Below are 144,179 nucleotides of genomic sequence, written 5' to 3'. Positions count from 1 at the left end.
AGTCTTCATAGAGTCTGTGTGTCTATATAAGATAGTCTATGTGTTAGGGTCCAGCAGAACGGCATCCCATTTCGCCGAACATGTTAATTATCGACTTGTCAGTTACTGTTCGCCAACTCATCTCTCATACAGCAATGACTGGGGCAATTGTTGCTATCATTTATACGAAATCTGAGGGCAATAAAGTATATTAATGCATTTATAGATACACATCTGATCACATGGAGAAACACATCCGTCCTGGTCTAGACTGGCGAAGTCCATATAACATACATCATGTTGTCGCTTTTACTTCAACTGAACAAATATATGTTCAACGGTGTCAAATAGACGTCTGTTAATACATGGAGCAAAGTTAAGTATCGCTTGTTATCATATCTTGCCAATGAAAATTGATAGTTAAACTATTCATATAATTAACACTAAAAAATGTATCATATATATATGTTCAGCCTAGCACTCTCTGACCGTTTCCTACTAAATAAAGTTCCTTTAATATTGCATTTCCTATGGCCACGGCTACCTATGTAGGCGGTCCTGCCGATCCAATTTGAATTCAGCCAAACGAGACGTCTAACAGATTGAGTACTTTATCTGACATTTGTTTCTCCTTATGAAAGTTGTTCGTATGCTTTCTTATGTACTATTCATTGATGCAGAAAAAGCAAGATCTGGTCTCCTCCACCACAAGTTATAGATTCCAACTGTCATCAGTTAGCGTGCTGCTGCTCTGACGTTGTCTGGACAAGCGGCACCGAGTGCGCCGCGTCTGTGGGTGAACCAACGGGCGCGCTGCGATGGCATTTGGCCAATGTGTCACGCGGCCTGCGCTGGCTGCAAAGATAACTCCTTTTCCTTTGCTACTGGAAAGAATGGGCATTTCGCGCACACAGACACATTCGCACGCACGTACAACAGCAGCAGCGCACGAAGCCAAGCGCTAACGTTATGCGGTTACCTGCGCTCTCTTTTTCATTCTGTGTACTCCAGCGGCCTCCGAAAGATTCCTATCTTTTTCCCCAGTGTGTCCCTTCTCTCCTCCCGCCTTCTTTGACATTGTCACCCTTTTGCTCTGTCCGCTTCCTGCCCATTGCCCCGAAACTTTTTCTTCATGACTACTGCTAGCAACATCTCTGCCAGCCCATCGTATGGCTAATGCTTTGTTCCGTTTCGCTTGCGTCTCCTGTTCAGAATAATCTTGACAAAGTGTTGAACCTCTGGAGGCTTGCTCCCATATAGTACGCTTCGCTCTACCAAAATCCGGTCTGCCCATTTCCATAGGCAGACCCGTTGACTACAGACAGGCCAGTATTGCTGCTCTCCTTTGCCGTACACCACCAAGATAGAGGAAAGCGCGAGAGGCAAATTCTAGCAGCAGAGAAATGGTGTCGGCAGCTAGTGTGATTCTGATGCGGCGGCCAGACGTGTTTCGTCTCTTTCGTCATCCGTTCTATTTCCACCGGTCTCTTTAAGACTGTGAAGCTATCTAGATAACGCAGCTACCAACCAGCCAGCGCTGCTAGCAAATAAAAGAACCAGACTCAAGCTAAAACGCGGTACCAAAATACAACTGCTACTAGCACTGCTACTGCTGTCACTGCGATCGCTACCACAACTATAACTCTTTTCTTGTGCCACGGCCATCACCGCTGACTCCGTTGACGCCAGCACTGTTCCGTCTAGAAGCAAGGTTTTGGCAAGGAAACGAAGATGGGGCATGAAGCCGAGGCCAAGAAATAGTCCACTTACAAGAGCAAAAAACGAGAAACGAAGAGTCCCTGTTATTTCTTCTTTATGGGAAGGAAGCTGGTTAAACAGTCGGGTCCCTGAGAGCAAAGCCGAATGAAGGGATCTGAACAGAGGCAAAGGGGTTCTGAACCTTTCTTAGTATAGATCTCCAGGATAGGCCACTCCTCTTGTCCGTGGTAGCCTAGCATAAGCAATATATTTGCGGAGCGGGCTCCAGCCAGGATCGGCTGAGAGAACGCCGGCAAGCCGAAGGGCGGGAAGGGGTCTAGCCAGCTATTGCTGCGGGGGATTATGATAATACTGTTTCTTTTACAGCAAACCAGTTTCCACCAGACGTAAGCGGAACTTTCATTCGCCCTTCTTTCCACCACCATAGCTAACACTATTCTCGAGTCCTGAAGAGGCTGGCTTGCCCAGACTGTTTGGTGGTGGACTAGAAAAAGGAAATGCACTGATAGGGTGTTTCTCAGGATACACATGCGAAAAGTTAGTAAAGATTTCGTCCGTTCTGTGGGGAAGCAAGACTCTCGAGTGAGGTATACGGTCTGGTCCACTTTTTTTTCGTCTTTTTTTTTCAACACCACCCCTGAATGATTTCGGGGGTACGAGTGATAACGAAACAACGAAGCCTAAGGAGGTGCCTGTGGTCTACAATATATAGTCGCTTGAAAGTGCATATCTTTCACTAGTTTATGTTAGCTTTCGATATTTTACCGGTACGGTAGCAGTTGCCTATTAACTGTTACCTTGTTGAATTGACCTGTATTTGGGCGCTATAGCTCAGCAAGATCCTGGCCACTGGCGAAAAATTAAGCCCTACTTTGTGGATTAGACGTCAATTACAGCACTCCATAAAAGAAGTATGTTATACTGCTGAAAGAAAATACGTAGTATATGTCAATGGATTTCTATGTTATAATTCTCGATTTAGCTAACACAATGAGCTTGAATTCATCACGTGTACTACATAATATATATTGCATAATACTTACTAGCTTAAAACTAATAAAGTGCCTTCATACATTACCATCGCCACCATCAAGTAGCCAGTCTCGCTCAAGTTATATGCAGCCCGGGTGAAGGGTGGCACACGCAGCCTGTAGACTCCTGCCCTGGAATCTTATGACTTCTCTTTTGCGACAGGAAGAGATGGTTAGTAAGTGCAAACGAGGTTTGGTTTGGCAAACGACGACGTTGCTGATGATGGTAGTGGCAGTGACAGGGTTCGCGTGGACCGAGACCGCTGCTCGACGAAAAGGAAAGACGACATCAGCGGCACCAACCGGCCAGAGGCACAGTAACGCACTCGCCTTTAGATAGGCTTTGTCCGTATTGCTCTTTCACACGTACACACGCATATGTCCAATCAGCTATATTCCGAAAAAAAGACTATAGCTTCATGAGGCGACTGAAATTACCTACCTTGTCAGTAGCGATGGTCGCCGGTCCCCTGAGAATGACTGAGCTGCTACCGGCACTGCTCAGTTCATGATGAACTCCTTGTCCTTTGCCAGTCTCGGTTGATGAGGTCTTTGTTCCTTATTCACGCATTCGTTGCCGCCTTCGCCGCGTCCTTTACTCGGCTTCTGGCAGTGAGTGCCTTTCTGTCGGCCGCCACTTCGGTCGCTCGATCTCCGCGATAGGTAGGGGGGCCTGCAGACAAGCTGGCGGCTCCTCTTACCGAACGGTTCCGACGCCAAAACGTCCCCGAGGTGTCGCCACTTCATTTTCTCCCTTCACAGCTCGTTCACCTCTACCGTCCGCTTGTACTCATGTTCACGACGCAGGCCGTAGCGCCGGTTCTCTCAGGCAGCCGCTAGCTGCCAAACGCTGGAAATGAGTACCGTGACAGCGCCGCCGTCACTGGCACAACCCCTGGGACCTCCGGCACAGAAAGCACACAGCATACGGCCTGAGAAGTTTCCTCGGTTTGCAGGTGCTGCTGCTGCTACGACTGCCACCAATTCTGCTGGCTTCGAGCTTAACGAACGGCTTGTTCCATTGGCGGGCACACATCGTCCCTACTGCGAGAAAGCCACTAAGGCAATTATGCAAAGAAACGAGATCCTGTCATGGGGAATTCTAAAGAAGAGCTCTGAACGCATGACGAACCGCTCTTATAGCGGTTCATAATGCGTTCAGTCGCATGATGCATACATTGTACCGATAGGAAATACATGCATGTCCGCCTTATGATAATGTTCTTTGTTCTGTCAGTTCTATGCGTTTCCTTAGCCATTTATAAACCCTATTTTGGGTAGTAGTGCATAGCTTTCTCAAGAAGGCGTCCAAGCGCCTCGTTATTGTCCCTCGTCTCATCTGGTGTCGTTCTCTTAATTGCAAATTTGTACACAAGACGCGTAGAACTTCTGTTGCACGTATGTTTAATGTGGGTAATTATAGAATACTCTAGATGCAATGCTTTGGGAGCACCTCCGTTAAGACTTTCTTGTTATCAAACGGGATTGTTATCAGCGCGAAAACTACCGCCGCGCATTTCGGCAATGGTTTTCACGCTGATAATTTTCGATTAGGAAATGATGAATTCCAGTGGTAGCTTTTGCTCACGGAATTTTATGCTACTTCTAAATAGCAACCTACACCATGAGGTAAGTCTATCCGGTAGAGTCGGCTCTCCCTGTTTCGAACGTATGTCAGGCTTCTGTTGATTGACACTCGATTGGTATTTTTTTCCCTAGCTTGCGCCACTGAATTGCACCATTGCCGAAGTATAATAGATCGTTTTCTGCTTTCATTTATATCCTCTGCCGCTTAAACATCGCGCCCTGAAGAGCCCTGTCTAAATCCTGACGGCTCAAAGGTGACAGCTGCTTACAAAAGTTTTACGATAGAGAAATCTGGTTGTTTTGTCCAGAGAGAGCCTCATCACTTCATCGAAGAAGCTGGAGTTCAAGGGGTTATATCTCAAATCATGAATTCGCAAACCTAGCCTGCGATACTTGCTGGTAGGCGACGGAACTCAATCACTTCGTAACAGAACATCCGTCGTTTCCACTGCACATACACAGAAATAGCGCTGAGCTAGAGAAAAGTAAGGATGCAATAATTAATACTACTAATAAATCGATAGCAAGGAGTATAGGCACGTCTTTTTATTTGTATTCTATGTGAGCGACAAGCTTATTCAGTATTTCCATTCCACCTTTGTTTTATGATCTTCTTGGTATCCTTGACGTATACTCAGTATTGTACTTACACTATATAAATGTCTGCAATGGACCAACCAAGAGCACCACTGTTCACACCTCTCTCGGGGCTTCTTAGAAATGGGTTCCTCTTCTATTATCGACGCAACCCCTGATGCCATCTAGCTGCCCCTCCTGTTTTCTCGTTGCAGTGCTCTTAAACGACACTGCAACCGCAGCTGCCGCCTCCACCGAGCAATGGAAATATTCCTGAAAAACCATTTGCCCCGGGCAATACAGCCTGTTACTGTCGCTACTGACTGTTCCGGCAGTCCTGCCAGTTCTCGCTGGTCTTAAAACCTACGAGTGGTAGGCACAGCAAAGGGTCGGCCATCCAGCCTGGCGTAAGTGTCGCCCAGTGTCGGTCGTTCCAAAACGGCCGACCAATAACGAGATTCTCCGCCGGTTTGCCGGAGCTGTTTTACCACCGTAAGCGCTACCGGCGTTATCCACCAAGTGACCGCTCTTCGCCCGCTACGAAAACCGAAAAGCTTGAAAATTTCTTGCTGTATTGCCGTCCAGTAGCCGTCGCTGAAGGTCGCTGGCGGACGAGGTTTGAAAAATGCTGAATGGCGGCTGCGACGGCCGGAGAAACGGCAATGGCAGCGAAAACGAAGGCACCTCGAAAGAAGGAAGCAGAAGAGGCAACTGCGGCTGTGACGGTACTGGCAGAAGCGAACTGGGCAACTGTGTTCATTTTTCCCGGCCCTTAGAGACACACGCGGTACCACCTCGAAAACGAAGCTGACGGTAGATGACTAGCCACAGCGGTGCTGTTGTGGCACGATGGGGCTGCTTGCAGCCAGCCTTAGTTAGGCGGGCGGTTGCCAAACGAAAAAGAATTGTATAGTGGCCGATGGGAGTTCCTGGCTAGCGGTCGGTGGTGAACGTCGAGTGACTAGAACGAAGGACGAGAAGATGAGAAAAAAAAACTATGAAACTGCAAACTGAACTGATATCGCTGGGGAAATATGATGAGCCATCAGGAGCATGGACGAGTACGGCGCAAGCGAAACGCGGGGAAGGAATATTGGGGTAACCTAGCCGCTGCAGGTAGTGTAGCCAGTCATCAGAAGCATGAGGAGTGAGAGGAAAGTGGGGGGTTAAGTAGCTTGAAGAGAGCGGATAGTAACTGATCGAGGACTAACACGTCGGTAAGGCCTAGCAACGGCAACGGCAGCAGCGAATAGAGATCAACCTAGCGGGCCCCGCACAGAGGCTGCAGGCAGCAGAGGCAACGGCAACAACGGCGGCAGCATCGGCACCAGCAGAAGAAGGAAAATGAGGCAAATGTGAAAGTGGCAGATGAAGAGAGCAAGTGTGAGATGGAGAAAGAGCTCTGAAAGCTACGTTACTCCTGATGATGGTGATAGAACAATATCAAGAAAGACAAATCATTCGCTCAACGATCCCCTGGGACAAAGTCTGCGGCGCGCAACGCGCGAAAATACGCTCATTCGCTGCTGTGTGGCCCGAAGCCGCCTCGGATGCCTGCAGCTGCCGTTTACGCCAAACTGCGAAACTAGCCAGAGGACTGGAAGCAGGAGGGCTGTCAACCCTCTCAGGTTGAGTCGCAAGACCTCTTGAGGGTGCGGGAGAGAACGAGAAAGCCAAGGATCGAATGAGATCAGACATAAAGTAATGAGGGTGAAAAGGACAAATGAGTAAACTGGAAAACACGTTGAGGAGGGGTAAAGGGCCACGAAAATTGGCCAAGACCCCCTGGAGAACCTCTGTTTCAAAGTCTTTCGGCCTCTCTTTAGTCCTTGATCTAAACGCTCATCAGAACGCGAACCAATTCCACTTCTGTCGAACTCAACGACTTAACTCGAGGCAAATATCAGCATAGACACAGCAGAGAACGCCGATGTGCTAACAAGGGGTGCACTGTTCAACTGATTCGAAGCTGGCAGAAGGGCAACTGACAGATAAACGGACCAAGCGGGATGATTCTAACCCCAGACGCTATTATCGGACTGTGGAACAAAGTATGCACGGATGGGTGTAAACGGAGAACACACTTGATTCTAGTAGAATGGGGATTCTTCGCTACAAATGGCCAAAGATGATCCCTTAATCTGAAACCACGAATCGAAGGCAATGGGTCCTCCTTGTTAGTTCGTTGGCTACTTGGTCGTTTTGTTACTGTCGGTTTCATTGGCCACGATGAACCCATGGAAGCGTGGAAGTAAGCGTGCTGGCATGCCCGTCCGGTTGATGGCAGAGAGCAGTTTGCCCCCGGCGCACAGCTCTACCTCATCAGTAACGAGTGGCCACCAATGAGCTGGCCCAACCGCGGCGGTTCATCGAATGCGGTCGTAATTAATTTCCTCATCAGGCAATCCCTTTCGATGGCCATTCATTTTCACTCCTTGAGAACATTACACACACACGTAAAATATTAGGTCGTTTACAACAGAAAAGAGCAAAGTACGCTAACACGTCATCCAAAAGGAATCCCGAAGGGTAAGACGAGTAGGAGAAAACTAGCAGTAGCGAGCGATGCGTAAAACGTAGCCTCGGGCTTTTACGAGAGACTTACTATTACCAGTAGTAGTACTACCTAAAGGACGGTTACGCTCGTCTTTCTCTCTCTTCTCCTCATAATGATAGTCACCTATATTTAGGCATCGACAAAGTCCTAAGTATAGGGCATGCAAATTTGATTTTTTTTCTATTATTATCGAATCAACGTGACAGCGAGAAAAAGCGAGAAAGCGCTCTGCGATTACCGCAGTAACTAAAATCTGTTACTGCATTGCTGTGCAATTATTGTTTTCATTGTGATAAACTTATGCATTTCGTACTATGGAGGATCCTAAGCATCGGCTTAAACGTCTGTAGCATCTGACATAGGTTAGGTCATATATGCCCGAGATGAATACTAGTTAGTCTCTCTCGTAGCTTCGAACCATTGTGCAAGGAGATTATATCGACTGATTGTTATACGTTACATCACAGCTTTTATGCGAGAAGAGACATAAGTAGTATTTCGAAACTAACGATCATCTGTCATAACCATAAAAAGATTTACAGAGAAAGGGTTCTTAAAGCTCAGTATTTCCAGTCAAACAATGAAGGTCTATTAACACTGCAAATATGCTCACATAAGGTCAAGTATGTGTAAAGCATTTCTAAACAATGTTAGAATGAATTTACTGTCAACATCGCCAGCTCTAACGATAAGCCGTATTTCGTAGCTCTCTGTTTTTTACTCGTTTCTAAGCTAATACTCTTCCCCCTTTTTTGTTAATAGATACTGTTTTATCTATTGCAGAGAGTCAGTAATAGAAAATTGACATACCGTGTCGACTCAATATAACTAGCATCCTCAGATTCGGTTGCGGCATTGAGCTCAAAAATGTTTTCTGAGAAACCGGAACTGAAATGTAAGTTAAGCGTCCTCAAATATCCGTAAATTGCAGTTTTAACGTTAGATCGTGAATGATATTGTTTTTTTTTTTCATTATGCCCAGCTTGCATCTCACCCCACATGATTAGTCTACAACACACACACGCACCCCACCCAACAGACTCATTAATACATCAATATGTATATGGCTAATACTTCTTTTTGCTGGCTGTTCCTATGATCAATGCGACGTGTGCAACCTAATAGATGTCGTCCAGTATTTCTTAAGGATTTTAATAGAACCGATATTACGGCGCCTTTCAAAAGCAGTAACTCATCTAGCCATACTGGATCTGTGAACCACCATTAGTCGTTTATACATCTTTCAACAAGCAAGCGAACGAGACAACGGACCTATGGTCGACGGAAGTCGGACGGGACGCGAAGTCAACGGAAGAGTTATCATCTTAACGAGAGAACCGATCGCTTCTTCCCTGAACGCATCTTTTCTCTCGGCGCTTCACTCAGATATTTCGTTTTAGCCTCTTTATAACGCTGGGCTTCGTCCGCGCGAGTCGCAGCTCGGTGCTGCAGCTGTCGCTGCCGCTATCATCACTATAGGGCCATGCCGTCCAATGGTGCTCGTGTCACCATCGTCTTGACTCAGAAGCGCTGCCGGTTGGTAGCTAAACCACTCTATCTGTCAGAACTTCCAATCAACCGCGAACACACCGCGTCGGGTCGGCAATTGGCCCAGCGTAAATTCAGCCCGCGGACACCACTCTACAGAAAAGCGTGGAAGAAGCAGCAGCAAACGGCGAGCTTCAGGCGATCGCCGTAAGCGACGCATATGGCAGGCACATGTGACCATGGCAGCAGACGCCTAGTGTCAGGCACGAGGTCATCAGGGAGCAGCTAGTCGCAGCAGTCCCCCTATACGAAAAGAAAGATAGGGTAGTATAATGGAGGACAGTTGGTGAGGTCGGGGGCCGCAGGTCGAAGAAACGGTTCGGGCCAGAATCAGCCTGCAGCCTAAAGGGAATCAGGCCGCTGGCTAGGTATACCAGAAAGCGAATGAGAAAAGAATGAGGCATTAGGACGTCTTGTGCTTCTTCACCGCCCACCATCACTAGCGTCACCATACTTCTGTGTGTCGGAGGTCATGGATGGTATTTGTCATCGAGCAGCTGGAGGAGAACACGAAAAAGAGGGAAAGCGTAAAGGAAGGACAGTTGAAAGAGGGAGTCGGAAGAGGATCTAGCTGGAAGGGGTGGTGGCCAGACATGAGGAGCCTCGAGGATACTTAGTTGCTTCCGCGCAAGAAGCGATAGCCTTTTCTAGGGTTACTGAGTTTATGGGTTCAAGTACCGTCTGAACACAACTCTGTACCACGACGGACATCAATGACGGCAAAGGACAACGAGGGCCGGCCAGCGCCGACCCACCTTTTGACTTCTCTTGACTCCCACTGACTACGCTGCTGGAACCCTTCCGCTTGCCCTTTGCGCTTTCAGGAGGGAATTCCTGGTCGCGCGAGAGCCACCCGTCTATCAAGCCTTCCATTACCCAAAACCGGCTGGTAGAGGCCCCTGCCGGCAGCGCAGTCACCTCCCACCGTGCCGCCTAAAGGGAAAGGAGCAACAAAGCTCGTCTAGCAGTTGTGTGGGTGTTACCGCCCCTAATTCTCTCACCATCATTCTCTGTCTCTCCCGCTTTCGCGAGGTAGATTCTAGCAAGACAAGTAGAGATCGGAATCACTTTTTAGTTACCATTTATTTTACTGTTTTTGCTTGCCCTCCTTGACACGTGTATCTTTCCATTGAATAGTTTTCGTTCTCGTCCGCTGTTGGAAAGGGTGAGACAAATGATACACGGCAGCTCAGGTAACATCATTGTCATGTACACCTTCCAAAAAAGTATAGTAAAGAGAAGCTTTGTAGATAATGTCCTATTTGCCTTGAAGTTCCGTCAGTCGATTTTTGTAGAATTCTACACAAGCGCTGATTACCAGTGTGTATATTATAGAAATCTTTGAGATTATTGGGATCATACACTTCCACTTCAATATATAGGACCCTAATATTATTAAACATCAGCTTAACAGTAGCACTATTAGAGTGTACGCTACTTGTTATCTGTGCTACGTATAAGATACATACTTATCTACGTACGTATCTTACTATCGTATCTTATACGGTTGTATAAGCGCTACGATTGCCAAATAAGTACAAGTAAGATCGCGGTAGATATGGCTATAGTAGGGGCTATCTGCGCTACAAATTTCGATATTAACGAACCCTTCCTGAAGTCGCAATTATCATATATGTATGATCCTACTATTAATTCAAAATACCTGAACAGTTCAGTGTAAAGAACGATAAAAGTGAAGATGAAAGATGGCTACATCAAGCCTCAGTAACCATACATCTTACGTAATCTGTGCAGATAAACAAAGTTAATTGTGATCTAACTGAAAAATTCAATACGAAAAACCAATGCAGATTGAACGAGTTTAGAAACATCAATGGAAAAACAAGTGGTGGAAAAACAAAAGTTAAGTACTTTGTGACAACGTCATGCACCGCAGACGCATATATGAGTACATCTACAAGTCTGTCAATCTAGTTTCAAGAGATACAGGCATCCTTGCCGTTGTATTTGGGCATTTCTCCTAGGGACGCTTTGAGTGGAACATTGGTGCTTATCTCTAGCGTCAGTCCGTCGTGGAACTGCGAGAACTGACGAATGCACGCACGTATAAACTATGCCAACCATCAGAACTCCCTTGCGGTCTCCGAAAGAGATCTAACGTTGCGGGGTCGCGTCGTTATGCGTAGTGTAACAGTTAACGGGCGAGAGAGCTTCAAGTTAGCTATCAAGCAAATCCTTTATGAGGACGAGGCATCCGTTGGCACTTCAGCCTAAAGGTTGACACTATACTGTTGAGTAGAGGCATTTCGCATGTATCACCGTGTCCGTCAGTGCCACGATGCTTGAACTAGGCTTTCGTACCCGCGTTTCCCCCAGGGAAGTGGAATAGCACTTTTAATCGGTCACCCTTTAACTCTTCTACCTACACGTTGCGACGTTTGTTTTAGATAACAGACGAAAGGTTTAAATAATACATTGTAAAGGCAGTACGAGTGGCAGAGTTGTTAACGGTCCCGCTCGTTTAGTTCTCACCGGAAAGGTTAGGTAATTGCAACTAACGGGACATATGAAAAAAGAAAATTATGTGCCACCTTTTAATCCCTGTTAATGAGACACGTTAACTGTTGCCTCTGTAGTTCTAACGTCATGGAAGCGTACATTGATATATACACGTACAGATCTGTTTCGAAAACAGAATATATGGCCAATTTGTATGTTGGAGAGATAGATCCTTCCTGCGCACACGATTCATCGTGGCTCGTACTGATTCGTATGTGACAATCATTGTAGCTTATATTTCTGGAAAAGTATGGTGGTGTCCCACTAGTTGGAATTCGCTAGTGGTAGTTTAGCTGACGCGTACGATACTCGGCGCCGGTGGGATTAGAACCGTATCTCACGGTTGGCATAACGTACATGCCAGATTCGTATATCAGATGCAAAATTTAGTGGTATAATTTTCTACAAATGACCCGACTCGTTACAACTGTCAAGATCCATAGCAGTGGGTGCCTGCCCTTTGGCGACACTTTGTTTGCCCAGTCGGCTTTTATGAAGAAGATAAGTGAAATTACAGATTGGCTTTCTCTCTAATAAATCGATCATAAACCTCAGTCGTCGTAACTTCTCTTTAAATCGTTTTACCACTAAACATAGTCTATGTATTTTCGAAGAAAGATGTCCAATATGCTCGCTTCGAATGCGCTGTAACTTATCTTATAATACAGTTTTACAATATATACCTTTACAAGTTTTTCAATTCTGCATTTCGTTTGGAAACTTTATCCATGTTAATTGAGTGCTCGGTAGCATTGGCAGAGATCATGTACTTCGATAAAAATAGCCTTCGAACTTGAGAATGAATCTTTGATTTTTAATACGTACCCTGATTTAACTGTTGCTACTGCACAATAGAACAAATAGTTGAGGTTTGGTCAAATAAATCTGGAGAATCGTCGCTACCGTCTTTAGCGAAGGGTCCGCTTATTGTCTGCAATTAACCTTTAATGCCTTTTGGTTCACTTCTTTCTTAGACTAGATAAGAAGCAGCACACGCATCACGTTTGGACTATTTGAAGTGTTTTTCTCAGCAGGAAAGACCTTCTGCTAGGAGTAAATCTGTGACAAATGGAGTGACGATCAAAACATCCCCAGATCTTATTAGTTTAAAGTCTCGAATTTTTTATCTGCTCAAAAGGACTCCTTCGACGCCTCTTGCCTTCAATCAGGCCATTGGCCATGCGTGACAAATACGCCTTAACCATCTTTGTTGAGGATATTATTTATTCAGTGTTCTGGTCTACCCGAACTACCATACATAAATAAGGCGGAGAGTATATGCATTTATGTTGCTCTTTTAGCCCTATTCATGTTTATTTGAAAAACCAATTTATTCACCTAAGGTGGCCATGTAAAATAACAATAAATCCAAGATCAAATTTTTATCTTATATATAAATATTAAATTTTTCTTGAAAAATATTTGATTTTTTTTATGTCTTCTAGATCTCTGCGATAAAAATCCACGTAATAGAGAATAATTAAAGCCATTCCTCAGTCTGGCTCTTTTCCTGCTGTTAACTGGCTGGCACCAGCATTTGCTGGCAGCAGCTCGGTGTAGTAATAGTTTCAGCGGAAGCCGTCTGGGATCGGGGATTCGCAGTTCTTTTCGTATAGTGCACGGAAAGCCTGTCGTGGCTTGGAACAATGAACTACTAGAGAAATCGCTGAAGCTAGTCGGACAACACGACGCCAGGCTTAATCTTCCTTCATGTACTAATCTAACGAGATTTGTAATGTACGGGGCATACAGCTTGAAGGAGGCCCTTTTATAACGTCCTCATAAACGTCTCGAAATTGAATCGGTTGCAGTACGTTGACCCAGCCGTGACTGGTGCCGTTCACATCGACGTTACACCGTACCCGTGAATCGTTCCGCATGAAATACAATAGTTAGCGAATTCTATGGTCTAATATATCAGTAGCAATTATTACAGGCGTCACTAACGAATATGCACGAGAAATGCATTTCTTCCAAAGGAAAAGTCTACTTTGTTACCTGTCCGCTTTATCGACATTCTTCTGTGCATCAAACCCGTGTAAGAACTTATGATTGATAGTCAGTTTATCAAGATAACTTATCAAGTTTGACATTTCATAGACCAAACCGACAATCAAATGGGTCAAATTTTTATTGGAAAAGTGCAGGTATTCTCAAAAACTATTAGTGGGTCTCATAGGTTCCAACAAAAGCTCGTTTGAAGCAAACTGTGTGTATGTAATAAATTGAATTAAAAGAAAAAAAAAAACAGATAGCGTTGCAGCTAAGAAATTGGACTGGAAGTAAATAGACAGCTTTCAAATGTCTATTGTTGATAACAACCTAAATTGAACAATGCAGCTGAGAAAATTATCGAGAAGGTTCTGACAACCTATAAGTTTTTGGTCTTTGACTAATTCTCAGCCTCATAGCTTTCGATTTCACTATAACGGAAGCTTAGCTTTGTAGCCCCGAAACCGCTATGTGCCGTTCCAACATTGATGGTATATGGTATTATTTTTTATCATGGGAGGCATCTTTTTCCCAAACAGGCCATAACTGTCATTCTTGGTACGTAGATAAATATTTCTTTTTTTGAGAAATATCTCCAAAAAACCCTTTGTCCTGAGTACGTGACCTATGCCAAAACCATCATCAAACTGACACACTAACAACCCGCTATTTGGCAAGCGAAATTACGACACCGCGATGCAGTAGATAGAATTATTCAAAAAATATATATATGTAGGTTATGTTACCATACCAATAAAGGTTATGTAAATATTATGCACCAATTGACAGTGTCCTGCAATACAGCTTGATGCCTTGTGGCGACACTTACTTAGAACGGCTAAAAGGGTAACTAAAAATCCTGCAGAAAATAGTTTTCGAACAACGATGAAACAAACTGAAATCTGTCACGAAAAGCAATGGGTCATTGGTAAAATTAGTTTTGATATATTAGCCGTTAGATAGATTAGCCAACAAAAAAAAGCAGGTAATAGGATAATTAATTTGACTAAAAGGACATCCTTGTCTGATTTCTACGAACCTCATAACAAATTGTTGCCACTGGCTCAATCGACGAAAACCAAGCTCGACACTTTCAATTTTCGAGATTCAAGGTTTCGTTGATAATCGATTGACTCGAAAAGTGCCCACTTTCAAATAAAGATGATGCATTTTGATACGAACCTTTCACGCTATTAGGAGTATTCGTAGAGGGACCTACATTGAAGATCAGAACAGATGTCAATGTAGCATTTTCTTCATATCCGCTAAAACAGACGAATTATAGCGTTAGCACCACAGCATAAAGCAATGGCTTCGTCTGATGTTACTTTTTTCGTTTGTCTTATTGTTTAAACCGTTAGCTCAATAGCATCCTATCTAAACAGCGCAGCCTTACGGAATACAACCCACTTTCCCTTTTGTCTTTTTAAATAAAGCATCTCACCAGCAGTTTGTTATAGGCGGAACCATAATGTTATACAATAGGCCATTAACCTAGAACCCTATAGTTACTATGTGACCTCTATGAAAGGCATACATATATACGAGCTCAGTATAACAAAAACCTCCGATAGCATTAGGCAAAATCGTCTACTCCGTGCGCCGTCCGTCTATTTTGCATACCGCTAAACAGAGAACTAATTTCAATCGAACCAAAAAAAATCAAGCGTTATGGCAGCAAACAGTAGACTAAAAATTTGTCTTGCATTTCTACCGTATTCGTTTGTTATATATGGATCTTATATACGGAGATTAATTAATTCGGCGTGTTCCAACGTTAGAGTCAAACACTCAAAATTGATTCAGGCTTAGTATAACTTACGGGGAGCATCATCGAGGAATTTTATCAATGACACTTGTCATTGAATCTCATAATTATCGGGCTGAAAAGGGTATACGCTGTCGGTCGCAGTAACCCCTGTGCCTATATGGCTTATCCCGATGCATAGCCCTCGGTCTGTATTTCTCTTTTTCTCAAGATAGATTATGAAGGTTGTAAACCTTAATCTGAACGCCGAACAAATCACTACTTCGCTAGCGAACGCAGCTCGAAAACGTCAAGCTTCCTTAGCGATGACAGACCGAGTCGGCTGAGTTAAACAATTTGCATAGCTGAAACAAGAAGATGCAGTCGGGCAGATGGATTATGAGTAGTAGCTAAGGTACTATGTTGTAGAGTATTGTGAAATCCGTAAGCCCTTTACATAGACCACAGTGTTGTACAGAAATATTAGTGGTGCTTAATATTCACCCTCGCCCTACTTGCAACATATTGTTTCACTTTCGAAGCGCCGCAGAACAGGAAATCATAGCTTTCGAGCTCTCAACCTTAGGAGCTTGGTTGCTAAAACCCCAACACGCACTGGGGTAGTTTCGGTCTTTAGCTTTGAGTTCATGACCTTTCGTCTAGCCGATGAGACGCCGACGCCAACTCCGACTTCGAGACGCCAGTGGCGTCATCTTCTACCATCACCACTCTATCACAGTCGTTTTCGCACTGCGTATTGGATTTTCTCGCAAGAAAGCTCTGTTTCTCCAAAATCTCTACATGAAGCTAGGCTCAACGAACGACTTTTTGTTATACGCCTAAGCACAGTTGCGACCGAACCTTAGATTCGCTCTGCCAGGTCGCCGATCTCCATTACGTCGTTGATGTAAAGAATTACGGGTGATGGGCAATCCCATATCAAGATCCCTGTTAATCTCACCTTCTGCTGTAAGCCCATAAATATATTATAATGAAACGTTACATTACTAATATTTAGTTAATATAGAACTATAATGTTAGAAAAACACAGAAATCTATGAGTGCATCTGATGCTGACGTTTATCTGGCTGCATCTCATGATCTATTGTGAATGGCTTCACGTCCGTTTTGCAGGAAGAAAGCTATCTGTAACTAGAAACGATCACAATAACCTGCCTATATTGTATTAGGCTTCCTTTCTTCAACAAGCACATCAAGTTTGAATTGAAAAACACCAATGAGCGCACCATTGGTTTTACATTGCTAGAAACACCTATTCGCATGAGTCCTACGTTGTCGAGTAACAAAACTCTAACCTAGTAATACTTTCTCCGGCCATAAGTTATTAAACGAGGCGTTTGATGAGGAATATGTCACGTAAGGACTTCGTACGGATGGCTTAGCAGTTCAACGATCGGCTCCATTGTAGCGACAATCTGCATAATGCATCTAAAATTTCAGAAGGAATCAAGGGCATATTGCGTTGTAAACAGTTAGCGTAGCAGTGTAATGGCAAGACGGATCAACATCTTCGTAAATAGGCCTAAACCCGTGATTAAATTTCCATGTTTTTTTTTTCTTATTTCAATCAGGGTCTCTGCCACGAAGCAGCCATGAGTACCGGGACGGAAGACAACGTTTTCGATATAAATTTTACTCCGTCTCGTCAAGTAAGCCATGCGCTTTACTGGAGAGCTCCTGAATAATTATACGTTGAAATAGCTTTATATATACGTTTACACGAAGAAGACTCGGTGTGCCTTCGTAATCTTATATAAGCTGGGCCAAATATACCGTGTAAATATTTTACTTAATTGATATAACTCCAATATATCAGCTTTGAATAAGACAATACCTATCTAGCATAATGGTTCTCAAATCTTTCGTTTCTTTCTCAGTTGGAGCTGATCGTCTTAGTATTGTAAGTGCATTTTAAGGTTGTCTAGACAGATGCTACTAGAGGTTCATTAACCTTAATCAAGGTTCAATCAAATTGAAGTTCCAATATGGACGTTGGACAGGTAATTGTCATATTATTGTTCTTGTAGAGAGCTGCGTTTAGTTTTGTCTCGTAATATATTGTACAGTATTTGTAAAAAGTAGTTTCACTTCATTGCACAATTAATCATTGCCAATCAATTCAATTATAGTAAAGTAACAATATTATATATATATATATATATATATATATATAATAACAACAGCAACAACAACAACAGACAAGAAAAATCACAAAAGTAGCAACAACAAAGAATGCTACAATTGAAGAATTAAGACAATCTCTATAGAAAATCGAAGTTTGCGAAAGAGTCCTCTGTTTTTGAAGCTGCTATGGGGCTAACCGCCGAGCAAATATACGTGTCAGTATGGTGACCGAAAAGAAAATTACTTTTCTACTCTATATTGGTAAAGTGCGCCGAAATGTTTTCTACCAGTGAGGTAGAAGGAATCTGAAGAAGCATCGTAGGCCTTAGACCAAGGTAAACCCAGCGGTTATCATGTTTCGGAACACTGCGCCTGTATTACAGCTGTTCGAAGGTTCGTCTGCAGTCAAGAGACAGCTTACTTCTACTGATTGCTCGGCCGACGACCTTCCGAGAATTTCTTCCAATCCTATTCGGAGTCAGACAGCATGTGGGGCTACGAACGGAACACGAAGCGGGTTGCATTGGGGTCTTAATAGTCTGGGTTGTTATTGAATCTTGACATAACATGCAAGGGACCATATGAAAATTCAACAGCAGTACACTGACCTTTGATCGATTGACTCAGACGAATATACTTGGCAGAGCACTACGTTATCTACAGAGGTGCTTATGAAACCATATATTTAACAGCACACGTAACATGCGGCTTGGTTGATTCAGTAATGATTACTCAAGATAATTCCAAGAAATTGTATCAGTACGTGGGGCTCTGTATGACAGTAGAAGCACGATCACCGCTGCGTGGATGTCATTCATACAAATAATAAAAATACGCCGCGAAAACGTATCATTGTTATTATTCGATGAGTGAACAAACTCTGAAACACCGTAATTTGAAATAGCACGGATAACTGAGTCAACCGAGACATGACTGTGTTGCAGGTAGGAGTCGAACGTTACGGAAACCACCACATCTAGCGTAGACTATTACCGTGAGATACTTGTGAGATCTATTTACGTCTCTTAGGTAAAGGCATAAAGCTATGCCTCAACGCCTCAACGCAAAACTTACGTCAGTCATATGCAGGTGAAGATCGCCCGGTTCATCAATAGCTGCCGTCGCCTGTGTGGGGACTGAAAAAAAATTGCTCCCTATACAAGTAAAAAAGGGTTTGTAGGTCTAAATACACGGTTTACACGGAGCAGATCGATGTAAGAAGCATTGCTTTGAGCTACGAGCTATGGGCTTTTAGGGGTAGAAATTATATACGTTGAAAACACTAAAAACCATCATTAGATATTGAGAGTCTAAATGATGATTTGTTATTACAGGTGACTTATTTAGCTATCAAAAAAATCCATTTGCTTTTTTCCTTTCTTAGAGTTTGACAAGCATGTACAGGATTTTTCAGCTTAAGGCAATCCACTATTTAAATTTTTGCAACCCCTCAACTTTTCGACTAAAGTAAGTTCATTATAGCCGTCCAACTAAACCTTACATACTTTGTGTACCTGGCAATAAGGAAGTATTAGCCGTAGAGGATATAAGCTTGTAAGTGCTGACCCCGGAGGGCGAATATTGCCCTATTTACCTGTACCGTGTATGCAACTGCGTCTGTATTTTAAACATCAGCTTCCACTGTCTTAGCTGTGCACTCGACGGATTATACATCGGATAGAAAAGAAGATAGTCCTATTAAGTGAAAACTAAAAGACATAGGATACTACAAGAGAGCAACCTAGAAAAAGGTGTGATTCTTAATGAGCTCTGTTGTCTCCTCCGGTTTCTAATCGGTTTATATTATTTTGTAGAATGGACCGTCTTTGTCATGTAAAGTATATTCGACTGACTCTTTGCCATGCTCCGCTTCTAAATACTTACAAAAACAGAATAAGTAAATTGGAAGTGAACATGTAGCCATGACAAGTAGGATAGAATAGAAAATAATAGGATGCAACGTAAAATGCGAGCTAGTTATTACTTAGGTTTTCTGCGAGCGCGCAGGAAGTGACCAAGCACGTAATTAGGAAAACGACAAACAACATGAAATTGAAAAATGAATAAGTAACTTGAAGGAGAAACTAAGAATTAAGTTGTCTGCATAAGACCGTCATCATGAAAATGTTTATATGGTTCGTTTATATTTTATTCATTTTGTTATAATTAATTAAATTATTTATAGTCTACTGGAGGTGCATATTTGAAGACACTTCAGATATAGAGTTGAATGGGCATTGTTGTTGAAAATCAATCTCAGCTTAACCTAGGATGTTTGCGAAGATGGTCTAGAGCGTCAAGACAGCAATTCATTTCGTAAGCTTCTCTATGATGAACGTTAATGTCGATAAGTAAATTAAAACATAGTTCACTTGTGTAGTGACGATATTTATTCCAACCATTATATATAGGTATATGTATGTATATATATATATATATATATATATATATATAACCATAAAAATATAGCAAGCGGAAATTTATGACTTCTGATAACATTATTGCAAGTGTGCAAAGTACCGCAAATATCACTCGAGAGAACTAAACGTGAAGATAAGCGAATGTTATCGCTACTTAGGCATTAGAGACATACTGACTTAGACATTTTATGATTCGGGGTATTTACTTACGTATATGTTATCGTTCTCGGCTTACTTTCAATGTATTGCAATATTTTTTGTATTTAGCATGGCGGTATTGTGCGCAATGTTTATCGTAAGACATGAAAGCCCTGGAATCAGTGCCATATTTTGGTTATTTAGATAGACACTGGACAACGAAAAAACGAAACGAGAAATCAGAGGCTGATGGTGGTCTTGCACGGAAATGGTCTACGATGGTCATAAGGCAAGCAAAGGACCGCCTTTCGTTGGCCGGTCACAACGTAGCTATATAAGATGCAATGTATCGTTCTCTTCGCTTACGAACGCGCTTGTGAGTCGTTATATTCCTCTGTTGAAATGCTAATTTCTTTTACATTGCACGATTCATGTCGTACTGGCCAGATTCTAATATAAGTTTTGTCATAATCGTCAATACAGACATGTATAGGTAAGCTTTTAGTTCTGAGAAAAATACCAGTACGCGGGATTATTGATGTAATCCAAATAGTTGTGATACAAATGTAAATAGTAGCCTGGTCTCATTACACTGTTCATCTGTAGCTCATAGGGCAGATTCAAAGGAGCGGGAGGGATTCGGTTAGGATTGGATCCATCGACTGAATTGAAGTTGATGTTGGTTCCATTATTGGCCTGTACTACGGTTGATCGGACTGACAAGTCCAACGGTTGGGAAGAAAGGTTGTCGTCAGTGGCTGGCGCGCGGACCATAGCGACTGGGCCTGTGAGGCTGCTGACAGAATCAGGTGAGCTCGCCTCCCTGATATCGCTGCCTGATTGATCTTCGATTTCGTCCACAGTCTGACCTTGGCTTACGTCCTCCGGAGTGGCCGCCTGAGCTATTTGATTGTCCTTGGAAATAAAATGCACTTTGCGTTCGTGTCTCATGACCTTGTGGTAGTGCGTCGACGAAAACGCGCACATTCGACATCTGGTCACATTATGCTCACGTTTGTGGTCACTCAGTTGTTTCGTACTAACAAAATTTCTTTTACATTTGTCACAGATATGTCGATGTGCCGTATCAAGGTGTTCTTGTACTTCTTCCACGCTGTTGAACTTTTTTGAACAATGTATGCACCTGCATTTGTCTTTCTTCGCATGCGTCTTCATGTGCTGGGCAAGCGCGTCACGTCGTGCGCGCTTAGTCCCGCACTCAGGGCAGGCAAACGGCTTTTCCTTAGTATGCGTCATAATATGTCTTTTCAAATGGTGATACCGGTACGATTTGAAGTTGCAGTCCTCAAAAGTACATGCGAACGACTTTGCTTCGATCACTACAGCGCGAGAGTTAGCGTGAAGTGCTGCGTTCTGCGGGATCATCTGAGGAGGCTGATCGGCCACAGCTTCTTGCATCCTGATCTATTGTATGTTGTCTAGTGTCTTATCGTCAATGATTGTTACAGCAAACCTCGAAGAGTGATTTACAAATATGGCATTCTATGACTGACGCAGGAGAACATGTAACGAAGATGAGGACCGATGACGAAGTTGTTAGACGATTGTGAGCAAACCAAACAACGTTCAAAGCACTTACACAGCACAGACATGAAGCCTTTAGCGCTGACTGAACGACAGCCATATTTAAGAGGATGCGGGTAGCGCGACTTGTGTCTGGTGAGGATGTACGAGGACTGTGCAAGGGTGGCAAGGGCTAAGATACAACTCGGTGCCACTACGGATTCTCTTTAGGTTCGACTGATTGTAAGCGCCGCCCCTATCGCTCTCTCTAAGCAGAACATGCTTTTCAGCCATCGGTTCTTTGATCTGATAGGAGCTGAGCGCTCGATTCCTAGCGATTTAGGCAAACACGACGATTATCAATTGTCTCAATTTCTCAAAAAATAACTGACGACAACCATGTGTCGAGCTTCTGATAGCCGTCGGCTAAAACCCCTTTAATAACAAATCGCAGAATTACTGTCATCCCTTAGCTATCTCCATGCTAGCTAAACGAGGGCATGTATGTGGATATATTTCAACAGTATTCCAATTTTATTTTCGGACCCTGACCACTTTCAGACAAAGTGCAATATAGACAGGACACAGAATAGAGCAGAGGACCGCAACTAGTCTCCTTCTAAGCCAGATTAAACTGGCACGTCAACCAAATTTATTGGGCGTCGCGTATTCATGAAGCAGTGTAACAACACGAGGATGAGTTTTATCCTATTTTGCGCGTGCAGTCTTACGAAATAGCCATGTGTAAAAGAGCAACAAACGTACCGTCTACGAACGTAAGACGATTAAATTAGAAGAAAAAGGCGAGACAACAACTAAATTCATAATAATTGCAAATCAGATGGATTATAAATCCCTCTAACAAAAAAAATGGCAAAAGTTCTATCTGAGTAAGTGCGAGCTACCTTCAAGGCCATGTTATATTCTTATCCTAGGCACTATATATGGATTTGCCAGTGCGTAACGTCGGGAAGTGTTGAGCGCTTGAACGGTAATTTTGTTAACAGGGTTTGAGTAAAACAGTTTACGTACGTACAGCATCATTAAACTATAATCTCTAATTAGTTTATGTGGACCGAATGCGAAGTTCCGACTGTTGAACCTAGTCCCGGCTTAACCATTACCCATTAATTTTCAATGTCTCTCTCCAGGTCTACTCCGTGTAAATTCAGATTTTCATTTGGCAGTGACACTATCATATAGGAAGGGTCAGCCAATGCCACCGGATCACTAAGCCGGAGCCATTCTGGCCAGGTTCCCCATCTCCGAATGAAGCAGTTTTCTGCAGAAAGGGATAACTCCTAATGCGTCCTGTCAACTTGGCCGCAAAGCATTGTTTTTTTCTGCTGCTCAAGCGTAACTTCACGAACTGCTTGTTTTCCTCCGAAATCTCCCTTTTTAGGGTCTCGTCTGTTCCAGCTTCCTCTTGACCCTACAATGATATATTCCTGACACCATTTTCTATGACCGATCTCATTTTTCCTGTCATGTATCCTGCTCTAGTATAGCGTCAGCATATGGTAAGCTGTGTCTTCCAAGACCGCAGTGCACAAAGCATTTTTTCAAAAATTGGGTATCCCGTGAATATCGGTATCAACTATAAAGTGAGCAGATATCTACCATAAAGTGCAATTCAGATCTCTACATTAACAATCCTTTTCCTCCCTTTCGCTCGCGGTGTAAGATTAGATGTTGCAGTCTACTCTTCTCGCCACATTGTCGAGACTTTGCCTGAGCATGCACTCGTCCTTAATTTTTAAGTCTCAGGGAACTGAGCCTGCTAAAATTTTTGCTAATGTCGCGGCAGGCTTAGATAGGTTGCACATTTCTAAGCGGTTTCCTAACTGCAGCTGCTATAGTATGGTCAGTTAATTCGATTCACACCCCAATTTTTCTTTGAATTTGGCCAAGTGTTTTGTCACCAATCTAGCCAGAGTATTTTGTTCATTCGCTGGTTGTTCGTTAGATAGCATCAGGGTGCTTAAAGCTAGGGTCTTTAGTGAATTCAGTGATTGCTATATAAGCGTATTATTCTAAAATAAATTATAACACATAACAAGGGACACGTACAAAATACGTATATTTACGTAGGCATAATAAAGGTTCAAAAATTTATAGGGGTATCAGTATGGAGTTCCCTTCTTGGAAGCACAGTTCAGACAACAACAACAGTAGCATTGTGTTTGAAATATTAAGGGATTTTAACAGAGTCGCGGCCCTCTATAAACAACTTCGTGTGTGTAAATACACGTGTGGGGTTTCCGTAACCCGTTCATAAAGATCTTGCTCGTAGCGGATTACTGGCCTTTTAACCGATTTCCTTATCGCTGTCGATATATATTGAAAAAATGCGCGTCCTTCATAACCTTCTGCGTATGAACAAATAGAACTACATCTGTAAGCACCCGAGTTCAGGGTAATAGTATTGTTTTTAAGAACAAAATGTTAGGTGCCACGCCTATGAAATACACTATATGATATGATCGGAACGACTTTAAGCACATGGTTCATTCCATATGCAAGTGTACCTAGTTGGTTATAATATGCGATTAAAGCCGAGCTATTTGCTTTGCTTTAAAAAAACGTTCTAGAAGCATTAGACAATTACTGTAATTACCGTCCAATAATAACCTAAAGCTACAACAGGATGATATATTTCGAGCTTTAATTTTCAAATTTTTGTTACATTTTTTAACCGTACTGAAAATTGTAAGCAACTAAAATCATTGGTTTTAATTTTACCCTGTTTTATGAAAAATAATTCGTGAAACATCTGAGGTTCTAGCCGGTACATTGGCTTGACGTAACGTATATTATTATATTCCACGTAACAATATTATTAAAGCACCAACTTTTAATTTGTTGGATAAATTAAGAATCTTTTGTAATGAACTATTAAATACACTAGCACCACGTAGAATCGTCTACTTCGCAATGAAAAATCATCCACTGGTCACCCGGCGTACCGCTTGTTTATCCTGCATGCCGCTAAACAAAGAACTTATTTCACAATGAAAAAATATCAAGCGTTACGGCAGCCATCAGTAGACTAAAAATTTGCCTTGCATTTATACCCTATTCGTTTGTTATATATGGATCTTGTATATAGTAGAGATTAATTAAACCCCGCCGAAACACGCCGGCGTGTTCAAGTCACATGCTAAAAATTGGTTCAAGTTAGCACAACTTACGAGAAGCAATATCGAGAAATTTTATCAATGAGATTTGTCATTGAATCTCATAACGATTGGGCTGACGAGAGTATACGCTTGCGGTATATGGGTAGATTACACGGTGTCGGTCCCAGCAACCCCTATGCTATAATATAGCTTACATCAATGCGTTAACTGTTGGCCTGCAGTCTTCTTTCGCAAGATAGATTATCAAGGTTGTAAACCTTAACTTGAACGCCATACGAATCACAGTTTCCCTAGGAGGCGCGACCTGAGGACGCCGAATTTTCTCGCCGAGGACGGTCCATGCCGGCTTACACAGACGCCCTGCAAAGCTCAAACAAAAGGATGCCCATTGGGCATTGGCGGATTTTGAACAGCAGTTGTAGTACAGCGTCGTAGAGTACTGTGAGGTTTGTAAGTCCTCTACTTAGACCAGTTGGTTACCCCACGCTCGTAGGGTAGTGTTATTGGTGCTTAAGATCCACCCTCACCCCACTCACAGCACATTGCTTCATTTTCGCAGGGCAGCAGCACAGGAAATTACAGCTTTCAAGCTTTCTATCCTAAAAGCTTGGAGGTCAAAGCCCCCGATACCCAGTGGGGTAGTACTGGTTTTTAGCTTTGGGTTCATGACCTTTCGTCTAGCCGATGAGACGCCAACGCCAACTCCGTCTTCGAGACGCCAGTGGCGTCATCTTCTACCATCACCACTCTATCACAGTCATTTTCGCACTGCGTATTGGGTTTTCTCGCAAGAAAGCTTTGTTTCTCCAAAAATTTCTACATATGGCTACGCTCAACGAACGACTTTTTGTTACATGCCGAAGCACTGTTGCGAGTGAACTTTGGATTTCTCTGCCAGATCGCTGATCTCCATTACGTCGTTGATGTAAAGAATTACGGGTAATGGGCAATCCCATATCAAGACCCCTGTTAATCTCACCTTCTGCTATAAGCCCATAAATATATTATAATGAAACGTTACCTTATTAATATTTTAAACTGTTGTTCTGTTAAAAAACACAAAAATCTGTGAGTGTATCTGCTGCTGATTGTTTATCAACCGGCCTGGCTGCACCTCATGATCTGTTGTGAATGGCTTCACGTCCGTTTTGCAGGATGAAAGCTTTCACTCATAAGTGACAATTGCAGGTATTTTTATTGTATGGTATTATATTCGCTTTTTTGGAACGTTAACTTCGAATTCAAAGTATGGAGACCAGGGCATCATCAGCTGTATATCGTCAGAAAGACCTCTTTGCGTGAATTACACATTTTCTTAGTAGTAGAACTATGAAGCCCGTCAGTACATTTCAGTCACAAGTCAATAAACGCGACGTTTTCGCAGCTAACGACACACATAAGGACTTCATAGATGGACCTCAAAAACTTCAAGATGGATAGCTTTGCAGACGCAGAACTGGCACAACTCTGACGACAATCTGTATTATGAAATCGAATATTTAGACTAAAATAATCACGAGCGTTTCGCTTGCTTACGTAAGTTAGCGTCTTTGAATGCCCGCCGCTAATATGGTTCCGATGGGTTTTTCCGGTCGAGTTGAAGCCTGCGAACGAATAGGACTTTTCTATGCAAATTCTACTTGGCGTCTTTGAATAACTCATGCACTCTAATGGAGCTAGTCCATTATTGCGTATTGCTTACATTGAAAAAACTTATGCCATATTAATATACGTACTAAATATCGCATGTTTATGTTCTAAGTTGTTAGTTGGTGAACAGATAATATCGAGGCAAAGCTATTCCACGAACTTAATCATTTAATTATGTAAGTTATCTGCATCGGTATCTCTGCTGAGCACTGGGCTTCGTTATTGTTTCATTACCCTGATACATAATGTGTAATATTTGTAAAAAGCAGTTTCACTCCATTGTATGATTAATCGTCGCCAAACAAATAATGTTATAATTGAAGAATTAAAACAATCTCTATAGAAAATCGAAGTTTGCGAAAGAGTCCTCTGTCTTTGAAGTTGCTATGGCGCTAACCGTTGAGGTGACCGAGAACAAAACTACTTTTCTACTGTCTATTGGTAAAGTGCACCGCAATGTTTTCTACCAGTGAGGTAGAGGGAATCTGAAGAAGCATCGTAGGCCTTGGACCAAGGTAAACCCAGCGGTTATCATGTTTCGGAACACTGCGCCTGTATTACAGCTGTTCGCAGGTTCGTCTGCAGTCAAGGGACAGCCTACTTCTACTGATTGCTCGGCCGACGACCTTCCGAGAATTTCTCCCAACCCTATTCGGAGTCAAACAGCATGTGGGGGTACGAACGCAACGCGAGGCAGGTTGCATTGGGGTTTCGAATGAGAGCGGGTTCATCACTATGATCTTAGACATTCAAAAAAGGGCATGTGAAAATTTTAATGGCAGCATACTGGCCTTGGATTGATTAACTCAACGAAGCATATTTGGCAAGGTGTCATGTTATCTGTAGAGGTGTTCATGAAACTACGCACTTAACAGCACACGTAACAGCAGCCTGGCTGGTTCCTTAAGGACTAAGGTACACACCCATATTGGGATTCTATACGACAACAGCGGGATGATCGTCATTCATACAAATAATAAAAATACCCCACGAAAACGTATCATTGTTATTATTCGATGAGTGAACAAACTCTGAAACACAGTCATTTAAAATATAACGGATGGCTGAGCCAATCGAACGTGATTGTGATGCACAGAAACCACCATATCTAGTATAGACTATTACCGTAAGATACTTGTGAGATCTATCTATGTCTATTATATAAAGGCATAAAGCTATATCTGGACGTTTCAACGCAAAACATACGTCAGTCATATGCAGGTGAAGATCGCCCGGTTCATCAATAGCTGCCGTCGCCTGTGTGGGAATTGAAAAAAAACGCTCCATACACAAGTAAAAAAACGTTCGTGGGTCTAAATACACAGCTTACATGAAGCGGATCGATAGAAGAAGCATTGCATATGAGCTCTTAGGGGATAGAAAACACTAAAAGTCATCATTAGATATTGAGAGTCTAAATGAGGATTTGTTAATACAGGTAACTTATTTAGTTATCAAAAAAATCCATTTGCTTTTTTCCTTTCTTAGAGTTTGAAAAATGGACTTGAATTTATTTATTTGGGCCGGTCTGCAGTTAAATTCAGGATAGCAATACAAAACCATATAAAAGAATAATAGATATAGTTTACTGGAGGCAAATATTGACACTGTAAAATATAAAGCTGAAAAAGATTGAATAGGCATCGTTACTGTACAAAAAGTCAACCTCAATTTAACCTAGGATGTTTACAAAGATCGTCTAGAGTGTTAAGGCAGCAGTCCATTTCGTAAGCTCCTCTATTATGAACATTAATGTCGATAATTAAATCAAAACACAGTTCTGTGTATTTAGTTGTTTTTTAATATACACATGTTATCGTTATTGGCTTACTTTCAATGTGTTCCAATATTTTTTGTATTTAGCATGGCGGTATTGTGCGCAATGTTTATCGTAAGACATGAAAGCCCTGGGATCAGTGCCATATTTTGGTTATTTAGATAGACACTGGACAACGAAAAAACGAAACGAGAAATCAGAGGCTGATGGTGCTCTTGCACGGAAATGGCCTACGACGGTCATAAGGCAAACAAAGGACCGCTTTTCGTTGGCCTGTCACAGCGCAGCTATGTAATATGCCATGTATCGTTCACTTCGCTTACGAACGCGCTTGTGAGTCGTTATATTCCTCTGTTGAAATGCTAATTTCTTTTACATTGCACGATTCATGTCGTACTGGCCAGATTCTAATATAAGTTTTGTCATAATCGTCAATACAGACATGTATAGGTAAGCTTTTAGTTCTGAGAAAAATACCAGTACGCGGGATTATTGATGTAATCCAAATAGTTGTGATACAAATGTAAATAGTAGCCTGGTCTCATTACACTGTTCATCTGTAGCTCATAGGGCAGATTCAAAGGAGCGGGAGGGATTCGGTTAGGATTGGATCCATCGACTGAATTGAAGTTGATGTTGGTTCCATTATTGGCCTGTACTACGGTTGATCGGACTGACAAGTCCAACGGTTGGGAAGAAAGGTTGTCGTCAGTGGCTGGCGCGCGGACCATAGCGACTGGGCCTGTGAGGCTGCTGACAGAATCAGGTGAGCTCGCCTCCCTGATATCGCTGCCTGATTGATCTTCGATTTCGTCCAGAGTCTGACCTTGGCTTACGTCCCCCGGAGTGGCCGCCTGAGCTATTTGATTGTCCTTGGAAATAAAATGCACTTTGCGTTCGTGTCTCATGACCTTGTGGTAGTGCGTCGACGAAAACGCGCACATTCGACATCTGGTCACATTATGCTCACGTTTGTGGTCACTCAGTTGTTTCGTACTAACAAAATTTCTTTTACATTTGTCACAGATATGTCGATGTGCCGTATCAAGGTGTTCTTGTACTTCTTCCACGCTGTTGAACTTTTTTGAACAATGTATGCACCTGCATTTGTCTTTCTTCGCATGCGTCTTCATGTGCTGGGCAAGCGCGTCACGTCGTGCGCGCTTAGTCCCGCACTCAGGGCAGGCAAACGGCTTTTCCTTAGTATGCGTCATAATATGTCTTTTCAAATGGTGATACCGGTACGATTTGAAGTTGCAGTCCTCAAAAGTACATGCGAACCACTTTGCTTCGATCACCACAGCGCGAGAGTTAGCGTGAAGTGCTGCGTTCTGCGGGATCATCTGAGGAGGCTGATCGGCTACATGTTGTTGCATCTCGTCCTGCTGTTGCTGGCCGGATTGGTTACCTACGACCATTTGAACGTTAGCCATTTTCGGTTGATCAATCCTTGGGACTGACATCGAACGCAAGGTCTTTGAACAAACTCTAGTAGGGTTAACGAAAGCAAAACTAACGAGACACGACACAGTGTGAAACCCAAGAACTGATCAGATGTAAGCCATCTTAAAAAATCTCCCGTATGCTCACCCCTCCCTCCCTCCCCCCCCCACTGAGCTGGGTGAGGAGATATGTGGGAGTGGCAAGGGCGATATACGCATAGGGGTCGATTCGTGTTCTTCACGAACTGGATGCCACCCCAGCTCCCTATTTAATCTAGCTAAATAGCATTACCGCAGTTCTAACCAATCACAGTACATTGCTTAGTTGCTTCACTTCCTCTTACTGTATAGATCATAACTATCGCTAAATACTTAAAACAAGAAAATTCGAAGCCATTATTCAAATAATAGCAATTCGTTCCATAGAAAACACTTCGGGAACATTCATACAACTATTTGATATGGACAAAATAGCCTATCGCAGAATAAAGACCTCCATGATGTCTCTCAGATGTACGACCCACCGAAACAGAACTAGTTGTTCTCATATCGTGTACAACGGAAGGTCCGGACGTAAAACTTGAAAGGAAAGACGACGTAATAACTAATATCCGAATAAGACACGGACTGCTGAGTTGGTAATTGAAAAATATTTACAAAACACGAGATATATAGTATATAATCAATTTAAAATTACGCAGCTTTTAACTTTTGGTAGCTAGTTGTTTTGCTACAAATAGATATCCATTGATCGGGAAAACCCATTTTCTCAAAGCAACGTTGCAGGCCATATGCGCAGATAACCTTTGCTTCAGGAATAAGAGCGCCCAAACAGCAATAAGTATTAGCTTGTATCTAAACTTTACAGCTGGTTAAATAGCTTTATTATTTAAACAGGTTTGGCCTAAACATCAGATGCTATTTCCAGTTAGGGTGTTAAAGGTTACCAGTTCGTTTATTATATATAGCTAGTTCAATCAAACTAGCTAGATCACTCGATCCTTTCCACTAGCCATCCAATCTGGGTTGACAATGTTCTGGGCACAGGCATTGATCCCTTAAACACTTGTCGCTGCTATGATGTAGCCGATGTTTTGGATTCGGCACGATAGGATTAATGTCCGATCGATGAATTTCGATAACTGCAGATGGATCGTATCGTCCTCGGGGAACGGCCGAAGGGATTCAAATACGATCGCTTAAAGCTCTTTAGCAGCACAGCAAGTGTCTCTACTATATCTCAATATTAGAAACAAAGAAAATAACGACAAATAAACTAATAATTTGTTCGTCTAGGCCGAACACTTCTAGGCAGAACGATATGCAGCATGGGTTGTGTCTCAAAATTACGCACGTATGGTCTTAGGTAGAATCGAATCAGCTTTGCCTTTTATACTGTGGAAATTTACGGTGCAGAGATCTGCTTTAGACTACCATACGCGGAAAAGTGACAAGTTTTATCGTATTGATATAACCTGGTACATGAAATATGGCCACAAGGTATAATATTTACTTCTTCATTGGATTGGAAAGCCAATTTTAGGTTGTTCGTTCTCTAACCATACCACCTACCGAAAACCTCTCGGTACATGAGAAAATACTGGCATTCTGTGCCACAGCCACGGGCTAAAACGTACGCATCGCTTAATTAGTACTGTAAGGGAATCGTAAACTTGATGAAAAAGATCAAAATTTAATTTTTTTCCTTTGGTACAAGTTAACAAGCCAACACCTGAGACTCAGACAGATGCAATCACAAAGGCCCGTTAATCAGCTGTAATCTTGCAAAGTCGTTGATCTGTACGCCTACGCTACCGTTTGCAAACTCAGATTAAAAAAGTTCGTGAGATACAGGTTTGCCTTAGAGCTCACGTTCAAGGATCCGCTCATCATCCTCCATCAAGAGGCCTGATCCAAGATAAGAATTAGCTATCTCACATACGCAACATTATGTCTTCTCTCGAACAAGCAGTTTTTAAAGCAGCAGTCATTGAGTACTCTGGATAGGCATATCTGGTTCCTTATTTATCTATAAATAAACTACCAGTTTGATAATGCCAAAACATCGTCTGTTCCACAGAGCACATTCATGCTGTTTACCATTATTGAGTGAAATTTACTTTGTCTGTTAATCTAACATCCATGGCTTTAGGGCTCTACAACGCAAAATGGCTAGGAGATATCAGCTAGAGACTCAGTACCTAGATTACGCCCTTGCCTACACAGGCAGAAGCTACAGGACCCGTTGTTAACTACAAATAGCAGAGCCTTCCGCAATTAACCTAGCGTACTGCTCGCATGGTAGCTTGAATATTACAAAACTGCAGATTATACCCATGTAATTTATAAGCTGAATAGAATTTTCCTCAAAGTCAAGGCTGAAAATATGAATACGGAAAATCTAATAATGGCACTTGTCCGTCCTTATGCCTTCGCCATAGGTTTATGATCCGTAGAGCAGTGATCATCAACAATGACAAATTGGTAACAATGAAGAGGCAACTCTCCTCAAGATGCTCTTAAGATTTCCTCACTGATTTCTAAAATGTGCTTCAAGGTGGCTGAATCGAACGAAGCTGCAATTAGCCGAAACGCAAGCGACAGGTACAAACAGAATGCAAGAAGAACTTAATAAGGCCATCAGCGCTCCATGATATAACAGGTTTATGATAATGATTCGCCCCCTTTGGAGGAGACGGCGCTGAACTACTTTCCACGTTTTTGCCTATACCCTAATTTCACAGACGGTTGGCGCCACCTGCGACACGAGTGCATCTGATAAAAATATGGTAATTGTGTCTCGATGCGGCCTTTTCTCGTTGTTCCTGTGCTGAACGAAGGCGCAAATGCTTTATTCTCTGGCATTTGATCAACGCGCATTCGAAAGAGCCCTATTTAATAGTTGCATGTATTAATGTAAACGTATAACGTGCCCCCGCCGAGTCAATGTTACCGCTGAATGATGTTAGTAAGTAGAATTTCTTACATTTTAAAATCCGACTATTTATCTGCAGCAGAAATTTCTCAACCTTCTTGCCCCCCGCCATAGGCCTACTGCCCGTGGCACGGTGGGCATCAATTTTGTATATGCAACAAGTGACAAATATGTGCTACGATGGATATTGGGCAGTTGCAGCTGCGACGTAAGCAGAACCGCTGATTTGTTGAACGGGTAATGACGATTTATGCTAACTGGAGTGTAAAAATAACGACGGAATTGGCGCCCCTATGCCCAGTATGAGCACTTCTAATTAGAAATTTTCGTCTCTATATAAAGTCCGTTCAAAGCGTCGTGTTCCGTCGTTTCAAAGAGTTCGTTAGTGTGCGCTTAGGCCGTTTGCGAACTTCGAAACTTTCATCCGCAATGAAGTTCGTCTCGAATTTTGTTCAATGACCTTTTACTTACTTAAGAGAGCATGAGCAATATGAGCTTAAGCAGCATGAGCATGAAATCCCCAAGTAGAATTGTCTAACGGTCTGAGGATTAACTCAGATAGTTCTGAATAACGAGACATTCTCGATGGGGTTTTCATTCACTGACATAGAATATAGTCTGTTTACTATCTAAGCTTTGAATTGCCAGATCGTTTGGTGGTTCGACCCCAAGTTTATACTGATAGTGTGATTAAAGTGGTAATTTAGGAGTCGTATTCGTTCCTTTACTGCTGTATAGGGCACTGCATTGGCTTGCTATAATCACAACTTTTTAATTAAATCATTCAATCGACAAACGAGTACAATATTGTGAAAAATGTACCTTTACTCATCTTAATTAGTTATTAATTTTTATTAGCGAGTTTGCTGAGCCACTCTATTTTGTAATGGCCACGACAAGACTGAAACCTCAATTTATCTGCTCAACGGGCAACTAAGTTGTTTTCGCATAGATGTACAGGATGCAAGACAATCTTCACTACGCGCTCATTATGAAACAGCCGGGTTCCCGGATATGACTTCCTTTCAGACACTCCGAATAGATGGATATTTCACAGCGGAGCTAGCTAACGGGTGGCTTCTCACCAGCTTTTCTGCTCACTTTTTTCCCCAAATTCAAGTGTCTCATTCATAGTTCGGCCTCTAACTGCGATGATAAATATGCTTTCGTTATCTCGGTTAGCTACCTGCTGCCTGCTGTGAACCAGTAAATTACAATAGTTTTATAACCGTACATCGTCCCGGACGATATGCAGTTTCTATGGAGCAGAAAGAGAGGATTGCCTCTGATAAGCGCAACGCTTGTCACCTGCCCCTGCCCCTGCCCCTTACTTCCACATCTCGTCCTTGTTGATCGCATACATTTATGTTTTACCTTGTATTTTATATTGCATTTTTTTTTGTTTCACTTTCACATTCTGCATCGTGTTCTACATTTTGTGTTTGCGATTTCTCTGTTCTAGTTTCTCGACAGCCACTAACCGCAGACACAGCTGGCGAAATTAGTGAAGCTGTTGTTTCGATAGCGCACTGATAGCTTCTTTTGGTCACCTATATTTCATAAGGTACAAGATAAGTGCTGCATTATAGTCGTTTACGTCCATCACCGTTGAGAAACGTTGTGGATCATTTTCGTTTCGCGGAGAAGCACTTGGCCTGTCGTTGGGATCAGATTCATGACTAAAGTCGAAATTGTTCTTGCTGTCTGAGTTGATTGACGGGTTCGTTCGTTGAGCCAGATCGAGCTTGACGCCGGCTGAAATTGGGTTGTGGGGCGGGTTAACGGGTTCGTTATCGTCACTTCCGGTGGTCGCTAGGCCGTTGCGATCGGTGACAACACTGGGCGTGCTATCTCCCCCTGAGAGGTCATCATCGTTGAAATAGTTGGAGACATTATTGGTCTGGCTATTCCTGAGATGTCTACGCTCACACAGTTTGACTTTTCGTTCCTCCGTTGAGGAAAACTTGCAGTACCGACATTTATGTAGACTGTGAACACGCTTGTGATTGCCGTAACGCTTCTTAGTCCTCAGTACTTCACCGCACACGCTGCATGGAAACGAATGCTTTATTTCCAGGTGCGCATTTACCTCTTCACTACTACCGAACTGCTCATAACAGTACAAGCATATAAGAGGGTTTTTTTTCGCGTGTACGCTCTGAATGTGTAGTCTGAGCTCATCTTGTCTCGACGACATTTTTGAGCACAGATGACACAGAAACGGCTTATCCTTCGTATGCACCGTTGCTATATGCCGCTTCAAATGCTGCATTTTGCCCGCGGTATAATGGCACAGCTTACACTTCAAAGCGTTATCAATCATGATAAAAAGAGTTAGTTTTCTGCTACCTTTTCGGAGGGAAGTTTGCGTACAGTCAAGTTCGCTACCTCGCAATGCGTTTCCTGCGCTGGCTGTTTCGATTTAGTCCTACGAATGTTCACTGTTGACGGGTCTAGCATTTATCCTGCACACGATGGGTTTGTAGCACGGAAACTTGTATTTTGAATGAACAGGACTTTACCTGTAAAAGGCTGTATGCTCTAAACAGCTATACAAAACAGAGGTCAAAAACAAAACTTATGGATTGACAGTACAAGGACAAAGTAGGATATGCTAAGAAAACATGAAAACTGCGAACACTAGCAAACGATTGCCTTTGATGAGGATGCAGCTGGTTTTGAGAACGAAAGGGCACAAGGGTCAAGTCGCTTTGACGACATCGTTCTCTTTAATTCATTGTTTCGATGGCGGATACAGCACACACACTTTGTTCTCACTGGCAAGGGTTTGGCTTGACCTCAACCTTCGTAGTCTCCGTGCTTTTTCGTCTGCTCGACATGGGTCTAGCTAAGTGTCAGGGCAGAACATTCAACCCTTAGACTCGACACGAAGTGATATAGCCTCTGTAGTTAACGAAAGAAACTCTCTGCCCAGTGCTTAACTCACTAACAAAAATTGTTTAAAATGATTTTACCGTACCTAAATAGTGCTAAAATAAGCGCTCAGTACAGAAAACATCCGTATTGACAACAACGACTTCGGACGAAGTATATCTTCTGCCCATAAAATCATACATATAAATAAAAATAGCTGTAATAAAAAGATAAGCACATTTATTGATTCGTAAATAAGTTTGTTAATATCTAAATATTCATCTAAATGACTGCAGGCATGACTTATATAATATGTTCAGTGTGAGTAACGCTATCTAACACTACGGAACATTTTTCCCTAAATGATTTAATATAAAGTCTAAGAATTGTTAGGTGATGCTGGCATTGTCGGAAACTGATAAGGGCCTGATATATACTCAAGGACACATAGTGGGTGTGATAATTAAGATTAATTTCACTAGTTGAATTCGAAATTTCCTTAAGTTCAGGCCTAATCTTGATAATGCTTCTTATTTACCAAAAAAAAACGATAGTGCTTATATTATTTTAGGTATGACACTTTTATTTTTAACTTACACTTTGTAGAAATATCAATTTCTGCATTATATTGGATAAACGTAATAAGTTAGAAAAATAGAAATGTGACTGAAACAATCTCAGTCAAAACCGGTCCTGAATTTCATCTAATTACCGAATAGTTTAGCCTATTGCCACCCCCGACAATCTCTTTTTTAAGTCGAAGCGTCACACAACAAAAACGTTCGGCTAGGATCCGCTACGGGTCCATTCTTTAGACCTGCCTTCAACGAAGTTTCTAGGGATATGATACGCTTGGAAGATATACATCTCTAGAACCTCAAAGACAATACAGTATGTCCGACTGTCAGTTTTTTTGAAGCAGGTGCACGAGCATTTACTTTTGAAATAAATACCCAGAGATGTATTTATCACATTCATATGTAGAGTTTTATTATGTAAATGTACCCGCCCTTCGTTCATTTCCAAAACCTGCCCCTGGCATAGCTTAATGTTTCAGAGATAGCACGCGTATATGAAGATAACATCGTGCAATTAATCATTCCCTTGCGTAGATTTTTATTTGGATCGAATGGCTAATACCATATAATGAGAGTGAACTTAAACTAAAGATACCACCCCCAGAGGTAGGTATATAGCAGGCCCATGGCATTATTAGATCAGAGAGGGACTGCGATCCCTCAACAGTTGACCATCAACAGTTTGACTCAGACAAACGCATATAAGAGGCATTTGTAATCCATATCGTCAAAGACAATATTTGAATCTACCTGGTTAGCGAATTTCAAAGCGATAATGATAACATGGTAAGTCTACAAAATCGTAACTGACATATCTAAACGCTCACGTAACATCAACATAATAATTGGTTCCTGGTACCCGAATATATAACTAAAAAGAAAGGGTTACATCTTCCTACATAAGCTATGACCTATGCTCGATTGGCCAGTCAATCTCTCACCGAACCTCTTCTGGTTAGAAATGGCATCCTGAAGACCGCACGCAGTGACAGAATAACATGGATGGCTTAGTCAACGAATTTAGCGAAGTAAACAGCACAAACGACCCTACAGACAATTTCCTGCCCGGCCCGGCCCGGCCCGGCCCACAGAGACTAATTATCTAGGGTAGTTTGTTATGACATGAAATAATTGAATTCAAATAGAACCGTTCACGTGTCTTACTTTACATCTTCAGAGTGACGATGTGTCACACGTAAGTCCGGAAAAATGAATATAAAAAAAGCTCGGTTTTCAAAATTAGGATTGCACGATACCCTTCTAGTTATAACCGGCCCTTTCTTTTGACTCTCAGTCCGAACAGAAACTTTATGCTGTAGCATTGTTTGTGTTGAGTAGGCATACGTCCAGGGCGGCGAAGTTAGAGCTAGGAAGTTCTGGTTATTTTTAACCAGAAACTTAGACGTCCAAGCCACTGCGCAAATACTACCGTTCTACGTTGCCCGGCACGATCTTGTAGGAATACACGTGGCATCAGGTTAACAAATGAATAGCGCTTCTATTGAGATGATACAAGCAACGTAACGTCTTACGGAATTTTTACGTGGGGACACTGCTGATTTGAGGTTCGATATGCATGTTGCATAAACTATGGAAAAGTAAAGAGCAAATCTACTTCCTTTGTGTGTATTTGCGTAGTAGTTTTTCATAATAATAAACGAAAGGGTTCCTACTTAAGATATTCAGGCAGCTAAACCCACGAATTTTTCTTGTGTGTTAAGAATAGCGTAATCTAACCGGATCTAAAAGCATAAAATATTGTTAATATATAAGTTGACGTTAATAGGTGGCCCATGGACTCACTGTTGTTTATCAGAAGCAAGCCGTATGTCTTATGCTACATATCCTTGTTCCATTAGAAGCTAGTTTGTACTGAAGGTAATTCTTCTTCGACCTTCTTAAGGTCTGGAATAGATAACAATTGTACACATAGAGTGTAAGAGAAAAAAATTCGAACGGCTATACATTTTGTTTACGTCTTGATGAGAAACGACAGTTTTTCTTTTGTGCATCCAAGGGTGCATAGTGCAGATCCCAGCTAGCAAAGCTCAATCGATGAAATACTCATAATGACCATAAGCAACGAAAATCAAACGAAATAGTCCTGAAGGATAATCAGGTGTTGCCTTAAACCCCACCCTAGCCGAAAGCTTTATGGGGTCGCCTACTCTACAAGCGTTCGCACAGATACGAACCTGACATGACGCTCCAAAGCATCGCTGTCCTGCTTCAATGCAGCTTCTTTTTCAGCATTTTTTTATTTACTGTATCGTATTTTCGTTTCTTCCATTGGCAAGGGAAATCCTTTCGCCGCCAAAGAAAAAAACTCTATGTTATACGTTTGTAGAAAAGCATTCTCTGTTTTTCCAAAGGTGTATACTGACACGTGTACCTGGAAGACTCCAGGAATATAGGATGCCCGAAGACACAGCTCAGAACTTACAAAGCCGGTCAGAAACGGCGCGCTGCAGGGCGACTTATGATATAGCATAAATGTTCTATGAACGAAGTGCGTGAGCTTCGTCTCAGCTTGCCCATAGCTTATACTCATAGTATTCAAGTGGTTATCTATAGCACTGTGACGCCCGACGCCGGATGATTAGTTGATGACGAAACAGTCCAACTCGCGCAAGGTAAGCAGCTGAAATGCGATTTTCGAGAAAATTATTATAGTTGTATATTCAATTACGCTCGACGAGTCGCTAACGGCGTCGCATAAAAGAAACTTGGGTTTCTCAGTAGGTAAAAGAAACTTGGGCTTCCACCACTGATTCGAAGGTAAACTATTGCTTGCCAACCATTGCCAAATGCCTCTGCATAGTAAGTCTTCGTGGCTTGTTTTTCGCCTTTCCTATATGAAACAGGAGAATGAGAAGCAGCTCAGTCGAATCTCTACCAAGTCAGCTAAGCTTTCTCTAACAAGTTCCATAACTCTTAACGATTACATAAGAAAATGTAGAATTAGAAAGGATTTTTGCAGATGATTTGGTAGCAAAAGGGCATATGGCCACAGCTGTGACCAACTTGGCGATACTTCACTATGCGAGACAATGTTCGACGGCAATAGTCTCTGCGGCTCATACGTGTTTCGTTGAGTATGTCGTGGACCCGTAATTTGTTCCTATAATTCCTCTTGTGTAGGCAGAAAGACGAATCGTCCTTATTCTTTTGCACACTAGGAACGAAAAAGTCTGCCAAAAGCCTCTAAGGCGGACCTCCTCATAATATATATATAAATACTTATTTATCATTATCATTTACTAACTGATGCACTTATCTTGACACTACTATAGTAAACGTTACCAATAAGGGTACTAACTCGATTGTCTACCTTCAAAATGTCGGGTTAAAAAGCGGGTCAGTATGAAGCGGCCACCATCGCTGAAGCGTACGTAATCCAGTCGATGTAACGGCGCTTGAAACGGTGAAATCAACATGGCCGTCGGCGTATCAGTAATACATTAACTTTACGAATTTGTTGTGATTATCGAAGGCGTTAGACGTGCAGTAGTAGTAGTAGATCATATCTGCGAACGATTTGTGCACAGGGCAAAAAAGAGCGTGTTTGCGAAGAGACTCCGACGCACTCAGGCAGATTACGTAATTTACAGGTCCGTCCAATGAATGGCCACTTCCTTATCGGCACATTACCACAGTTTTCTCAGAAATACGTATCGACACCTCGTGAACACACTCCCTTTATTCTGATCTAACTAAATATATATAAAGTAGGCGCGTGTGCGTTCTGAGATTGACGTAGGCACTCCTTTGCTGGCTTGCGTTACCGCTGCGCACTGTGAAAGATATCAGGACCAAGCCATAGTCAAACAGGTAAATTTATTCGCAATACAGTTACTACTAACTATAACACCAATTGAAACACTGTAAAAAAGAACCGATAAATACGGTCGGTTTAGATTATTTGCTAGTGAGATCTTGTAAATAGGCGACCCGTATCGTGTAAACAAGTTCCAGATCCAATAAGAAACAATATAGTTAGATAATTTATGATTTTGTGTTGAACGAAATCGTGGGTAAAACGATCGCGCTCAGCCCCCCAAAACGTAGTAGTTCAACACTGTGCTACGCTTCCAAGCCGTCGTTGCTAGCCAGCAATATATAATATTCCTAATATAATAAACATTCTTAATGAAGTTGTCCATATTTACTATAACAGATTCACATACATATGTAATTTTGTGCACGTAGCATCCGCCCCAAAGAATCGTTTGCAGAAATTTCTCCGTTCAGGAAGGTTCAAAGTATCCCGCACGGTGACATAAAAGAAGAAGTAGCTTCGTAAATTGTACTCTCTCGTTGCTACCATTGGTAAGATCGTATCTAACTTTCGTGCACAGAAATTATACATGTTATATTGTTGCCCTGCTGAGCGAAACTACTCGTCTATGTCCGTAGTTGATACGTTTGAAAGAAACCCAGTCGATTGGGTCATGCTATTTTTTTCATATGCAGATTTCATCTGTCAGCTTTGTCCGAAAGGCATCTCCCACATCAGAGGCCAGCATCGAACTATACTGATCTAAAAAGCTGGCTTTTAACGCCAGCTGACAGGATTGAAAGTAAACGACGGTGGATATCAGTCTGGCCTACCGACCGAAGGACTACACGACAGGAGACTGCGCGCCAGCTCCATCGTTGTTTCGTAATTACACATGTTAGTGAAAGCAACATTTATGTACATATTATTTATTTTATATTTTGTATATATATATATATATATATATATATATTATATGTACATTATTTATATATTATTATGCGGTTAGATAAAATTGCTTAATCGTCCTTAGGATTGTAACGATAACAAATGAATTTTACGTCAAATCGTTAGTAAGTTAGAAGTGCGACTATCCATGACATACGATAGTATATCTTCAATATTTGATTAGCTGGTTATAGATATCACATAGACCCTTCAATTCCATAGTAAACTATTGACCTGTAGTGTAGAATGATGTTTACTTGGCAATAATAATGAATGTTATTATGACCAGCCACGTGTGCTATTGAATAATAGTGTTTCTGTGTGACATCATATCTAACTTACTAAGTTACAGCGTAAACCTGCATCGTGGATGCCGTCTTGGCTTAGGCAATAAGTTGATATTAGCTTTTGCATTACTAGTATTCATCGTTGATATACTGGTTCTTTTTCCTCAATTTTCTCCTTAACGTATGGACCCTTTTGACAAAGCAGTTATTGACATGTAGTCCCTCAAACGAGCTAGTCTATAGCAGAAAGCATTTCCGAAAATGAAACCTGCCGAAATAGCTTGAAAAATTGATCTATCATGCCCCAGTGGCAATTTACTCAGTCTTCTAAGCCACTTTGTTGAGCAATGAGTCTTAACTATTATACAATTTTCCGTACTGCCTTTCTAAGCCTAACGTTCCGCCGCAACAACGACAAGATCACTTTAGGAATGTGTATAAAACTAGGCCTGTTTTCTGTAGTGTGTTCACGTTCAGGGCACCTGAAAAGAGTTGCTCGCCACATCGACAGAGGGGTAGCTTGCTTGGAAGTACTTGTCGTGTTGTGGGGTTTTCCTAGAAGATTACGCAGACCCAAGTGGTGCAAGAAAATAGATCTTCGTCGTTGCTTGGCTTTGTTGATTTAGACGGTTGAAGAGAACCTTTTGAAGCTGTCTCGGTCGACGCATTCGATGGGACTGGACTTGCAGGCGGCGAGTTATCCGGGGTTGCTGATGGCAGCTCTGTTAGCTGTGGCGACGTCGAAGGTAAACAGACAACTTAGCTCACAACGTAACAGATGCGCCATTTGTTGGATTTGACAGTAAGTTAATGTTATTAATGTAATTATTCCAGTAAAGCAAACAAATGAAATGACAAGCAACTGCCAAGTTTTTCACTTGTCACAGCTTAACTTCTGCCTGAACAGGGACATTAGACGAATAAGAATAGAAAAATTAGGCTTATTATAGAAACGAGGCCTGGCAATTGGCAGTCGAATTAGATTCACTAAGTAAATCACTATTTCTAAGATACCCAAACAAATAGAGTTCAGATTATCCAGACCCGATCTGCTTGCGATGGATTACCCCATCACTATTTTAAATTTCAAATGGAATCATCGAAGTTGGTCGGATTGCTTAGCTTCAGGGTATTCCTGAAGAAGGTGAAGGATGTTCCAGGGAAGGTTGCAACGCTTGTCCTGATGTGATTAACAAAACGGGCCAAACTGCAAGCCGCAAGCCTGACTATGTGCCTTCTTTCAATCTAGGTAGAATACATCGTAATATTGTTGCTAGGATACAATGAGAGCTACTCCACTACCGAGATACATATAGTAAAGTTGATTGAAATAAAGTAACGAAAAGGGCATCGATGAAAAATCAACTGCTGTCATAATAAAATGAAAAGGCAGTTATCATTTTCTTCGTGCACGTTACTTTCTTGAGCGGATGCGGATTTAAAGTGAGAAAGGTTTAAACAAATTCTCTTCATTGGCTATGGATTCGCTGAAGATTAGAAAATCACCTTTATGGGAATACTCAAATGATTGTTTTTTTAAATTTAAGATCACCTATCACACGTTGGCTACGTTAACGACATGGATGAAACCATAACATGTAACTTAAAGCTATATCTTTGTTCAACCAGAGCAGGGCAAAGTTGGATATTATGCTAACTTGAAAAGGTCGCTATCGTATAAGTTTGTACGGCTTAAAACTGTCACAAATCACAAATTTCGACTGGTTTACAGAGAAATTCACGCAAGTGAATCGTTATCGTACATTTTCGATTGTTCGTCTCATCATCCGGATACCTCTATCTCAGGTTATGTAAATACACTGCTCTTCTTTTTTAGCCAACGTTAACTGTTTGTATTTATAGAGGTAAAGAGGCCACCAGATCACCATCTAAGGTGCAAGCCCCAAAGCGTTTATTAAGCTATTAGCAAACAGCTTTAGATACCTGCGGAGTCTAGTACCTATGGTAAAAAGATCGACCCACGGCAATCAGCACCGTCCTTACAACGGCATTATATGTGTTCCAGAAAACAAAAGCCAAATGATCTGCGTTGGGCGGTTAAGCCTGCATTGAATCCTCTCGAAACATTACGTTGCCTTCATTGTCTCTAGATTAAAGCCAATACCGAAGACACCCGTTTTGATCTGGGTTACTTTAGATAATTAGGCGTCGTTCAACCAAATCAACCCATTGCTTCAGTTGTATGCTGTAAACTGAACGTGTTTCTTCATAATCCTGCAAACAGACGGGCACGGGTTATTTGTGCGATGCAAATACGTAAATATCTCATACCATGCAATGAGCTTTTTTACTGTTTTATAAGCTGCAAGCTACAAATGAAGTAGCGAGATGAGAGCGTACAATGTTGTCCTGATAATGAGTGTGGATGGTCAATATTCATTTTTGTTACGCGGAGCTAAGCCTAGGTGCGGACACAACACTTCCCGCAAGGCTGCACTAAGCTTTTTTTTTGCTTGTGAATCCGTGCACTGAGATACCCGGTACGCAACACATAAAAAGCCCTCTGTCTTCCTATCAATCCCGTTTGTATTTTTCTATGGGTTTATACTTTGCTAACTCTGTTATAAGGTCTTTATTCAGAATAGAAATAGATTAATATACCAACGCTGTAAGACGCCGCCACACATACATAGCGCATCGAACATATATTTTTACAGTCAACAGATACTGGTTCGCCTCTGCATTGGCAAAGATGGGCCTCTTCAGCTAGTTTTTACTTAAGCTGGTCCGTATGCGGCAAGTCCATACAAACCGAACGACAAAGACACTATAGGAGACCATTGGATCAGACCTATTTAACAGGTAGAAAAAATATCACAATATGTAGAGGGATCTGTGCGATTGTGACACGGAAAATCGTTTTATGACGGAAAATATTGTACACCCACACAGACGAGTACTGCCGGGCGAAACACGATGCAGTGCATTATTGTCCAGCTCGCCTTGGTTTCTACGAGTGCGGATTTGAATGTATGCTTGAGGCCCCATTTTATGTCTGCCATAAATGGCCGAACCATGCATCGGTTCCCTAGCACGTTCTGCCTTCCTCTTAATGTATGCATATACATAGTAATAATGATAAATGAGACGTAAGTTGCTAATTGCTTGGTCCCTATCGTTCGCAAGCATACGCTGTCCCCGTCCTGTGCGGAGGGTGCAACGCTTGATGCGTATTATTATTGTTATTATATCTATACATGGCCACTCCCAAATCGATCGATCGATCGTGTCGTGTTCCGTCTTGTTTCATTCAGAATCTACGGCCTACTCCCGACTACATGAACAGACGATTGATGTGTGCTATTATTTCGATTCCGTTAGCGGAAAACGTACCTATATTTATATTAGCCATATTAAATTGTATTGATTTGATCCGATTTAGACAAATTAACTGAATTTGACATAAATCTCAGTTAATCATGCAGCTGTCTCGACAACGTTACTTCACCGATATGATCTGACTGAAAAATTCTATCGGACTTGAATTTATTGTTTTAACGGGAACTAGTTGGCCGATTTTACTAAGGAGGCCGATAGCAGCTGCGTCCAGCCGTCAGCAAGAGCCACCTTCTGGACGCCATCCAGTGCGCGCAATTTGTATAACATTTGTTAATGAATCGTGTGCCTTCTTCGAACAAACGGAATTGTTTAGACGACTTATTTGACATATGAAGCGGCAATGCCGTGAACAAATCAACTAAACGAGTAGGTAATTGTGTGCAAATATAAATTAAGTATAGCGGAATTAAATTTAGGCAAAATCATAACTTGACAGGGTCTCGTTCTGCGCGCGGTTTGTTGAAGAGCGCAACAGGAACCCGAACAAATTTCTTTACAAACGTTATATATATATGTGTGTTTGTTTATATGTATTGCGTTACGCTCAAGGAAAGGCGACTTCTTAGAGTTAGTAGGCACAGATATCGACAATGGTGGTCTTGAGCTCAGCTAAAAACTATTATCATTTAAGTGAATTTTTACGGTCTGCCATGTTTAGACTGCTATTCGATGGTAGTTCCTTAAACAAACTGTATAAACCAATCCTAATCATTTTGTTTATTGTACTGAATTGCTGTTAAAAGAACCAGACAATCGCCAGAAGACGAACTTTATATACAGGGGAACAAATGTCTGACCGATATTTGCAGCGCATTTTAAGATTTACGCCACCAGAGGCGGGAGCCGATTAAAACATTTGTCACCATACTAAAAAGCGTGTTACTGTGTTTCCTTATAGCGTATATTTTTGCTAGAGCTTTGATCGCATCACGTTAGATAAGTGCGTTGGGCGTCTTCCATTATCGTTCGTAAGGTTTCTAATGTTACCTCCTGAAAATGAATTTTATTATTTATCTATTTCAAACGGGCCACGATTTGCTCAAGTGTCTACCATTGCTTTTAAGCCAGTTGATCGGAAAGATCATTTGATTGACTTATTTGAGCCAATGGGCCATTCTGTTCTTCAAGATCTACTAACCAGTAAATGTTGCTTACCAATCTTTCTATACTCAAACCGTAAATGTATAAATGGATCATAGAAAATAGGCGCAGAGTTAAGAAATATAGTCGCTGGCTACTGCGTCGTACATTAAGATAAGTAATTTCGAGAACGCTGCAAAGATTCTTTGCCTGAGAAACATCAAACAAAAGCATTTTCTCCTGCTAGTTAAGTAAGATTACCAATGGAAGCGGAGCGCCAACGAGATCGGGTCTATAATGGACCACAGCAAATATCCACCCTAATTGTAAGTGACAGGCAGAAACTGGACCACTACGATACGACCACTACTGCTGTAATGGTCCTATTTTTATGCCTCACTTTCGTGCGTTCCTGCAGTAGTTAGCATTAATTCAATAGCTACCAGCACAATTTATACTGCGCGAAGCGAGAAATCGATCAGCGCGAGCTCTGTCGGTGATATGACCTTATTGGCAAGTTTTCCATTATTAGGTACTACCTCAGATGGCACACAGAACACGCAGTTCAATTTTTCTAGGTAGATTTGTCCTTCTTTTTCTTACACACTTGTCTAAATGTGCTTCCCGAAACTCATTATGATTCCTTTTTGGTTTCATAAAAGCGTATCTAACTGATTGACAACGCCAAAACTCCTACGTATTTATGCTATTGTACGTTCTAGCAGTTCGCTGGTCGCTCTACATTGTGCTTCTCGACCTAGTCACACTGGTCTTAAATGCCTGTTGAAATCATTCCATCCTCGTGTTACCATTAGTACTAGGTCACCGGATGATGCTGCTATTGCTGACAGATGCCCAAGGGGGCGTTGCTCTGCCCGAGTCTCTTCCCTTTCGCCGACTCATGACTCGCGGCCTCGCCTTCGGCTGATGGTGGTAGTCGCCTCACGTTGTCGTGGCTTCACGGCCAGTTGCGCTCGGTTCTTCCGCCTCGTCTCCTGTTCGTCGTTTTCCTCCTGTGGCTTGCGTGTCCTACGAATGAGCGCCATTGCCAGTCGCCAGTAAAGCTAGTAGCGATACCCCTAAGTGGCGCAGCGATTCTCATTTTGCCCCGTTACAATGCCCCTTCGCACGGCCGAGAGCTCGCGAAGTTGTTTGGGCATAGTACCCCCCATCTTTTTCCTCAGCTGTTTCCAAGCTAATTTCCCCCCACGCGATACTGATAGTGGCAGCACGTCGAAACCCGCCTGCCCACAAACGAACAATTTCGTCGACAAATTGTTGCTCTCGGCTGCCTGGCTGCCCCCTTTTTAGTTTCTGTTTCCCATTCTATCCCCGTTCAATGATAGCGATGGTAGTCTGCTCCCCATTCGTCCGACACTCGCAGTATCACGCTACTCGTTCTCTTTACACTAGCAGCACAACGCAGTTCTGCAGAACTACACCGCTGCGCGTCACCATCTCGCTCCACCCCTGGGCTTCCTTCTCCTCTGTCCATCTCTTTACTACTCGTTACAACCCTCGGGTGCCTGTTTCTTCGCCGCCATCCGCACCCGGTGTTAACTCACTTTCCGTTCCCGAGTTGTTGCTTCTACTACGAGGAGATTCCCGATGCCGCCGCCAGCACTCTCTGTCTGACTGCCTGCCAACCGATCTTGCTTCTATGTCCTCCGATTGCTTTAGTACCACTGCGAAAACTGAACGCCTCCCTCTTCTCTGAACACGGTCTTCGTTCTAGAGCGCTCGATCCTATTGTATAGTACGTTGGACGTGTGTGTGCGTCTACAGTTCCTGCTTCTTGTTGCCGCAGGCCCCGAATCCGGAGCTAAAACTACCACCAATTTCACCGCATGTTCCCCTCAACCGACACGATGATCAAGTTTGATGCAGTGTTCACAGATGCTGTAGTGGAAGGCCCGCACGTCGGTGTGGGCTGACGCAAAGATCGAGAAAAACAACCTATGAACAGAATGTTTTTTGCTTCGACTTTCATTCAGTCGCTGTTTGCTTGATTCTGCTCCCTGTAAACTTCTTTTTTCTATCTTCTGCGCGTTTTTCTTCTAAGGGTCCATGGCCAGCCCCAAAGAAATCACTTGGCTTTATTTATTGCCAATAAGTCAATCCTGCCCCGTTCCCAATCTCGACCCCCCGGCAACGCGTCGAAGTACTGCAAACAAAAGCACTCCTCCTTTTCAATGTAATGGTGGTGAAGCTGTTGCTGATACTGGTGCACCATGCCCCGTATGCGACGTCTGTGACAATTGTAGTCTATAATTCTAGTTCATGGGCGAATAGAAATTTAAGGGGTAACTGCGTTTCCGCTGGGCTTCAGTTTAGCTGTCGCTCTAGCGAACCAATATCAAAATTAAGTGGAGAATAAATGGGATAGGAAGCCTTGAAATACCAAGTATACCAACGAAGACAACTCACGTCCGGGGCCCAAAATAGGCCGGCAAACCAGCGACAAGAAGCAACCAGGGAGTAAAGGGAACAGCTAGAATACCGGCTACTAGTAGCTCCAAGAATAGAGGCACATTTCTGAGTCGGCTTGTTATGGCTGGCGTCGCCTCGACTGCCACGAGATGGGGGGTGTTCCTCCTCATCAATTTTAGATCAAAACTCTATTTTGTGCTGAAGGAAGTGCGCGTACCGCACACCCCTTTCTCAGTTCCACAGCGATCACGAGTTCGTCCTCAGACTTACACCCACCACCGCATCACTAAGTTAGCCAATGGAACAGAGAGAGATAGCGTAAAGGCAGGGCCAAACGTTCTCCTGGACTAACTGGGTTTACTTGTTCATCAAGATCTAACCGCTCGCTCACCTGGTTGAGAGACAACCAACCAGGCCTCCTCACCGTCGAGCCTGGTTGCTTACTGCCCTATGTAGGAAAGGCTTCAAAGCCTGGCAAGGCATAGGCCTCTTTCTCCGCCTAAGCCAGCAGCCCCAGCTTTTCCTCATCCAGATAATAGTAAAGAGCTAGTAGCAAATCCCATTAATGAAGCTTTCCCGTCCGTCCTCTCACTCGTCGGCCGTCGGCTTTGCCAAAGCTGTGCCCCCTACACACACAAATCTTCCTTACACCTAACCCTTGCCATTCTAGGCCTTTTCACCATTCAGTCAAGCCGCGGAGGAGCGATGGATCGGCAGCACAGGGTCGCGCGCTTCGCAAAGGCCGTTCAAGCGTAGCGCAACTGGTAAATGCTGATCCAATGTAATTTTTGCCCTTCAAGGCGTGAGGCTTCTATAGATCGCTATGACGGTAGTACTCTCTACACAGCGATCTCCAAAAGATCCATGCCAGGAGCAACTATGGTAACACCATTTCGATGATTCGAAACTAATGGCTGCAATATGGAATTATTGCTTTTTTTAATCCCTTCGTTTATTTAGCTGTACAACTGCTGCGAATAGAAACGTATCATTTTGGCCACTGCCGTCAATAAAAACGTGAGCAGTTCAAATCAATTTGTAGTCAACGATCGTTCTTGGCGTACATTCTGCTTAACGAGCCGATATAAATGAAGTAGGTTTAAGTATTGCCGCATTCTGCATTTTGCCTGCCATAAGCTACGTATAACATACGCGTGTAAAATCATAGTGAACAGATCAGAGGTCTTGTGTGGTGGTCTGTAAGCACACGAAGCGTAAGTCCTTTTCTTACTTCTTTTCCACAGTCTCCTGTTTAATTTCCAAACATAGAAAAGGATTCCACCTGAGAAAAGGGGCTGAACTGCCAAAGCCGAGAAACGTAAGAGGGGCTTAATACTTACTGGCATTGATATTTTTCAACAGGGCATAGCTCAAGACAGCCTGATTCACATTACTATCAATGGGTCGACTGACACCAAGACTTTAAATTATAAAACCCAGCCGTGGTACTGGGATGGTAAATTAACTCTTGCCAGGCGCCATCCGCTCTAATGCGATAAACGGCTAGAGTGACTGGCCCCAAGATGAATATCCGATACCTTGACACGCATATAGAAAGACGTAAAGTGCAGCTTTTTGCCTTCAAGTTTGCCAACGATGTATCAGGGAAAACAACGTTCAAAACGGTACGGTAGTCATGAATCTACCCTAAAGTTAACAATAATTGTTATGAATTCACCGAAACACCTCTAAAAACCTGAGTTCATATAAATGTTTCACTTGCAGATCTCTGCCCAACAATATAAACTCTAAGATGAAAAAACAAACTATTCTATAAGATGCTGCTGTATATACATATATATATATATATATATATAAAACAAATTTGATGGGCATTTACCGCAAGTTCCCAAGTGTAGTTGACAAATGGCCCAATTACTCTATTATTTGTTTGAAGAGAACGTAAGTTTACGTTGAACGCTGAAGCAGTAGATCGCTATCATGTCAAAGCCAATTACGTCAAAAATCGTAGTAGGCCAAAATATCGTTATCACACCACTTGCGCTGCTGCTAAGTGTCTCCTGTTTCTGGCACACTCATTTAGTGACCGCTCCAGGGCCACCTTACAGACTGCTTAGCTTCCTACTGATTCATCTACTCCGCTTTGTCGTCGTGACCGATACTGGGCTCAACGAAGGCAATGCTGACGACAGCTCAGCCTTTCCGAACGCACGAGCCAAAGGGAATCGTCTTCCCGCCTCCCAAAAGGATTCCAGTTAACCGATTGGCTAAACAGGAAGATGAGCAGCGGTTACTGACCACGCCAGTTGCAGCCAGTACCACTATGGCACTGGCTATAGTCTGGACAACCATGCGTCAGTTCCAAGCGTTTCCTCGTGCTTCTCCTTCCTCTCTTCCTCAGTCTCATTTCCAACTATCGCTACGGGGATGCTGTGTGTATACTAAGGCGTAGTGTAGTGATTGAACTATTGGGCAAAGGCCTAATGGGCTTCCCCCTGAGGTTTGCCCAGAGCCCTATTTCGGCCTGCGTCAAATCCTGTGTCCTCGACATTTCTCGGTTCGAGTGCAAAGCGTTTCAGTCGATCAGCTACCAGCAACGTAACAAACGCGTTGGACGCTTAGTGTCACCGCCAAAATGGCACTAGTATACCGATAGTTTGCGTGGACGATGGCAAGCCTTTTCTTCTGCGAGATTCCTTAGCGCCTTTCCCTGTGTCGTCTACACTGGGTGGGCAATACAAAACAAGGCCACCAGCAGGGTCGCACTAGCAATAGAAAAGCTGTCTTCGATCATTCTTTGGAGATCTCTTGCCGGCCATGGAACGATCCGGCAGTCCCGTCAGTGAACTGCATCTAAGGTTGCCACCACAGCTATGAACAAGTGCGTTTGCCATTCGAACAGAAGCAAAAGGAAAAGTTCTATCAGCGAGATCAGCTGCTTAGCTGTTGACTCACTGAGAACTGAATAGAAACAGCAGAGATGTATCGTTAAGGGAAAGACAAAAAAAAGGGGGTGGCGCCTTGGGCCGCTTGCTGAAAGACGCAGCTTTGTGCGGTGCAGATTGACAAACTTTACGTTATGGCTATGAAATGCGAATGTCTACAAAAAAAGTGTGGCCTTCATCCGTTCTTGAGAATGGCTAACTAATTCAAACGCAACTTGGACCTCCTTGCGTCTTTCAGAAGACAACGAACAATAGCTAAGGAAAGATGACAGGACAAATGATGATCGCAGCTTTTCGATCTAACTCAGTTCGTTAGAGAGAAGTTTGGGTATGGGTATTTGCCCTACGTGAGCTGTGTTTGGCTGCTGTCGGGAGTGTTAGATTCATTATTAAAAATCGGTTACATTCGTTTGCGGTTGCACATGAAGCAAACTTATATGTTTGTTTGTATAAGCCTGCGCAGGACACGTGATACGACCTGTTTACAGTGTACTTTCAACGATTTTTCGAACGACATATTGTAAAGAATGTCCGGTTCTCATTCATTACGACCACATAAACATTACTATTCGTCCATAAGTCATATTATTAACATTAGAAAGTCGTAACAAATTCTGTTTCCCTGATGGTGCAGTGGTAATGTCTCTCTGTAGCTGTTAAACCTAAGGTCCTGTGTGGTGGTTCAGGTTCGAAACCTGGACGACTAGACACGCGTTGTTCTGTGTTTGGGCCAGAAAGCCTGACAGAATGCTTAATGAATAATGGCACTTATGAAATAAGTGCGAAATTCTGGTACACTTGGTTCTATTTTGGGGGGTCAGTGGTTTAATGCAATTGATGACCCCCAGTAGCGAACGTAAGCTTCGTCGTAATAATGAATTTGCACGCTAGGTATGTACATCCGATTTAGCCATCTTCTAGTATCACGTACGTTAATCTCTATGCACGAATTCTAGCCGATTCTCTATCGACGAATTCCCATTTCTCACTGAGACTGCTAGATCGAGTTAACATCAGTAAACGTTCATAGAGCGAGTTTACCATGTTTTTGTCGCGTCAAATCAATGTAAGGGCATCGCCAATGATAATATACATAGAATGTAAAATCCTTCTAATTGGTAATTGGTTTATTGGCACTTTATTTGCTACGTTGCACGCCGAAACACGGTATTACATTACATAGCATTTACATATTTACATGTGTAAAAGGAATGATACATCAGTAATATTGGATTGATACCGATGTCGACATTATCCTATAATATTTATCTAGATTTATTTCTATAGACATAAGTATTTCACGAGTTTCGTATTCGGTACGTGCACACATGCAAAGCCTCTGATTTGTTAGCGGACACTAGCGAACAAACAGATCGGTCACCGACAAAAATGAATGCCCACCAGAGTGCGGACCCGTTTGCTTTTTTCAAAAGGACCACAAATGTTCATTCACAGCATTGGCAGCGACGACTGCGACAAGTCACAAAGCGGTTTAAACAAATGGTAATATAGAACTTTGTATTATCTGTCTCAGGTTCATCAGAGACAATTGAAATGAATGCCATTGTCAGCCCTACCAACAGTGAGTTGAACCTTGTAGGAAGTCAAAGGCAGGATATCAGAATCAGAGTCAACTGTATTTAACAAGATATGCCTTTACTCGGAATATAATTTAGGTGTTTCTTACTTTAATGACCTGCCTATTTTGGCCTACCACTTCCATCCACCTCCACTTTTGATTTCCGTGACAATATACCCCTTACCGCCGCCTGAAATATAGAAATGTAGCCAATTATTGCAGGAGAAGTACTACCTAAATACCGTTCAATGTCGCATTTCATAGATAATTTTACGGACATTTATCACTAACGAATGAGCAATCGAACTAGACAAAAATATCACTCGTATTTTAAAGCGAATCATTTAGAAGTTATCATGATATAATCGTCTTTACTAGGTTCACCTATCACTTCAAACCCTTGCTTAACCGATGGTTTACCTCCAAAATCATCCCCATGTGCACCTCCTCCTCCATGGTTTTTTTTGAACACGAACGTTTTTTTTGTCATATGCCCGTATCCTAGGTTCGGGATCGATCGCAGCACGACGGTCTCACCGCCACCATGATCCCCGCCACCGTAATCTAGAATAGTACATTTTTGGCCTCATTACAAGCAACCGTTGTAAGTGATATTACAAATGATAAATTGGAAAACATACGATATACATAGAAAGAGAGAGTAAATGATAATTGTGCATTATTATATATCCACCGTCGCCGTACCTACCTCTACCGCCACCGATTTCTTTGATGATAAACGCCTGCCCTTCAACCCCGTCTCCTTGCCAACCTTTGCCACTCCCGCCTCCGCCGCAGAAGATCCCGCCAAAAAGGCATGCGATCACCTATTTTACACGAAAATAATGACTATTATTATGGATCATTCGCTCAGACACACCTTCGACTACCCGATATGTCTTACAATGAGACCAGACGTCATGTCATCGTTTGTTTTTGATAGACAAAATGAAAAAAATACACATATCTCTTCCGGCCTGCATACTATTAGGGTTTTAATTTAGTAGTATGCATTAATTGGTTCGATGATAAGTAAAAACAGGCCAACCATTCATTTCCGCCGTGACGGATAAACACACATAGACAGTCGTCATCTCAAACCTTATTTGATCGTCGTAATCGCTGCCAGTGTCCATCTAAATTGAGCGAAGTATCGCGGAAACGGTTTACTAATTCTCAAGCTTAGGTTATGCGAATTTTGTACTTACCAGTATAGTTCTCATGATCTCCGTATTCTGCTATTGGCAAACTTCACTGGTGAAGATTATTTTTTGATCTTATTCACAAAAGTGCTGCCGGTTGACCGTTGTGATCAGAATTGGTCATGGTAGCTCCTTGTCTTATATAATGCACACAAAGAAGACAGAAAGAGAAAGAGGGTTTACCACAACAACGAGACAGAGGCTGGTTCACCCTGGTTGTCAATGGCGGCCAAGCGATGCGCCACGGTGCGGCGCTGTGATTATGTCAGAGGGCCTCCAGCCAACTGTCGATATCGCTGATGCCCAGGTGGGGAGTCGCAACCTTCACTAACGACCAACCAACAAAGCCTATACACGTCACATCTGAGAAAGGTGCGCATATCGTGACGGCCAATGGATAACGGAGGACAAGGTTGAGCAAATGATGATTTCGACAACTGCCGCCACAGTAGCACTCATCGCAGACGGACGAATAGTCAGGGGCACAGCAGCGATGAATTAGTGAGCTGATGCGTCATTAACCGATACGAGCCGTTTGCCAGACCGGCGGGGGTTTTTGTTGTGTACTAACCGGACGTACAGCGTGAAGTTGGACACAGATAGTCAAAACGACATACAAATTTCTGCTATCGAAGCGACAGCGATCAAATAGCCAATATTTCTTATTGCAAAACCTGTAGCCAGACGCTACCCTGGGCCCGCCCTTTTCCAACCCCATCTCCTGTGTGTCGTGTTATGTTTTTCGCACAACAGTTACATTACCGCTTGTTGTCGCACCCGCTATAACATTCGTAGCGACAGGAGCTTCGGCCATTGCTACTGATCCTGTTATGATTGTAAAGCGCTATTGATTGCTAACTTACCATTCATACTTTGGCTTTCCCCTAACAACTCGGTGAGTGCCTGCTATCTTGAAATGTTTTGACGCCGTTTCCTCGATGTGAATGAATCGCCGTTGTAACGTGATGGCGCTAAAGTGGTGCATCAAATAAAGAAGGTAATCTAGCAGGACTACTGGCTAGAAGGAAAGCTGTACAAGTTAGTTGTTTTAAAAATACAAAATGTCATAAAGTCCATGGCATCGTATATATACAATCGGAAGCAATGTGGAAGTGAAGCAAGAAGAAACGTGTCGAAGAGCATCTAAAGAGACTTGCATGAGACGTATCTGTAGATTCTTTGAATTCAATAAATTCGAAGTGTTACAACGTTTCGATACGCGTGAATTACACCGAAACACAGACGGCCTATAACTCTGAAGCCATCAGCTGAAGTGACCGAATGACGCACAAGCCCTATAAATTATTCAAATTAATGCTAAACGGTAGCTTCACATATCAATGACGGCCTATATCAATGGTTCAATGAAATCGATAGATTCTGTTTCCCGTTCTGATATGTTTAAAGACGGACTTTCGTTCGTTGTATAAGTCATCAATAAACGGCATCATCAGCCCGAGCTAACGTCTCGGATGACGTGCTATTACAATGATAACAGTGGACGTATATGGCCAATAAGTAAAAAGTGCTATTGTATATAAACACGATGATATTAAAAAGCTGCTTTGTAATTCAAGTTATTTTTCTAAAAATGCAATGATCTTTCGAGATTTTTAAGAAACAGTCTGTGTATCGTATAATGATACATATATAAGATATATACTTTAACCATACATTTTGGCGATCCAAGTCAACTCATTAATGTGTAATTTTCAATTTAAAAAAATGTAAAAATGGCAAAAACGTTTCCATAACCATGTTCCTCAATGTTTGTGTCGTACGAGCTACCCACTCGCCACTCGTGCCCCATTCCCAACACCGCCTACTTGTCAACAAATATTGTTAACATATACGACATTAATGACTTAATATCTAATACACTCTTCAGAAAATGTAAATATAGGCACAAAGCAAACTATTTTGCAAGATCAATAACGTATTAGAGCTAAAAATCAACCAGCAATGGTTCTTTCATCGTTCCCATACATGAAATTTTTTTAGATAGCACACGTCCGTAAGCAATCAGGGACCACGAAGGCGCGTGCCTATCGATCAACGGGTAGGGATAATCATTATAGCGCATGATCTATACGTGAAAGATGTTTTGAGCATGGAGTCACATCTATTACAAGAACAGACATATTTCACAAGGTGAAAGTTAGAGAAGTCTATATAACGACGATGAACTGGGCTCGTCTGTGGGCTGATTGCCTCTCTGAACAGTTTTACCTGAATGTAACGTTTCCGAACTAAGCAGAGAAGAAAACACTATTAGAATACGTAATTTACGTAGAATACGTAAGGTCTAGAAAATTGCACTGATTTATTGAATGGCGCTGATTTAAGGAGTGCTTGCCTATTCTGCTAGCAATGGGCTACAAAGTAATACTTACTTCTCATAAATTATGTAATAATATTTCCGATTCACTTTTTCGTGGCTTGATACGTTCAGTCCCGAATATGTCTGACGCAAATAAAAGCATTTCGAGAATCGGGTACGACCAAAAGCATCTACCTATGCCCAAACAAGCTGCATAATCCAGCTAATCAGACACAAGTCAGGACAATTTTACTCATACAATTACATTTTAGCCAATCGGAACAAATATAAACTTGTACCATTCTTTTGGCACAACTGTTGATTGATTTTTTAAATTTACAACTGCTAACAAGCGAATCGTAGATCGCCTCACTATACCACACGGTGGTTGAACCCTAGTAACGCACTCTATCAAAAATCTATGGACTGAAGTTTGACGAACAGGAAAGGCCAGCAAGTCAACCAGTTTCAATAATCCATATTTATTAATAGACTAGAAAAAAAAAAGCTTAAAAGCAACCCTGTTGATTTGCCTTGTGCTTGATTTCCTTATTAAATTATATTTATTATTACTTATTAAATATACTAGTTTATGGCCCAGTGGATCGCGCATGCGACGTCTAGTGTGATCGTACAGTCGCGCCTGCATCCTGACAGGCGAAACTGAGCGATCGGAAGATGGGCACAAAAAAGGCTCTGAGAAAATATATTGCAATCCCTTCAGGCCTCCTCGGGCACCGCTGTGGAAACAACGACATCATCATCCTCAAGGGCGAACTCAGCTAAGAAGATGAAAGACAGACTACGAAAATAAGATACTCTCCAAACGAAGTCCAATGCATTCTTTCTGTCCTATGCTGCACGATCACCTTACCGGCCCACCGAACAGAAAAAGGAATGCCTAATATCCGCCTGCCTTCGGAATCTGCTAGCGGAACGGAATCTTTCCCTCTCTGACTCTATGTCTATCGGGTTATTTATGCCCGACCCAGTATTTTTAGTCTGTACTGATTAAAGAAATAAAATAAATTATTACTTCATATATATATATATATCATGTAGCTTCATTTTTACTGTGTCTCTTCATTTGTACTGATAGCACGGTATATGATTCACCCTACAACTAGTTGTATGCATCGTACTTCTCGCCCTAAAGGAAGGAACAGTCATATCTCTGTATAATTTGTACATTTTATAGATAGTACGTTTACCAGACTAAATTCCATGTACGTAACATAGCGGAAGTACAAATTTGACGTTTCAAGAAGAGCCATTTGCGTAATATTACGTGATACGTGTTTCATACGTGATAGGGAATCAGCGAAACAGCCAGACGATTCGTACAAACATCGAGTAAATTCTGGGGCACAAATCAGGTTCAACATTCAAACAGATGAATGAAGGGGGGTCTTTTTTGACAACACCGAAAATATATTCACGTTCAGATATGAACTGCGTTCCTGCTTTGGCGCGTAAAACGCTTTCGCGTGAAAATACTAATTGGCTGTATTTTCAATCTTATTTCTATCCGCTCTTAATATTGTAATTGAACAAACAAAATACCTATTTAGCGATATAAGGGTAATTATCCGATAATTTCTCTGCTAAATTTTCTATCGAATTTTCAAAGGCAGGACAACCCAGGTGGCCTGTCTTTAGAAGACTTGCCCTGCCACGTTTTTGCAATTGCTCTTGCCTGATTCGCCACCACGACCTGATGCTATATTTTGTTTGCCATGGCGCCGTACACTGATGTCACACAACAAGATTCCCTTATATGTATATATAAGGGAAGCTTGTTGTATAATCGATATCGAATTGTGCCACATGGAAAGCACGTGTTTAAAGTAAATGACACCTGTATTTGGCATGAGGAGCTGAAAGTTCAACGGTTAATGTTTGTGTATTGCGCTAAGAAGGGCTACCTTATCAGTAACAACGACGAAAACTCTCGGCGCCAACTCCCTTCTATTAATACTTACCGTTGGCAGTATGTAGGTAAACATAGTTTACCGTTTAATAAACGAATACATAAATCAGTACGTAACAACCGCTTCGCTCTCAGCCGTACACTTTTTTAATCGTACGTTTAGGCTATTGTCAGCAATACCATATCTAGGCTCGGTTGGCTGACGACCGGACGGTCACAATTTTAGAATACAGGCCCAACAGCAACAACAAAGGCCAACGGATAATCTTCACCGACGGATAAGGTTTCCCAAACACGACGAGCCACCCATGAAGTTACTTCCGGTCATCGTCGCCATAGTTCAGGTGCGCAGCCCTTAACGGTTTTCTACGCGGTAACAACAATAGCAACTATGGGAAGCAACGATCAAATAGTACCGACATTTTAACAGCGATGACCTGGCCATATTTGTCAGGCCGGTTATCATTCACAGATCACCCGTCCGTGTTATTCAATGGGCTCGGCCGGTTCGACCGTCAAGAGCAGGAGCAAAATTATCACTACCTCAATCTTCTACGTCCAACTATATTTTTATATATAAATACCATATGCTGTATGGATAGGTGAGTGTATATGTACATATAGGATGAGACGCTGTGCAGAATGCAATGCATGCGTAATCGAGTGACTAGTGCCTGACTAGTGACTAGAGTTCGTGCCTGAATTTGTATTGGTCGTAGTAGTGGGAAACCATCCGCTGCCTGTGTTCTGCTAAAGGGGCACCGAGTAGAATGGGAGAACAAGCTTATGAACGCCCCCTGCTCTAAGCTCAACACGCATGATTATTAATAAACGACTATCTTCTAGTGGCAGAGTAAAGATATCTTCTAATGCATAACTGCCCACGTGTGGGCGTGCTTTTCTCATTTGTTATCTAACAGCGATGCGACAAACAACAGTCACAACAATTAAACTGACGCCTCTTCAATCTAAACCATGAGTCATCTTTGTGAGGCGCTATTAAAACCTCGAAGTGGATGGGGCATCGTCTAAATTTAATCATTACGTTCGCTGACTCGCGTACTACATAATAAACCCCCTCTAATTTCCTATTACTATGTGTTAATACTTTTTCAGAGATGAAATATTCAACAGATGTCTTGTAACTAAAATAAAATATAGCTTTTATTACGATCATTATCAGTCCTGCCACGTTGATTTTCTACTACGGTGTTAGACGTTCGATGCGCTCAGGAAAGAGGTAGAAAGATAACATAGTTATTGCTCATTTCAATTATATCTAGTTATCATTGTATATTGAATGCTTACTTTGATATGCCTGGTAATAGGTGTGATGACATTACCCGTTCAGATGACGGAATGGTCCTTAGTACTGTGCTTTTCTTATCTGATGTTCGTTTAATCATTGAATTTCGTTCGCAAGTTAGATCCTCTTCACAATGTTATAGCCATGCAACACTAACTATTGATCTATCGATAATTAGCGGTTACAGCTTATAACAGAGGATGCCCTGACATGTCGCCAACCATCCTGATAAAGAAATTTATGTTCTATCTACCGCGTGTATCTACAGGTATGTAGCGTACACGCACGCATCTATGTGTAGGAATGAAGCCTCCTTCTCTTCTCTAAGTAAATATCGATACAATGTACGGTCTCCCTCCTATGTATTGGCTTGATATTCGGGCTCGGCGGCTGTGTCGCCCATTCTGTTCTCAACATTCCGCCTGGGTCGTTCCTGTTAACATTTACGCCCATGCCTCATATGTTACAGATTAACGTACATGATCGTTTTGGGATTATTACCGAACTTAAATTTGTCAATTTAACTTGGCCAGCGATCAAACCCTTGCGCCTATAAGATTATTGCTGCTGCCGCATTGCTATATTGTCATATCTACCTGTAACTCGAAGTTATTCACACATGTTAACAATGTAAGTTAATCGAAGTTTCGTTCTGCTCCTGTGAAGGATTATTGCATTAAGGTGACGTAAACCTTTTTTAATGCTGAGACCCGTAATCTTGTTAGTTAATAGCTCGACCTTTACAGCGGTATCAATCATACTAAAATAGAGAAAGTTTTTAGTATGCAAATAGCTCTCTCTATATATATGTATATGTATGTGTAGTACCTCTACGTAGGAGAGATAACGACCAGTATCTCATATTTAGGAAGTCATCTATTATTACGACCCATTTATTTACCTCCAAAGAGGCGGCGTGATCTGGGTAGCTAATACACATATCATTGATTGCTGTCGTAAGCATAACTGCCAAACACGCCGCCATGTTGGTTTAACGTTAGCAAATAAAAAGCATTATCAGAAGATAATACGAAACAAATGAAGAAAAATAAGGTTTGAGCGGCCATGCCATTTCATCGATCTCTTGGGAAAAGTCCAGCAAGAACTACTTTGAATAGATTTCAGATGCTTGGCGCTATGTCCAAAAATAGGTAATTTCGAGGCCTTTTGCACAAGAAAGAAAAGAATCACTTCAAAGAGAAATAGGCGAATTTAGTTACAATAAGCATTCACAAGCTAGAAATTTTAATTAGGGATTTTTGGATGCATCTGTCAAGGTAAAGAGAAGTTACACAGTCCTTCTGTAGCAACAACGAATTGCTATGCAATAGGCCGTACTATTCACGATGGCAACTGAACCACTATGATTTCATTGACGAGATACGGACATGCTAATTTCAGAGGTCAACATGAAGCGCTTTTTTAGGTTTGCTCTCTACTGTATTTATAGATAGATTGCACATATGTAACGTCACATTTTAACCTCCTGAAAACCAAAGAATTTGACAAAGAAAGCCCCCACCCCACTAGTAAAATATAGTATAGACGTTGTAATGTTTCATAATGAAAGTGTTGTCCAGAGAATCGTAGCAGTGTTTGCGTTACCATGTTATCGAGCTCTGTTGCTGCTTGCTCCGTTCAACGATAAGGTTACCGGACCGGGCGGTAGCGGACCAGGTCTTTTGGGCGAATCAACAAGCACAATCGACAACACCGTCGACGTTCGGGAATACATGCGTGATTGTTATATGTGAAACACGTATCGCTATTAGAACGCGTTCGGTAGTGCAATTTTATCACGTCTTATGACGACGACAATTTTGACGGAACGAAAATTGATATAATTTCGGATCGGCAGTTGTCAGGGCCCAAGCACTGCTCCGGATATGTCTAGCTAGATTCAGCGAAACTTTTTGAGCAGACGAAGTTTTGCTGTCGGACGATATTTATATACGTATATATACATATATATGTATATAAAATAAGGCTATTAATCTTGTTAGAAACGCGCTTTAAGTCTCAAGTTTATCTTATGATACGCACGCAACATTGCAGCTTTACGCTGCTAAAAAGAGGTGGCTTTTTGTAAATTTCCATTTTCGTCGGGGGAGGATCAATGCGTAGATTCGTTGGTAAAGTCTTGCTAGAGTGTGTAAGCTTCAGATCGAGATATCTGTATCAGTATATTATATACAGTCACGCTTCGAAGCTCTGAAAGAAGGTCACATGTCACGCTTAACGTTTCTTGAGTATTTCAAATATTGCGAACCTGTCAGCCATCCTATTCACATGGTGCGAGGCGCGGTCACAGTTGGTCAAGTAATGATTTGTTTAGTTCGTATGTAAACGTTGGACGACGTTACGGGTGGCAAAAACGAACCGGAAAGCCATCTGTATTAGTGTGTTTTTACGATACGTCACAATAAGAGTTACTTGGTAATATTGTATTACGTAAGTATCATAGGTACAATGTCGTACTACAGCAACTAGTTTCAGTTTAGCAGATGCGAAATTATTTATTCAGTATGCAGATGCCTGAAGGTCGCGGTTTTTGGGACCTTGCGTTGGCAAACGAGCTACCTTATCTAAAGATCCAGTTTATTACTCAGAATATGTGGCTATAGACGTTTTAAGAACGCACAATAAGAACGCACGGGAATTGCATGTTCTAAGATATCGGTTGTGAAATGAGCTCGTACGCCACACATGCGCGTTGAAATCAAGCATTTTTACTTCGAGGCCTATTTTTAAACCACGGAGTAACATCATATATGCATACAGGTCGAGTCCATCTGTCTGCCTTTAACCAGTCGATTGCTGATTGGTCAACCCCATTCATTGTACTTAATAGCCCCAGTGAGTATGGTCCAAATGAACAAGTAATCTTCTGCTTTAGCAACGATCCGGAGAAAGTACGATCTATTTCCAATGGCATCCTCTTACCGACATCATTTGCTATTATCCTATACGTGACTGTGAACGCTCATGAAAAGACGCGAAGTAGCTTTGTTGGACTATAGCCAAACTCTAACACGTCCATTCACCCCCCTGTTCTCTGTCGCATCGAAGCTATTTGATCAGAATAATAACTTGCACCTATTAACGCAAGAAAATGTCTGTTTTTTTTTTTTTCGCCAATTCTTATTGCATGTAATTGATGTTATTCAATCATTAATTAATTTTATAATCAATAAACTGCTGTTTACCGGCGTCCAACATAAAACAGGCGAACAAAATAAGATCGATCTTTTCAGAGCTTCTGATGATAGAAGCTTTTGTTACGTCGGAACACGTCGGATAGGGCCTGGCGAGCCGTTGTTGGGAAGGCCGCGCACAAATAATTTGTGTACGTATGGTTGCGTAATATTCGATGATTTATGGATTTGGCAACCGCTTATTGAAACCGCGAGCTTTATATCCACGTGGTTAAGGGGTTACCACAGTACAAGGAACGAACAATGTTGACATACCGGCAATAATTACATAGCACTACCCATATAGCGGAATGAATGCTACACACAGCTTGTTGCGTTACTATATCTACATACATCTATTATATCTATTGTATTAGATCGAGATATAGCGGTAAAAGCAGAAAGTAATTTGTGTTTCAGTCAGCTAAAATGTACTCGACTGAGAAACTATGGGAGAACAAAAAAAGAATAAGTGGTATGCTTAAATTGTTATTGTGTTGTGGTACATTTTAGTTTTGTCAGGGGTGGTCACGTCGGGGTTGTATTTTGCAGCATATCCGATTGATCTGATAGATTTCAATGCGATTTTGGAGCCGTCTGTTGTCCGCTTCGGGCAGTTTAATGAAGTAAACTTCTTGTAACTTATCTAAACTTAGTGCTTTGTTCGATCATCATTTGTGCAATCAAGACGATAACATGCATGTAAGGACCGTTGCCCCCAAGACTGCTGGGTAAAGCCAAAGCTTTAAAATAGTTTAGTAGATATCGTAATAATATCGATAGAGCATACCGACATTAGTTTCTTCAAAGCCGATAGGCAAATTAAACTAATGGCATTGCTTTTGTTGATTTTCGTTTTCATGTGGAAATACATTTCTTCGACAAGATATACGGAAACATTGTTAACTTCAAAACGGCCGATTTTTCCAATTATACTGTTTCAACGTTTAGTCTGGCTTGCGTCGTGCACACCTGATTACTATTATTTAGAACACAGAGCTTCGTTTTAGTTAGAATTTCTTGATAAATTTTGTGAGGAACTTTTGGCCAAACATGTACGGGCACTGGACGACACTGAGGCCTTCTACAGATACGGTTTAATGTTAAATATGCAGACCTGGTTAAGTAGTAGGTCTTGTTAGATCCTAGTTGTACTCGACATACGCGGTATGACGGGTGTGTTGAAAAAGTAGGGTGGAAGATGATGTCAGACCATACAACTCTATAGGATTAGGGACAGCGTTTAGCTGAAATCGATTTTTTCTCTAGGTAGTTCTTTAGGGCCTGTCAAATGGAATCGAGCATGATTAGACAAATATCAATCCCTAATTGTCAAGCGTCATTCGGTCAGGAAAATCCAACGACTCAGCAGGCACTGCATCCAAACGGTCGACCCTATAGTAAAACGATGCAATCCATTTAGCTGCCGACTTAATTAGAGGTCGAGTCCTCGATCAAAAACCTCGAGTGCTAATATTTAGAATAAATCCATCTTCAGCTGCTGGATGGAATCTTGGAACTACAATCGGCCCAAGTGACCCATTGTGGGCATTAGTTAACCGGGCCAGTCCGGCTTGACCTTTTAAGGAAAGATGTAGACCAGGTGCAAAATGGTCAAGAAGGAGTTTCTAAATCATTTTGAAAACTAATAAAAATGTTTTAGAGAATATTATCAAAATGTAGACGGCTAATATTATGAGTACCGTTTTAAAAGGTCAACCTTGATTTTCTAATAAAATGCATTGCTTTTTCTAACAAAAGTAAACGACTGTTTTTTGCAAATAATTACTCACTAGCCTTTAATGGGGGACTTCGAGAGCATTTGCATTGTTTAGCCTATGCAAGGGCAATACCTTTTGTGTAGCCTAACTAAGGTTGAAGTCCAACTTACGGTTTACTTAAAAGTTGTGACCCTTCTGCAGCGGGTAAGTTCTCGGACGGTGGGCCTGATTGAAAAACATTGTTTAATTATAGCAGAGACGGCGTTCATTTTCTCCGGGGTTCTCATCAACTATTGTTCTGTCTACAACCGGTTATGGAATATGAAATATTCGACCTAATTATATCTGTGACATGAATTCACCTCTGAAAATTTGCTGTTTTTGGCGATATGGACTAACCTTATATAGAAAACCGTGATAAACTGATCCGTTACCGTTGGCTCATTCTTAAAGTTCAAGTGTCATAAAAAGGCAATTGCTACGTAATCATCGTATTTAAGGTTTGCGAATTCCACAACTGCCCCTGTCAGGCTTTTGCCTATCAGGATTGATCGTGAACGTATAGGTCTGAATAATGGGACGTCTTCCGTGTGTAGGTTGACCGAATTGGGCTTCGAGTAGCGGGTCCACCCCGATCCAGGCCAAAACTTTTTAACCAATCTATTGTAAAGGACAAACGAATGTTTTGCTTAATATCAATGACTTGTTGATCAGCTTTCTAAAATTTTGCTTTGAAAATAAGCAACTATCCAGTCATGGGGTGATTTAAAAAGTTCCGATAGTTTAACTTCGGTATGATGAAAGTAGCTTTCAATAGGTCAATGACGTGCAGAGATAACTGTGATAACACCAAAGCCAATGGAGCAAGTTAACCACAAAACCCAGAATTGGCTATTTTTTATACGTTGATTATTTTTCTAACATCTTAATGCCGATACTACAAATGCACAGTAAAATGGTAGGATGCTTGTTAAAATCGGAGAACATTGGCATGAATCTTTTCAGTGAATCTTGTTCATAAAGTCGTTCTTGGGTTAGTTGTAAAGAAACTTCAATGATAGGGGTAATCAGCCATCTTAAAGACAAAACCACTGATTTTTGTTCTAGTTAAAATTTCCGATAGCCGTCCTCAATCTCCTTGTGAGCTTGTCTATTATTATATCCACACACGTTTTCAACAATATTCCTTCCTGCCATAGCATAATCAATCGTTACTAAGCCCATTAAAACGCCGAGATTAGATGAGCCTACACGGATGAGCGATGCTCAACGTATGTGATAACAAAGATGTCACAAACTAGCTATTATTAAATTCCCATTATCTCAAATTCAGGGCAGTCTCAAATCACAAAGTTAGAGACAAAATATCTTACATGATTTCACCTTACAATACACTGAGTGTTTTACTAACCTATGAAGAGCACAGCACATACTTCAGTCTCGGATACCTTCGTCGTCTGAAAACGGCATGATCCGAAACGCTGTCCTCGACAAGCCGTTCGCAGAAGTTACAAATTGATATTCACCACAGTGACATTAATGGTGCCGAAGTGGGATTCTTTTTTCTAGGAGGAAGGCTCAGCGAACACCGATCCTTTCGGTTGGCCTTTCAGGGTCGAACAGGATAGAGCTAGGGCAAAGAAAAACCTCATTCGGAACTACAAGTGGCGAATATAAATTAGTCTATAGGCGTTGTCTTAGATAGGAATCAGCGCATCCAGTTCAGGTGAAGGGTTTGCCAGGCCTCACCTATGCGATACACATATAGGTAGTCTATAAGTTTCGACATTGGCAAATTGTATTCTTCAGAATCAATAACAGAAATTAGTAGTTTGAGGGGACATCTAAACTGGGAAGCTGCTACTGAATCGGATCAGAGTCGTATTTCGAAACATATGAATTTCAACTAAATTTATTCAGAATAAATTAATCGAACCAGAGATTAAACAGAATTATATTTAGCCTCGATGGGTAGTTTTTCTTCACCTAAAAATCACTCTTGTACACACGTATAACCCGTCCATCAGTTAAATTATGTTGGGTAGATTCTGACTTCTCGACGCTAGTTTTTTTAGATGTACTGTTTAAGTATTAAATCCATGTCAAAATCCACGTCGTTCCGCAAACACGTCGACTTTCACTTACCAACACATAATAATATGTGCGCACTCATGTGGTTTACCAGCGACAGGCATACGACCATATCAGAGTTACGAAGAAACCCATAGTTTAGAATCTAGCTGAGGAAAAAAAATTGATAATCCGCTTATCAATGATTCCTAAACCGACGTAAGCTGACCGCCTATTCTCAACAACCCAAATAAAGCACAATCAACTCGAGTAGATTCTGCCGAGACAGCTTAACAAACGATCCTCACTTTATTTGCCAATAAGAGAACGAAGAACCTCATCTAAGCCTTCTACTATGGGCACCTTTGTACTGAGCCCTCTTCGTTGGCCCCACGTGGCCCCCCTAAACAGCGGTCTTCGGGCGATTGCGTAAGTTCTGCAAACAGTACTAACTTTCACAAATGCTTTTACCTCAACACGGCGAACACTTGTTTTATACTTAATCCTCTAAGGCCTATAGTTCGTACCGAGCAACTCTTATCCATACTCCATCGTGATCTAGGCTATGGCTACCTTTTCATGGCCGACCAATTGCCGATCCAAACAACTGAAAAGTAACTGCACAAGCGGTTTAACCATGTAGAACGGGTTTTTCAGCGTTTTGCGGCCTTATTAACCCCCGGCAAGCTGTTAGTTTCTTTTTACAGCAACTCACCACGAGAAAGCTTGTGAGAAAGGCGTAATGCTGGTAATAAGAGACGATGACGTTGAAGAAAGCCATAATTTATTTTGCACTACACGTCCCCCATCCGGCCCTTTCAACGAGATGTGTCCGAACGACCCCACTTTATTACTCCATCCAGTTCGGCAGAGGAGCTAGGATGGTGGTTCCTAGTTTTTCAGCGGCTAGAGTCTCCGGTCGCCTCCTTATGAATCACCGTACTTGCACGTAGTTCGTCGCTGCGGCTTATTGTTGTACGTCAGAGTTTGACAATGGAAATCTTGAAAACGGCCTGCGCTTGTTGATTCTCTTTCTGTATAGAAGTTTGGTGTTTATCAAATACCTGCAGCTGTACGGTAATAACCAAGCGTAACTCATCAATAAATTATGGAAACTAACTAAAATGTAACCTTCCAAAAAGGCAGGAGGTTAGGTTAGGTTAGGTTAGGCATAGACATACAAGTCCATGACCTAGACGTATGGATTAAATGGCCGGTAATTATTCCCTGGAATGAGTCACTGGCATACAGTAGCATCTGCTGTAAAAAAGTGCGAGCGTTTCTATTAAGGGACAATTTTCTCTACAATATGCGATGCTATGAATTCAACGAAGATACTACTAACTTGTGTTGATTAAGGTTAACAAAACGTTTCACAATTATGTACACGCGGTCGGGCAGCTTCCTTCTCACGCGCCAGTTGCCAACAAAAACATTAACAGATTCATTACTTGCAATGGTATATTATTTTTACAAATCATATTTACAACATTTGTTTACTAGTAGCTGTAGTTTTTCATAGTAACCGGCTGCTTTTCTCCACTGAGTAACCTAGAAAGCGTCCGTCACGTCCTTGTTGGCTTATGACTAAGTAAGTCAAAGGTGAATTCCATGGAAGATAAAACTTGATAAAAATTATAATCGTCTGGTACGCCTGGAGATTGAGAAAACCCGATGTTAGTGGATTGCATGCAGCTTGAAACTCTAGAGAACCTGATGCCGTGAACTAGGGGCTAAGAACTGGGACCTACGGCGGCTCTGATACGACCAGCCATAGGTAAGCCTTTTCGGTGCCTCCTCCTTCGGCTGAACACAGCTTTTGCTGAAACTCGACAAAACCGCTACGCTCGACGTTGGGACAGAGTACTGTGAAAAATAAAAATCTCGATGAGATTCGTTTTGTTTGTCTGTTTACCGACTGGAATCACCGAAATTTCCATATTCCGTGAAGACCTTACGGTTCGATGGTGCTGCAGCTTTGGTGCCGCTGTTCCCTGTAGTGATACGCAACGTTTCAACAGTCAGCGGTCGCAAGCCCGATGCCTATCTGAACACAGGTTTGGTAGCCGCTGCGGAGCTTTCTGGCTCCAAACGTCGCCGCGCACGGACCACCGAAGCCTCGTTCGTCGGCGATTATATCTTTCCTGTCGCTCGTGTGCAATGTGCTTATTGGACGGGGTCGTTATGATGCTACGCTTAGATCGGCTGGAGATTTCATGCTCTGGATTTTCGGTATCACGACGTTGCGTTGGGTAGAAAATGTTCTGTGATAGCTGCTCTTCCCTGTGTTTGTGTCTGTTTCGATACTATGGGCTTACCTGGGGTTCTTTCCAATCCCGACGTCGACTGTCAGCATGCTAGAACGAAAAAACTAGCGGATATGTGCGAGCCCCAACATCATACGAAATTTTGTTTGAGTAGGACACAGCTACTGAAGACCGCATGGCTGATGAAGGCAACAAAGTGGGTCATTGAAAGATTATTGTCGTTATAACTGCCATTGTTATGGAATCATTAAGGCTTTGGCAATGTCGAGCACAGTGAACATCTGGATAAGTTCGATAAGTCTAGATGAACAATCAAAATGTTGTAGGAAAATACCCGCTCAACTTGGCATAGCTAACATTTATTTGGTCTCAACATCTCGGATTGAGGGGCTACTGACCGCAGAGCTCGATATCACTGATCCGAATGCCGTTGTGGAACCAGAGCCATCGGAATTGCCTAGAATATATTCAAAACACAGAAAATACTTCACCATCTCTACTAGGTTAAGTAAGAGAAACTCAGCAAAATGAGAAAATATAGGAATTTAATAGGCCTGTATGTCTACGCAATATTAGATGAAAGGGTAACAGTTACGTGGCTAGGTGTACGTATTTCGAGTGTTTTAGCTGGACGTTACAGTGATCTGGTGTGAGCAATGCGAAGTGACTTGTCTGATAAATGATACCATTTGGCGGAAACGATGCGTTGGTTACGACCTAGCGAGGACGTTAGGTTTCCTTCCGTGCAATATCCTGTAGGTTTACGGCTTTTTTACGATCCATGCTGACTGTTTACCTTTTGCTCTTCTACTGAGCCATTAAATGTCAATATCATGCTCTCACACTTCTAGGTCTACGTACGTACCTACTTGTGGCTATATGTTGAAATAAACGAAGCAATCGAATGGAAAATAGATAGTTCAATCATAGGAATCCTTTATAGAATTTTATTAAATACGGGGAAACTTATTATACAATAGTAGCATTAAAAGAAAACTCAATTATATACGGGGCAGTAGTAATCACCTAATTAAGACTACTTAAGATTTTTATGATGAATATTGTTAGTTTGTTAATATAATATTGGTGATTTAGATAACTGCCATGGAAGATTTTACCCGTATTGAGCTTATTTTTTATCCCTGACAGGGCTTTTTAATATACTGTCGTCTCTAATGTTATAACGTATTGCGATTATATCAACAATGTCACGGTCACATGAAGGCTGTAAGGACATCCTTCTAGATACAAAGTAACATTGGTCTTTTTCCGCCTTGTCGAAACAGCAAGATTCCCTTTGGAATGATCGTTTCCTCTTTTCTGTCCAGTCAACCAACCTTATTCATTCGCTGACTGGTTTCTTGTGTTTTTTCCATCATTTCATGGTTGGCTTTTTTCTTCTAGTTGCGCTGGTTGTCCACGTTGCCATTTAACCTAAGAAGGGTACTTATGAGTCTGCCTCGCTGCCTTGTCCTTCTCATGCTTTGCTCGTATTACTACTGGTGGTCCTATCACCACTAAAAACGATGGCCTTCTCGCAAGCTCAGTCGTCTGCATCGCAACAAGTCACTCCGCAAGAAAAACACACAGTCCTGACGAATTAAAATTTCGCCTTGAATACATGAGTTGTCTAGACAAGCCGCTCCTCCGGTTTTTTCCCGACATCGTTACACTGAGCAATACCACATAATTAAGGTGACGGTTTACAGCGTTTTACTTTCGGACGGCAGCGTACTGCGGTGAGGCGTTCAAACTTTTCGGCTGTGAAACCCATCATCGCGAGACTTTCCGTCGTGGAGCTAGCGATACAGGGCAATCAGAATATCCACCGGCAACTTGCAGCTGACTCCGAGAACGAACCTTCTCGTCGAGAGAACGGAGCCCGTACTAACAACGGCGTGCGTAAAGAGGGTTGGTAAGCCCTGATTTCGACTAGAACTGCAACTAAAAATGTACCCAGAATAGAGATAGTGTTGCATTTAGATCGGCCGCTTTGTTTGCTGATTTGGCTCAGAAGGCATTCTCTGTGTGCACTTGAGTCGAGAACCCATCAATTCAAATATGGGATAGAAAATCCTGTAATATAGTTGGAGGCAAAATCGGTAATAGCTTCTATGTAGAAGCTATCATTCCACGCTTGTCTATTAAATAACGATTTAAAAATAGAGTATACCTGCACAACCCATAGGCACGCTCCCATATACGCATAAATTTATTTGTCTAACTATTACAAAGAACTAACTGCTGCCAGATTCAGTGAATTAAACGAGACGTTTCCACCGTGAAGTCTGATTGGCAGGTTCAATAGGCAGGAACCCCTGAGTACTGTTGTATCTCCCGAATCCATGGCCCTCATTCTGATTCGACCTGTTTAATTTTGAGCGCCGTCGTAGTAAGTTGCTGAGTGCCCCAGTTGACTGATGGTGCAGTCTCACAGCTGATGGCTGTGCTATAAATTAAATAGGGAAAGGCTGCTTGTTATTCATCCGATGCAGATTCTTCGGATATTGTGTGCTTGTGAAAAACGGAGTTTCTCGTAAATATTTGGCGAATATGTTAAAGGTACTGGGCAACCGGTGGGTTGGAGAATAAGGCCGCTGGTAATGGGAGCCTTGTCGATTTAGTCGAAAAGTAACTCGAATTTTCATCAAAAAATAAGCAGCGAATAAGGCAACTGCCGCTCCGCCGGTAGAAAACGAGGTGGCCAAACGCAGCTCGGGTGGCGCAGGCCTGTCCTGTATGTGTGAGCCGAAAGGCACTAGATGCGCCGCACTAGGCCAAGCGACGAATAGGCTGCTCCGCTAAGGCGAAACGTTAGTGTGCTTCACGCTTGAGAAAACTCCGCCCTCAAGTCGGCCTTCAATTCACCCTCATATTCCGTCATTCGTACGGAAACTCACGCCGGGCGGTAGCGGTCGCGACAGGAGCGACCTTTTTTGTGGTCTATCCATGGGCCTATAAGGTCAGGACTAATATAGGCTCCCATATCACTATTCACCAGTCTTTATCTCCCACTTCTTTACTCTTTCCAGCTTCCTTGTGCTTTGGACGGCTCTAGTAGCCCTAGCTAGCACGCTCTAGGGAGCTTCAGCGTCTAGTCATCTATCATTGCTATTTGCTAAATTCCTTCTGCCTCACAAAATTCAACTGCTGGCCATCTAACAGCGGTAGCTCAGCTGCAATGAAAGCATCAGAGGCAGCAGCAGATGCTACTAGATCTACAAAATATGGAACCACCACACAAGGCGAGACAAGACCACGACTGGCCCGACTTCTACTTTGACTAGTAAGCAGACGACGCTGCCGCTGCAAACGCGGCCTAAACTAGTGGTGTTCAAAGCATCATGCGTCTTTTGCGCGCTCTGCGTCCGCATTAAACGACGAGCCAACACAGCGAAGACACAAAAATAATGGTCAAAGAGTGCTACTCTGGAGAGAAAAAAAAGTCTTGCTTGGGCTTTTTATATCCGCAAACCGTCCACGTGCTCGCGCCCCATCCGGCACACTCGATGGCTTCTTTGCATGGGAGGAATGTTAGGACGCGTCTATTACGAGCGATGCCTTCGCTCACAGCGTTTCGGTCGGGTTGAACGCGAGTTAGCGGAACTCATCTTTTGCCTGTCTAAACCTACATCAGGCGTGCTTCAGCAGAGTACACAAGCATCGTCCCTGGGGTTTAGGTGGATCTCCAAAAGCGTTTTCCGCATGTACCTTATCGGCCCCCTGATGGTAGAGGTGAAAAGAAACTGTTATCGTTACGAACATTTTTCGTTATTTCAGCAATTGTCGTGTTTTTCAAAGAGAGATTTTTTCCAGGAAAAAGTGTCTCATAAGTGAAGAGGAGGCAGGCGATTAACCGTTCTGAAGATATACAACAATTCGTTTTCCGGTACTAACATGTAAGTGGTCTTAAGTCATTTCGAATGTATTGTCATAAGCTGGACAATATCTGTAACGTAAAAAATAGCATATATAAATAATATATGCAGATACAGGTGATGCTACATAGCATCTGACTAGTTCGGTGTACCATACACTTTGTTTTTGTTTATTCGATAACGCTACGTAGGGTGTATTTTAAGTACCAGCTCCATGCATAAGATGCTTTCTAATGGTCTAAGGCATGTAAGCACACGGATTCAATTCTGACAGACCCAGAGTCGTAATAATTTGCTTTTGTGCGGCTTAACGGCCAATACAATGTCATCTTTAAAAATACTTTAATAAATAAACTATATCCTTATTAATTACGGGTTGTTGAGTGGAGCAGCTACCTATGATCGAAGTCAGCTTCTGTAAGTTAACTAAGCCGCGCATCGAAAATGCGACACAGATTTTTAGCTCAATGAAAACTTTTCATTACCGTACAAAAATCGCACAGAATCCAAAAAAACAGTCAAAAACGGAATTTGAATATTTCAAAAACTGTCGTCCCAGATCTATTCGATTGAATCCTAGGATAAAAAAAAAAACATTTCATATTTGGCTTTGTTTGCTTTGGCGGTTTGAATTTAAGCTCGCAAACAGAATGAGCATATCTGTGATCGGACTGAGTTTAGAATTAGTAGTATTACTGCGCCATTTTCATTGTCTAACGTCTTCTGTATTTGCGATTTGTTCTAGACGCTCAAACCAAGCGCTTTTTCTAAATAACCCTCACGAATTGATAGTCATTTCATCAAAAGAAATAGATTAAACTAGATTCGTTCGTCATACTTCTAATTAACAACTTGAAGTTGTCTTAAGAAACCAACAATTGTCATTGCTCTCTAAGTTACATAGTTTATCGGCTAAAGAAGCTGTAAGCATTTGCAGCTGTAACTCTCTTCGCAGGCTGAGTTTTTCTGCAAAACGCGAAAGTTTCTTTCACCACATATGTGAACACCGTACAAACATCGGTTAGAAACAGAGCGGACAGTTTTTTTTTTTTTTTTTTTTTTTTTTGTAAAAATCGATTTGAGCAATCCTAATCGTTCTGCTTGACGGGTCTAGCTTGCCGGTGTTCTCCCTTTTCCACTATTTCTTGGTAGTTAAGGCAGTGATTAGTCAAGTCAGCTATTATTGCGTCCACCTCTGCCGCCTCGGCTGTCAAGCTTTGTCGGATAAGCAGTAAGCGCAACAACTCGCAAGCGCCTTAAACCTCCGTTATCGCAAGGATCTTTCCCACTGCTAGCTCGTTTGCGCAGCGTTGAATACGCGTGTCGCCTGCTTCGAACTTGTCACAGGTGCAATCTTTTTTTCGGTCAGTGAACCCCACCGTTGCTATCCGTAACCAGACAGACCTGGCGCCACCGACCGCCGCCATAGGGGGCTCGCTGCCCGCCTTTAAAAATGCAGCCCAAACAAATCCTGTCATAAGCTCAGAGGCATTCTAAAGACTTTGAACGGAGTTTTGTGCTTCCAGGAATTACATATGGCACCTAAGTTGAGAGTTTTGTAAGCATAAGTTTGAGTATTTAGAGAACTGTGCTTACTTATCCAGCGTTTGTTGATACGTGCCATAGACGAAGACGGTTATATCGACTCACAGAAAAGTGTTTCACATCGCTCTCATAGGCACGTCTTCCTCAATCAGCTCGTCGGCTGTTCTGGGCTTTCGTTCTGTATCCCCAACGTCCGGCTGACGGAAACTTCGTACTGCTAAAAAGCCGCTAGTGTATTAGCTCGCCGGAAATGTGGTCCTCACCCTAACAATTGAAAATCATGCCAAAAATAAAACCCAGAAGTTGTTCTAGTTGTATCATGCGCTATTTGTATTAGAGTCGTGGCAGTAGTAGGGCTCGACGCGGACTGTAACGCATAATTATTTAGAATGTCGAGCAATTAAGATTAGCGGTTGCCAAGCTTCCGATGCCATGGATTATCAGAATTCGGCCGATAGGTGTACGTCTGCCCCTCAAGCAACACCTCCATAGTTAATTAGCGCGTGTCAATAGACGTGAAGCCCATGATTCATACGCCTTGATGCCTAAAAAACCCGGTATTTTTCAAAGACGTTTCGCCTCTCTTGAAAGACTAAGCAGTCAAACGAGCGGCTTACTATTAACATGTCTGAGGTATTTTGCCATGAACTGGCCTTGGTTTATATTTTACGTGCCCACATGTTGCATCAATATGCCTATTATGGCCGTCCATAGATTGAACAACTGGTAAAGAGTACGTTTCAAGTAAATTACAACATTAAATACATTTAGGTAATGGCAATTGTGAACGGTCCAGAAGCTTTCAGTGTCAAAGCATATATTCGTTTCGTTTTTTTTTAAAAACACACATGTTTCACACCGTTACAAGGAAAGGTTGCTAGAAGAAAATCGATGACTATTATGCATTTTCGCAAATAAGAAAACTACATCTTCTGTATGTTCGTTATACGAGATGCGCAATCATTCCTTTGGCTTCATCTCATCACTAATAACAGTTTGCATCTATGCGATAACTTTTACCGTATCACATCATACGCCATACAACCTGCGGTTGTTTGTTCTACTATAACATGAAGGATGCAGTGGGCATAGAAAATTACGTGATCGCTTGGCGTTGCCGTGAGACGGCAAAACGTCTTTATTTAATAACAATCGTTAAAATTGACGTGTCAAATCGGATCGGTGAAGTTACATATTGCTGCGTAGCGGATGGTCAATCGGCTAGCAGCGGACTATTTGCACGTTTATCGTAGGACAATTTCATAAAAAAAAACATAATATTGAAATAGTACATACGAATTATCAAGTACTTAGCAAGCGTAGGTCTTCCTTGCTGGACTTAGTCGTCTCAATCGTTGCCTTTAAAATTTGCTATATAGAAACACTCTGATTAGAATGCTCTGTTGAAAGCTATTATCCATGTTGAATGCGCTGCCGAGAAAGTTATGCAAATATAGGGAACTTTCCCACCACCCTTTGTTGTACCACATCTTCCTACTCTACTTATCCTAATACAATGTGAAAGCATAGCTTCTTTCATCCCTACCAGTTGTTGAAAAGGAAGTCGTACCTCTAGCACGAATAACTGAGTAAAAGGCCCGGGTCATTTTGTTACCTGTTGCATACTTACATTTTTTGTTTTTCTATTTGAAACAACGCCGTGTGCGGACAGCAGGTCGGTTAGTTCCTTGCCGATACCTAAGCGGACCGAGCTATTGCTGTTAAACTAAATACTGGCTTTGCATTGCGCTCTGCATTAGACCGCCTAAACAGGTCTTCGAATGTCCCGTTTGGGACAACCTGAAAAGTAGGCGAGATGCGTTAAAGGTACAGAGCGAAACGCACTAAGTAAACACCTGCTGGCGCTCTACCGCCTCTTTTATAGGGAGAAAATGTCTCGCCATTGTGTACGTCGTCGATCTTGGTTGACCCGTAAAATGGCGGCAGGATATCTTCTATATTATTAGTCATATCAAAATTTTAATTTCACTAATAATTTTTAAGTACACGTAGAGCTGGATTTCAGCCAGACGAAACGCACGTTTCTTCCGCGAATGATTGATATTAGAATGATCTCTATCGGTGAGAAATCATGTTCTCTTCACCACATTGATTCTTAGTAACAGATTTTTATAGAAAATAACATGTGACACCTGAGGTTGGCAATCGTCAGCAACTTGCTTGCACCGCTTAAAAGAACCAATCTGTTTGTAAATAACGTAATATCGATGCGGGCTTTGTCGCCGCTGGCACGCTTCTGCTGAGAAAAGGATAGTGTCAGCTCTGTCGGCATTGAAAATCGTCCTGAAAACGTATGTAGAAATTTTTTCTGTACCACATGTACCTCAGATTTCATCTAGCATAAATCATCACCACCATAGATCTGTGAGATATACATTCACACCTTTGCTACTAAGGGATGTCCTCAAGGGATTGAGGATTGTGAGAATGTAGTAGTATTTTGCCATCTAGCAGCTTCCTAGGAGCCCATTGTTGTAGCACGCTAATGTACCAAGCATGCGAAAGGTACTTGGATTATACCGAAAGTACCTTCATTAGTGCCTGGAATAACCCGAAGCAATTCATTTCTTTATCAGGGTTGCTGAATTTGCTTATCATTGACAGCTCCGTCAGAGACGGATTTTATTTCCTTATTGTTTATTCTTAATTCCTATACATCTAAGATTCATTGGATCAGTTGCAATACTGATATCGACCCTTACGCATGATTTATAAGAAGCAGGGGGGTTCATATGAGTCTCACTGAGATAGCGTTCACAGTTCTGGTACTCAAAAACATCACAAAAATGCGTCGTTTCTGTACCCCTTAGATATAAAATTAGATGAATGTATTTATACTGGTTGTGATGGAACAAGCAAACCGCACACTGAAAAATCACCCAGCAGATCAATAGAAAGTGTTTCTTATAAAACACATGTAGATAGAAACAACTATTAATTAATCAATCAAAGACTAAAGTATTCAAATAAGCTACAATTAAATTTGTTCGTAAATTACATCAGGCACGTCTGTGGTGCCGCCTACGCTAGAGAAACATTGTCGCCCGATGCCCTATTTAGCATCTATAGAGGCTTTGTCGTCTTATTAATGAATGATTAGGAAACTCCGAAGCGTGCAGACTCCCGTGTTTCAAGTCCAAAGTACCTGACGCGTACATGGCTCATAGCTGATTTGGCAATGTTGGTGCATTTCGTTTCGACAACCGTGCGGTTGTCGGTCCACTTCAGCAGATATACGTCTAAATATGATAGGAAACACTTAACACGCACTTCAGTAACTATTCTTTTAGCAGTGATTCATGCACTGCATAACTATACCAACTTCCTCAGCATAATTTTTTTAACAGACCCTGAATTCGTCCAGTGGACACACCTAAGCATTGATCGACAAGTTCTAAGTTTGTAATTTTTACCCTAATGAAGTTCCCCACGGATAAATCAAATCGATCCTCCTTATTTATTTGTGACGCTCATATGAACACAATATATCAATCCATAATCTTCCCTCTACATAGGGACTCGGATATTATTGGGTAATTTGTAACAGTGCCGCTTAGATTGCTTTAAATTGAATAACCGATATCACCCCAATTAACAATCTGTGACGCAAAATACAGCGTTCGCTGTTGGTATCACCTCTACCGTACTAGCCATTTGCCAGAAAACCACAGTTTGAAAGGGCGCATCTGCTATATGCAGGAGCCCAATGAGTCAGAAGTGTCCTCCGATCTTCCTATACTATTGTAGGCGATATGTTCAACAGTCGACGCATAATCACATCATTACGAGCTAATAAGTTACGCGAACCAAGAGCAACAGTTAATCCCGACTCTTCAACCCCGTTGATTAGCTGACAGGGGAAGGCTTGACCTAGGCCGGGCTGCCCAGCGGAGCGAGACATAACTAAAACGTAACGAACCCAAATGTTATACAACGACTTAGATGCACGTTTATTGCTTCTTGTGCCCAGGCGTGTAACAGTTAGTAACAAACGACATTGTCTCTTTCACCGACTGGGAGAGATGAGGGGGCCTGGCTGTTTATTTGAAACTTCCTTTGAGCTGACATTTACTCTCATTCTCTCTAGGATATTGCCGCCACTCAAATTTCTTTCTACTCCCGCCCGGTCAGCCAATCTGTTACCGACGAAGCCAGCTAACTTATCGCACCTAGTCCACCAAACAACAATGAACTTGTCCTTGTCAAACAGGACCGCGCTGGCTGTTCTCTTTTCTCTTCACTCGGTAGCCGCTACACCCCCAGGTCCAATATACCTGACCACCCGTCGTCTGTTGCGCCGTCCTTGGCATCAGCGGCCGCCGCTACAGCCCGTTCAAGTGAATTAATTATAAGTTTGGGTGGAAGCGCAGGCTTACAAAGGCCCTTACAAAGCAGTAGAAAGACCGAGGCTGCGGATACTCGCCTACATCTTTAATGCCGACGAGCAAAAGCTGACTGCGACATTTTGTATCGCGGACTCGATATGAATAGAGGGTGGAGTCGGATGCCACAGGAGTCGAACAACGACACGGGGTCCGGCTTGTGTACTGACTAGAGGCTATTAAGGCTTTGTACCAAAGGAATGGGCAGGGAAGGGCAATTAAAGGGGCGAGAAAGCTAGCAAGATAGTGAAAATGTTTTGCGCTCGTGCCTCCCATCGGAGTTCGCCGCTGGAATTATATGCGTAATATGGAACTGTATGTCGATGTCTGTTAGGTCCGCGAGAATTGCCGCAGTGGCTGTACCACAGGAACTCTGCTAGCGGAACGCTGGCGCCACAATAAAGAGGCAGGGATTAGAACGGCTTAAAATGTAGAGTTTTGAGCCGATTAATTGTCGGGCAACATCGCACATCGAACGACTAGAGAAAAAGACAGCATCGAAAAGGAGGTGGGGTAGACGACATAGTGTCGGGTCTAGCCGACTCTAAAAGAGACCAAGGATTTGGCAAAATGTCATGACCCCAATGCTAACAAGTCGTAAATAGATAGATACAAGCGGAAATGTGATCTAAATACACAGGCTATTAACACAAACAATAGCATTCTATTTACTCACTAACACGTTGTTAAGCGTTGGAATAACATTTTCAATTATGCGACACTCTAGGCCATTTTGTGTTGGTTCTTAATGGGCTGATTTATATATGCAATGTAGAAATATCTAATGATGATGTAATTTTTGAGTAATCTTTACATATGTTATAAGTACACAAAATCGAATGTACCTGCCAACGGTTATTCCTTTATCTAAACATAGGGCAATTGGCGAGCGTTTGATCGGACAGCCGCAATAATTATGCGAACATGATCCTAACAAACTACACAATTTAGGATTGCGGAAATAACTTCAACAAGTCAATTTTTACTTTACAAATTTACGTCGCCGGTTTCATCTGAAACTGCCCCAAAAAGCTCCAAAAACTGGTCCAAAAAGCTGGGACAGATAAAATGTATCATTATAGTACTGTTTGGATTATTTCAAATAGGGAAAAATAATTGAGCAGACAACTTGGGCCTTTTCGTGTGACTGTTTCGTTTTATTTATATTGGAAAGCAATTGTGTTCTATGTCTGTTGTTAATCATTGCTGCATATAGTTGGCTCCCAACTGTATTACCACGAGTCTACTAGGGTATAGATACCGTTACCGCTGCACCATCACAGAAAGAGGCTTACAAAGATATTACTAGAAACGGTACATATGAAAAAATCCAATAAAAGCAATGTATCTTCTAATGCTACCTCGATTACTATAGGAAATTAGGCATTAGATTTTGTGATGGTCATGGGAGAAGATGATGGTCATCAAACAACTTATCGATTAAATTCAATTAGAAACTGGAAGAGGTAAAAAAAAGAATCAATAGAAAATGGCACTTACGAAACACCGAAACTAAGCGTCTGTGGGAGACAGGGTCAGTTTTATTATACTAGTTGCGACCACTGTCAAACGAGTTTGCTATCCCGAGATATTGATCGCAGTAGAAAAAACTGAGTTTGCCCGATATTAAAATTTTCCTACAGAACTAATATTAGGTGACCCACCGGTCGACAATGTAATTGTCTTCTAGCAATGTAACTTGCCAACTTTTGAACCGGGACATAAAGCAATAGCTCACATTCTTAGATTCGTGCGTTGACACATGCTATGCGAAAATTAAGTTACTCACTGAAGAACTGAGTAAAGTTGAACGTAGTGATTCAGTGTTCATGCGTTCGTTAAAACGCCGAGACGAAAGAAAAACTTAGCAACAAAAATCACCTAGTGTTTCCACAATCAGAGATACATCTTGGCGCAGACACAAACACGCAGTCCATTTCAAAGCGTCGTCGATAAAGATCGTTTACTTTTGCATCGCGCTCGTTCAAGCAGGGCCCTCACCTGTTCTTGGTTTCCCTCACGAGTTTTCATGGTTCTTCTTCTAACTGCTGTTCGCGCTTAAAGTTCAGCGTTATAGCTAAATAATGATCTATTGACACGTTCGAGCTGTCGCAGACGTAAACTATCTTCGAGCGTGATATGAATATCTCTTCACTGAACGGCGTCGTCCGTCCATTACTATACCACGTCTATGCGGTACAATATCGCTTACCATATCGAACTGCTTACCATGAGTAACAATTAAATAGGATGTATTATAAATACATTTTTCTGCATAACTATTATTTAATTATAATGTTATTGTACAAATTTGGATCATGTTAATGAAATTTAAGAATGTACTACGTCGAAATGAAACGAAGTTAACCAACTGTTTACTAAACCTAGTTGCTTAGTTCTCTGGACCGCTCTATACGCGTTATACTGTTTATGTTTTGCCTAAATTCCTTCCGGTTACGGGTAACTTGATCAACAAGTTCATATCAGTCAGTTACTGGTTTCTTTATTACCTTCCCGCTGACCGGTATATGGCGGACATTTATTGATATTGGCTTCAACGGAACTAAAGATGACTTTTCCTTAAAATCCCAAAGCAAAATAGAACTTCCGGCAGCCGCTGAAAGCAAATGTCGACAAACTGTAGCTTCTGATGATTGTAAATCATTCGACCTACCCCGAAGCTAGATGCACTAAAGAAACACAAGGCTGTAAACAGTTGTTTAACAAAGGTCAGTCAGTCAGTGAAAGTGTTATTGTAAACGGTTTGATCACATGCGTGTAATTGCCCAAACAGTGGGAAAAAAATACTGATCCCGCGTAAAGTCAATGCCAAGAACGAGCAAGACCTATTTGACGTCAGCCGTCATCACAAAACACAGTCAAACCTGCATAGACCTCAACATAGGCAATTTTTAGATTTTGGAGAGATCCGAGGAAATCCTTATCAAGAAGCTTCGTAAACACAGTGAAATGATGCACGCAGATTTTGACGCGATTCGTCGGGAATATGAAAGTTCAAAAGAGGCAACAATTATACACAAACTGATTTTGTAAAGTATGGCAATATTTGATTTTACGAGTTTTCGGCGGCTCGAAAATTTTAAGCACCTCAGACAGAAATTCTTCCATGCCCAACCTACAACCCACACCTTATCTTAATAACGTCGCGATTGGTTAAATGCATGCAACACTATGTAGCCTCTTTCACAAACCGACCTGTCCATCTGTTGCTTGTGGAGAAAGGTCTAGTAAAAAATCATTTTTAATAAACGAACAAAAATTCGTACCAGTAAAAAAAAAACTTTTTCATGACTTAACCTGTTCGTATATCTATAGTAGGTCAGTATACCGTAATATTAGTAGGTCAGAAAACCCTCTTTCATAAAACCCTACAGAACCCAGAAGAAACTCGTCAGCAGCGAGTGGTGAAGAAAGAACCTTCGTTTATGTAATCAATTGAGGAAAATACTGTTATATCCAGTGCCGAAGTGTCGCCTATCTTCTATGTAGACTCATGAATCGAAGAAACACAGACCAGCTAAGAAATTAAGTAAAACAATCGCTGCGAGGTATTTGCCCGGTATTTTGCAATCGGTTCTCAAAGATTGTTGGCCTCACTGATCGGAGTTGATTCATACGCATCGGGAATACCTACAGTAAAGGTGTTTTGTCGCACACAGAGAAGTTGTCGGTCTCTAATCGTCTACGCATTTGTTCACTAGAACATTGTTAGAATGACCCGCTGAACCCTGCTAAATACAGGCATCCCTTCAGCAAACACTATTAAAAGATAATGGACTACCATTTGCTTGTGACGGTTATATGTAGCTACTCATTCATTGAAGAAAATTAAATGCGAATGATGAAACAGGGGTACGTCTCATATTCCCGTATACTAATATTGGTACAAGCGTTTATCAGACGTACCCCACAAGCGTTTATCAGACGTACCCCTGTTTCATCATTCGCATTTGATTTTCTTCAATGAATGAATAGCTACATATAACCATCACAAGCAAATGGTAGTCCATTATGTTTTCTAGCGTTTACTGAAGGGATGTCTGTATTTAACAGGGTTCAGCGGGTCATTCTAACAATGTTCTAGTGAACAAATGCGTAGACGATTAGAGACCGACAACTTCTGTATGCGACAAAACACCTTTACTGCAGTATTCCCGACGCGTATAAATCAACTGCGTTCAGTGAGGCTAATAGTCTTCGAGAACCGATTGCAAAGTACTATTTAGCAATAGTTTAGTCATACGTATGTTGTTTTTTGAAATAGAGGGCTATATTATGTCCAGTACCCCTCTCATTGAACAAAGACTTGCTTGCCTCTGCGAAGCGTAGAAACGGCCTCGCCAGCAGCTGGGTCAATTGTGGGTTGAGCGAGACGAATAATCGCGGTTTCTACCCATACGACCCTTGCGTCGATGGTAAAGCTGCTCCATACCCTTTCTTACTTCCTACAATGATAAGCTGCCAGAGTTCAGCCGCAGTTGGTAGGCACCTCTAAGCAGTGATCCCCAACACCCGATCCACAGCGCCATCATACCAGACAGTTCTGGCCTGCCGCGGTGTTCAGCATCCGGACGACCCTTCGCAGGGAGCACGGCGGCAACCACAGCGCGATCGAGCATAACCCCTTGTAGAGATAGGAGGAAAGGGGCGACGAACGGGATCAATGGTCAGTTGAAGGTCCCAGCTTATATAACTCCCCGTGCCCCTGCTCATTCGAACCTATTGGGACCCCTAACCCATGGCGGTAATATGGGCGATGAAGACGACGATGAGAAAGATAATGATCATGACGGCGCTACATGGTATAACCGAGTTCGTAGCATATATGTGTTACGGATTGGGGCAGTGGGTTAGAAGGAGCGTCGGTCGTTGCATTGCAAATAGAAGAAAGAAGCAAAAGGAAAAGCTGGGGTCCTGGGAGGTGCAGGGATATGGAAGGGAGATGGAAAGGGATTGGTCTAAGCGAATGATGTTATACCATGGATATCGAGCTGGGGAAGCGGGATATAAGAATGCACTGCAAAAAGATCTAGAAAACCAGAGTCAAAACGGGCCATAGAGAGGAAGCCAAGGCGTGAGAGATCGGTCGACGAGACTGGGCCAGACTATACTATGCTACGTGTCGCTATCGGGCTGCTGGTGTACGGGAAGCATAATGCTGGCTACACGAAAGCAAGCCGGTATGGCAGCTGGAAACGGGACGGATGGGTGTCCAACACCACGCGGAAAAAGGAGAATTAATGAGGAAATTAATTATCCATAAGCTATTATTAAACGGACATGATGCAGGGACGATGTGCCCCCCGCCGAGACCGTTTGCCTCTGCTGTTGCCGATGTTGCTGCGCTATCTGTCTCATTCTGGAGGGAAACCGATCAGGCCATTTCCATCGTCATTGCTCCCCAGAAACGAGATGGGGCAAGTGGAGGAGGAAAACGCGTACAAAGGATAGGCTAACGGTGAAGACAAAAAAGAGACTGCATCTTGCTTCGAATGTGCGCACTTCGCAAGCCCCTAACGCCACACAGCCAGTGAACGCACCAACGAAGCCTCACGCACCAGTTTGCTGTCGTTCACCGAGAGGCACTGGCGTGACAGGAGTGGGATATAAGTGAAGTCTAAATATCTAAGGAGAGAATCTCGACTCCGCTGCAAGGGACTAGCATTGGCCGGGTTCAATGGCGAACGAATACAGGCTAACGTAATGAAGTCCATGGGATAGTTAGTCCAGTATTAGATACTGCGCCCACAAGCCTGGCCCTCACGCATGCTGTCTGAACAGACCTTCCAAACTTTGCTGGGTGCTGAAAAGCAATAGGAAAGCAAACGAACGCCTAGGTAGGATCGAAATTTCCGGACACAAGGCTGTTTTATACAGTGCCCTCTTTTTATGAACTACCCTATTCATCCACCTGCTAAGCAAATACACATTTCTTTCCGCTTTTGAGACAGCGACGTCCCGTTATTTTTCACGAATCTAGACCCGTGCATTTTTACGATCGTCTCCCCCGCCTTATCTCGTGGATTTCATGCAGAAACACGCTGCCTTGTCAGAGACTGCGCCCGTGCATTGTTATCCGGCTTTTTTGAAACAACATGTGGTAGGAGATTTAGTTTTAGAGGCTGTGGCCTATGCGTTATAGCTACATAAGAGATTGTTTTATGCTCGTGCGGGTTATGATAGTAAATAAGAATTGATGGTCATGTAAATAAAAACATTTAAATTAAAAGCCCAGTTGGGATGAATGAAAGTGCTCAGCAGGAAACATTCCCTAGCCAATATTAGTGCGGTCTTGTATCACTCTATTGAGAAAAGGCTTTAAATAATGCTTAATCGTTTTTTTTTCCTTAGGATACAGAACGTCGGAAGCAAAAAGCCTCAACGAGTAATACAATGCATATTCTCTAAATATAAAAAGAAATACTAATATATTGCGATAACAAGCACATCAAAGCAACTGTTTTCTATGTCGTACCTCTAGCTCTTGAGATTAAGAAAAATTAGATACACAGTGAGTCCGGCGGAAGAGGTATGATGTTTGGAAACTCGGCTGCAGCACCAGAATAGTTATATCAATGAATGCAGAAGGTCTCGTGCCCAACGAGAAAGCGCAGCAGATCGACTTAGGTAGTTTGAATAGTGTTGAAGTTGCGTGGCTATCATTTACCTCCGGAGTCGATTGCGCTTTTTCTAATATCTATACCGTTTTATAGTAAATTTCGCGTTTAAATTTTTCTCATTTATTCAAGTAGGTCATTTGTTCCCGTGACTCATACCAACCAAGGGGGCATCCACAGTAGGGCGGCATTTTCAATCGCTGTAAAGTGTATTGTTGACAGCTGGAGTGATTTAGTGGAAAGCCCACCCATGTTAAACTATGAAATAAATATGTAAATTGTATTTTTCATTAATGATTAAATTTAAATTGCCATAATATTATAAGTCGATGCAGACGCCAAAGAGAACCATCTAGTACCATAGCAGCATTATTAAGTAAGATGTAGTGTAGGACATCGGTAACTGAAAAATCGATACCTTCGATTAAACGACTCTAAAAGCTTGTACGCACTGTAATCAAACCTCGAACAATAAGCTCACCATGGTTATTTATGGTTACATTTTAGATCCGTCTTTCTTCGTTGCATTATGACGGTAAACTCAATGTAGCGCCAACATCAATTGCATAGTCAACACTTCCGGACACCCTGAGCTATGTTGAACGAACAGCGATAGTTAGCGTCAAGGTCCGTTATTATCAGGCTGTTCCTACGATGAAAAATGTTTGTTTAACTCAGATCGCTTGATTCTTTCACTGGAGTAGAACCTTCCTGAAGGAGTGATTTATGATTTTTGCCATAGCACACTATTTATTTATATAAATTAAGTGAGACGAACAATAGAAGTTCTCGAAATTCAAGACAATGTTTAGCCTCATCGAACGTCATCAAAAAACGACTGAATAGATCTAATTTGATTCTGGTCTCTACAGACTCAAAGCAAGTTCCATAATTCTATGAATCGTAAGTTCAGTAATTAATGGGTAGCTTTAATAATAGTTATTAGGCACAGATGAGTAGTCCGGGTACTCGAAACTTTTTTTCAACCTTAATAGTTTTTTCGATACTTCGAGAGAGCTACAGTTTTAAAATTTACTTATCGGTTAGATTACAATGGCCCCGCATACACTGTTATGAGGGCTTATTTTTTCTGTTGTTAAAGTTGCAACACAAGACTACGTCTTAAGAGAAAGGAGCAAACGGAATTATGCTTACATCGATTTGACGACTTAACAGAGTGCTTCCTGAACCCTACCAAATACTGTTCGCTCTGTCTGCACACTCCGTGTATTCCACTTTTACCACTTGAGATAGTCACGAGGCTCTCTGATTCTCCCTTTCGCGGCAATTATAGCATTGCATTTTATCCCTAGGTAGCAGTCTATAAATACGCCCCTGCAAAAGATCGTTTGCTATTAGGAAGCTATGGTATTGCACAACTCATCAGTTATTTGTGATTGCATCCGTTATCGGATAGCTCGTTTTTTACGCATCTTTTATTTGACACACTTGATGTCGAAAACTAAAGTAAAGGTAAAGTCTCTGATAAATTATTGACTGAATAATTTCGAAAAGTACGGCGATCGTCCGCTAGGTGCTTGATGTTATTGTATATACAGCGCTTCAAAATTATTCTTGTAGTCGATAAATAATGACCCGAGTATTTCAGGTGGTTTTGGGAGCTGGCGCGTGAAATAATGGCCTAAAAAGACTTCTCAAACAGAGCCGTGTTATGTGATGCAGTTTGGGTGCAGCACGATGCTTGTTCGGTGAACGAGGCACCACAGACCTGAGACGTAAGAATTGCGGGTTTGAACTTTAGCATGTGAAGTCTTGAGCTTGTGTAGAGAAGCGATGAGTTATGAGGTCGGAGCGAGAGTGAAACCTTGAGGGAGTTTCTGATCTGCCGCGTCTTTAAACTAAAATGCGTGTTTAAAAGTTTCAGTAAAAAGAGTTTAGCGGTACTTTCCAGTTCAAATCCAGTAAATCGATTTTCTATCATAAATATGGAATTTACTTGAACTAGAACTATTAATAGTCGTTGAAATTTTCTATGGTAATAGAATTAGTAAAAAAATGTTTAGGTTTGTTTAAAGAAATATATCTTAATCATCAGACAGAAGGATGCATTTGAAAAATAGAAGGAAAAGAGACTTACTGAACCGAAGTCTAAAAAGCGGAGTAGTGAGATTTAGCGATACGTAAATGCGATCTGATGAAGTGCGTCTGAGAAAAAACCAACCCGCCTAAAAAAACAACCTGACTATTTAATAAGATTTAGCTGAACTAGTCATTGAGTTGCTATATTTACAATTAAAAGTTGGCTTTTCGAACTGTTTTTGAAATTTTTTAACGTTAACTATACATATTATTACTATTTCCACTGCTCGTGTACATTATTTTTTTGTAAATACACTATACCTAAACTATTGTGTCTGAACCGGCAGTTAGATTTGTAGAAAAGGTACACAAGCGGGATAATACATGAAAATGCTAAAGATTTTACTGAGTTTGCTACAATTTCGGGGAACGCTGTAGAAATCGAGGTTCAAAATGGTGATCTGGACCAAACCCTGTATAAAAAAAACCTACAGAATGTAGAGCTAATTTTTGGAAGATTCTAAACCCCTGTGGATAAGAATAAAGGTACCGAGAGGTTTCAGTTTTTACAAAAAAGAATCCTGTTGATTAGGAAGTTTGCCATGACTAATTCTCATGTATTCCTTCAGGGCCGTCTTGCTGTCTACATTTTCGATTACGCAGATTAGTTTAAAAAGGTTCATTCAAAGTGTGATATATTGTGGAGTTTAAAGAATGTATAATTTGGAATCTGCATTGAATTAACAGGATCCTATGAATCCTATGAGATTCAGAGGTGCGGTCCCCCGCCCAAGAAAACAAACCCCTCAGGCTTTAAGATTTTTGCGTCAAGGAAACTAAACATTGGATACATTAAACAACTTTGTGTGGAATGGAAAAGACTATTGAACAGGTGGTATTAATATTTTTTAGTATATGGTCTGTGTGTTCTCTAAACCTTCCTAAGTTTCGGCTCACTCTTTTTTAAAAGCACTATTATGATTTACGTTATCTTCTATATGTCTATAATTTTTTGAAGTTGAAAAAATGTTCTAGTCACGATTAACGGCTATGTCCCGAGGCCTAGCTCCGAATAATCAAACATCGATATCTATTCGAATCCTCAGATTGCACACGTCTATAGACGATATGTGTTTTTGTCTTTTACTTAAATCAGTGACGGTCTAGTTTTTTCCAATCCGCATTAGTTAACGGGTGAACAAATATCCTTTTTAAGTCTATATAATTACATTAGCAATATCCGTCACGGTTAGAGAACGCGAACCTTGAATCGTACTGTGTGTTCGCATTTAGTCTAAACAAATCTTGGCATACAAATCACTATTTTTTTCCAGAATGATTGTTTTCATCATTTACGTCCACATGAGTTATTATGACAAGGCACGTAAGAGTCTGAAGGTGCATTTGTCAATCTTTGATGTGTTGCGTTTTCACGCTTATCTGAGCTATTCTAGACCTAAATTCTCGACGTGTACTATCCTCTGCCATTTAAGGTCGTTAGTATACGCGTTAACTAGAATCATATACCAAATATTGCATCTACGAGAGTTTCGGCGCATTTATTTAATTACAATGACATATTATTGATACAAGATTTGATCAATGTAGAAATTTGACGGAGAAACCAAGTACTCATACATATCGTGTAATGTCTATCACTTCTTCTTAAGGCTCCGAAAGCAAGTCAACAATACACAGATGCCATGAATATTCTAGGACGTCGACAAAAAATGTGTCCTTGAAGTGTTTCTAATAAACCATCAGTCTGTGTTGATGGCCTGAATGTATACGTTTTTATCTGTTCAGGCTATTTCTTTGCGCACGATTATATAGTTCGTATAATACATAATTAATAACTGACTACCCACGCAGATTGATATAAAACTGTAATGCTTTTGGATGAGGGAAAAATACGCGCAAGGCCGTTCTATCACAATGTGAACCCTGTGGAGTCGGAATCATACAGTAAATGCAGACATACATTTCCTTAGTCGCAACTATTAAACGTTAGAGAAAGACAAAAACCGATTCGCTAGAGAGGATGTGTTTCAATTTTGTATCTTGCTAAAAAATACTGAATTTTGTCCCGGATTTCCCTGAATTTTTTCCCGATCCTGGCCTCATTCTGGCTTTTTAGGACCTGTTTAGGTTTTCATTGAACTTTCTCGGTATATTCTATTTTTTGGAGCGTCCAAATCACGTCAATTATAAGTTGCCATTTATAATATTTATATAAGTTTATGCTCCGCTTTCGACAAATGGTGTCTAAACATCAAAAAGTAATAATAATAATAATAATAATAATGTATTTGTGTGTGCGTTTACATATAAGCAGTAATATTTCAACTGCTTGAGGTCAGTCTTTACGGTGTTATTTGGTAGAGGCGTCATCCCAAATACAGTTCTAGTTTGACCCTTGAAAGTTGTGCGATGTAATCACAGCCATAGCTTGTAAATCTGGTAATAACATCGCGGTTTGCTATTACATTACTATCTCTAGTTCTTATAGATCGATTGTTTTAAATGCTAGCATAGGATACGTTCAGCCATACAATGCATACGTTTTGCCGTTGGCCTAAAACATTTAGACACAGTCCCGGAGGAAACATAATCCCATAGAGTCAATAATGAGGCAACAAGGCTCTGAGCCGCGCAGGCTGATGATCGTATTTGGACAACGTCTGTTTAGGAATGTATTGACCTAAATAGCTTCAATTATAAATGGAGTAATTTTTTCCGTGAGTACTGTTCCGTATTTACTGAATAAGATTATAATTACTATACAATATAGTAGGTAACAAAATTACATTATAGTAGTTGCTTATTTAGAAAAGTATTGGCTAGAAACTAATTTCACGCTGTAAATTCGCTAAAAAAAATAGATACTTACGTGAGATATTAGAATTACGTTTACGTTTCTGTTAAGGAGTTGTTTGCTTCAAGCACATTCGTTCTTCATATTATTATGACAAATAAAATAGAATAATAAAAACAACTAATTTATTTATGAAGGAAATCGGCTCTACTAATAAAAAGTAGAGCAAAAAGGATAGACTGCATTTTCGAACCATACAACCATGCAGTACGGACAAACAAGCATATAAACTCTATCGACATTTCGGCTCTGTGAGATATTGCAACCTTTTCTTTATTTTTGGCGGGCATTTTTTATCCTTGTGGCAATTTTTAATTAGTTTTTTAATTGTTAATCAATTAATGACCAGCTAGAAAGCTACTCAACCTATGAATTACTGTTAAATTCCATTCATAATCATATAAAAATTACCTTGCTCTGGCGATAGATTTTATCGCTCGCCTGGCTGTACTTGTAAATGTACAATACGTATATATCGAGCCTAAGTTGAGCGTGTAGAGTTGAAGACATAGCCATTAGAATGAAGCGCAAGAGCAACAATTTGTACCAACTTAGTCATGATGGAATTGGAACTAGTTTCACCCGATACTGCACGCACGACAACCGGTGCGAGAGGCACGTAGCATAGAAATTACATGCTTTGTTTTTGTATTTGCGTTCATAAGATACACACTCTCAAACAAGAAAAATACCTTCCAGGTACCAGGTCCACCTGTCGTGTTAACAGATATCCAATTACTATAGGTTGCTCAACTTAACCTATACTCAACTTCTTTATACATGTTACAGTTAAAAAATTCAATATTGTGTTTACCAACACCACGCTAGAAAACAGAGCGGTTTTCTAGCGTGGTGTTGGTAGTATTTAGATTATTAAGGTATATAAAATGTATGATTAATCCAGCGAGGGCAGGAAGACTGTATAGAGGGGTTTGGACACTAAAAATTAAATGTACAGCTATGACTTTTTTTTTTATTGTCGATGGAAAATTTTACACCGCGTCGATCATACATCGTTTAAACGGCAGTTGCAAAGATCTCTGCCTAGTTCAAACAGTATATTCGATATGGCTTTTGCAATCAATAAATGACATCCTGCAGATATATATATGTACTAAAACGTTTAATTGCTAGATGTTTATGTGTGTTATTCTACATGCTTATGGCTTTTTCTACGCAGACGTATGCGGTGATTTTATAAGCCAACTGTTTTATTTGATATTCTGTGCCCTGCCGGCCCTAAAATAAAATTTAATCGGCGTCTTTCGAACTCAGATCGGGGAAAGCAGAGTCCAAAGCATTATTATATTGAATCTAACCGCAATCAGAATTTGTTTTTCAGTTGGATTGAATGGTTCCTGATCTGTGTAAGTGCTCATTGGCCGCCTGGAAGACTCGTGGAAACTTGTAGGTTATGTGATGAGTCCGTAATTTTCACTAAGGAAATGCCTTTCGGATATCCAGAGGGTACCGACTTTTCAGTACTAAGTAAGAACTTAGCACGGTGTGGGAGGAGAGGATAGATACTGCAGAGAACAACATCTTGGAAACTCTCTTGAATTGAATGACTAAATAGTCAAACAGCAACACAGGACAGCTATGGTATAATTAATTAAATGAAAAAAAAAGAACAGTACAGAGGATTTATCTGTCGTACAGAAAATGTCGTACATAAATGGATTCCAGAGAATATTATTACCGTTAAATTTGTTCTAAACCTATTCGAAGTTACGCAACAGAGAAATGATTTGACTCGAAGTGCCTATCCGCAACTGTCCATAGAAATATTTACACATTATTAAGTAAGTATTGTCTTTTTGAGATTGATCTTTTTAAGTCATTGGGCTTATTTGCTTCTTATTTATTATTATTATTGCCTTTTGCTATACTGAAGGCTTTCGTTGATTGCTTTATGGGTATGTTTTCATTTTAGGCGCGAGAACAGCTGCACAAGGGACTTTGTCGTTGGCACCAAGGACGCCAAACGTTTGATTCCTCCAATAACATTGGCACAGGTAAAACTGAAATGAAATGTACTGGAATATGGGAACAACTATTCTAACTAAAACAATTTCCTTATTGGACGGCAGGTAACATGGCTTGGTTTTATTAGCTCCTCTAGTATAGTTAGTTTCCCTAGAATGATTTACTTCATAAGTCTAAATGGAACAATACGAAAAATACCCAGTGGCCATAATGATGTGGCCGACGATACGAGTAATGCGAACGGTTTTGCGGGATCAGGACGCGATAGAGCTTCTAGCATACCCTAGCAGGTATAGTCAGCATGCAGGCTGCCCATTAGCATGACAGGAACGCAGAAACTGATGCTCTGTAGTGTAACTTACACCGAAAACATTTCAGTATACGGTGATGAGTAATTTGAAAAACTTACCTCTTCAAACGTAGATTATGAAACTTTTATCAACGAGTGCAATTCTTTATTTAGCTAGCAAGCTGTTGGGAAAGTGGTGCTATCGGATGGATCACTGCTAACAGGTGGACTCTGCCCTGTCTCTGCATGAGTGTATGCGTACGCGTATCTATGCAAAAAAATGATCTAACTCATTGCCGTCAACACTGCACAATGATATTTGCTATATAATGGGTGTTGCTTATTTACAATCAGTTCACACATGTTGCATGTATCAATAGTGAACCTATATATTGTATAATTTGTTTAGCGGTAAATATATCGATCCGCTGCGATTGTCATAACAGGAAAGGGCTCCGCTCCCTTTTACACGTTTTACTAAGATATGACTTTTAGAAGATCAGCAACAAACTGCCGAGTCGACGCAATTGGCTGAAATTATATTTCGGTCGAAGTATCTCGGTGTATCTAGCGCCGGTGATAATAAATTATATAACTGACAATTAATTCTGGTACTGGCAAAAAAGTACTGATAATAGTAAAATAGGTGTCGTACGTTACTTTTTGGTGGTGGTGGTGGTGGTGGTGGTACCACACAGAATGTGTTTAGGATAACCTGTTAATCTTTGCTTATTCTCTACCTGCATTTGCCAGTGCCTAATTGACGCCTACATTTGCTTTCAAATGAAAACTTCCATTACGTCTAGTTATTCGCTTATTCGATTATTAAACTTTGTTCGATGGTTCATGGTCGGTAAAGTTTTGGCCAACTAGCTGTCAGTACCGACTGGCTTTGGTAACTTAAATGGACATAACACTTTGTTATTATCGGTAGACGCCTACCGCAGCTACCTTGTCAGCGTAGATAAATATTTATTGTATTGGTAAATAAAATTGTCGAGGGGTACGAAGACCACGACTTGGACGACAGAATGATTAGGTAGTAGTTGAAGTTTTCGATTGTCTCCTGACAAACAATGTCACGTCGTAGAACGGTAGTAGGGTAACGATTTGTTTCTAATCAGACTATAAAGGCTGGATGAAATATGTTTCGAGCACACCTTGAATTTTTCTCTAGAACTAATATTCGTTAGCGGGTTATGTTCTTTTTTAATAATAGATCAATCAAATAAAGTTCTGCGTATTTCGGGGCAGTGGGCGCAGCTTCTTGTAGCCTTAACAGATAACGTGTGACAGGTTCCCGTGATAGCCTAGCGGGTAACGTATTCGTTTGCTAATATTAGGAATACGTTATGGTCTAATTGGGATCCGAACATAGATAGACTTCGTTTCGTGTTGGGAGCCAGCTGTCTGATGGAATACCTAGCAGCGATACCGGATGCAAAGCTCGGAACATCGAGGTAACGTATAGGATACCAATGAGGCCGACAATAACATCGTATTGTTTTATCTGATGTGTGACAAGTGGGAGAACCGACCAATTCTCGAGGCGTATGGTCACAGCAGAGATAGTTGTAGTCTTTTTCGATCACGGTGGGAACTATAAATGAGTGGTAGCTGAATTTTTTTCCTGACATCTGGCACAGGAGGCCTGAAACGTATACGAGGCGTTAAATATCACACTTTGAAAAACACCATAAGCCCAGAATGCAACTCTTGACAATTACAACCTTTCCTGCTACGTCTCTGCGACTTCGTTTTGAATATATATATATATATATATATATATATGTAGACAGATAATTTTCAGAAGTATTTAGAAGACTAAATTACTATTGAAAAGCGTTAAAAATAACAACAAAAAAATCAAGGTATTAAATAGGTCAGAATCAATAAAAATATTCAAAGCCCAGCCCATCTACATATATTCTATACTATATTTCCTCGAAAAACACAAGACCTGACACTTATCCACGATGCGATTATTGAGGTGCTTGTTGTGCACTTATCCAACAGTATTAGGAACAAGTAGAGCTTGATCGTATGGCATAATGGCTTGTTTTGGAGAAGAAGTTGGAAGCACGATCTGTGCGTCTCGTTCGGAGATGATTATGGCCCACTATACCGGCGAGCATGGTCAAATATATTGTGTATACTCTTTTACACGAAAATAATTCTTATACTGATGTGATATTACAGCGTCCTTGCGTGTAATAATAGTATAGTCCGATTAGCCATTATGTCTTATTCTGCTGTGATATACGGTCCTAAGGCCGATGGTTTTATCGTAACGAGACGCATTATTATGAAAAAAATGCGTTGGAAACATAGCTATATATCGGTGTCCTTTGACAGCCTTCGCACTGATTCAGCTAGACATGTTTCAAGCTAGCTAGTAGCTGGCCGTAGATATTATTATATTTTCAATTGAATGATGGTTGTCTCCTTATCTGTTCTAACCCTTTGTGAGCTGGGTAGGCCTTTGAATACTTTGGGCATTGACGGCTACGGAAATAACACGCTCAATCCACCTTTAACTCGTGACCACAGTGAAAGAAACTGATTTGTCCTTAAAGATCCCCAGGATCGTTCTTGTTGTCATAGGTGTTCTTCTATATTATGGCGCGACTAAGTGTAAAATCTAACATCTTTGATGTATGACTATGCTCCATTTGATGATGTTAGGCTTATTAACGAATATAGACACTTCGAGCGTGTATTGCCCGTATAATGTTCACCCGTACAATGCATCGAGTAGACTTTTACCTGTGAATACGACATGGCAAAGATAATAAATAGTATGAAATAGAAAAGTACTAAACCTGTTTTTACACAATGTATGACTTTACAAAATTACCTTTGTTTAAATATATGGAGCGTCAGTGCGTGTTCGACTGAACTTGACTTATTAATTCAAAAGCGTCACCGTTAGATGTTTTACAAGGTACTGTAAAAGGCTGATTTACATTGTTAACGCACAGGAGCAGATCTAGGACGAATGCTAGACCTAAACTGGCTTAGCTGCACGGGTACATTAGACCTGACCTTAGGTCTCTTTGAATTCGTGTGATTAATCAATAATACTCGTTAAAGCGAAAAGAGTTGAATAGATTTCGCTTGCCTCGAAGCTGGTGCAATACGTCCGATCACGTTTGCTAAATGCAGCCCGATGATTGTTTATGTTTGCATAAACAGGTAATTTGGATGAACAAGAAAACAGTCGTTTTTATTAAGCCTGCAAATGAAAAGGCGCACTCTTCTAGAGCAAATACAAAATTGGCACCGTCTAACTTAATAGTAACGCAGTAACAATCCGCTCTGTTTGTTAGAGTCTATTTTTTTTTATTGATATCTAGTTTTCGGCTTCTCGCGTCTCAAAGGACGAAACGCTGTATACACTAGTGGGCTATGTGGTGCAGTATAGAGATATTTACCGAAAAACACTTTTACAATGACTCTAGAATTTTACAACAGACGCTATCGTATTGTATAATCAGTCTAACTCCATCAATAACGCAACTGTAGTGTATTGCCTTGGAGGGTATTTAGTCTCAACCTGGAGACTTTGTACTTTTTGATTCTCCTTCGGAAGCCAGATGGTGACGCCAAGTACGGTCGCTGCCGGTAATTAGGTTAGTACTGAACTCCTGAAGGTTGCACATATTGAATTGTGGCTGTGCTTGGTCAGATTCGTTATCTGATATTGGTCTGGTAGTATAGATGGGTAGTACGACGCCTCGGGTGTCTTCGCGGTAACCGCGAATGCACAAAAACCTTGCCAGCATTTGTAACTTTAAGCAAAACGCTGTCACGCCTTATGGCCAAGGCAGAATGACAAACAAAACGTACCAGGTCCTACCGTCGTATTTATTTGGTTGCCAATGGCAAAACGGCATTGAACAAAGCAAAATGAGAAAAAGATAACTATTTCTTTCGTAGCCAACTGGTAGCTAACGCGAGACAACCGCGGACGACAAAAAGCACTCAAAAGAACAAATAGATAAAGTGAACGAAGGACTGATTATATAGAAAATGTAGGCACATTCATGATATAACTGGTATAGATATATGGTGCCGTATCGTATTGGTTCGTCTCGGTCATCCATTAACCTCCCATTAAGGTACGGTGTTGTCTGCATGATTTGGCGATATCTCCAGATCTCAAAATCGAAGAAATGTTAGCCATTAGTTACAACAGCGTTTATTCAAGTGTTAGCTCAGGCGGAGTATGAGACTGGAGGCACCACAACCTACTTTATGAAAAATCACTCGTTTCAATCTGCGCACAGGTTTTTGCGGAGCTGTTTTCTACAAGATAATATTTATTTGCACAGTAAGAACGACGGCTACAATCCGAGAGATTAGGATCCTAATCGGGGCGTTACGTCCGAAAGGAAGAGATGTTCCCAATGAGACAGAAAACGTTATCAAATAATAACAATGCCAAAAAGACATACGGACGTTGTGTGGCTGAAAGACACTTCAGGCGAAGGATCGGCCTCAGAACAAAAACCCAGCTGCAGGAGAAAATGAATGTAGCAGAGAAATTGCGCAGGATGCAATGAATGTTGAATGGAAGATGTAAGAAAATGACAATATCTTTTAAAATCTGCTGAAAAGGCGAAAGATTGAAAAAGGCGGCGCAGTTGTCTCGAAATGTTAAATACACACGAGTCTAAAAAGATGAACTCCCTATATAACACAATGAGGATGTTTTTCATGTTGTACATGTCGCACCACCAGCTACCGGATTTCCTGATCTTGTTAAAGAGCCTGCGCCCCCTGTCAGCAGAGGCAGACATCAAACGTCAGGGGAAGAATTTTCCACAAACATGTCGTTATTTATGTAAGCCACCGCTCGACAGGCCGAAATCGGCTGACTGACCTTGCCCAACGTCAAACGACATGCTCCCAATTGTTTTCTCCAGTTTTTTTGCTGAGGAGTGACCGTGCGTCGAATCACTGAGTTAATCGACACGTTGATTCAAGTGGCGAAGAGCACGGACACCAATCCAGACTAAGTACCCATCCGATGACAATACTGTTGACGAATAACTTACCGAACATTATACTGTAAGGCCGCTTGCAAAAAACTTCAAACCGTTTAGCACATTCGGAGGCCGTTTTTGAATGTTCGCGCCCTTATTGAACCAGGATGCTATTATGATGCTCCTTAATGAATGTAAAATGGATAGTCATTAATTTAAAGTGTCTTCAGAATTTTTAGAGCCTGTTATAGATATTACGATCGTCCAGCTTTCGCTGTGTGCTATTCAATATAGGTTACTGATTTAGCTTGCACCTACTTATTAGCTTACTAGCTAATCAACATAATTCTTCGGAAAATAAATCTCTAGTACTAATAATGATAACCATTGAATCTTAATACTACAAACAATATTAATTGCAAATTACTCTTCATATTTGCTCTGGTCAATCAAAACGTTAGATTCTGTGTAGCTAAAAATGCTTGCTGATATCTAATTAGATGTGTCATTTTCGGTTCTACCAGAGAAAAGGTGCAAATTTGAATATCATCGTATTCAGTTGCGGGATATCCTCAGCGCTCGTCGATTGCAGGGCTGAAGTCTCGCAGACAGAAGCGTCGAAAAGAATTTGAGCCAGTAGAACGGTTACAAATAGCTTGTCGTTACAGTAAGCTCATCCCCAACGTCCGTACGTCCTTTTCGCGCTTGGCCTGTGGACAAAAAAGAGTCATGCCAAAAGTGCCGCTTGGGTGCGCATGTTTACGGGGGCCCATGGTGTCTATATGAGGCGACCGCATGCAAGAATGTGTTCGTCATTGGGACATATCGAACTTCAAGTGACACTTCGATACCCCCGGATGGATGCCTCTATATGTAGACTGTGTGTCTCGCCTGTCGGTATGAAAATCCATACACACGTATGGTTCCGTCGTAGACGAAGTGGCAGTGAGAGATAAAGACACATTTATTCTTGCCGTAGTCTGAACGCGTATTGTATTATTAAATATTAACCACGTTCTATGTATGATAGACTGACTACAAAAGATCGGTCGATGCGAGCGAAAGCCGAACCGGAATATTATGCAGCGACGTTAGCGTTATTGCGCACCGTCACTTTCCAGGACCGTTCTCACTTTACCGTAAGGCGATGTGCTATTGTATTTCTACCGGTTGTCCATAAGGAATTGGACATACCCGAAGAAGCATGATTCTAGGACGGACAGATGTCTCGCTAACTGCTGGAAGAGGGCGCAGTAACAAACGTAAAAATAACTGGCTTTTCAGTTTAAATTGAAGATAGCCTCCTGCGTTTTTTCAAGCCGTATGTGCGTGGTGTACGAATCCAACGGATTTGTTCGATGTTGGAAAGACAAAATATCATCGAGTAGAAGCTAATCATAGTAGGAAATAATCGTTGATGCAATGATATTGCTTAGTGCATTTATAATAAGAATATCAGACTTTGCGCGTAAGGGAATTACAGGTGGTCAGCTGAAAAGTTAATCCAGCTTATGGATCTGTGCATATAAATATCTGTTGTGGCCTGAAAAGTACTTTATATATAACAAGTAACTTACATATTATCTAAGGTCAACCGTGTCAGTCGTCACCTATTACCCGAAACGAGCAGCAGGCTAAAGAAACGAGCGGTATTTTTACGCATCCTATTAGACCATGTTTTCCTGTACATTGTCGTTTATATACAGCTTTTCGAACCCGAATTCCCTATATAATAAATATAGCGTATTTAAACATAACTGTGTCGAGTACCAGATGCTCTTGCCCGGTTTTTCACAAGCTTAACCTCGTTTGTCATGATCCCCAAAAAATAGCCTACACATATGTGCACACATATATTTATTATCCTGTCTGTGAACTTCCGGATCCTGATTGCTGACATCGTCTTTTTTCTCCTTTAGTCCATTATGACAAATCAATTGGATGGTTATATGTTTGATGACGGCGATTTGGTACTTCGGCCATTTGCTGTCAGATCAGATCATCAGAGCCTATATGGGTGTCAGGTCGAGGCTCATCAACTTGGTCGGTTTGATCGTCTGCGTCGCTCGAGATTGGCCAGAGTGGTGAACCAGAATAGACCCTATATGGTGTATTGTACATCGCTTACGCTTTCTTTCGCTCAGCACCAATTTTCTGGTAATAAGCTTAAAGCGTACGGCCGGATTTAAGCAGGCTTTAACAATACTTAAGACAAAACATGCAAAATCATCGCAATAGTCAAACGTAATTGCACACTTAGTTGAAATACTGTCGGATAAATTCAACGTATTTGGAAACATACAAATCGTGGGTGGGAATCGAACCCGTGAGCCGGGGCGGATGGGCCAAGGCTGTACTCCTTTGGAGACTGCGACAGCGTTTAATATCTACATCGACATTCTCAGACATCTTGGCTCTTGGAAAAACGCAATGCAATATATAGGGCTGCCTGACGGGGGTATAAATGGGGATCGTTTAGGGAGAGCCATTTGACTGAAGATCGCAGCAAAAAAAGTCTTTCCAAAAAGGACTCGCTCGGCTGATCGACAGTCTTTGCCATGGTGAGCATCTGCCAAATAGGTAGTATCCTTTTCCTATTCAGACTAGTTCCATTTCTTCCTTCTAAACATTTTTTCTCTGCGCCATTCCTTTTCCCTACTTAAGCAATGTACACGGCAGGAGGGCAAGCCTGGGAGCAAGTAGCACCGCCCGAGGACCTGCGCTCGTGCGACCCCAGCCAGCCATCGCTAGCCTGGCTTCCGCTCTGCTTGAGAAATTCTTCCGATTTCTTCCATCTAGTTAAAAGCGAATAGAGGTAGTGCGATATCTGCTTCTGGTCGACATACCCATGGCTATGGGGTCTTGAATCAGAGAAACCAGGAAGAAAGGCCCTATCATATGGCTATTCACCCGTCGCCTGGAAGGATCGCACCAGATAGTTGGAGCCGTCGCTACTTCTACGCCAAAACGATCTCTGCGCGTCTCTTTTTCACTGTCTCTTCTTGCCGCTCCTTCGTCTTTATACGTCCAGTACTTGTCTTCCTTCTTACCTGCTCGGTAGCGCAACGTTTTTCTCACGGATGGCCGCCTGTGAAAGTCCCAGTCGCTTTTGGCGGCTCGTGCTTCATGATTGTGTTCCTGTCGTAGCTGGTAGGAGCACTGAAAAAAGGACGGATGGGACTATGGCCGCTGCACATGTCTTGTCTGCTTATGGGGTGAAGAGGGCAGGGGCGAAGGATAGAGTGTAGCCTTGGATAGCCAGACGTGAGTGAAGTCAGCAGGCGAGACTAAAACAGGGGTTCTGCGCTATATTGTTCTTTTTCCTGACACGTCAGAGAGAGGTTACCTTCAGGCTTGCAGTGAATCCCTGTCGGAGGTCGGTCTTTTCCTCGTAAGTGATGCTTCTTTCTTGGTTCTCCACTATAGGGAGTATTTACCTAAGGCTGATTGGCGTAAAGAAAGTACCGCTATGGCATAGGATGGCAAAAGCTCTTCATGAGGATCCTTGGCTGGGTTCGATCAGCCTCATCATCATCTACGTCGGCGCTCACTGATGGCAAACGGTCTCGGGTGTTCACTCTGCGGGCACGTTTCCAATAACACGATGATGGCACACGTTAGGGTATATAGTCATAATAATCGTAGTAATATAATAAAAAACCTTCTGGTGGATATTTAATTCGACGAAACGGTCGTTTCTATATGCAGTACTGCCCTTTTATCTACCATTGGACCGTCTCATCTTTTTCAAGTGTCTGCTCACCTCAGTCGTGAGTACTATGTTGGGACCACGATTGTGGGTTCAGGTCGCTATATTTGGTCCCTTGATTTGACACTATACGACACATACTAGTGCTTTTTACTGTAAGCAATAACTGTTATCGGAGTAATACGTTTTAAATGGAAAGGAGCATATCCCCTACATACAAGAGCGAGTTATGTAATGTTGACGTAATTCGGCGACGCAGAATCTGTTGTCGGTTGAAGTTCGAGCTTAAGGATGGCTGATCTTGTTCGCGTACAAACACCGACGTGATAGCGATCACAAAGACCTTTTCAGTATTTACATTAACCGGCGCCATTCGCATAAAACTTTTTTGTTAAGTTAAACCATGGAACTTGCGTGCAGACTATCCTCTTATAATATGTCGATTTGTTTGGTTTGTGCCGTTCCATCGTTTCGATTGGTCATGATTAACTTCTAGAGGAAAATGTGTCAACTTCGATCTTTTTCTGCTTTTGTATTTTTGTACATGCGACGTATGTCTTGATGTCTAGCAACTTGGCCATTTAACGGAGGTCATGGACGAAAACCGGTGACTCTCCTAGAAGATATACTGTATCATTCGATTGCGTGTCTTCAGCATAGGATTAACGCCTGCTTTAAAAAATTTCGTTCAGTCTAGATTAGAGGCGCGAGATTTTGCGCTCTGAGCTTTTTGCAAATGATCGCGCTCTATAGGTGGCATATAGGGCTACTTTAAAATTGACAAGCTTTACTGCCGTTACTGTTGACAATTATTGAGACTTTTCGATTGACACCACTGCAGCCCAGACAGGAGTTCATAGATGCAGATTTTCTTGACAATGCCTCTTTACGATTCACGGTCTCCTGGGTTTCTTGTTGCTCTTCCGATGACTACCATCAAACACTACACACTCCATAGTAATTTCTCCCTATGCCAAGCATGCGTTGAACATAGTTATTTAATCGTATGCAAACAAGAATGTGTTCTCAGTGTGTACATTATAGATTATGCCAGGGCCGCATGTCTTGTGGTTGGATAATTTGAGGATGTCTGGCTTACAATCGGACGCAAAGAATCATTTTTCGGAGGCTGCGATCCATTCGAGATTTTCTGCGAGCCAACTAGTGAAATGTATCAGTTAAACCAGTGTTCTAACGGTCGCAAACGAAGTCTGTGAGGGGCTAAACGTATAGCTTGGGCTCACTGGTCGAAAGTGGCGGAATTATACGTAGGATGAGGCCTCTGATTTGTTTTCATATAAAAAGCTCCTTTTGCTTTGCTCCAGACCAGAGTTCGGCCTGTTTGGTACAATCACTGTAAAATGTCTTATCAAACTCTTCGAGGTATTCACGAAATGCCCGTCGCAATTCATGCCTCGCTTAGCATATCTTCCCTTGTATTTAAATCGCCAGAGATTGCGGTCTTTCCTCAATCCAACAAATGTCAGCACGCTATCACCTTATTCACTAATTCGTCGTCCTCCATTGTCCACTTCGAGAATTACACATACGTTACAGTAATGTGAATTTTCTCTCCCCGATAACAATCCAGGTAACCTGACGGTATCCAGATATCGGTCAAAGATGTCAGTGACTCGGCCGCTGGGGCGGCCTTTATCGTTCATACATACAGTGGGACAGCGCAGTCTATAAAATTTCAGCGAAAGATGTGTTGGGCTAGCGACAACTGGTGCTATGGCAAAGCGGCCCATGTTCATGCCCCGTTTTGTCCTTTAGCTCTCGTAGCGAAGGTAATGTTGCTGGGAATACATCTGGTTGGCAGTGATGGCTGCTCAAATAGTATCTGCCATTTGAGTAATATGTGCTACCTTCCTTGTTGATCTGACATATTTTCCATAGACTAACACTATCAATGAACTAGGTATGCGTATGCCTCCTGCTCCAAGGATAAACATAGTTAGTGGTGCAGTCCATTGACTGACTGCTTTGCATCCAGATTTCAAGGGATTCTTAATTGCAGATCGGTCACCACTTCTGGGCCGGTCTTTATGACTAGCATTGGGATATTTTCATGCATGGTAATGTTGCGTATGTAATTTCAAACATGCTGGACGTTCTAATAACCGGGCATAACAATCGAAGAACTTTGCGAAGGCTCTTTACATTTGGTTTATAAAATATAGTATCAGTGACTCTTGTGCTAACATTGGCACATTCATTTGTCGGTACATTTTTATATTACAAATCCGAAATTACGTAAGTAGGTACTCGCTAACCTTTTCAATACCCTCGTAAACTGGAGCGTACTCATTTATCATGAGGATTATACTATGAGTTAGAGGCCACAAATCAGACAGTACTGTATATTACCAATTGCGATGGCGGTTTCCTTCTCGGACGAATCTTTTCGTTATCCAGGTATACTTTCTGATCAGACGATTCCTGGTTCGAATGTCTGAACAAACTCGCACAGCTTAACCCGACATCGACCTTGTCAGGTTGCTAAGGGTCTTTCCGTTTTGTTCGAGATGATTTTTTGCTGTAGAAGGCGGCAGTATGAAATTCAAATACAAGCAGAGATTTTTCGTAACTGAATCTGAGAAAGCGAACAAACCCAGGGTAAGTAAGCTGCGGGAAGCATGGGGGAGAAGGCGGCCTGAAGGCCGTTTAGACGCAGTTAAGTGTCAGCCATCTAACCGCCTTGATGCGCGGCAAATGGATATGGAAGCAGTATAGAGACATTGTTGCCAAATGGTGCTGACCCCATAGCCCTAAATGCTCTTCGACCGACGCTAATTTTTATAGTTACACCATGATGCTGACTAAAGTTGCGTTCCATTTGGGTTTTGTCAGGTAACAAGTGACGCAACAATCGGAGTTAACAGAAACGTGTTTTGAAAAATCCTCCAAGGGAAAACAGTCTATGCTGGGTGGGAACTATAGAGCTCTGCTTAGTCGTTTAATAGCCGACTAACCTATATTATGCCCAACTCGCCGGATAGCATTGTGTTTCCGTGTTCTAATTACAATGAACGTGTGAGTTACTGATGCATAACGGTGCGTATAATTTATATAAAATGTTATTATAGGAACAGTCATCGAGGCTTTCCGCCCTTGACCGTTCGTATTATACTGCTGGAATAACACTTGTTTTGCTTAAATCGAAATAAAAAAAAAGCTTGCCTATTGAAATCCAAATGTGTCCATTGTCAAATTGTTTCTACTCCGTAGTTTAGCTCGCGCCAAGGTTAGTTATACAAACATACGCGTCAAATCTTGCGGTCATAACGCTGCTTCTCAACGCTCAATAATAAGAACTTATATAAATATCTACAGATACACAATAGACTCATCATTAATATTTACTAGTACATTGGAATTTTGTATTGCATAACAACATATCAACAAGGTTAACTATCTCGGACGCAGTTTGTATACTGGGAGCGACTACTAAACTGTTCTTTTCTTTGTTATTATTTATATATATTTATGTATATTGTTTATACATAAAATTTTCCTAACCGTGTTTTGCTAAATGTTCCTAATACCTGGCTGGAGTTTATAAGTACAGTAAGTAAATACACAGATAGCAATGTAGTCGATGTTTCAACAAATGCTCTCTCAGATTCAGGCTCGCATTTTTTCTAACTACAAACATATTTCTTTTCATCTGTATGCTTACGTTCTACTTTATTGTAACTCATTTGAAAAAAAAACCGCGTTCGTTTAGATATTCTAACAATATCTATTTAAAAAGCGACAGGTAATAGCTTTTTATCGTCCCAATTAATTGCAGTCACCGCCTGAATCTGTGGTCACTGTCGTAAGAGCCTGTGTAGACAGCCATGGCAGATTCTCAGACGCCATATTTTGCGAGACAATGATGCCCAGTCGTCAAGCAGAGCAAACTTAAAGGGTCGCGACTCTTTGCAAGAAAAAGAAAGACACAATATCGTATACATTTTCCGTCGCATCCATCGGAAGTACGCACCTTCGTAGTAGTGGCCGTAAGCGGGCTTATAGAAGTGAGAGCATCTTCTCAAAACGACATCAGCAAACATAAAACGTTATTGAACTTCCTTTAACTGTTCCCACGTTCAGCATTTAAGCCAAAGGTACGTTTCAAATCGCTGCGTTCGGTAACATAATAATCACCAGAGGCAAGGAACAATCTTAAATATATTCATTTTTCGAGACACAAAATCCTATCTTTTGGTAACTGCGTAGAAGTATACGGACAATATCTTTGTGCGTCAAAACTGAAACAGAAATTGATAATTAGCTTTTTCTGCATAGAGAGATCCCCTTGTTGGAGTATTCTCACAAGATTCAAATTATGGAGAACTGAAATGAATAGGGTCTAAGGATACATACCAGTTTAAATGTGTTGTCGAAGAAACATTTTGCAGATTACAAAGTTGAATCGTTGCTTGTTCGAGCCAGTTAAAAGTCCGCAGTTTATCCGACGGCGTTCTAGAGAGAGATGGTTACGCAGTCTGACGTAGCGTTTCACGGCGATTGTAGATGTAGATTCAGGAGTAATTGTTTGATAGATGTTACGAAGTGTACTTGAACCTTTTTAGCTGACCTTCAGCCGTATTATCGTGATTTACAGGTCTCCGATAGCGCTTCAAGGACTAGAAGATATACGATGCATTGCTCACATTATGTGCCCTAAAGACCCTAAAAAATACCAACAAAAAAAGGAAAAAGTGTGTAAAAAAATTGGTCGAACATATATTGTAACATACAAGAAACATAACAGAAAGTGGCTGCAGGCAAAAGTTATAGTTAGAGAGAGCAAGAAAAAAGGAGTTCTTTTGTCATTTTTTTTTCATATATCCTTTTACCGTGTCGATCAGAAGTCAGTTGGTGAGAAATAAAGAGAAAAGGTAAAAACTAAAAGCCAATTCCGACTGCAACTTGGGTCTGAGGGAAGATTCTGCAAGTTAAAAAAAAGAGATGACGGAGTTGGGTTTTTGGAGGAAAAGAGGCCAGGAGAGCTCATGAAGGAATTTTGAGTTTAAGGCTTCAAGTGGACGACGGTGCTACTTAACATTATCTACCAGAAGCATGTACACGGATGGGAGGTACAACGTCTGTCGTCAACAAGAAGATTCCTTGCTTCGAGCCCTCTTCATCGTAGTTCATTGCTGTTCGCAGTGGTTTCGCCTATATCAGAAGAAGTGACAGTGGTAGCAGCGGAAAGACCCGAAGAGATATGTTTGTCTTTTTCATTGGCTCGTTCGGGCCTTCTCAGCCTCGCTACTCGTAGCATTCTCTCTTTCCGGCTCTCTAGGCCCCATTTCTCTCTCCATTTTCTCGTTCCTGACACGGTTTCCTCACATTCTGCTGGCTTGTGTTCGTCGTCCAAGCTGGCTGTCATACAGACGGCGGCAGTGGGTCATCTTCGGGAGCGACGATGGTGGCAATGGGGTTGTTGTCATTCGCTCTTCAAATCCTTCCATATCTACCCCACTCCTCCTCACTGACGCACCAGTCGGTGCCATTCGGCCTGCCGCCGCTCGTCTTCTGTGTCTCGCGCTGCTGCCTAGATGTGGTTTCTAGTGCCCTCTCGTTCTTGTGCATCTTCTTCTTTGGCGCTGCCTTTGAGCGGGGGAGAACGGGGGACGAGAGCAATAGGAGTAGTAGCTTTGTTGTAACATTGATTTATGAACGGTAAAATGATAGCGGTATTTTATTACTATCTATGTCTCAGCACCGACTCGGCCTAGTCGAGTTCCCGCGTCGCCGACGGCCGGCCCTGTGTGAAGTCGGTTCGAAAGGGAAGAGGCAGCCAAGCCGACCGACGGCTGCCGGTCACCTCCGTTTAGAAGGCGCAGGCGTATCGCTACGACGAGTTCGCTGGCTGGCAGACGTACTGCTCGAAGCCCGAATACGACCGGAGCTGAGGGCGCAGGGGAGCTGAGTGACACAGCAAAAAGAGATTGAACGTGAGAAGCAAGTTGTGTAGATGGGCAGGACCGCCAGTGGCAGCGACAGCCATTTTTGTCAAGAAAATATTCTAAATGGATCGCTCAACCGACAATCTCAAACCGGACTGCACAAACCTATAAGGGCCTTCCTGCTACATTTCAACTTCTGGCGCCGTCACTCCTCTCCAAGCTCCAGAAAGCTCTCTTTTTTTTTTTTTATCTTTTTCTCAAGAGGATTCACACGTGCAACGTAAAGCCCAAGGAAGCCCTGCTCGAACCCACGTTTCAGCCGTGTGAATTTTCTCGAACAAGACTATCTGTTCATGCCGTCAACGAGGCACTCTGTCCGGTTGGTCCTAGCTATGTTTAAGGAACGTCAACTATAAAAATTTCTGTAGAATAAGCCTTTGCGTCAGCTAGCAATAACATTATAGGACTTCTGTTGTGTATACTCGAGAACTTTTTAGAGGATGGAAAAAAGTCATGTTATCGGTTAATATTTATAGGATTGGACGAGTGTCAGATATGTTAGTTATATGTTAACGTATTGCATGCATAATGTACGTGATATCTAGGCCAGAAGAGTACGATACGTAAATCATGAATAACAGAAATTTCCGGATGACGTCTTAACCTTAAAAGAAAATTGAAAACTAATTGCACACTCATGCTTTGTACCTTTGGCTCCGTATACGTTGGCCGTGGGCAACATATTGTGACCTGTACCTAGTGGCACGTGCCTATTGTTTTAAAGAGTAAGTGTTGATTGATAATAGTCGTATAAGAATATGAGCCTATTTCTAAATGAAAATTTACATGAATACCAAACTATCATCGAAAATGATCTATATATTAGAGATAATATAGTAAAGTTCATATAGTTCCAGTATTTTTCCTCTTATGTGAGAACTGTTCGGATTGTGACAGGTAAAGATAATATAGCGAAAAATTTTTAGAAGTAATTTTTAGCAAAAATACTTCTCAATAAGGTGTAGCCACCAGACGCCATCCGTAACTAACAGAAACGTTCGTACAAAGCTATATAAACAATGATTTCTTCAATGGAATGGCACAAACAATACATGGATGACTCATTGATCGAAGAGATTTAACATTTACAAAGAAAAGACCGCGAATGCCAGCTTAGCCACTTAGTTTACCTTTAAACTGAATGACAAATATGAGCAAATATTTTGAAAAACATTTTCATTTTGCGCCCTGCGAACCAATCTGATTCTGTCGGCCTACAGCCCCCTTCAAGTATTGGATTCTGTGATAAAAGAAACTACTGCACAAGCTGGTACGATATATATATATGCATTTGGTTGTTCTTCCTACCGATCTCTGCTCGTGTATCGTGCCAAATGCGCTGCGTCAAGGTCCATCGTGTCTGTTTATTATAATTACATATTGTTCTTTGTTTTTGTCGGTCGGCGACAGAAAACGGCCCCAGAGCTCGTGAGGTGCGTACCGTCGCAGCATTTTTCGCTGATAGCTGAACTATTCTATCCTAGTAGTGCTGCTCCAGTGCTTTGTTTCCAATAGTGAACAGAAGAAGGGCAAATAAAAAGAAGTAGAGAGCAAAAGGGATCTATCCATTGAGAGTTCCTGTCCTTATGATAACCCCTCGTTGTTTCGCTTGTTGGTTGCCGCGGTCGACCCGTCTGCGGCCTGATGTCCGTCGGTCTTGACTAGCTTGCGCGCTAACTGCTAGTCCTTACTTCGGATATCCATGGATATATTCACGCCCTTCGTTGTGCGTCCCGTTCCGGTGCTAGTGGACCTTCTACCCCTCTTGGGGCAAAGAAGTCCGCCTATACACTTTGTCCATGCGAAAGCCGCCACTCAGTAGCATCAGCAGCCGTCATCCGGCTACTGTTAGTCGTCGTCTCGGTAAACAAACGAGGCTTTCCTTCAGCGAACCAACTAGCCATGGTTAGTTGGTGTCCTACTGAATGTCCTTCGAGACCTATTTTTCATGAAAGAAGTTATCCTGTATTGCTTCACTTGTAGGAGCGGTAGCGGGCAGACGCTAGAAGCTAAAAGCAGCGTCAGTTTGGCCTGGACTAGCACCGTGCAGTAACAGATCGCCGTGATGATGATGGTTATTGATGCTGCGTACGGTCATGCGACAACGTTAGAGAACTGTCGGTCGTCTCGTCGCAGTCTTCCTATTCACTGACCTAAGCTCAACATTACAAGCTGCTTGTTAAAGTATAGCGGCTGCTGTTGAAAACCAAGTCATATGGAGGAAAACAAACGGGAAAATAGTTGCGGTCATAGCGAGCGGTGAGTGCGATTACCGTTGCTTGTATGACAAGTAGCGCATTCGCGCGATATGGGTTATAGATGTTTTTTTCTCGTAAACAAAGGTTTATGGAGACTGAGACATTGGAAGTTCAATACCACTACTACGACAGAAATTAAAATTTTCACAACTTGATGGCACGAACGTCTACGAAGGCTGTTAATATATATATATATATATATATATATATATATATATATGCTACTAACGCTAAAAAACGGTTAACGCTTCTGATTCATACTATGCCAAATTCTATTAAGTTCGGTCTTTTTTTTTGTTGCCGTCGTTTGTCTTCTTAACGTCTTGGCTGCTGCACTAACCGAAAATCGGTAAAAAGCTTTCTTTTACCGATTTTCGGAATGTATTTAACGATTCATCTTTTATATTTCCATTAGAATTATGTCGGCAAGGATCTTTATTTGAAGATAACAGCAAACAAATTGCTTCAATTTTATTTTCTAGTGGAGTCTCTACGCAGTTAACGATATTATTTTTATTTATACAAATTCGCTTTCTAGGAAAATTATCCGTATTTTCCTATATCGCACATAGACATGCTTTCTATACAATATGGATAATATAGATAGTTTACGTATATCTATTTCTTATCAATGTGCGATCTATTTCCCATTCTATAAAAGCGCCATATGTAAATTGTCAGCCTAATGATATACACGTTACAGTATAATGTATATGCGACTTCAGCGCCTTCAATAGACCGTCAACAAGTTAATGAAGTAGATTTGGTAATGAGTACAGATAAATGATAGAGCGATATCACCGTAGCGGCATTGATCAATAGACCCTTTTATATTCATTTAAGATGAAGGTTAATAATTACTGTAAAACTGGTCGCGTAATATGGTCCGGAACGTGCGTGTTTACTATAGACGAAGCAAACGTAGCACTACCGATTGAATTCGTATCGTCTCAGAGCAAAACTTGTGTTTATAACAGAAAACGTTAATTTCCAAAAATATCGAAAGTCTATTTCCTCAAGAACTTCGGTAACAGTATCATTTTCTGCTCAAGGCAGACGCTGAAAGAGTGATCGGAGGCAGCCAAGGAAAGCTTCTCGACACTGTTAGGCAGATAAACATGTTACAGAAGTACATAAATGCATACTCACTGGACATCTGGTGGGCGTGCTACACAGACAGATACGCTACTGACTCAAACAAATCCTATCAAAGGAAAATATTATATTTTTTTCAAACTTTGGGCAAGGGGTACATGTAATCGCCTGGTGGATGCATTCCATTACTATCGATTCCTAAGTAATATGCACAGACATACGCTGGCTTGACCTGTTCCCGCTAGCTCTGACTCATTGTTTACAGTTTTCGTACTTTAAGGAGCTTTGTTCCATTCCCGCTGGGCTGGCCGAGCTGCCACATCCTCTAACACAGCACTCAGCACCGCTATTCCAAACGGCACGCGTCCATTGGTACGACCGGGTTGTCATGTAAGCGCTACAACTTGACACTGGGAATTGGACCATTTAATGGCGAAAGTAACAGGTGCTCTGCTCAAACGAGAGACCAGAATATTTCCTGAGTCATGGAGAAACGAAAAACCAAGCGAAGGAGCGAGAGATGGGACGAAAATTCGAAACGAGTGCAGCGCTAAAAAGGTAATCATCAACCCTAAATAGAATGACTGGCTCATGTCTGGACTTTTCTACATCAGGACAGAGAATAAGTCATTTCAGGACGCCTATTCCGCAGCCTCCTCTTCTCCCATAACCGCGTGCAAAAAGTCATATATATATGTAGGCGCACCTGCCTCTACTGGAAGTGGGGAGAGGGTGCCTCGTTTATCTCCTATCCCTAACAGCGTAATGCGTGTGCTGTGCCAGGCGTCTTACACACACTATTATAGGCGTATAAGGTATATAGCGACAACATAGCGGGGGCTTCGCCTGGTGCGGCGTGTGGACTGCTCAGTTACGGTCGACGATGTAATATTATGTTCACCATGACCGCGCTGCCATCACTGCATCCTACACGCAATTCCTTTTATGGCCGCGATCCGAGTCGTACAAAAACGGCGCGTTTATAACGGCCAGCTGAACAGTAGTACTCAATAGTAAGGTGAATGTAGAAGCAGAATGTGGCACGATGCCCGTCGTGCTCCAATGGACGACCAACTCCACGAACAATTGTTCCCGAGTGAATAAATAAGACCGAAGAGAAACGTTCGTCTTGAAGATAACTATACAGTCACCAGTGCTAGTACCAGCGAAAAACGGCCATTGAAATTTAATTAAATTCCTGCATTTACAGCAGAACCATCAGCTAGACAGGCCGTTCAAGTGAAATCGCGCACGTTGCTTGCCCTTATACTTTCATGTGAAATAAACTCCGTCTACATATTCTATGTTTGAAAGGTAAATGATACAAGTGTCATCATATCCTATGTTTATAGATTGTGTAGGCGCGGTAAACAATTGTTCGATGCCTGATGCTTTCCTCAGTAAGCCTATTGTTTACTGTATATAGAGAAATATACAATAAAAATAACTTCACCCCGTTCCACAAACGACTGTGTCTAAAAAACGATACTCACTTTATTTTAGTTTACTCCGTTTCGAGGCTTATTATTTAAAAGCCTATTTTATAATCTTCATACGTATAATATTTCTGAAATTACAAGTGGAACCCTTTGTATTGTGTTTGTTGGAATAAACAAACAGTGGGTGATGTTCCGTACAAATGTATTAATCTTGACAAAAAAACAAAAAATAATAATATATATATGTATATTCGACTAAATAGAATCGTATGGGTTCACAACCGAGCCTAAACAACATTTTACTATATTAATCGAGATCACTAGTGATGGTCTGCACTAGTGCTAATGCTCGCCACCTTTGCTATGTTGTCTAGCAACAAATCGGTTTTCTGCAGAGACGAAGCAAGCCGTCACCGACGCCCCGTGGGCGTGGAAACAAGAGGGTGGCTGGTCGACCTGGTGGGGCATATGCAAGATCACATACACATGTCTCCGCATATGCCGCGTACACATGACGCTGCAATATCTAGCCAGTATAATAAGATCTGGAGGAGTGAACCCCTTGCTTATAGCCTGTCTGTTTCCATGTTGTCCCTTATCTCATCAGGCCTCGCTCATTGACTGCAGGGAGTTTCCCTAATTCGCAACGCTTATGGCAATACTAGCAGCATCCGCTGTTCCTGAGGTCTGTTTTGGAAGAAAAATGTTAACGAAATCGTAATTGCGGGACACCGGACACTAAGGCGAATCATTCTCAGCTTTAAGGTTACTTTGCTAACGAGTCGCGAACAACAGCGACATTAACAGTAACTCAGAAGTAAGTTGAACGCAACGAGTACATTTTCGTTAGAATCCTGTTTAAAGTTAAATCCGCCATTGGGCCGTTGGACTAGACAAGAGTTTATAGAAACAGAAATAGGAAGTCAGACAGCATGCGTATTGCATACGAATAATTCATATCGTATAGAAGAATATTATATCGTGACGATGCCTCGGCCTGCAAATATAAGACGTGCACCGATTAAGTAGATACTTTGCTCAAATACGATTGTAGTTCTACCATGAAGTATACAGGTAAGTACTGAGGTTATATACAGGTAGTACTGCTTGGAATGATCACTAGTCTAGTGCCTGCTCTATATCAGAACCTTGGACGCAAGGAGCTACAGTAAAGTTGCTCTGATCTTAGCACCCAGATAACAACATACACGTGATAATTATTGAACGTTAACGGTAAACTTTATCATCTTGCTTATCTAGCGCGTTTCAAAATGTCGTTACACTAGCCAACGAAACTGACGGCAAAGATTGAAAAAAATATGTGTATACGTTATATTGTGGCGGACTTTTAAATGTTCCCGTTCCCTCGTAACTTTTGTTTCTGTAAACGTTCTCTGCTTTAGAAGTCTGTCGTGATTTCACTGCGCAATGAACTGAATTTTAGCTAAAGTTTGAGCTCGAAAAATGGGTATCGCTAGCGAGGAAGTTCTTTTTTGGAGCCCTCAGCTATTCCACCAGTGTGGAGGTTACAAAGTAGTGTTGAAACAACCCGAAATATTTTTGCCGTTTATAGTGCAAATTCCACGCGTCAGACGACTACTCAAAGATAGTTTGCGAAATTGGAACTGAAGGATGGACTCCATTCTCTAAGACATTCGAAGTTGATGAGGTATTCCTATAGGCATTTTTGAAGAACGATGGCAGAAGAATAAAGCAGAATTGGTAGAGAAGATGGACTGCAGCCATAGGGTTATTGACAGATATTTCGAATATACAAGATTTATGCAATAGGTTTATATTAAATGTATGAGATCTAAGTTCCTAAGCTAAGTGGTCAAACACCGTCTTTAATTGTCTTTTAGCTCTTAATCCAACACCCGAACTGAAAGAAGTGAAACCAATAAATGCATAGAATAGAAAGCTATAAACAACGATATGTATACAGTAACCCAATTGCATCTAACGAACAAGCCTATACAATAGAAAAGACCCAATAAACTAGGTAAAGTCGTCCTTCTCTACATCAAGAGAAGGTCCTTTTGCACTTCCGGTATTATCTGGACTTCGTGCTGGCGGCTTACCGAATTTCCTAATTAGTGGTAATAATCTATTTCGAAATAACAAGGTCTCAAAAATGAATTAACTGAGTTTTTCATTGCTAGGCTCGAAGGTTCTGACGAAAGGGAATCAATAGATTGGTTAGGTTGAGGGATGCGAAAAGGTCGTAGAATGTGACGGCAAGTACACGATATCTTGATTTGTTTCTACAATTCGAGTAAAATACTGTCTCTTTATATTGAAGCAAAAAAAGACGAACATTATTTGCAACTTAATGCTAAAAATATATCTATTAGCTTAAGGAAAACTGTAAAAATCAACGTCAAGTACCGTTGATATTATCACATCATATTAACTAAGTAAATAAACAACAGTTAATATGAAGTATACAATTCTTCTGAAGCTTGATACAGCAATTGCCGATTTTTATCTACGTATAAGTCATTTGGATAAGCTTTATAAATTTCGGATTTTACACCTATTTATTTCGATGTATTGCCGTGGCCGATTATCTATTGGCAGATGCTAAGTTTGGGTGAATGTGTACGCGCGCAAGTGTACGAGACTGGTTTATAGCCCTGTAACGCAGTGTATGTGTCGGGAGGGACAAAGGTTTCGATGCCGTTTTCGGGGGGTTAGTAGCAGAGTTCCTTTTTCTAGTTTCGCTTAGCCTTGCCCTATTCTAGGTGTTGTAACAGTCCTATGTCGCGTGCACGGTCTGTCTAGCTAGCTATCCAGTCGGTGAAGCCAAGGCGCTCCACTCCGTTCGACGGTCTTCCATAGGTGGGTCCCGTTCTTGCCTGCGCACTTGCAAGTTGGTAAGTCAATATTTGTGCCACACAGCAGTCCGTCCACAACAGCCGCAACTACGGCACGGGCTTCGGCGCCACTTGATGAGCGCCGCATACCCAATCAGTCTTTCGCTATGTGCCTCTTTGCCTCTCTATGCTAGCGTTCTTCACTTCCGTTCCGTTGTCCTGCCCCCACCAATTCGCCGTGAATCGCTTGTGGGGCTTCAGAAGTAACTAGGTGCCCTTTTTCGTCATCCCCGCCAGCTCTGAGTGTCTTCTAAGCCCACATCTCCAAGTCATTCACCCCTTTTTGATTGAGGGACTGTTTCGGCTTAGACTCTAGAGGCAAAGCCCGTCCGGACTAGGTTCTTCGTTTTCTTCTGTGTTTGCTTCGTTTATAGCGGGCGACGGGAGACGTCTAAACTTTTAGGTCTTGCTGGCAGCCCGCTGGGTGTGTTCCCTCAATCGTCATAGTTGCTTGCCTGCTGCATGATAGCAGTGGCAGTGGGAAAACGAATAAAGACAGAAAGAGAGCTCAATGCGGAATGGGACGGATCGTTTTCCCTACCGGCTTCTCCATTCTGTTCCTCCCCTCTCCCGCATTCGCTGCGGACGTGTGTGTATTGGTTGCTCAGTCGTTTCGAGTACTCTGGTTACTCCACTGGTACGATCGATTATGGCCAAATATTGGACGAGCCCCATCGAGGCTTGGTTACAAGCAAGGGAGTTATAGGAAAATAAGACTAAGGACGGGTTCAGCGATCGGCTGGCCTTAAACCGCGTCCCAAATCTTTCAGTACTCTAGTCCTCCATCAAACTTCTCATTGCATACCTCCACTTATGCATCGGGCTGCTGCCGCTACGCCGACCGGCTAGAAGAGGTGAGCTAGTTCCTCAACTGTTACATCCATCTCCGTGTTACTAAGACGATAATATACATACACTCACAGACACATGGTGACGCGTATGGATAACTCAGCATAATGTCCGCAAGGCGTACGTCGATATTATGTGGATAGGCAAGTTCGCATATCGGTGCCAAGCCATCCAAGTCCAAAATAAATTTTACTTTGTGATTTAATTTATAGCAGAATGTTTATATTGTTAGGGACCTGCGTGACTCTGTTATAAACGTATTGTTAAAGGTCGACAGATAATTTAGTCAGCTTAGTTTTTACCCTCCAGTCTATGTAAATTCATTATGAATAATTACTGAAACAAAAACAACAATTTGCGCACTCTAGTCGATATTTCAGCATCTTCTACAAGCAATGCCCGGAAGCCCATGCTAGATATAGTATAAAACATCTTCAGATGTTACTAAAGCATGATAAGTGAACTAAATGGGCAGGTGTATTTGAACGTCTATGTGACCTTCTGTCGCTGTGCCCTTTATCGTGCATTGGACGTAAGGTTTCTAAGTTAAGATTGTTCATTTATCATAAAAATGTGTTTAATCTATAATAAGAAAATTAGTAGTATTTAAAAAAAAGTATCTGAGCTTAAACTGTTCCCTTATACCAAATAATTGGCATGCAATTCTTGCAAAGAATTAAACAAAATGCAGACAGAATACTAATATTATTAAGTTAGAAAGTAATTTCGGCAAGTTGTTAACTTCGCTGGCTGTATTCTTAATTACTTGTTTGGCTTGAAACCTAGTTTGTCGTTTTTCTAAAATACTTTTTTACTGTTGGTTTCCTGCAGTGTTTACGGATTGTCTGCAGTTATGACTACGGGATTACATCGTATGACCGAAAAACTGCATATTTAAGGTTGCTTTCTTTACTACATCCGTCCTGAAGTAACAAGGTCAGCATTTCCTGGGGGGTGGCTTCAGGTCTTCAATGCTAAAGGCGAATGAGAGACTACGTTTCTAAGCCGTACAAGGAGGATAACATGGATTTATTGTGTAAAAATTTTTACCTAGCCTACTCAATACCTCCGTGCGCAATTAAGAGTTATTTCCCGCATCGTCCAAAATTACCTGCATCCGCCAGAAGAGGTTTTGAAGACAAGGAGAAATTCGATTCGCAGGAACCCAGCAGAGGTGGCATTCTCGATGGTATAAACATCATATGCATCTCGCGGCACGGGAAAAGGAGTCATTTCGTACACCCACCCGGTCGGTATCGGAAAGGAAAAACGATGTTTAACGAAAATTTGGTTGTATAAAAAATCTTACGAGGTTAAAGACTGGTCGATGTTTTTGTTGTAAAACAACATTTAGCCATACGTGACTTTAGCGGCCTTGAGAATTAAGCGACCTTGACCTTAAACGGAATTCTTTTGCAGCCAGTCTTTCAACCCAGATTGTGAACCCGTGAACGCCTTCTTAGTTCGCTAGAGAGCCTGTTTAGTGTTCGCATGGTAGAGAAAGGCTATTAGAAACCAAAAAAAAATGCATGTATAAACATTAAGCAGCCTTTAATATAAATACAAAAAATGAAATTACTTTCTGACCAATATAATATTTTCTAGATATATAAGGTAAAGATGGTTCTATCTAGATCGTTCTAATATTATTATTATATTGCTATCACAACAAAAAACAAGATTAGGTTAGATACAAGCAAGTTGCCAGCGGGCATAATGGAGCCTAGAGGGCGTCTCAAATATGATATTTGACACAGGCAGCTATCTACGAATTATTAATAGTAAATTAAACCTAGGACACCTGCCTTTGTTTAATATTCTTTAGCTAAAAAAATTTTTTCTACAAGCCGTTATAATTTTTGGATCAGTCATGTCAAACGTCATGACAAGTTACACTAACAAGTCTTAATACCGCTCTAGAGATACAATAACAAATCGCACTCATTTCATCAAATGGGTCAGTTCTATGAATAATGATCCTGTGGTTGTAGGCCACTAAACAATATTTTTCAATCTCTAAGTTATCTCGTTATTGTTAGTGGTAAGTTTCGTAGATTTAACTAATATTTGGTAAAAAAAAAATCAAAATAAAATTTGCTTTTTTTTTTTATATAAATTTAAAAATTTTTTTTTTTTCTACTACTGCTAGAAGCCGTCACTGAGTGAAACACACCTTAACATATTATTATATAACAAAGAGACACATAATGACTCTGTTTAATCTTTAATAGATTCTTTATATAATCACTTCGATCAAAGTGTTGATGACTATAAAGATTAAACAGAAAGTTCAATTAAACTTTCGCCTGCCAAAGATCCTGCAAGTACGAAATATTCTCACTCTCACTTCTCGTCCCCGCTCGGGTAAAAACATCGGCCTTTCCACGCTATACTGTTCCATTGCCTGACGTGTTACTAGCTGCAGGCAGCTACAACCCATCACTCGATTTGAATTCAGAACTCACAACTCATTTGGGTTGGACACCGCGGATGGTGCCGGAGATCCGGGTGGTATCAGCGAGTCAAAATGGTGATGAACATTGACGCCGGCCGTGAACGAACTTACGCTTACTTCCTTCAGTCTGTTCTTACAGTGAAGGGCCTTCTTGTATTAAGAAGTTGATGGAATAAGGGCGTTTAAGGCAAGTGTGGCGAGGGAACGAAATACACGACGGGCGATGGACCGAAGAAGGGCTACATAGCTAAACTTGAGATAGAAGACGCATGAAAAAAGAGTACACAGAGGACAGGCTTGCGAACGGAATCTCGATGCAAATGGGCTGCGACGAAAGAGAAATTAAGAGAGAAGTATCGAACTTCCACACCAGAGCTTCCACGCCACTAAGGCAATATGTGCGTTTTCAAAAGCCAGCCGACCGGCGGCAACCAAAGAAGCCAAAGAAGGGGGGGGGGGGGGGGGGCTAGCTATGAGAAGCACTACTTGCTCATTGGAATGTGCCGGCTTACCCAGATTCCACGGCATGACATGGTTCCAGGGCCAGGAACCGCGGTGGTCTTGTAATCAAGCCCCGTTTATCTCCGTGACAAAGACCGCGCTGGCTGTGATTAACTCTTGTCAGATACTGAGGACCAAAACGTGCGGACCCCGAAATGATTCAGCACAGTAAATCCCTACCCTTTACATGCCAGCAAGATTAATATTAAAGCACCAGAATAGGAATTATAAAGAGGGGCAATAGAAAGTTATGCACAACACTCGACCTTGCGTATTTTTCATTTTTATCCCGTACATCTAGTCTCGAATCATTAAATCGTTTCGATGACGCAGTTGTTTGCTCTTGATGTCAAGTATCAATCATAGCAGGGTAAAAAGAGTGAATTATCGGAGGGCACTCGCGGACGTTGGGTGCGGTCAAATTAGGTCGACGAATGTGAAGCATCAGTGAAAGACCAGATCGGAACCGAGCGTAGAGTCGAACGCTGCCGGATATAGTTCACGGTCTCGAATAGAAACCAGAACGGATCAGTATTTAGGTCATTTTCTGGTAATTTGTTTTATTCGGGTTACTGGTCTCTGGAGCAACGGCCAACAGAAGCCCGTTTGGCCTCCAGCTGTTCCCCCTCGATGTCTACTGTCTGATTCGAACTTGTCATCTAAACTGTGATCAGGGACGTCGCAACGAGAAAGTCAGCCATTGTTCCTGTCAGAGTGTGCGTGTGTGCCCTATGGACTCTTGCTGATCATGATCTCGAAACGACATCTGGACGTCCTTCATTCTTTTTTTCCATAAATAAACGACCGTCTTTCTTCGTGAACCAAATAGAAAACAAAGAGGGCGACCGGCACATTAACAGCGCAAGAGGATTTCGATTACTTTTTTTTACCCGTCTCTCTCTTAAACGGTATCAGCATTACTAAACAATGATATTTTTACGGTTGTTTGCTAAACGATGGACTTGAATCAGAAATGATATTCAAAAAGTTTCAGCGGACAGATTTCAATTGCTTGGCTTATGAACTCTATTTGCAGACTAAGTCATATCTAGGGGCTGTATACTTTCATGACTCCACTGATCAATGCGCGCACCCCTTTACTGTCGATAGAAGATAGCACACGATATCGACATACGGTGTGACGAATAGCGGTATGTATTTTAGTTTTTGTATTTAGCGTTTTTTTTTGTGATCTTATAAACACCTATTAAGACTAAGGTTTATAGGATATAAACATTAATAAAACGACTTGCTATTTGAAACAGTTATCGACTTATTTCACTTCTCGTTTTCATCGCACTGCATTAGGTGTCAGCTCTTATTGCTGCATAAACCTTTTTATGAGGTTTCCACAAAATCCGCCACTATGATATCAATATGTGGACAAATCGGCGTATCGTTTTTTTGCAATATAAGTCGCATTAAATTCGACCTTTTTTTACTACCCCAAACCTTCGATATAAAATTAGACGCACAAATACTTCAATAAACAGTAGCTCTGCAATATGACTACTTAATCAACCTATACAGCGGTGCTTACATAAATGCGCCTCTTTATAGCTCAGTAAGGCTATTATATAATAAATCTACTCAATTTCAAGTACGTAAGCAAGCTCTACGGGATATATATGCAGCTCAAACGTTCCTAATTGTTAAACCTTAAATTATATTTGTCAGATGCACATTTATATCTAAATACATAGGAATATTATTACAGGCCGGACAGAAAGCAATTTGGCAACGTTGAAACCTTGCTCGAGTTTCAACAGGTTTCACGTCCGATACTGCATGGGCAGTGTAGTGTGGTTCATCAGTACTTCTTCATCTGGCTTTAAACTTCCGAACCAAGCTGCGTTTGCCGTATTTTTACATTTTAGCTGACTTACCAATATTATGCATGATCATAACGTAGAAGCTACCGACTATATAACTGTTGCTACGTTCTTCTACTTTTAAGCTCGGAAAAATGCAACACAAATTAGGTATGAGATTGAGAATATGATAACATTGGCTGAGATTGCTTTCAGAGCTTCCAATCTGGAAATTCAGATCCGAACCACAAAGCATCCTTTGCAAAAGGCAGATGACGCTGGACTTCAATCAAAATATGACCTAGCCACCTAAGGCACTCTGCGCGATCAAAAACTAAACAAATAATCTTTTTACACGATAACAGTAGACTTTATGCGCTTTTAACATTTCGGGAGATTTTGACAGTCTATGGACCTACATTTCTTGGGCAAAGCCCAGAGCTCGCTACATCAGATTATATTTCTTTAAATCTAAGCACGTCCTCGGTGGCATGTAGTTAAAAACATGAAGTAAAGGTACGAGGATAGGTCTATGATAAATGAATCGCTTTCACGGATGCTCCGTTCGTTTATTTAAGAACGCCGTAATGTCTGCACAGGAGGAAAATGCCAAAGTAATGCAAACCATAGTGTGACCAGCTGTACCTGGAGGCGAAGTCTTCGACGGTGCTTGTGAAATGGGGTGGATCTAGGGTAATTGACGAGAGGAGACCGTCGACGGAAAGCCTACGCTCAGTCTTAGAGGAAGTTCTGGGCTACCTTTTTTTAGACAATTTATCGTAAAGAACTGGATACAAGAGAGCTTTAGGGGCTCGAGCTTTCTTGCCTATGAGGGTGTCGTTTCAAGGTCTTATAGCGCTTGAAAATATAAGCCTGTTTTAGATTTCCGCACGCTTCGGTGAAAGACTATGCTGATGAAAGATCGCATAGGCTTATCCTGCAAAGGGACGGTTTGAACAAGCGCCCTAATCTAGCGAAAAGCCCAAGACGTAGGAGAAGGACTCACAATAATGAGACAACCTCGTTATGGGAAAATTTGGGCCACCTAGAGTCCTAATAATTTGAACAAGTAGGATCCATGCTCTTAAGGCTCAATATTTTAATGAAATATGTTAATATTTCGAATATCTCACCAAGATTTATTACACGCCCACCGATTTGCGGCGATCGAAATAGAGTTGTATTTCACGAAGATTCCTGTATACGGTGCAAGTGAACGGTAGCAGAAATATGTATATTTAACTTCAATAAAAAAGAAACATATGCTATATATATACATATAGCAAAATATATACAAACTCATATATATATATATATATATATATATATATATATATATATATATATATATATATATATATATATCTATATGAGTTTGTATATATTTTTTTACAATCGCATTGAATAATCAGTTTCGTTCACTCAGCGAAATATCAGGTTGACTTTTCGGCCCATCATAGGCTCCGATGCAACAACTTTTGCTATTATATGATATTTTTATATCTATATAAACGTTGCGTAGATACAGGTCGTTCGGTCCCGTATCAATGGGTCTGCCTTGGCTTCCCCTACATTTCCATTCCTTCTATCCCACGTGCTTTGCAAACTCGAGCCAACAATTTCGTGCGTTCGACTGTAGTCCATCGTCAGTGGCAGATACCGGAGCGCCCAACAGTCCGCTCCAACAGCCATGCAGAGCTCGTGACTGCTCCTTGCTCGATCACATCGTGGCAACGTCTTATTGAACCTCCATCAACGCAAGGCCACGCATAGATGCACTTGCCGATGGAACTCCATGATCGTTCAAATAAAAAAGCTTCTTTTTTTCAACAACACCGCACCCCTTGGTCTCTTACTCCGTGCTGCGCATTCTTACGTATGATCTTGCTAAAAGAACGAGGCCTCAAAAATCTGGCCTTGTTTTCTTACAAGCCGGTACGATCCGCGATCAGAACCACTACGTGTTGGACGCAACCACCAGTCACTCAATTGGGCATCGGTCATTCGCGTGGAACGGGTGCCAACTTCCGACGTCAGGGACCTACCCTCTGTGCACGGTGAATTCCGCTCTCAGGCGATGTCGTACAATCAGGCGCCAAAGCTAACGTCGCGTTCTGTAGATCTCCAAACGAAAAGAAGAACAGAAAGGCGATGAAGCCTTAGGGTGACAAAGAAAGGGGCCTCAGTAGAGCCACTTCTGCACAGCCTTTGCTTAGAGATCCTGAGAAACAGACAAACAACCTCAAAGCCGCATTGATCCGATTTAAATCCCGTCAACCCAGTCGGACTTTCCTGGCCTCCAGTTCCAAAACGACGACTATGTATTGAGTCTCGTAGAGCAACTCGTCCACTTCAGTCGGCACGAGATTCAGCCCCCACAGTTCAGCGAACCCAAGCTCAAGACGAGCCATGCTTAGAACAGCAGCGACTTGCACCACGTAGTTTTCTTCAGGAGAAAAAAGATACGGGTTTTTCCATGTCGTGCTATCTAGTAAAGTTGCCAGTGCCGGACGTCGGGTGTTGGGAGAGCTCGGAAAGGCAACTTAGGTCCCCGCGTAACCCGAAGTAGAAAAAAGCTATAATAGTGTAGAAATTGAGCTATATCATTGAGCGAGTGGGCGGAGCCGCCAGCCCCACGAGGCCTAAGACTTGCGGAGGAATGGGAGATAAAGGAGGACCAAGTACTGGCAAAAAATGTACCCAACCTCTCACTGCGTGTATACGAAGTGATGGCGTAACGACAGCGGGTTAAAAGATGATTCGTAGTGTTCTGATGCTAGCTTGCCACCACTACTGCCAGCACCGCCATTTGTCCATTGCTTGCTCTACGCCTTCCACTCGCAACAAAACAAAGGAATGAACGAAATAGATCGGGTGCTACAAACATATTGCATATTGTGCGTGGATGTATTCTTTCGGTTTATACCAGTAAACAAACAATATCGAGGCGACGTAAGACCGTGCCACACCAACGCGTACACAATTCATATTACCCCCACTATAACTATGATGGAGCCTTTATGGCTCGCTGGGGGGGGCACATATTACATGGCTTCTGCCTGGCTACCACATTTTGCGTGATGTTCGTTCTCTATTCGTTGTTTGCAGCATCTCTATGTGCATTTCAGTAGCGTAATATGCGTATGATCCATCTATGAGGCCGTCCCACTGTGTAAAAAACGGGAGCAAAATAAGAAGAGACGGCTTAGATGGGCCAGCTGAAATATCGAAGACTTTCGGGTGCCCTTTTCCAATGAAAAGGAGAACTGACGCATATATTGTTTCCCGTCGACTTGCTGTCTTGCCTCCCGCAGGTCAGTCACCGATAACTCGCCGAATTCCTGCTTCAAGACTCGAATTAAGTTGGGCAGATGGAGCCGAGACGGAAAAGCAGGAATGGCGATAAACTTCGGCACAGCACGCTTCAGTGAAGCTATGTATTCTTCCTGCTACTGTCGTTGTGTTTGTAAGAGAGTGCCCGGGCGCTAGCAAAAGATTCATGCTAGGGCAGATATTAGTCTGCTGGATTTTTCAATGTTTTTATAAAAATTAGAGAACGTTTCTGCTTCTGACATTGTAGAGTATAAGTTGCGGTTATTTAGAACACCTTCAAGATTTGTTGCTTGAATAGTAGAAGACGTTGTCTTTGGTCAGCTTAATCTAAAATCTACCGCAGTGCCATTTGGAGAACTAGCAACTAGCGAGTTCAAACTGAATTGCTCGCTTATTCCGTTAATGTTACTGCTGCTAGTATCTCTCGCATAATTCTAAATTTGTGCAAATAATAGTGGCACATTCCCGATGATAGCTATCTCGTCTCCGGGCATCTTGAAGACTTTCGAGTCAGACATATGGCTGTCGGTTCTGTTATGTTCCTTGTCTTTTCTAAGTATTGACGGTGACCGAGGAGCTCCTCTTTGTCCGATAAGTTCCTGCTTGCGCAAAGGTCTCGTAAGGCTAATCGGCTTTTGTGATGACAAAGTGAAACGAGGCCCATGTACAACAGGCCAACAACACCGCGTTTACGTCGATAAACCACTGGTAGCAGGAAAATCGTAAGTCCTCCATTACTTTCCACCTCAGTCTGCAAGAAAGCTTATGTCAACACTATTGTAGCTCAGTTGGGAAGACAAGTGTGTGAAGACGATCTGCACGCGTCCGCTGAGCTCGGGCGAAGTAGAGGAGGTCGGCCATATCCGAGTCAGGCGTTGCTATACCCAACCTGCTCTATAAGCTTAAGCGTAAGAGGACTGATAGGAAAAACAGTGAGTCAAACATGACAGGAAGGTGATCTGTCTAGCAATAGAAAACCAGGCAGGAGATGGCCCTATAAAATAAAAATAGTGATAGGCGCATGCTGTAGAAAAGGCTCACATTTATGTGGCAAGGTTTGCTTATCAAACCTACCATCTAATGCTTTACAGAAAATATATACCAAACTATAGGAAGATTCGTTCCGCGTCAAATGCCTCGCGCTAGGATATCGTTTTGATATTCAGCTCTTGTCTCGAGTTCATTAGTATAATTTTCTAGTGCAAGTACCTTGTAGCGTATCTAGCTATACTACAAAGCTTAAGAAAGTGGTTCCATATGCGTGACTCATATAGGGCTCCAAGTCTTACGCTTGCCAAAAATCTCGTTTTGCTTATTTTTACAAGGAGGACAAATACTAACCTCAGTGCTTCTGTTAGGTGAATTTATTATGTAATATAACGTATAAGTCCTTAGTCTTATCCTTTATATTTAATTGGAAGACGATTATTTCTATAGTACCGGCTAATTTGGCTAACTTTGACGTTGCTTAAAAATGCTCGTTTCATAAACGGGCGTTATGTATTGAGATTTCCAAGGCTAACCCGTTTGTGTAAGCCTATGACTGAACATTGTGAAAAGAGTTTTTATTACATCTTTGTTTACGTATGTCCGGAACTTATACGCAAGAGAAGCCTGGCCGACATAACCTATGCGGCTTTTGGATGTACTTTAGCTCAGGAATACGCTATTTATACAGGCCATGAATACTGTTGTTGTTGTACGACCTTTTTTTAAGTACCCGGTTTAATTTAGTAAATCATGTTTCATTATCGAGACACGATTTGAAACTGCTGCATTTCTCGAACACTCAGTCTTTCGAGCTTATTAGGAAATGTCGTCTTTTGCACTCTATCAAAAGCACGTAAAAAGTTCGAGAATATTATCATCTGGATTTCTTTAGAGCCTCCTGGCCTTTTTGAGAGTTGTTTTTTTTATGGCCCTGCCCTTTCTACAACCGAATCGTCGCTTCTACAGAATCGTTTTGTTGCATGCATTACATTCAGTATTTGAGACGTTACCCAACGCTTCAAACGGCTACCCCCGTTACGAAACAAAGTGGGTCGACATACATTGTTTCGTACATATACCACCGTGTTGTTCCTGAATTCAATAAGCAAACATATTATCACTGCGATACAATGAAAACATCTCGCTTGTGTGTGATATGGTAATGTTTTTACTATTAGACATGGCGTAACCTTGTGAACAGCGCTCAGACGCAGCAGATCTTCAAAACTGTCATTGCTTTGTATCAGAATTATTGCGGTTTTTCTTAACGTGTTTACGTATCTATGTGTTTTCTCAAAATGGAATCTCTGTAGCTATACGAGGAAACATTTTTTTAATTTTCCTCACTTTAGTTATTGAATTTTTTATACAAAAATATTCTGCCTTACTTGTGATTTCTACAGCTCTCATATGAGGCTGCCATATCCGAATAATCGGACGCAGAAGCGACGTTCTCCAATTTTTTTTTATCGAATGCAGGATACCTCTCGACCTTTAGGATTTCAATGCTATATCTCGCCGATTCTAATCAATCCGTGTTCTTCTACGAATTACGATATTGTTTATTAATAATTTATAGTTATGGCCGCATCGGAACGAGTTGTTTATTTATAGTGCTCAGAGTTTTCTCTAAATAAATAAAGTGTATTGAAGCTTTTGCGGTTTGCCGAATGTGATATTTTCGTATTTGACCTCAGAGAAGTCTGATATATCACTGCGGTCGATCAATCTGACTACCAGATTACGTTATCAATCAAGTAAATACGTGACAATGTTTTATGTATTTACTTACCAGTGACGAAATTTTCAATTATTGTAAAGAAGTAATTTTCTAATACTGTTCAAGTTCAATAGAGCTTACTAGATTCACCCTGTTAATTCTATATGCGTTATTCAATAGTAGAAAGATCTTGCAAGTTGCTAACTAACGAAAATGCACATTATTGGCGAGTACCGTATTTTAAGTTAAGTTTTTTTTTCAAGTTCTTTGTCAGTTTGCGCAGTCAAGGTCTCTTTCAGGATAATAGTGACCTTTCAATATATTTCCGTTAATCTTAAATGGACGATAGCAGTTGAAAATCTAGTTTTAATTTCGCTTGCTCGTAACATTGATTTTATATACTCTGTGCGCATTGCAGTGCAGCGTATCATCTTTATCTCCTTTACAGTTTGACTTTGGAAGACGAACACAGTCCGGCAGTGCTTTAGAAGTAATTAGTGCATGTTCGGTGATAGAAATAGAACTTGCCCAGTTTCCGTAACGCGAAATCGAAAAGTCTTCGCCCGTTCAATGGATTAGTCATGAAGGATTCCGCTTTCTATTTATCAAGCAGGAATAGAGGGGAAAAGTCGGAACAGGAGTAACCTTCACTATGCAGAACCTGTCAATTTTGCCACAAGCATGTAGGTACGAGCGACAAGCGAAGAAAATAGAAGATTCGTACCCTGTGGCATCACTGGCTCCTCACGACGAAACGGATTTAAAGAATTTTAGACTCTCCTTTTTTACTGAGGGGTCATTGATTAACAGGCTACGAAATCGGAAGCAGAGTGACAAGCAAATCGGGCAAGTCGGACTGAGACCAAACCCCTCACGATTCCTCTTTTAAGTTGTGTGCTATTCATGTGAAAACGTCGTGGCAATGGCTGCCAGGAAGGGTGGCACTAAGCGAATTAGGAAATTTTTCATTCAGCACTATCCGGCAGGGTGCGCGCCCTGCTCTCCATGTTACTCCACTGTTCACCAGCGCTAGTAACCCTCTCATCTGGCCCCAAAACGTCCATTCAACAAACAGTTACCTACCGGAACGGACACTTTCGCTCGACTACCGTTACATGATGGCTCCAGGTATATACCTTTGCTCAGCTGCGGCCTGTCTCCGATCGTCACAGGCTTCGCTATATGTCGACGTTCGAACTCTTATGAATAGAGCCCGGACGGAGCGAAAAGCGAACGAAGAAAGCCTGCAGGTACAGGAAACACCAGTGACTATATAATTATAGTCAGACACTCATACGTTGAAGTAAGCGTCAGTTACTGAAGGACACTTATACTATCAGACAGACATGTAGGTGTGATGTAGTATGCGATGACAGTGACAATGTATTTTTAATATGCTCATCAAGGTTCGCTCAAGTCTTTGTCTGCGAAGTTTGGATGACCTGATTGTCGACGAATGGGCACAGCAACCTGGGATGTTTTTTCGAATAGAGAAGAAGAGTTCAAAAATTGTCGGCGCGTCTTGCTCAGCGTGAAATGTGGAAACCATCAAAAACGTATGACTTCGGAAATTAACGTCGTATAATAAAAACAGGTACTTGCGTAGGTTTTATCTAGGAAAAACCGTTTTTCTCAATGTGTGATCTAATTTAAATCTTGCTAGGATTTTTCTTTATTCACAAACAACGTCGACGTACGTATGATGCTCAGGTAAAGGAGAAGATTATTAGAAGACATTAGGAGCTTTATTATTCAATCAATCCACCCCAGTGTTGATTGAATGATAAAGCCGTACTCATCTGGACCCCACTGACAGATCTGAGGACCCTGTTCCTCAGATAGGTAACGAACTGAAACGACAATGAAGATTAGATCAGCTGTTTTGATAATTAAATCCTCCAGTAACTGAGCAAGCTGTGACTGTGATATCATAACAAACAGAACGACGACAGAAAACTTGCTAAGATGTATATTCGAAACTGACGGCTGGGACTACCAGGAACGCTTAAGCGATTAGCAGTAATAGAACGTCCTCACGGTGGACGTACTAGAAAGCCCTATGTGTCTATAATAAACGACGCAACAAGCAGCGAGTATAAAGCATCGTTCAGACGTACTGCAATGCCTTCCGACCCGCGTGAGTGGCTAAACCTCCAATTCGTAATACAGTACCTAAATTTATCAGAAAAGGAACCTGTGGCTAAAAATCGTAACAACATGGATACTATGCGGCATTTTAGATATACGAAGAAAAAACGTAATGTTAGTTAGTAAAAGCAATCGTATTCGTGGTTCGGTTAGGGCTTTTGACTGTGTCGCCATTTACCACTTGTAACTTGCACTATTTAGAATAACGTCCGATGCATATATATAATTCAGCACAATACTTGATACGTGGTGTACGATAGTCGATGCTCAGGTTTCGCAATAGCTTGATTCGGTAAAATTACCATGGTACCTCAGGCATGTGCTAGTCGCTAAAGAGGAAATCTTAATTAGAGTATGTGTTTTTTACGACATCAAACACAGTGTATTCAATCATGTTCGTTCCATCTCGACCTCATAGAGACGTCTAAAAAACGTTGCGGAACATTACCGCCAGTAAAACACGGGCATAGTTTATCTTGTCCTTCTACTAGCACAATATCGTTAACCAAGAAGCCGCAGGTGGTCGTACAACTGAACGCAAATAAGAAATTCGATTGTTAACGTTTTTTGCAGACCCATTGACACCATGTGCCCGTAACGTGCAAATTTACTCAACCAGACGTCTACACCATACAAGAGTCCACTATTTACTGCTCTTATAGAATCGGATAAAATGTCTCAGGTTGAAAAAGTTCACAGTAGCCGACAACTCGTCACACTCTACATACAGCCTTCGTAAGGGACACACTGATGAGAGAGTGCCGTAGTACATGGTAAAAGTTGTTAAAAAAAAATTTCTAAATTCTGCCGTGAATTATGAATAATGATATGTTTTTAGCGTGGTGGTTAAGATGAGCGTATAGCAGCGGCGAGAAAATCCCGCAGAATCCTCGCTTGGCACCGACTCGTTAAACTGAGCATCAGACCAACTTTTGAAACAACGACGTTTAATGACTATGACGATAAGCTATTAGGGGAACAACTTTGCAAGAAATACAATACGGTACATGAAAAATTGATTTGATGGAACGTTCAGAAAAAGGAGCAGCATACCGAAAGCCTTAATACAATTAAATTCGCGCAGTATTAGAAATAGGTATAGTTAGCTTTACTACAAATGTTTTTGGGCTATAAGTTCGATTATAATAACCGAAAGGTATAATGGAGGCACTTGTGAGCTTAACCGCGTAACATATGGGCATAATTCGGCCGCAGAGGGCACCGTATACAGGAAAATGGCTTTGACCTTCTTCTCATCCGCAAATCCAACCCATTTAGCATAATATGGCTAGAGTCAGGCTTTTAGCGTATATTATCGTCAACGTCTTTGACCAATGTATGACCCCCGGTTCAAGCAATTATCGTTAGTCCGATCATTGAGCTGAACGCAGAAAGACAGAACGCAACTGCTACAGACTAACGGCATTTCTTGAACTAATTCATCAGGATCAGCGCGATCTTAGTTTCGTTGAATGCAGGGTACCCTATTCGCTCCATACGATCCGATTTTCGCAAGGCATATTTTGCCCAGACACATCTAAAGAATAAAATGAGGGAAAGAAACTGGGCACGTCTGATTTGTTTGGAACAACTGACAAAAACATTCGCTCAAGTACCCTAGCTAAAATAGGAAGCCTAAGCTCCGCTGAGTTTCGTCAAATTCTATCTAACAAACCGAGAACAAATAACAAGTAATGGAGTACATTTGTTAGCAACGAGCTAAAGCCATGTGTGAGAGCCCCAGGAGGCTAGTTTATCTTGAGCCTTTTCTTAATTTACGTAAATTTATTACTTAGTGCAGAAAAATGAGACCAATTGGCTTTGCTATGAACGTAACATTTCAGCAATGCCGAATTTTCAGTGTATTAGATGTAGTGTTTTCTATTGTTGGCGTTAACAGTGCTGCGGAAGCAGGATCGGTGACACTCATCGAAACGATCGAGGCTAACCTCCTTCTACACAGATAGGTCGATGGCATACCCCTCCTCTGTGTGCATAAATTCATGCAGTCTCGTTTTATATTCGGTCGTTCTCTGTCACACAGACTCCACGTCCACGAACAGGGACAACCTGAAAATAATCACATTTGCTGTAAATTTATGGATAAAGATTAATAAATCAATGACACATTTCTAATATATATAATGACAATCTACTGATTTTCAAATACCCTCAAAAGGAGAAACTGAAAAACTTATGCTCGATTAGAAGTAACTGCTTGTCTAACTTCTTGTATTATCGTCTACTACCGTCGAACTTGAATTGAAGTCCTGAGTTCAAAACGCAGAAAACCGAGTTTACTGTTGTCTAACCCATTTTTTCTGAATCAAATGTACGCACAAGGCAGTAGAATATATTTAGTCCTAGGATTCGTATACGTATGAAAAATGCGGAAGTTCCTTTGGGGAAGTACGTGTGTTGTCGATAGCATGAAAATGGCGACGCAAGCCTCTCGGCTCTGTTATAAAAACCAAACGGAATACTTAGCGGAAACATTTAACACGAAAAGAAGACATCGAAAAATGTTTTTCTGTGCGAAGGAGCATCAAATAATGAGAAAAAAAAAACAAACGTCAGACTCCTGTTGTGGATACAACAATAAATCAACAGATTTTCCTATTTGTGTATCTGTGTGCACTTATTATGCCTTTACCATTGTGAATTCCGATTTGGCATGAAAAAAACGTGTATTTAAATAACTACATAATCCAAAATGCAGCATCGAAACCGGTGAGGGAGCGAGGTATCTGGAAATAAAAGGAAACAATGCATTTTTCTATTCGTAAATGCGAATATATAATTGTTTCATAATTAATTTATGATCTCCGTCATTTATGTCTAGTTTAGTTAAGCTTTCAAGTGATACATGTTTGTTTAGCGAGCGTCCCTTGGAAAATGTCTCCTCACTGTTAAGGGACCTTTAACAAAAACAAAATAATAGAATGGAAGCTCCATAAAGGCAAGCGAGATATCAGCTATTAGGTTATCCATCAACTGATGGATGGAGTGCGTCGCAATACGCCTGAGTGAGCAAATCGGTTTGGTCTCGAGGCTAAATAAGAAAACCATGAGGCATCGATTGTTGCTTGTCTAAGCAAATCTGTGTATATTCGCCGGCGTGAATCATTAGGTAAGGAGTGGCCTCGACATGAGCGGGCAACAGGCTAAAACGACATTCACAAGGATGAACTCAACTGAAGTTACAAAAAAGATCCCATAGCAACAAACTCATCAACGATGGATCTACATACACTTTATTGTTTTACTACGCTCCATTGTTTATTATCACATTACCGCTTTATTATATGTATATATATACGTATAGCGTAATGGTTAGGCACCTGGTGCTATAACAGTCATCTAGTTCTTTAAAAATTCAAAGGTACAGCTTTAGAAGAAGCGGTGCATTGTGGCCCGGTAGGGTTTTTGCAATGAACTCTTATCACGATTAGCATCATTAGAAAACAAAGAACAAAATTAATTTTGTGCATTTTTATCGCACAAAACTTTTCGTTGTTTTTTCAACGAGTCTATTGTCTATACTGCAAGTTGATAGTAAATGTTTAGCACTCACAATTATCAACTTAACGAGAACATCTTGGACGTATAAGTCAGTGATCATAGAGGTACGTAACAAATGAATCTCGTTCGCATATCCGTATTGATATATTAACCTCACGCATCATCCACGTAGCCACTAGCGCGAGACCCGTAGTCGTTTGTCATCATCACAAAGCATGTCTAACATTTGATGAATGGGAGAAACAAAAATAGGCAGTCTCATTGTTCTACGATGGATAAGACGGATAGCGCAGCTGGTTAAACCAAGACTATTCTTATGCCCCGTTTCCATCCAGGCGGTGCTTATTCCCCACAGGGTTGCGGCCAAGATATCCGCAGGAGCCCACAGATGGGCAGATAGAAAGTAGATGACGAAAAACCTGACGAGTGAAGGTGCGAAACATGGTGCTGAAAGAAGACGTAATGATGAATCCCTTTTTGTTCATTTCGCCCGGCATGTTGTTCCCAACGCTAAATCCCTCCGATTTTTTAGACCCTGCGGATTTGTACGTACCGCCCGTCTCCAGGCTGGCAGACCTTACTGTGGCCGAGGCGAATGTGGCCCTTCTTATTTGAAGACAACTTTTCCAAACGTTTTTTCATCCGCCCTATGTAAGAGGCCACGGTTTACAGATAGGGCTGCCTGCCTGCGAAGTACGGGATGGGTAGGTCAAAGCGGGAGCAAGGGATCTCACAGAAATACGCTGGCAACGGCCGACTTCATTTTTTGTCCTGTTTACTTCATCCTTTTGTCGGTCATACTCATCTGTTACTACTATTATTAAGCATGTTATTATGCACTTCTCTCGACTGCTGCTAGCGCTGGCTGTACAGCGCAAAGCGCAGGAGTCTCGAAGCGATTGAGTCACAAAATGGATAATTTAAAAATCGAGCAAAATAGCGTTCGTTCTGGAAAGAAATGGTTCTCGCGATAAACAATAGAAAGGAAAACAGAAAACAATTAAGTTAGAAGCATTGTAAGCAAGCGAAAAAGGACCTCGTAATGTTATTTACCTTATCCTATACGCCTTTGTGCACGACTATGGCAAATGATTCCACAAAATTCATCGATTCAGTTTCATCTTTCTGAAAAACTTATCAATCAGTGAGCACATTTCAACCTGCATTTGAATAGTGAAGGGCAAATCACTATGTTAGAGCAACACTAAGCAAGACTTCTAAAGAAGTTCATAGAAGTTATAGTCCACAGGTCACATTGTTGAGGTGCGTCAAGTACGTTTGTTAGTATAAACTGTATAGATAAACTTTCGACGAAATTCCGTTCCTCTGCATAAGGGTTTCTTGACTGTTGGTATCTTTTCGCAGGTTTCAGAGTAGCAAAGTGTGATTGGAGAAAGGTAGATACAGTGACATAGCCTTAAAGCCCCTGGAGGAAAAGACACAGTGGAAACACAGCCAAACGAAGCCATTTAGACAGAAAAGCATATGAATATAGCGTCGTCGCAGAATTGTACATTCGTCGCCTCGTCGCCCCTAAATACACATTCGAACAATAGGATGATCTTGAGGATCTAACGTTTAATTTACGAAGTAGTAGCCAAATGTAGACTGCAAGATTCCGTATTATTTCGAGAAACTTGACTTTAACTTGACTGCCAACTCACCTTGACGTTCGGGCCCTCCTTACATCGTTTCGCTAAAATGGTGGAGATATTTGAGGCGTCGTCGGTACGTTTGCACAGCTTTGCTACTGAAACAGTCCTCTTCTAGACAACCCCTCACCGATAGCTGTTTAGCCTTAGTCGACGTAGGATGAGGTAACGACACTTGAGTCGCTTACGTGGCGTTTGCTGTCGCCCAACTTAGGACAATCCGATTGTCCAGACACGCGCTCTTCTGATCGGGCCAGCAGAAAGGAGTACTTTCCCCAATAGCGAGCTCGTAACGAGACGTCGTGGGGATGGGGATCAGTAAGGACGACTGTGGATATTAGCTTCGAAATAGTCCGGAACGCGGACATAGCCACCTTAGAGGGTTTATCATGTCATCGATACCCTTCCCGGTTACCGTGCTCCTTCTGATCAAATTCGAACTTTTCGACGATGTGGGCTGACGAGAAGGGGGATTCCAAAAGCAGTCATAGGATTCGTTTAGCGGTAGCACCAGCCGCGTAGGGCAGCCAGCCGTTTTCCCACTTTCGCACCTTTTAGTTTCTGTTTGTCCACCCGAAATCGAAGCGTGGGGTGACAAACGAACTAAGAGTGCGACCGGTGGATGAGGGACAATCTGCCTATTTCGAGTCCCAAACAGCCTCGACGTTAACCAGCGTAGTTGGAAACAACAGTGGCAGCTATTCCTGGTCACGAACAAGACTGGCTATCTGGAGTCGGCTAAAAAAGACACTAAGTGAATCAACTTGGGTTCACCTCGTCCCTATCTGCCTCTCATCCCCGTCGTATCTGCGCTTTTCTTCTTTCTAAAAATAACATCAAAAATAGTTTTCGGCATTAATATTTGTAGGCCGTGTTCCTAATTTTTTAGTGACAGAAGCTAAGGACAGAATTGTAGGTTAAATGGCAGTAGCAGTAATAATTTAGATCTAATTTAAATATTTAGATTTATTGTTCGATGAGCTGATTTGCTCTATGCGTTAATTTGATAGCACTACTGTGTGATGCAAAAAAAAACGTAATGGTTGAAAAGAACAGTGCATATCATGGAGCCGTAATTCCTGCAAGGTATACATGACTCGCAAATTGCTTGGTGGGGCTACCAGTAAATTATCTGTTTCGTTCCTGCACATGCTTTCCTGAAAGATGAACTAGGAAATTATCTTGATGCTTTATCGGCTTGCGACTGCGTAGGATTGTTGGAGAAATATGGTTATGTTAAGCGCAGTTTCGTGCATCACCAGCTTAGTAATATCAACATGGTTCCGGTCTGATAGAAAACTCGTTTGGAGCAAAACGTACTTGTGCTAACCGTCAGATACCGAAGAAAATCAGACGAGCTCCTCTTTCGTGTCTGCCGCGAGCTGACGTAGGTCGTATGTGACGGGTTGAATGTAAATTTCTATTGAAGTCTTGACGAGTACATAAACCTGATTTATGTGCTTTTCAGTAAAATGCACAAGTGGACAGCTTTGCACTTCGACACCCGTCACATGTCAGTAATTCTTATGTTATTTGACAAGACCGGCCCACACAGTCGCTGCTCTGCCCTACCACCCCAGAGTCTCCTAAGATGGCAGATATAGCGAATAACTTGTTTTTTTTTTCAGAGAAAGCTTGCAGCAAGCTCTAAGGTATGTTCCTCATAAAAACATAAAAGCTAAATTATTTCAAATAAATAAAAGCACCTATGAAATACAGCGTTACGAATATGGTAAACTTAAATAATTTTTAAGCAATATGTTATCTTACATTCTTTTATCGGTGAACATTCTTTGCATATTATTCTGGTCACCTGGAAAACCTCTGCTGTACCGGGTAGAAAGAGCAGAGTTGTGCTGGATATTTGACGGCGCCAATAGCTCCCCTTGTCTTTTATTATGGTAATACGATTTGATATATAGCTATGCCGTTCCGCAGGTTCCTTGAGAGCTAAAGTCGATTGTCCCCCATATGCGTAGAGAGAGCCCATCGGGTCGTGACCCACGCTGCCAAAATACCTGCCGTTATCGCTAGCACCTCCATGCCTACATCTTGCTTTGCCCTGATTCCGTTACGTGGCGCAAAACCGCTTCACGTCAACCTTTTCTGAATGATAATTCGTCCCCTCCGAATAGGACTTCGTTGGACTAACTTCCTTAAATGCAGCTGGTGCCTGTTAAGGGGCTCGTTACAGCATATATTTATATATGTATACATCGAGCAGGCATCATAGAATGCGAGAACAACGCATACTCCCAGTGCATACGGTACTACGGCAGAGGCAACGCTCAGTGTTAAAGCTTGAAAAACGTTTTGTCCCACGTCATCGCCAACATCAATAAAGGTAGCAGGAACTAATGTCAGAGAATTTGCTATATCGGTTTGCTCTCCCTGCATTGTCTTTATTTTGTCTCCTCGTCCGGCTTTACGCCTTTTCGGCTTCTCTCTAGGTTCAGTCGAATCCGTAACCACTCCGAGTACCCTCCACTTCTTCGCTGAAATGAGCTCATTTCCCAGCAGCCTCGCTGACCAGAAAAAGGGCGATCAGGCCGGGAATTGAAAAAGGTCGCCTATTATTCGATTTTTTTTTGGCTATTACCGTTCTGTTGCGCCGTAAAGAATCGTCCGCTAGTAGCAGAGCCTAATAACGGTTCTCTTGTCCGAGAGGCAAAGGGAAACGAAGCATTGCCTCCTCGTTCACCGTTTGCTACCGTGGATCAGGACTTACTTAAAGATGCAGTCAGTGGTCATAATAATTTCACGTCGTCCTAATTTAAAATATTTGCGCGGAACATAAGACAGGCAGCTGAAGTTATTGTAACACAGTATATTGTATTGATCGTAACATGCAGATGATGCTGGATCGAACCCCTCTAGCAATAATGTATGTGGAAGATTATAAATTTAGCAGATTGCATTCAATGAGATCGATTGAATACGCCTAGGTGCCAGATAGTGCCATACGAATTCCTTACGAATTTTTTATTTCTAAAAACATGAGGTAAATGGGCTACCTTTAGAGCTAAAGTTAGGTGCTACTTAGCGTCGGTTTGGGCTAATTAAGCACTTTTATAGCCACAATAGATGGACATACAGACAACTAGGACAGTTGCCCGCAAAAATCAAAGGCTATTTTTGAGGATTTACCATTTGAATTTCTTTGACACTAAATTTGAAACAGAACAAGGTTTTGACGGGTGAATCGAACTAAGTCTTTCTATAGCGTTTTAGACGCTCCATAAATTCACGTCTGCTTGTAGAATAGGATACACGATTAATTAGGTGCATAGACCGTCCAATGAACCTCTGGGATTGAGTGTGAACCACTCAATTTGGTGCAATTAACCATTCAGAACAAAACCGATAAGAACTGCACTAAAGGTCAAATCTGGGTTTAATAAAACCCTATATGTCATTAGCACTCTACCAATAGGCCCGTGATATAGAAAAAGATCACGAAAAAGGATTACCGGAAGACGGTGGGTTAGCAAAATCATTCCTGAGGGTCTCATGTATTCCCATTATTCGTGTGAGGCACTGGACAGTGTTGCAAAGTGAGAAGAATAAGTACACGGCCATCAATTCACTTAAGTTTGCATATCGCTGCAGGACGAAACTTCAATGAGCATCTCATTTCGTCACATGGTCCGCACATGATGGTCACAATGCCCCGCTTTTGTTCTCCTCTGTAAGGCACAGTGAGTGCTCGGTAGCTAAATACAGAGAAAAGAGTCAAATTAATTACAAGAAACCTAGAGATTTGCTTAACAAAGGCTAGCGCTATAAGCCTGAATACTATGAACCGTAGTTAATCAAGGTTGAATTATGTTATGAAGACTATAAAAGGCTCACTGAGAATCTGTCTGCATCCGCTGGCATTTAAGTTGACTGTGTTAGATGCAATGAGAGAGCAGACAGATCTTTGAAAGCTTATGAATTGATTGGCGCCATTGCTGCTTCACATTGACCAATGCTAATAATTCGCGTCACAGGAAATTTTGAAACGACAAGAAACCAATGTTTCGTTTGATACTTGAGAGAGGCATGCGGAAGTTAACCAACAGATATTTCATTACTTCGGTAATCCTACTAGCAGTCCTTCTCAAGGCAAACCGTTACCAATTATTTCACTAGTTTTTCCGGACTCTGCGGCCTGTCGCTTCAACTCCTTCCTCTCCCGTATCCATCTACGGAGAAACAAAAACTTCTTTTGTACCACGCCACCCACCCATGTGTCTACACCACTATCACCTTTAGCATATAACGAAGCTCGCAACCTACGTGAAAACTAGACTGAACGAAGGTTTCCTAAAAAAAGTTGGCCATTAAGATATAGCAACTATCGGTTCGCTGGTTGATTCCTGCTAGAATAAAGAGCATAATCGAGGGACCTTACAGACAGAACCGCGAACGTCAAGATTTAGGAAGAGCAGAAGGACTGGGGGTTAATCTAATCTGTACGGTTAGTTTCGAATCTACCTTAGTTAAGTGGTAGTTTTGCCCCTGTGGCAAGACCTCGTGGCAGCTGAAGAGAAGAACGGGAGCGAAAGGGAGAATAATCCATCAACAGCGCAATAGGATTGCCTAATCCTACCAGCGCAGCTAGTACACTAACACCTACCCAGTCATAACCACCCCAGTTATGCGGCCACTAGGTTTAAACCGCCTACCTGGTTGACCACTACACCACGGAGCCCGCCTGCTGTCTGGGGAGATCTTCGCTATCGAAGCGTTTACATTGTTGGTGGTGTGTTTCGGGTTAGCGTCAGCTTTTAAACGAGAAAAGGTTGAAGGTCCGAAAACAACTTTTTGGCAAAAGAACGAAAACACTGTTACGGGAAACTAGCGGGACGAGAAGGAGATTGTGGTTTATTAGGATAGAGAAAACTACCAGCATTAAGGGAGAAGCGCAGAAGAAGTTTGCGAAAGTTTAAGAACGGGTTGCTGCTATAAAGGAAGAGTCGATTGTATGTGGTTTTCACGATGATAGTTTTCGATGGTGGTGATTGTCTTCGTAGCTGCAGAAACTCGTGACGCTTAAGTCCGGTAACGACGATTCCATTCTTAGCTAAGGCAGGAAAACATGATCATCGATTCCCTACACTAAATTGCATTAAAAGCCTTAATAAGTTATATCGTTATTGTTTGAACTTCGATATAAAGAACAGACTTCCACACACTTATCATCATATGGGAAAATAAAGCATCACCATATGAGGTCACTTAATAGAACCCTCCACTCAAAACAATTTACAATTCCCCTTTTTTGCGACCCGTGAAAGCACCCTAATTAACGATAGTTTTTGTAAGTCATACGTCTCAACAATCACGAAGATCACTGCGGGAAGCCGACGTGGAACCGATCGTATCATTGACTGTCCGATTATACGATGACGGATAATACAACAACTCACTTTAGCTATAGCTACTAATCAAATGGCGATGACTGCCACGCTAGCGGAGTTTTTCTGACGCCGGTGCGCCAAATATGTCGTGCGCTTATTTCAGTCAAACCCATCCATTAATTTCTAGGCAAATAGAAACGCGAGTCGACATTAAAGGATCGCGAAATCAAGAAGAACTTCCAATAATACTTCCATCGAGCTCCCAGATACGGCCGATATTCTCTGTGTGTACTCATTCAAGCTAAGGCTACGCGCAGACCCGAAGCAAGACTCAACGATGTAATATGTCACATGGTTTTATCGTGCAAATTTACATTATATGACAAATATATTTGCGTGTGTGAATAAACATTTAAAAAAAATATACAGCCATTTTTAGTTTTTTAATGATGCGTTGAGTAAAACCTTTTTAGTCCGACATTTGTTCTCCTTTATCATAGGATAAGTCTATCCACGCTGACAGCATTGTTCCATGGACCAGACTGCTTCTGTTGTCAGGTTGGTTTTAGCCTCCACCATGAGGCATCGTATGGAAATATATCGGTGACTTGGCCACTTTGCGAGCCTTAATTCAGCTGAGATTTCTATTCTTATGCAAATCTGACTATCTTTCGCCAATCCAATGCAAGGCCTTGCCGCGCCTTGAGTGCCGCAGCGGCGACGGTAGAGGTGGTTATCAACAACCAATCAACCAACTATTCCATGCATTTTTCGACCTTCGCCCCATTGACCTTGACGCCCATTCCAGTCTTTGACATGGCGTTTTCTTCCTCTTGTTTATTGCTTTGTTACTCCTTCATTTCATTGTACCTAATTTACTGCCTTTTTAATAAGATTATCAGATCATTGTAGCTGGGTTCTAGTTTACCAACTATGACCAGTAAGCTACAATTCGTCTAAGCCCCTGCGTGTATCTTAGGCTGGCGACATCACCAGTTAAGCGCTGTAAAAGCGGCGATTGAAGTTCTCGTCTTTAACATCACTGCTTCGCCACCATTCCACTACGTGGACTGCAACCTCCTTCTTGCCTAGTCCGTCGTTGTTTTTCTCGTCCGAAACATCGGTGAATGGAAAAACCTACGCTAGCTTTGGGATTGCCATTGTTAGTGTCCGTCCTTTTTACCCCTTTTGCTTGATAAGCTCCTGTCGCTACCACCGATGGCCCTTTGGCACAGCGGAACTACATATCAACGTTTGCCCACATTTGGGATGATTTCCAGGGGGATAACGCGTCGGTAAGGCATTGCGATAAGCTTTGAGAAATACTAGCACGCGTTACGTATTTGCAGGGAGTAACGTGTTCAGGCTGACACAATTTCTGACCATGATCATGACACAACTAGACCCCACAGACCGCTATGAAAATCATCTCAGAAATGACTGAGCCAGCGGCTTCTTCGCAGCTCAGATACACTTTCACTTACGGCATCGATTATCTCAAGGCGGCTTGGCATAGAACAATAGTTATACCTTACAGTATATTTTTAAGTAAATTCATTGATAGAGAAATTGGCCTCTAAAAATATAAGAACTTTCGTTATCGATGCGGCAAATGTTTTGAATGAAACTGAAAGCAGATGGCTTCATCATGCATTCTACACACATCTCTGAGAGAGTTGATTTGCTTTATAATAATAATAATAATGTTAATAGGGATTCCACATTGCGAAGCGAATAGAGAACTGTTGATGCTAAATGTAGATTGATAAATGACGGACGCTTTCCCGGCCACATAGATTTCGCCTGTACCGCCATACTGAGACACTCTATTCAACCACACACTTTGTAGCCTCAATCAGGCGGCTCGTATTATTAAGTCAGTGTTCTTTCTTTCTTGTACTTGCGATTGACCGGTTGACAGTGAACGGCTTTCATACGCAGGTTGGCTTTGAAGGCCTCGTGGTCTGGCGCCGCTTAGCATTCCTGAACAATTGTGCGAAGAATTCTATTGATATCATTCTCTCGCTAACGTTGGCTGAGCCTGTCCCTCAGACGTGGTGCGGCCTTCTGCGCTTAACCTTAGACTACATACTGTAGCAAAGTGTAGCCCGTAGACTGGTAGGACAATCCCCGTGATAACTTGGCGGGTAACGTATTTACCTGCAAATCTTAGGGACACGTTGTCAAGGTTTGGGGTTTGTTTCGTGCTGAAAGCCAGCCATCTGATGGAATGCCCAACGGCAATACCGGATGTGAAACTCAAAACATTGAGGCTGGTAAGCCAAAGGCGTTCGCAACTTGCGATATCTGCCACTTAAGTTATAAGACTTCGATACCATCAGTAACCTAGTCACACGCTAGGAAGAAAAACGAATAGAGACATCCAAATCGTAAGTAGCCTAATATGACTCAACCAAATATGCGCCTGCCGCTGTTAGCTACCTTGCCCTAATACTCCTCGAACAGCTCTTACGAACACCTGGATGCCTTCAACGCTAAGAAGAGAGGAACGCCAAATAGCTACTGAAGTACAAAACAAAAGAGTAAGTTGAGCTACAAGTGAAATAAGGTAAGCTGTCGAAGCAGCGAGCGGACACAGCTCTGTGGTCGTGTAACGCGTCTATATTGCTGCTACCAACACGGTACAGAGACGGCAGGCGTATCCGGAGGGCTGTACTTGTGAAAAAAAACTGTCGCCGTCAAAACTACAATCAGTAGACAGACGTCGTATGGGGAAGTGTCTAGCGTCTTTTACGGAGGCGTAGGGCCGACTCTAACCAGCAAAGAATGAGAACAGAGAATGATTGTGGGACTTCAGCGGCATTTTCAGGAGTGCGTTTTAGCACACCAACGACCCGACGAGACAGAAACTAAGGCAATAGAGAATGAACCGACGCTGGCGACAAATAGTGTGCAGCAGCAAAAGCTGGTACGAGTCCATCTCATTGAAGCTTCGTCCGACGACAAAAAGTAGAGACGACAACAGACAAAAGGTAATTGACTCGAGACATCCAAGAAATGACCAGTTCCGGACGACAGGCCAATGTTCCACCTAACCGCCTACCTATCCTACACAGATCCCGGCAGATCCCGACGACGCTCCAACACAGCGACATTCTCCGTACCCTTCTGCAAGAAACGCAACTTCACAGACCAGCTCAAAAGACGAAAGGAAAGACGACGAGATATAAGTGCTCAAGGATGGATGAGATACTCCATTACCAGTGTAATGAGGAAGCCTGCCGTGCAGAGATCCGCTGCCTCAACGGCACAACGACAGGGTCAACCGAACAATGTGTAAAATGCCATTAATGTTCAAACCGATGTTACCTCTTACTCAGCCTTTTCCTCTTCGTTCTCCCTTTTTTTTCCTTTCCTTCCTTTTTTTTTCTTGCCATAGCTTCCCCTTGACTTCGTGTACAGTTTTTTTTAGTCGGCCAGTTGCGGCACTCAGCGATGAATGTGAGCAGTCCCGAAAGAGTAAAGTACGCCGAAATAGAATTCCATTGAAATTTCAGCTGCTTCATTCTTGCGAAACGTTGTACAAATGTGTGCCTTTTTGTCGCTTGTGTGCGTGTGTATATGTATATGTATGTATAAGTATCCTGTGAGTTAAAAGACATTGTCCTTTTTGTCAAAAATGTCAAAAAAAACTGTCTTTTTTTGAGCAATGCAGGAAGGAAGGAAAGTGTAATTTTATGATAAAGCTCTCCTTCTTGTCAAGCTATGATGACAAGCTAATAAAAACTTTATTCATAGCAACTGAGTTGACACTAGCCATAGCGTTTGGGTTCGACTTCCTATTGTTTCGACTCAACGAGTAGGTACAACAGGTTCGTTCAAGCAGTTTGTAAGTCGTACGCAGCAAAGGACGAAGGTGATGAAAACGGCGACACCGAGGGCGATCGCGGCGTAGAAGAAATGGTTGACAAGGCGGGTCACCTGTAAACACCTCGACGCTCTCTTAGCGGCACTTCAGTCTCAACGATGTTATGGCCTCATTTTCTATATAGTATTTCTAGGTTCTGGTAAACATATTATATTGTAAGTACCACTTGGCTGGACGCTGCAACTGAGATGTGTGGTCCTTATAGCCTGAACACGCTGATACCAGTTTAGAGCTCTTTTGTTGAGCATCTCTCCGCCGCTAGCCTCGCTTGCATCGACACTCGTTGTACCACTATAACCAGCCAGTAAAATTGCCAATTACCTCTCTTATCTCCTGGTTTTCCAGGTAAAGCATTTTTCCTGAATTCTTAACCGGCGTTGCTCATACTGCTAGAAAATTACCCTGTTTTACAAAACCCCTGAAAGGTCATGTATCCTTTGAGCCCCGGCTAGATAGTCATTTATAACGGAGAAAACGTGTCGTTATTCTAGAGAGACCAGTTTAGTGCTCTTCTAGTTTAAGCGGTAATTTTACTGACGCTCAATGTCTTTCTCTATAGAGCCACCTTTAAATGGCTGGTCACAAAATAGGTGTCGTGTTGTTATCATCTTTAATGCGCAAAGACAAGCGTGGTAAATGCGGTTTATATATTCTTATACTTGACTCAACTGACTTTAAATTGGTACGAATCTTTTACAGGCAAATACCACTGTTTTTCGACTTATTTGTTTTTAATGATGTGTGCTAAAATAAAGGAAGGGTCACTTTTACATACATTTCAACCTTTAGCGGTGAAATAAATTGGCGCCTTAAAAATACATTGGAATAAATCCTTTGTTGACTTTGGATTTCAGCTATCTTGCATGTTCTGAGTTCTAAGTAAATTCTATGCATTTTATGTCCGTCAAGCTCTGTATCATTCTGAAATGAGTTCTCGATTTAGATCATTTGCATAGAAATGGTCATGGATAGCTGTCGGCCGTTTGTATATATGTTTCAAAGATTTGTACATCGTTTTCTGCAGGTATCCACAAAATGTCTGTTTAAGGTATACGAGGTAATGTTACCTTGCTAGGGTCCTTAATGGCTACCATTTCAAGGTTTATCCCGCAAAGATGTATGACATATCCTCGAGTTTCTGATGCGCTGTCCGGCCTGTCCCGTCTGGGCATTTTCCTTTTGCGCTTCAGTTTGAGGCAGTAGCGTAACCGGTTCGGCCCGAAATAGTATAAAGCTTTTCTTAAGTGCAAGTTTATGTTGGCAACACATGTACGAACCGCACAGTAGTATCATTGCCGGCTTAAATTGAACAACTTCGTTTTTTCGGTACAAGAACGCTTTAAAGAAATACATTTTTTCTGCCAATTATCAGAAGAGCTCATTCGCATTGTTTGGCACTTTTAAACACTGAATTCGTCACGTGGCAACGATCAATAATATAAACATTCGGGCGATGAGACTAAGTATAGCTGATTTCTGCCAAAGCCTGACACCTGTAAATATGTGCATCATCGAATAGCTATTTCGTAGATATCACTGTCTGGATGAATCCACAACCGTTTCATCTAGTGCCATATCTGGAGGCCGTGAAAAAGAAGAATTGCTATCATTATTATAGACGGCCATATTCGTGCTTGCAGTACGGTAGCGCCTGGGGCATCCTTCACCCGCACTTCGTTTCTACTACTCATCCTTTGCTTTGAGTCATTTTTTCCTATCACG

The 144,179-nt window shown here is 41.8% G+C and overlaps 4 protein-coding genes and 5 long non-coding RNA genes across 21 annotated transcripts; 3 read left to right on the top strand and 6 right to left on the bottom strand.

Moving 5' to 3' along the window:
• Positions 1–19,849: 19,849 nt before the first annotated feature.
• LOC111249069 (uncharacterized) lies at positions 19,850–21,625 on the bottom strand. The gene has a single exon (XM_022802399.2). The coding sequence runs from the start codon at positions 21,376–21,378 to the stop codon at positions 20,461–20,463; it is 918 nt and encodes a 305-aa protein (XP_022658134.1). The 5' UTR covers positions 21,379–21,625; the 3' UTR covers positions 19,850–20,460.
• A 6,177-nt stretch (positions 21,626–27,802) lies between these two features.
• On the bottom strand, positions 27,803–29,573 carry LOC111249068 (uncharacterized). The gene has a single exon (XM_022802398.2). The coding sequence runs from the start codon at positions 29,511–29,513 to the stop codon at positions 28,509–28,511; it is 1,005 nt and encodes a 334-aa protein (XP_022658133.2). The 5' UTR covers positions 29,514–29,573; the 3' UTR covers positions 27,803–28,508.
• Positions 29,574–51,769: 22,196 nt separating this feature from the next.
• On the bottom strand, positions 51,770–53,661 carry LOC111249476 (uncharacterized). Its single transcript, XM_022803380.2, has 4 exons — positions 53,456–53,661; positions 52,957–53,074; positions 52,668–52,811; positions 51,770–52,437 (listed from the first exon to the last, which is right to left on the bottom strand). Exons 1-4 carry the CDS (start codon positions 53,468–53,470, stop codon positions 52,379–52,381), a joined length of 336 nt encoding a protein of 111 aa, XP_022659115.1. The 5' UTR covers positions 53,471–53,661; the 3' UTR covers positions 51,770–52,378.
• Positions 52,753–56,819, top strand: LOC147756207 (uncharacterized). Its single transcript, XR_015326623.1, has 2 exons — positions 52,753–52,851; positions 56,494–56,819. It is a non-coding gene; the product is annotated as an uncharacterized LOC147756207 (long non-coding RNA).
• An 11,814-nt stretch (positions 56,820–68,633) lies between these two features.
• LOC111249874 (uncharacterized) lies at positions 68,634–86,012 on the bottom strand. 2 transcript variants are annotated; one of them, XR_002673114.2, is made up of 3 exons: positions 85,877–86,012; positions 85,203–85,370; positions 68,634–68,714 (listed from the first exon to the last, which is right to left on the bottom strand). It is a non-coding gene; the product is annotated as an uncharacterized LOC111249874 (long non-coding RNA). The 2 variants fall into 2 exon arrangements; XR_002673113.2 differs by lacking the exon at positions 68,634–68,714 and adding an exon at positions 84,786–84,921.
• A 298-nt stretch (positions 86,013–86,310) lies between these two features.
• On the top strand, positions 86,311–99,683 carry LOC147756206 (uncharacterized). 3 transcript variants are annotated; one of them, XR_015326567.1, is made up of 5 exons: positions 86,311–86,457; positions 87,509–87,653; positions 90,979–91,124; positions 91,570–91,651; positions 99,564–99,683. It is a non-coding gene; the product is annotated as an uncharacterized LOC147756206 (long non-coding RNA). The 3 variants fall into 3 exon arrangements; XR_015326565.1 differs by lacking the exon at positions 87,509–87,653; XR_015326566.1 differs by lacking the exons at positions 87,509–87,653; positions 99,564–99,683 and adding an exon at positions 92,086–92,222.
• Positions 92,713–110,571, bottom strand: LOC147756205 (uncharacterized). 9 transcript variants are annotated; one of them, XM_086987288.1, is made up of 5 exons: positions 110,202–110,571; positions 105,666–106,533; positions 104,983–105,291; positions 102,979–103,147; positions 92,713–93,562 (listed from the first exon to the last, which is right to left on the bottom strand). In XM_086987288.1, the coding sequence occupies exons 1-2, from the start codon at positions 110,351–110,353 to the stop codon at positions 106,317–106,319; spliced, it is 369 nt and encodes a 122-aa protein (XP_086843414.1). In that variant the 5' UTR covers positions 110,354–110,571; the 3' UTR covers positions 92,713–93,562; positions 102,979–103,147; positions 104,983–105,291; positions 105,666–106,316. The 9 variants fall into 9 exon arrangements, 5 of the variants coding, with proteins under 5 accessions (XP_086843414.1, XP_086843413.1, XP_086843415.1 ...); XR_015326564.1 differs by lacking the exons at positions 92,713–93,562; positions 110,202–110,571 and adding exons at positions 95,233–97,609; positions 109,982–110,191; XR_015326561.1 differs by lacking the exons at positions 92,713–93,562; positions 110,202–110,571 and adding exons at positions 98,740–100,478; positions 109,982–110,191.
• Positions 110,572–110,787: 216 nt separating this feature from the next.
• LOC111249446 (uncharacterized) lies at positions 110,788–116,669 on the top strand. Its single transcript, XR_002672915.2, has 3 exons — positions 110,788–111,241; positions 111,974–112,183; positions 115,923–116,669. It is a non-coding gene; the product is annotated as an uncharacterized LOC111249446 (long non-coding RNA).
• Positions 116,670–129,074: 12,405 nt separating this feature from the next.
• Positions 129,075–143,952, bottom strand: LOC111249600 (uncharacterized). Of its 2 annotated transcripts, XR_002672998.2 has the most exons (5): positions 143,525–143,952; positions 136,694–136,936; positions 133,236–134,047; positions 132,625–132,997; positions 129,075–130,119 (listed from the first exon to the last, which is right to left on the bottom strand). It is a non-coding gene; the product is annotated as an uncharacterized LOC111249600 (long non-coding RNA). The 2 variants fall into 2 exon arrangements; XR_015326834.1 differs by lacking the exon at positions 132,625–132,997 and having other exon boundaries at positions 129,076–130,119.
• Positions 143,953–144,179: the final 227 nt, after the last annotated feature.

This window comes from Varroa destructor, unplaced genomic scaffold, assembly GCF_002443255.2.
Source record: "Varroa destructor unplaced genomic scaffold, Vdes_3.0 BEIS01000004.1, whole genome shotgun sequence".
In the NCBI taxonomy this organism is placed as follows: domain Eukaryota; kingdom Metazoa; phylum Arthropoda; class Arachnida; order Mesostigmata; family Varroidae; genus Varroa; species Varroa destructor.
The sequence above is the reverse complement of the archived record's forward strand: the minus strand, read 5'-3'. Positions and strand labels throughout refer to the sequence as shown.

What these genes read in the sequence shown, in the direction of transcription:
- LOC111249069 (XM_022802399.2), bottom strand. Translation starts at nt 21,378, where the DNA reads ATGCAAGAAGCTGTGGCCGATCAGCCTCCTCAGATGATCCCGCAGAAC.
- LOC111249068 (XM_022802398.2), bottom strand. Translation starts at nt 29,513, where the DNA reads ATGTCAGTCCCAAGGATTGATCAACCGAAAATGGCTAACGTTCAAATG.
- LOC111249476 (XM_022803380.2), bottom strand. An exon ending in AGAAATCGGTGGCGGTAGAG is followed by an intron (nt 52,812 to 52,956) that starts GTAGGTACGGCG and finishes GTACTATTCTAG; the next exon opens with ATTACGGTGGCGGGGATCAT. An exon ending in ACATGGGGATGATTTTGGAG is followed by an intron (nt 52,438 to 52,667) that starts GTAAACCATCGG and finishes TCTATATTTCAG; the next exon opens with GCGGCGGTAAGGGGTATATT.
- LOC147756205 (XM_086987288.1), bottom strand. Translation starts at nt 110,353, where the DNA reads ATGGTCCAATTCCCAGTGTCAAGTTGTAGCGCTTACATGACAACCCGG. An exon ending in ATGGAACAAAGCTCCTTAAA is followed by an intron (nt 106,534 to 110,201) that starts GTACGAAAACTG and finishes TGTGTCACTCAG; the next exon opens with CTCCCCTGCGCCCTCAGCTC.